The sequence below is a fragment of the Oryza glaberrima genome, chromosome 12, assembly GCF_000147395.1.
Source record: "Oryza glaberrima chromosome 12, OglaRS2, whole genome shotgun sequence".
Taxonomy (NCBI): Eukaryota; Viridiplantae; Streptophyta; class Magnoliopsida; order Poales; family Poaceae; genus Oryza; species Oryza glaberrima.
In genome coordinates this window covers 23702534-23845609 of record NC_068337.1, presented here as the reverse complement: position 1 = coordinate 23845609, position 143076 = coordinate 23702534, and the positions used below count along the sequence as shown (strand labels likewise).

The 143076-nt window shown below is 41.2% G+C and overlaps 10 protein-coding genes, 2 long non-coding RNA genes and 1 pseudogene across 16 annotated transcripts; 10 read left to right on the top strand and 3 right to left on the bottom strand.

Annotated features, from left to right (window-relative positions):
• Window positions 1-8336: 8336 nt before the first annotated feature.
• Window positions 8337-9874, bottom strand: LOC127756420 (uncharacterized). Its single transcript, XM_052281754.1, has 2 exons — window positions 9344-9874; window positions 8337-8705 (listed from the first exon to the last, which is right to left on the bottom strand). The coding sequence occupies exons 1-2, from the start codon at window positions 9872-9874 to the stop codon at window positions 8337-8339; spliced, it is 900 nt and encodes a 299-aa protein (XP_052137714.1).
• Window positions 9875-11603: 1729 nt separating this feature from the next.
• LOC127756419 (dnaJ protein homolog 2-like) lies at window positions 11604-13715 on the bottom strand. The gene is made up of 4 exons (XM_052281753.1): window positions 13138-13715; window positions 12371-12641; window positions 11922-12284; window positions 11604-11672 (listed from the first exon to the last, which is right to left on the bottom strand). The coding sequence occupies exons 1-4, from the start codon at window positions 13713-13715 to the stop codon at window positions 11604-11606; spliced, it is 1281 nt and encodes a 426-aa protein (XP_052137713.1).
• Window positions 13716-16877: 3162 nt separating this feature from the next.
• On the top strand, window positions 16878-22378 carry LOC127757942 (protein IQ-DOMAIN 5-like). 2 transcript variants are annotated; one of them, XM_052283534.1, is made up of 7 exons: window positions 16878-17040; window positions 18202-18331; window positions 19328-19546; window positions 20400-20627; window positions 20763-20876; window positions 21139-21640; window positions 21849-22378. In XM_052283534.1, the coding sequence occupies exons 2-7, from the start codon at window positions 18248-18250 to the stop codon at window positions 22010-22012; spliced, it is 1311 nt and encodes a 436-aa protein (XP_052139494.1). In that variant the 5' UTR covers window positions 16878-17040; window positions 18202-18247; the 3' UTR covers window positions 22013-22378. The 2 variants fall into 2 exon arrangements, with proteins under 2 accessions (XP_052139494.1, XP_052139493.1); XM_052283533.1 differs by having other exon boundaries at window positions 19310-19546.
• Window positions 22379-26084: 3706 nt separating this feature from the next.
• LOC127757941 (glycosyltransferase BC10-like) lies at window positions 26085-28614 on the top strand. Its single transcript, XM_052283532.1, has 2 exons — window positions 26085-27801; window positions 28115-28614. Exon 1 carries the CDS (start codon window positions 26665-26667, stop codon window positions 27760-27762), a length of 1098 nt encoding a protein of 365 aa, XP_052139492.1. The 5' UTR covers window positions 26085-26664; the 3' UTR covers window positions 27763-27801; window positions 28115-28614.
• A 12383-nt stretch (window positions 28615-40997) lies between these two features.
• LOC127757883 (nuclear transcription factor Y subunit A-10-like) lies at window positions 40998-45406 on the top strand. 3 transcript variants are annotated; one of them, XM_052283475.1, is made up of 6 exons: window positions 40998-41115; window positions 41759-42101; window positions 43222-43322; window positions 43446-43514; window positions 44057-44200; window positions 44453-45406. In XM_052283475.1, exons 2-6 carry the CDS (start codon window positions 41864-41866, stop codon window positions 44834-44836), a joined length of 936 nt encoding a protein of 311 aa, XP_052139435.1. In that variant the 5' UTR covers window positions 40998-41115; window positions 41759-41863; the 3' UTR covers window positions 44837-45406. The 3 variants fall into 3 exon arrangements, with proteins under 3 accessions (XP_052139435.1, XP_052139436.1, XP_052139434.1); XM_052283476.1 differs by lacking the exon at window positions 40998-41115 and adding an exon at window positions 41137-41255; XM_052283474.1 differs by lacking the exon at window positions 40998-41115 and adding an exon at window positions 41262-41397.
• Window positions 45407-46937: 1531 nt separating this feature from the next.
• On the top strand, window positions 46938-53783 carry LOC127757230 (uncharacterized). Of its 2 annotated transcripts, XM_052282705.1 has the most exons (8): window positions 46938-47125; window positions 47210-47996; window positions 48081-48170; window positions 48276-48371; window positions 50853-50939; window positions 51928-51986; window positions 52984-53073; window positions 53187-53783. In XM_052282705.1, exons 5-8 carry the CDS (start codon window positions 50894-50896, stop codon window positions 53562-53564), a joined length of 573 nt encoding a protein of 190 aa, XP_052138665.1. In that variant the 5' UTR covers window positions 46938-47125; window positions 47210-47996; window positions 48081-48170; window positions 48276-48371; window positions 50853-50893; the 3' UTR covers window positions 53565-53783. The 2 variants fall into 2 exon arrangements, with proteins under 2 accessions (XP_052138665.1, XP_052138666.1); XM_052282706.1 differs by lacking the exons at window positions 46938-47125; window positions 47210-47996; window positions 48081-48170; window positions 48276-48371 and adding an exon at window positions 48393-48560.
• Window positions 53784-54510: 727 nt separating this feature from the next.
• LOC127758123 (GTPase LSG1-2-like) lies at window positions 54511-58372 on the top strand. Its single transcript, XM_052283749.1, has 7 exons — window positions 54511-54851; window positions 54980-55069; window positions 55159-55245; window positions 55634-55727; window positions 56049-56105; window positions 56619-56698; window positions 56792-58372. The coding sequence occupies exons 1-7, from the start codon at window positions 54583-54585 to the stop codon at window positions 57924-57926; spliced, it is 1812 nt and encodes a 603-aa protein (XP_052139709.1). The 5' UTR covers window positions 54511-54582; the 3' UTR covers window positions 57927-58372.
• A 6726-nt stretch (window positions 58373-65098) lies between these two features.
• Window positions 65099-67389, top strand: LOC127756418 (uncharacterized; annotated as a pseudogene).
• Window positions 67390-69926: 2537 nt separating this feature from the next.
• On the top strand, window positions 69927-78858 carry LOC127757120 (serine/threonine-protein phosphatase BSL2 homolog). Its single transcript, XM_052282555.1, has 21 exons — window positions 69927-70739; window positions 71671-71731; window positions 71902-71980; window positions 72062-72141; window positions 72225-72319; window positions 72421-72520; window positions 73047-73116; window positions 73690-73791; window positions 73896-73977; window positions 74393-74572; window positions 75063-75336; window positions 75477-75720; window positions 75922-76092; window positions 76297-76535; window positions 76839-76923; window positions 77022-77120; window positions 77201-77400; window positions 77491-77566; window positions 77658-77793; window positions 77880-78019; window positions 78120-78858. The coding sequence occupies exons 1-21, from the start codon at window positions 70295-70297 to the stop codon at window positions 78204-78206; spliced, it is 3045 nt and encodes a 1014-aa protein (XP_052138515.1). The 5' UTR covers window positions 69927-70294; the 3' UTR covers window positions 78207-78858.
• A 639-nt stretch (window positions 78859-79497) lies between these two features.
• On the top strand, window positions 79498-85615 carry LOC127758202 (K(+) efflux antiporter 3, chloroplastic). Its single transcript, XM_052283823.1, is given in 19 exon segments — window positions 79498-80099; window positions 80214-80315; window positions 80474-80554; window positions 80879-80980; window positions 81288-81365; window positions 81671-81739; window positions 81860-81910; window positions 82413-82526; window positions 82610-82711; window positions 82802-82936; window positions 83203-83384; window positions 83472-83607; window positions 83690-83761; window positions 83894-83995; window positions 84089-84250; window positions 84386-84475; window positions 84563-84724; window positions 84824-85050; window positions 85052-85615. Coding segments are annotated over 19 exon segments (2334 nt in total). The 5' UTR covers window positions 79498-79763; the 3' UTR covers window positions 85083-85615.
• Window positions 85616-90083: 4468 nt separating this feature from the next.
• On the top strand, window positions 90084-101752 carry LOC127756530 (uncharacterized). Its single transcript, XR_008013231.1, has 3 exons — window positions 90084-90253; window positions 92957-93080; window positions 93569-101752. It is a non-coding gene; the product is annotated as an uncharacterized LOC127756530 (long non-coding RNA).
• A 12505-nt stretch (window positions 101753-114257) lies between these two features.
• On the top strand, window positions 114258-114787 carry LOC127756463 (uncharacterized). Its single transcript, XR_008013219.1, has 3 exons — window positions 114258-114315; window positions 114437-114647; window positions 114770-114787. It is a non-coding gene; the product is annotated as an uncharacterized LOC127756463 (long non-coding RNA).
• Window positions 114788-115887: 1100 nt separating this feature from the next.
• On the bottom strand, window positions 115888-118487 carry LOC127756700 (9-cis-epoxycarotenoid dioxygenase NCED5, chloroplastic). Its single transcript, XM_052282070.1, has one exon. It carries the CDS (start codon window positions 118386-118388, stop codon window positions 116547-116549), a length of 1842 nt encoding a protein of 613 aa, XP_052138030.1. The 5' UTR covers window positions 118389-118487; the 3' UTR covers window positions 115888-116546.
• Between the last annotated feature and the right edge of the window lie 24589 nt (window positions 118488-143076).

Genomic DNA, 143076 nt, shown 5'->3' with positions numbered 1-143076 from the left:
GGGCCCGCCTGTCGGCGCCCTTCCTCTTGCTGACGTCAGCGCTTATCATTTCCTTTGGAAAATAATTAATAATTGCGCAATAATTCGTTAATAATTCTATAAATTCATTTAAATGGCTCAAAACTTGTAAAATTCATATCTAATTCATTCGAACTCCAAATTGGGCCATTCAACTTGCAAAATTCATCTAAAATTGAGCTCTACATGTATGTTTACTTTTTATGTACTGTTTGCTTGGTTTTTATTAGAGTTTTTCCTCGTTTTGCGTGCCAGCGTGTAGAATCCGTCGTTTCGGAAGTCCGCGGTCGCGAGGAAAAGAGTTCGGAAGATTGTTTTGAAGAAGCAAGGCAAGTCACACATTCCCCTTGAGCATGTTGATCCCAATTTATAAATGTTTTACCATTTGCAAACAAACATGCATATCTTGCTAATTACATGGGAATAGGGTTTACCTATCTGCTCGCTTGTGCCATGTTTACTTGATATATGTCCTTTGTCAACCGTGGATAATAAATCGCCTAGCTTGTGTTACTTATGTGACATAGCTAGAACTATATGCTTAGCCATGCTTAATTACCACTAGCTCAGTTGATGGGATAATTACAGTATTAGACCTTTTTAGTATCAGAATGAGCTGCGTGCTCGAGACATCTAGCCACGCTTCATGGCTGTAATTACCAACTAAAATGCGACTGAATGGTGGGCTGTGGGTGCATGGTTTTGCTAGTCGCACCCATGGCAATTAAGGACCGGTTCGCGGGAAACCTTGGAAGAATTCATCGTACTTACCACAAGCCAGCGTGGGCAATGGCTGGGCTTGTAGTGTAGCTTTCCTCTAGCTGACGCATCCAGGCAAGGGTGGGCGTGATGGAGTTTGGATGGACCCTGCGACGGCCTATGCGGCTTCCGGATTCACCTAGGCACGAGAGGGGACTGCCCGCTGCCTTGCGAGGAGTGGGGGTGAAACCTGAGGTGTGGTGTGCTTGGTTAGAGGGGGTTATGCGAAGGGTCCTGTCACGGCCTCTTTCCGGTATGTCGTGGTGGCATGTCGGTGCACGGAAACGTGTCGTGGGGCTGTCTTGTGGGTACAGTTGTACACCTCTGATCAGAGTAAAACTATTCGAATAGCCGTGCCCGCGGTTATGGGCGGTCGACCAGATTCACCGTGATTAGTCTCACACTTAATAAATCGACCCAATGCACTGTAGTTCAGGTGGGTTGGTTGGGCCTGTTCAACGTGGTGTAGCGTTGATCAGTGGAGATTTAATCTTACCTTAATTACTTAACAGTTTTACTGTTTTGCTCAATAAAATGCTTTACAACCGCTTTTATGCAAATAGCCACCAGCCATCCTTGTATCCCCTTGCACGTCTGCATCATTGGTGTGGCTTGCTGAGTACGGTGGTTGTACTCAGTCTTGCTATTATTCCCCCTTTTCAGAAGTGTAGTGCTTCAGAGCTGAAGGCGAAGTTAGAAGACCAAGGCTCAGACCCCAGTTGAGTTTTGCCTGTGGAGTGGAGCTGAAGCCCCGCTGGGATCGCCTTTTTCCGCTGCTGCTGCTTTCGTTTCGGTGTGAGGACTAAGAGCCTCTTCTGTAATTATTGACGCTTTATTTACGTTTGGATCTGTTTATTGCTTGTCATTTTGTGTACCCTGGCTGGTCCTGGACAGGGATTTCATACACAAAATAGTTTGGAAATTTGGGCTAAATTTCTGGGCGTGACACAAAACCACATATGTATCTCGGGTATAAATATAACCCGATCCCATGTAACTTACAACAACAGTTCAATAACACTTTCCGCGCATCGCCACCCTGTTTCCTATTTTCATTGTTTCGACGAGTTCTTACTTTCGGGTTGAGCTGCATCGATTTCGTCAGTACAGAGGCATGGTTAATCCTCGTGTTTTGACCAGAGAGCAACCGCAACATGCTGGATAGAACATCAATTGGCTGACCCAGGAGCATATTGCTGCAATGTTCTTGCCAACTCAGCCGACTGTTGAGCCAGTACAGCCGACACCAATTAGGCAGCATGTTATCCAGCCGATTAGGCAGCAGACGGTGCAACAGATACCAGCAGGACAGAGAACGCCACTTGCTCAGCAAAATCCATCTGTTGGGGCTCAGTTTGTACCTGAACAGCAGATGTATAATGCGCAACAGCCACCTCAGAATGACAAGTTTTATCTCTAGTTGAAGATCGAATCGATGCAGCTCAACCCGAAAGTAAGAACTCGTCGAAATAAAACGAAAGTAACAAGGGTGGCGATGTGCCGAAAGTGTGTTGAACGTGCGTCCATTGATTACATGGGTTCGGGTTCTATTTATACCCGAGATTACAAAATATGTCCTTGCCGGACACGACTATTATCTCTAACAAACTGTACGATACCATAAGTCTTTGCAGTAGACTTTTGCCCAAACATATCTCTAAGAAAATTATACAAAATATCCTAATTAATAGATACAATTGCCTTTCCGAGAGCTTTATCTCCATTGTGGCAATCCCTATGAAGCACGTTAATAGATCCTAGAAGCAGCCCCGAAGCCATCGCCACTGGAATCGGCTGTATTAACCCCATTGGCTGTATTGGCTATATCAGCCCCATTGGCTATATTAGCTGTCCTCCATCCGATCATCCTCAGCCGATTCAGACTCCAACCGATGCCTTCTCAGCCGATGCGCACGCTGTTCTTTGAATCTAACTCTCTGCCGAATCCGCTTCGATCTCGATGCCGAACCTGGTTCATGTCTTACCAAATTTGGTCGTTAACACATGCCTCCCAAGTCCGCTATATTTGTAATGTGGCGGATTTTCTCAATTTCCCTTTCCAATTAAAACTAGAGCTTCCATTACCGATTCTGTTTTGCCGTTACCGTGCTCCCTTTTAAATAGTAACCACCGCTTTGCACTTTTCACGGCGTCAGCTTCCATTTTAACCGCTTTAGCAACAAACTTTCCCCAATCTCTTCCTCGAGCTCTCCGGCGACACCCTCGAAATTTCCGGCGACCCAAAGGCGATTCTCTGCAATCCCAACCTTCATCGCTAGCAATGTCGACTTCCGCCAGTCCACCGAGCTCATTGGCCGCCGAATACGTCGAGGTAAGTATTATCGGCTGAATCTTTTTCTTTACTGCGCAGATTTGGTTCTTCTTCCGCTCAATCTTCGATTTTCTTGCTTCTGTAGCATCTCTCTTACCAAATAGCAGTTCCTAGCATAACCGATGAATTCCAGTTTTTCCTTGGCCCAATCGGCAACCCAGACCCCACAGAGTTCATTAATGGAGAAACCAACCGAATCCCATTTAGATTTGCCAACCCAAATCTGAGCTTATGGAAAAACACCTTCAAATCTTGGCCATCGGCCGAAAAGAGTTGGCCCACTTGGTATAAGAGGATGTCGGCTAGCAAAATGACCCATTGGGAAGAAATCGGCATATCTCAAGCCTTAGCCTTGACTGCAGCAGATATGGCAAAGGATGAGCCTATGATGGTAGCTGCCACTCATTTCTGGTCCACAGCCATGAACGCTTTCCTCTTCTCTCAAGGACCAATGACCCCAACTCTCCTGGATATCATAATGATTACTGGCCTAGACATAACCTCATCGGCTAACCTGACCAGCTTGAACATCCAGCCCACTCATGAGTTTAAGACTAGAAGCATAGGCGGCTAGTCAAGCTATGTTGCAAAGAACATGGGAACCGGGCCAATTTCTGTAAGAGAGCACGCAGTTTTCCTCATGATGTGGCTCGAGAAGTTCTTGTTCTGTGGTCCGAGCTGTGGCCCTACTGTATCAAACTCTCAACACTGCAACAACCAAAGTAGCTTCTAGAGCATCAATCGGCACTGGAGGTCCATGGTGGCTACTTCAAATTTGGCTGAACTTGCACACCAGAATGGTTGCCAAACGTCCACCGCTAGCCGATGCAAGGTTTCCAAGGTTTGAGCCGATCATCAAAGATGATGGAGAAACAGTCACCACATACCGATGTATGTCCTTTGGAGAAGCAGCATCGGTCAGTACCGCATCCAAGCTATCGGCTGAGCCCTTCAGAGAGTGGTTCAACAATTTTTATGATGGGTTCCCCAGAAGCACTAGAATTTGGTTTGTATACGAAGGACATGGCACTTTTGAGCTACCAGGTGACTTTCGGTTTGAAGAAATCAACTCTGAGAAGTATGAGAAATCCAGAGAAGTATACTCAACAGCCATCAGCCCCTGCATCCTTCCTGTCAGCATTCACCAAGGCAAAAATATCCAAATGATCTATGAGTTCTATCATTCGACAAGTGCTGCAAGGCAATTCGGCATATGTCAACTGCCGATTAGCTTGTTCTTTGCCGACAAGATCCAAAGTAGAGGAGAAATCACATCAACACTCATGATGGATCGGTTGCTGAACATAGAAGGACTACCTCTGGGCAGCATCAATAACATAAAGCTAAGGATGTTGAGAAGTGCAGTATTTGACCGATGGTGGGTAGAGTGGAAGAAGCATCTATTTCACCAATCGGCTTCAATGTATCTGACAGACCTGTTCCCTGAAACTGTCCCTCAAGTAAGAATCTTCTCATTCGTCAATTCTGTTAACTGCAAACTGATGTATTAATCTTAACCTTGTGCAAATTCTCTCTTTCGCAGACAACAGAATCTTCTCCTCCTCATTGCAGCAACAGTGGTGTGGAAATCCAATATGCTCCAGGACTCATGCCCAATGGTGGTGGTCTATCTCTTCCGGTCATCGGCTACAATGCCCCCAAGACTTCAACGCTGCTGCATGGCATGCCCCGTGTGCCGACAGCCCCTGATGCTGGTAGAAAGAAGAGAGCCAAGTCGGCTGCTGCACCATCGGCTGCAAAAGACTGCTGCCGATGATCTGCCAGCCGTAGATCCAAATGTAGCAGAATTCCTGGAGGGTGAAGCAGTGGTAGAAGATATAGATGAAGCAGCTGAACATATTAGTGAAACAAGGGAACAAACTCCTCCAGCCGATCCACCTGTTCTTCAAAGAACACCATCACCTCCAGTACGTCCTACATACAAACCAAGAGTATGTGCACGTTTTCAATCTTTAATTTAAATTTCTTCTGCCTTGATACCAATTTTTTAACTTTGACTCCTTGCAGAAAAAGATTGCTTCCAAAAAGCCACAAGCGCCAACCCCATCGGTTAACTTTAAAACTTTATCAACTTTCTTTTCTTAATTTTTAAATAACCGATGCTGACTTGCACTTGTGTTTTCAACCTCCTCGTCCTCCAACTCCTGTCTTCGAACCAAGTGAAAACACTCAATCGGCTGCAGATAGCCATCATGTGGAAGAGGAAGAAAAAGTGGTGGCACCAGCTCCTGTTGTCCCTGTAAGTATATATCACAAGTCTGCAAATCATGTCGGCTGCCATCCCTCTATTCTTAACTCATATTCCCAATGCTTCTCTTTTTCAGGTTCTAGCCGACATGTTCTCTTTTGACATTAGGCAATTCTTGGATGAAGAGGAAGAAACCACAAGCACAGCTTTGGTGCCCTTAGACGATGATATCAAGTCAGCTCTTCTAGGCATCTCAAAAAGGCTTGAAGGCTCTCTGGAAACCCTGGTGACAAGCTGTGGATCCATCCGAGATAGACTTAATGAAATGCATGACAAGATCCCAGATGAACTAGCCGATGCCATCACCCCAGCAACATACCTTGAGCAGCATCGGGTTAAACTCGAAAAAGCTCAGAGGAGGATTGCCGATCAGCGTGAAAGAAAATATCTCGAGGCAACCATCAAAGCCAACAGGGTCTCTATCAATGAAGAGAAAGCAAAGCTTGATGAATTGGAGGCTGGTCCAAACTCTACTCAAACTAACATTGATCGGCTGAATGCTCGAAAGATAGAACTCTTGGTCAAATTGGAGCAGTGCAATGCACAGATCGCCCTTGAACAGCAAAAGCTTACCGACTTGCCAAAAGCTATTGAAAATCAGAAGTCAAAATTGAAGGCATCTGTCAAGCACTTAGCCGATCTGACCAAATCTCTGAAGGTGATCCCAAGCACTGATGAAACCAATGCCCAAATCATAGATGAGGTAGATCAGATTAGGCAACCATCCAAGCCAACAGGGTCTCTATCAATGAAGAGAAAGCAAAGCTTGATGAATTGGAGACTGGTCCAGACTCTACTTAAACTAACATTGATCGGCTGAATGCTCGAAAGATAGAACTCTTGGCCGAATTAGAGCAGTGCAATGCACAGATCGCCCTTGAACAGCAAAAGCTTACCGACTTGCCAAAAGCTATTGAAAATCAGAAGTCAAAATTGAAGGCATCTGTCAAGCACTTAGCCTATCTGACCAAATCTCTGAAGGTGATCCCAAGCACTGATGCAACCGATGCCCAAATCATAGATGAGGTAGATCAGATTAGGCAAAAGGCAATATCGGCCATCCAAAGATATGTGTCTGGATGAGCTAAATCTTGTAATTTAAATATGTAAACTTAACTTTTGAGATGTAATAACTTTCTACTTATGAAACTTGCTCTCAAATTTTGCTTTTGAAATCCAGACTTTTTCATATAGATTTGCCCCCCTAACTTTGCAATGTTGAAGGCATTGACAAAATTATAATTTGGACTAAGGGCGATATACTAAATATCGGCCATCATACATCGGCAAAGCACAACCGATTATGATAAGAAAAAAAACTGCTAAGGGCGATATAACTTATATCGACCATCATACATCGGCAAAGCACAATCGATTATGATTTGAAAAAACTGCTAAGGGCGATATAACTTATATCGGCCATCTCAAGGCGATGTCAACACATCGGCTAACATGTATCGGCAACACTCAGCCGATCATGAATTGACCCAGACACTTGGGTAATATTTCTTCAGATATTTTCCATTGAGTGCTCATCCATAAACTTCACCATCAAGTCCTTGCAACATATAAGCTCCTTTGGACACAACCTTATGTATTTGAAACGATCCTTCCCAATTTGGTGACCACTTGCCGAATTTGTTATCATGAGTTCCTATCGGCAAAATTAACTTCCGGACTAGCTCCTTCAAAAAAAGACCTTTTTGTTATAATGCCAAGTAACTCGTTCCTTATCTTTAGCCACCTTTGCAAGGGCTCTTAATCTGGATTGGACCAGATCTTCTGTTTCATCTACCAAAAGATTATAATACTTAGCGGCTGTTAAATCATCCTGCAGATCTATTCTCCTTGAGCCGATTGTAGTTTCCCATGGTAAAACCGTCTCATGTCCATAAAAAAGCTTATAAGGAGGTACTTGAATCGATCCATGACAAGCCATCCGATAAGACCATAATGCTTCGACCAACCTTGTGTGCCATTACCGAGGAAAATCAGAAATCTTTCTTTTGATCAACTTAATCAAGCTCTTATTAGATGCCTCGGCTTGCCCATTAGCTTGTGCATAATATGGTGAAGAATTCAACAACTTGATACCCATGCTATCGGCAAACTGAACAAACTCATCAGATACAAAGATCGACCCTTGATCGGTTGTAATAGTCTGAGGAATCCCAAATCGGTAGATGATGTATTCCTTCACAAACTGAATTGTATCCCCCAGAATCAACTTTCTTCAAAGGAACTGCGTCCACCCATTTGGTAAAATAATCGGTTGCCACCAATATAAATTTATGCCCCTTACTCGATGGTGGATTAATTTGACCGATCATATCAATTCCCCAACCTCTGAACAGCCATGATTTGATGATAGGATTCATAGCCGATGCTGGTGCTCTCTGAATTGCTCCAAATTTCTGGCAATCTTGACATCCTTTGTAGTATCGGAAGCAATCCTCCAACATTGTCGGCCAAAAACACACCTTGTGTGCCGAAGCAACCACTTCATCTTGTGTGCCGATTGATGAGTACCACAAATACCTTCATGTACTTCGCCCATCACAACCTTAGCTTGGTCGGCACTCAAACACTTAAGCAATATCCCATCAATCGTCCGATAATACAGCTCATCATCCAATAAAGTATATTTCAAGGCCTTATAGCGCAATTTTCGTGAAGCCGATTGAAATGGATTCTGTAAATACTGAAAAACATCATACCTCCAATCATTAGCTGTGATTGCAGCTACCTCTACCTCGATATCCTTCATCATCGGCTTGTATCCTGATGCCCCCTGAGTAAGGTCATTAGCTTCAACGTTCTGCTCCCGAGGGACATGCTTCAAAGTTACCAGCCAAAAACTATTCATCAATTCCCGGCACTTATCGTTGTAAATCATCAATACATCAATTGCCGTGATCAGAGGCCATCACACCACCACCACCTGGCACTAATCCGCTATCATGAAGCAAAATGCAGTCTTTGACCGTGCTGGTGCAAAGCTGTTATCTTCCCATAGAAATGCCCCTGAAGAACCTTGACAGAAACAGTGGCCTCCACAGCGTTACTGACGAACGCATACATGAGCTGCAGGGGATAGAGATTCCTGCAAGGATCAATGGTGATAGGTCGAACCGCAGTCAACAGGTTTTGTGATAGAAAGATTGTTTCAAGGAATACGCCATTCATCCGCCATACTGTTTTACTAATCTGTTTGTCCTCCTCCGCGCTGCCAACCTGAACACCCTTGAGCTTGAGATTGATCTCAAAATATAAGCCGTCTACTAGAACCATACCCCGATGAGGGCCCGTCAATATCAACGAATCATCCTACACATAAATTCTTCGATGTTAAATGTGTCCATAGTTTTATACGACACAAGTCACACAAGAGTATACACTCCCTCCGCCCCTAAATATTTGATACCGTTGATTTTTTTAGCACATGTTTAACCGTAAGAATTAATAATTACTTAATTTTTTTAAATAAGATGAACGGTCAAACATGTTTAAAAAAATCAACGGCATCAAATATTTAGAGACGGAGGGAGTAAATCCGTTGTTTTGTGGTGTGTATATTTTTTTCCCAAAGTATTTAGTGCGAAATTTACTACTCTTCCATTAAAATGATACTACAATACAATGCAATGTTGTAATGCATAGAGATACTAGTTCGATCAGGAAATCTGGTACTAGCAGGGTTTGAAATTTCGGTTCAAACTTTCCGAAATTTTGGAAATTTCGCCCCCCCCCCCCCCCCCACCCCCACTGAAATGCACATATCTCGCCCGAAACTTTCAGGTTTTTTTTGTATTTTTTTGTGAATTTGGTCAAATTTTATTCAAATCCATTCAAATTCAGTCAAAATTTTAAAAAATTTCGTACGAAAAAAATCCGAAATTTCGGAAATTTCGCCCACCACCGAAAGAAAGCCTAGTTTTGAAATCTGAAACCCTGGGTACTAGTACCTTTGAGGTGATGAGCTGAGGATCATCTCTGCAGCGGGAGAAGAGAGGAATGCACTTGTGATCGAGATCGTCTCTGGCGATGACAGAGCCGTAGACGGCGATCGGGAAGGGGACATCACCATCATCGATGCGAATGGCGAGCACGTTGACCATGTTCAGGATGTACAGGCTGGCCTCGCTGAGACGGTACGCTTTGGCCGTGAAGCGCATGGGAGGGAGAGGGGAGACCTTGTCGACGTTGAACTCGGACAGGTCCTGGTCGTGGTAGCGGGTGTAGTAGGTTTCGCCCGTCTCCGGATCGCGCTCGCTGATCCGGTCGAGGACGGCCCGGTGCGCCACCCGCCTCCGGCCGCGCTCCGCCTTCCCCGCTGCCACCGCCTCCTCCTGCAGCCTCCGCTTCTCCGCCGCCGTTGCCGCCTCGGCCACCGCCGCCGCCTCGTCGTAGAAGAAAGGTTCCAGGTCTCCGACCTCCTCCTCCTCCACCACCACCACCTTCTTCTCTTCCGCGATGGCCGACTCGCGCTCGTCCATCGCCATGCCGCCGCTGAATCGAATCGAAGCAAGCAATCACGGGTCGTCCCGGTACGCGCAGGGCCGGCCCTAGCCCTATGCAGCCGAGGCGACCGCCGGGGCCCCATGATGACGGGGGGGGGGGGCCATAATGGTGGGGGTGCCAACACCTAATACTAGTAATATAGTACCTCATCCAATGTTGAGATCAATGATTTTTATTCGGAATTAAAGGTGTTGCAAGTAAGTTTGCCAGATTCTTCGGTGTCCGCACCTAGGATTCTGAAGTTTTTTATGGATGCGGATTTCTATAAAAATGTTTCAGTTGCCTATCGAATTCTCTTAACCGTACATGTGACGGTAGCTTCAGCTGAAAGAAGTTTCTCAAAATTAAAGTTGCTGAAGAACTATTTGAGATCAACTAAGTCGCAAGAAAGGTTAAATGGCTTGACTATGTGCTTAATCGAGAAGGATATCTTGGACACTATTGATCTTAATACCGTTCTTGATGATTTTTCATCAAGAAATGCCCGAAGAAGTATCTTTTCATAGGAAGCAATGGATATGATAGGGTTCTATTCTTCATTAAGTTAATGAATAATGATATTAGTTCCAAGTTACAAATATATTGTTATTTTGGTCGACTTTATTTCTTGATAATTACCAGGTATGTTAAATTTAATATATGGATGTATTTGTTTTCGTTTTGCAAGTAAAATTAGCGTGTGTATATATCAATAAATTTTATATATAGCTTAGAAGGATCATCACGATGAGTTTGCCTAGGGCCCTCAAAATCATAGGACCGGCCGTGGGTACGCGATGGATGATGACATGCGGGTATAGATCGATCGATGAGGTGGTAGTCCAGTTATAATATCATGAATTGTGATTCCTAATCACTAGGTGGTAGGGGTTCGGCAACAAATTCTCCGACCCCTTCTAACCTCCGCGTATTAGCTGTTTAATTAAGGGTTAATTGGATCCATGCCACTCGAAATATGGCAAATAAAAAAATGCCACACCTATTCCGGAATCCGGGTGCGTGCCACTACTATTCCATCAAATTGGATCCGCCCCGCGCGGGCTTTGCCACTGTTTTATGGTATTGTATTTTCGTATGGACAAATTTTGCCCTCGTGTTCACGTGCTTAGACCTCGAGCTCTGGTCCGGCTCGACCAGCTCGCCATTCGTTCCCCACACCGAAGCCTAGCTTCTTGACGGCGGCGGCGCAGGCTACGGCGGTGGAAGACGACGACGCGGACGACTGCTAGCGCGACGGCAGGCGACGATGGATCCACCGAGTTGGAAGCAATCTTTGAGTGGTTGCAGTGTTGGTACATTGAGGGAATCACCTCCTTCCATCCCCACGCTGAAGTGTGCTTGCGGTGCCTCCGCCACCGTGCAGATTTCGAACACCGCAAGGAATCCTCGACACCGGTGGCTACAATGCGGCAATTTGGTAAGAACTTGCCGCCGTCAAGAAGCTAGGGTTTTGGTGTAGGGAACGAATGGTGAGCTGGTCGAGCCGGACCAGGGCTCGAGGTCTAAGCATGTGAACGCAAGGGCAAAACTGTCCATACGAAAATACGGTACCCTAAAACGGTGGCAAAACCCGCGCAGGGTGTATATTGTGGCACGGATCCAATTTGACGGAATAGTAGTGACACGCACCCAGATTCCAGAATAGGTGTGGCATTTTTTTTATTTGCCACATTTCAAGTGGCATGGATCTAATTAACCCTTTAATTAAAGCATATTGCATTTTTCTGACACATTGTTGCGAATGCTACGCCTTTCTGCAAAACTTTGCACTAGCTGTATAAAAGATGCAACTTCAATTTTGATTCGTAATGTCTACTATGTCACAAGTTACATCTCCTCATTATCCTCCTCCTCCTCGTCGACGTGCCCGTGCACGTGCACGTATTCATCCTCGCCGCCGGCGCCGTGCTCCATCCGCGTCGTCGGCGACTGCTCGCCCTTCGCGTTGAGCTTCATCTCCTCTTCCCCGCCGACGTCCCGCGTCGTCGTCGTCGTCTCCTCGCACCCGCCGCCGTCCTCCACGGCCGCCGCCTTCGTGGCCGCGGGGAACGCGGCCGCGACGGCGTCGCGGAGCGCCGGGGTCACCGTGCCCGGGAACGCGACGCGGAAGGCGACGTAGAGCGTGCCCTTGGCGAACGGCATGCCGTGCACTGGCATGCCCTCGCCGTCGATGGCCTTGAGCTGGCCCGGCCTGATCACCTCGCCGGCGCCGGAGGTGACCAGCAGCCGCCGGCCGTCGAGGTGGGTGATCACGAACTGGAACCCGCACAGCGCCTCCGCCAGCGACAGCTCGTGCTCGTAGACGAGGTCGTCACCTTTCCTCGTGAACTTGCCGTGCTTCTTCTGCCGGAGCACCATCACCAGGTCGCCGGCGACGCCGTTCTCCTGCACGGCACAACGTGTCACGATGACGCATCGATTCAGATGAGCTCAAGGTGTTCGGTCAAATCCGAGGTGGGTGGTGTACGTACCTTGACGTCGGCCTCGCCGGGGAAGGTGATCCGATGGCCGTCCGGCACGCCCTTCTCGACGGCGAGCTCCAGGACCTTGGTGTCCGTCGCCACCTTGCTGCCGCGGCACGCGGAGCAGCGCTTCAGGCCCCGTGAGACCTCGCCTCTGCCGCCGCACGCCGCGCAGGGCTCGCTCCCGCGTCGCCGGAGTCGCATCAGCTGGGAGACCACCTTGTAGCCGGCGCCGCTGCACGCCGCGCACGTCGCCGGCGAGGCGAGCGTACTCCCCGTCCTGCTCGGGACCAAGCGAAACAACAAACACGTTAGATTAGCGACACGGCGAAGACGACGAAGCGTGTAGATGGATTCTAATCTCGAGTGGACGTCCACCCGTTTCTTACATGTCAACTAAATGATTATAAAAAAATTTAAAAAAAATTACTAGATAGATTAGTATGTAATATTAATCTTTAAAAAAAATTTACAAACATGCAAGTTCAAATTCGACTCCTACAAATTATAACAAAAATAACAAATTAAACTTTAACTAGTATATGTATATTCGCAGTCAAATTTATTGTTTTTTTTACAAATTGTAGAAGTTGAATATTAACTTGCATGTTTATGAAGTGATATATTACATATTAATCTATCATGTCATTCTTTTAAAAAAAATTTATAACCATTCGGATGATATGAAAAAAAACGGGTGAAAAAATTTATAACCACTCGAGTGTTTAAAACAGTTTGACATGATCCGCGGCAAGGTTTGGATGACGTCACATTACCCTTTGCAGGGGATGCAGGTGACGTCGCGCGAGAACGTGAACTTCTTGGTGGCGCCATTGTAGAACTCCTCGAGGGACAAGTCAACGAACTCCACCGCGTCGCCGGCGCCGCCGGCGCTGCTGTCGCCGCCGGACATCATGTTCTTGAACATCCCAACGATCACCTCGTCGAACGCCTTGCCGCCGGCGGCGACACCGGCCACCAAGTGCCTGAGCATCTCGACGGCGTCGCCGAACGCCCTGTCGGCGCCGCCGGCGGCGACGAGGTACCTGAACGTCTCGACGAACTCGTCGAACGCGTCGTCGTACCGGCCGAAGCCGGCGGCGGCGGCGCCGACCCCGCCATTGACGCCGTCCTCGCCGTAGACATCGTAGACCTCGCGCAGGGCGGGGTCGCCGAGCACCTGGTACGCGCGGGCCACCTCCTTGAACGCCTCCTCGTCGCCGCCCTTGTCCGGGTGGTGCGTCACGGCGGCGCGCCGGTACGCGCGCCTGATCTCGTCGCCGTCGGCGCCGCGCGGCACGCCGAGGAGGTCGTAGTACCGGCTGTTGTCGCTGTTGCACCCTGGCGCCGCCATCGTCGTCGTCGCCGTCGTCGATCAACGGCGGCGGCTTACGAATTCCGGCGAGAAGACGACGGAATTTATCGAGTTTTATCTCGAGATCGATAAAGATAAAATAAAACTTTGATATTTTATGCAACGCCGGAGTTGAGTTTCTACTGCATACGGAGTACAGCACAACGTGTAATAGTATTACAAGTTTGTTGAGTTAGGCCTTATTGGGCTTCCGGGATTGGGCTTTTTTCTGTTTTGGGCCCAACATTAGTGGGCCTACAGAGATAGAGGTTGGCTATTTGGGTCCACAAGAGTAACGGAGGCTTGTTTGACTCTAAACTCTATTTAACATAGTTTTGAAACTTTTGATGAAAAAGAAGCAAAAGTTACTCCTGTTTTTATTAATAAAATTATTTTTTCAGATTAATCAATTTGTTTAATGATCTTCTCTTAGTCAACCTATTTAGTAACCTTCTTTAATTTCCTTTTGTGTTTCATTCCCTCCAAACACATATCCACATATTTTTATTCATATAATCATATATGTATGCACTAACAACCTTCCTACTACAATTTTTCTGGCACATTTTGTATTCCACTTCCTCTGTTTTCTATTCTGCCGGCCAATTATATTCTTAACTTCTCTTTAAGCACTAATAAACTGAAGTTAACTGGTGGTCACAGCATATGATCTCTGAATGTTTCTTGTGTTCTGACGTGCATGCATGCATGATTATATATATACTTGTCTTTTAGCAGTACAATTAATGATCAAATGATGCAGACAGATTAACTTAAAAGATAACAATGCATGTATGAATATGAATAAGTTTCAAGGTTTTGCAACGGAATCTTTCTTAGAAACCACCTACTTCTAAAAAAGAAAAAAAAAGAAAAGAACAATGAACTTTTGAGTAACTGGAGAACTCTAAATAATTAACACGAACCTAACGACTTTGAGTTCTGAATAATTAGTACTATCTGACATGACAGGAAATTAGTTGAGGGCCAAGCATCAGGACCACCTATGAGGAATTAAAGATGTCGTGTAGATTAGATTGAGCAAATATTGATTGATTGAATTGTCACTCTCTCTGAATTTATTTTCAGACACCCCTGAACGGACGCATGAGAGTGAGTGAATAAATACCGGAGCTTGCAGTTCCTTAAATTTTGGAAAATCTTTCAGTTTACGTACATCCACCGACATGTGAATATCGTGTGTTAAAAAGAAAGAGTGAAGATAATGTATATATAGAGAGAGATATATGTGAATTCCAATGGATTTACAACCTCATCTTTTCACTTATACTTATATTTATCAGCCAAAAATTGATTTTTCAACCTTAAATTGATTTTGAGGTTTTTACATCGAAACTTATTTTTTAGCCTTTAATTTTATATCGCTAAGAACACGTATATAAAAATTTTATTCACAAATTACTTTTCGTTTACAAATATGCCATTTGAACAATGGCCCATTAATTTGTTCCTCGCTATGAAATGCCGAAAATTCTCTAATTATTTAGCAGTGAAAGAAGTGCCGCCAAACTATCCGTAGCATAGGCAGATTTCAAAGTAAGTTCATATGATTTTTGATAGCTAATCTCTCTTTCTCAAAGTTAACTATCCTCACATCCCTACACAACTTCAATAGAAAAAGAAGGCCACACCATACCTTATTAACAGAAAGAGAAGTACTACTATTAATGGATTGATAGGTAAAAGATATTAAATATATGTCTTTTCAATTTAAAATTGATATAAATTAACTTATTTTGAAATAAAGTTTAAACTTTAGAATTCAAATTATTTTAGAGCAGAGGGAGTAGCTAATAGTAAGATATTTCACCAGACACTAATAATAGAAATTCAATTCTAAGGTGAGATAAAATAGTTTGAGGGTTGCGCAGTAAACACAGTTCAACTGGCTAGTCTATTGGTAGAGAGTCCTGTAGCTGTTTTAGTGCTCTAGTTATTCTTTCAGTGGTACGTGATACTGTGTAGTACTTCCTCCGTCACAAAATAAGTGCAGTTTTACACTGTTCATGTCTAACGTTTGACCGTTCGTCTTATTTGAAATTTTTTATGATTAATATTTTTATTGTTACTAGATGATAAAACATGAATAGTACTTTATGTGTGACTAACTTTTTTAAATTTTATCATAAATTTTTCAAATAAGACGAACGGTCAAACGTTAGACACGGATTCCCATGACTGTACTTATTTTGAGACGTCCGTATTTTGAAGAAAAAAATAGTTTGGGTTAAGTAGGTAAAGATGTTTTTTTTTCGTTTTAAGAAATGACCAAATCCTTGGCTGGGGCCACAATGCATTGACTTCGTCCGGTGGTCCTCTGCTCTGTGGGCCCCACCGGAGAGTCTGTTATACTGAAAAGGTGATGAGCACACGCAGCGACGTACCCCTTGGACCGACCACGCCGCACGGCCTATTGCTCCATCCACGTTTAAATATTAAAATATTTTAATATTTGGAGGTCTGAAAAGTAAAAAAAAAAGACTATCTATTTATTTCTTCCATGCTATTATGACACAAAAGCACCCGTTCTTTTAAGTAATCATCGCTCGTGCACTTGGATTTTTCAGTTTCCACTGGAATCCCTGTGAAAAACAATGATTTTATACTCCACCATTTTCAAATAATTGACACGGTCTGTACTCTCTCTATTAAAAAAAGCCCTCAACTTTTAAAGTTTAAATTTTATAAAAAAAATATTGACATAGAACTATTTGCCACTTTTAAGATGTGGCAATTAAAAATTTTCCACTCGTTATCTATGACATATGTGTCATTATGTGTGTATAACATATGGGTCTAGTAGCAAATCCTTTATAATCACTTGTAAGAGTGGCAAATAGTTAATTATTCTAAAAAAATCAACTTCTATCATCCTATACCTAATATCAACATATAAACGAGAAGTTTTATCTCTTAAATATTCTTTATCTACCTATCGCCATTGCTATTTTTTTAATAGTGAGAAGTGTCATTTTTACTTCCACTAATTTTAGCTTGGATGTTTGGAATGTCTTTTTTTATAGAGAGAGAGCAAGGATTTACTAATAAATCAGAAGTTGGAGGAGCAGAGTACGTTGCCGACAAAAAGGAAAATCACAAGGACCTGAAAGAAATGAAATTCCCTCAGAATAATCGAAAGGAAGCGTCAAAACGAGGAGTAGAAAAGCACACAGCAAAAAAAAGAAATCCAAAAGGGTGGAGTTGGAGCTCAGGAATCCATCCCCAGACAGAAGAGGAGGAGGAGGAAGGGGTGGTCACCTCGCCAAGTCGGTGGCGATTTTGACCCCTCTTCGCCGCTGGCAAGGTGGAGTTTCTGTTCATCCTCTCCCATTCTCCCCAAGAATTGGTGCCTGTTCTTGCCCGAATTTGGTGTGGATTTGAGGATATCTTGGGAATCCACTGAATTCATTAGTTGTTTGAGAGGCGGCCGTATTTTTGGTTTGCTTGGCGTTGAAATTACCTCGCTTTACCCAAAATTTGGGTTCACATTTCGCCCAAGATTTTGCATGTCCTTCAGTTGGTTTCTGCAAAATTAGCCCTCACTGTGGCTCCTTTTTTTTTTTTTTTTTGCCGACATTCTGCAAAGTTTGTTAGTATAAGTTCCAAAGATGTGAGTTTTTGTGTGTAGTGAAGAAAGATGTAAACTTTCTTTGCGGATGTTTCTTTTCCCTGTTTGTTGCCAATGTTCTTCAGGGTTCATCTCGGTTAGAACCTTTGCAAGATTGCAGGGTTGGTAGTCTGGAGATGAAGCTCTTGACTCTTTGGCTATCTTTGGTAAATGGTGGAAGATTAGTGTTCCAGCTCATGACTTCTCCTTAGATAATGGTGCCTCATAGCTGCTACTTTGAATGTGCTATGGCGCTCTTTCACATTCTGCTCATGAACTCCCCTTCCATCCCTGCTTCTTTTAGTTCTGCCTGTTAAAAGTTGAGTAGTCTGATGAGATTTTTTGTGCAACTGATTACTGGCTTGTTGTAAGGCTACTTCGTTGCAGAAATACTTTGCTGTAGGCAGTAGCTATTGTTTATGGTAAACCGTGGAATGATGCAAATTGATTTGTATGTTCAGCAATGCCACCTCCTTGTGTAAGAATTTACAAGGACTGTTGGAAAAGTTGTGCTTTTTTTTGTCATCTTTGCTGCTTTTTTTTTTTGAGTGGATAATTTGTGCAATATCGGGAGAAAATGGGTGATGATGTCGATTGGCATTACTTGATGAGCTTCGGCGGAAGTGCTGTGGGTTGTTCTTGGTGGCATGTGTAAATTGAGCAGACACGTTTTAATTACTTAGTTGTTCTAATCAATGAGTTAGATAAGATGTTATGACTACCTCCTTTTTCTTGGTTCATTTGACATTTTGAACGCTATTGTACACTACCGAAAATTTCTCATATTTGTGATCCATTTTCAGTACAATATTCATTATTTTGTACTACTTCATTTGACAATGATCTTCTCATCCACAGGTATTACCGTGCTAACTGGTCAAAGGAGAAGGGTTGAAAGGCCAATATGGGCATTTCAGCCAAGTGGATTAAATCACTTGTTGGGATAAAAAAGCATGAAAAAGCACAAACTTCTGAAAGCAGTGGAGTGGTAAGCCGAATGATATTCAGTATGGTTGTTTGCTCTGCAATGATAACGAATTGTTTATAACTTCATATTTGGTACATGTGAGTATGTGACATGTAGTATTTTGTTTAAGTCATTTCATGTTTTGCCCTGTTGTGAGTGGAAGAATATGATATGCGTCATATTTATGTTTGTCTTTCCCTGACAAAACATGAGGAATCTTTAAGAATGATATGAAAAATAGATGTTTTACCTAAACTCACTGGAAGACAGTCGGTGCTGTTGTTGCTGACTGTTGATATGTTGTTATCATCTGACATATCACTTAAGGGTTACCGCTACACTATTCTCTTGTTCATTATCAGAAGTGTCACAGATATATAAATCTTAAACTAATAAACTCCAGCACTGCTTAGAAGCCATGTGTCATGTAGCTAATGCCTAATGGTAGCACCTTTTTCTGTTCATTGACCTTGCCAAATTATTTCTGTTGCTAGTTGCCGCCATCAACACTGTAATGTTTTCATCCTTCTCACATTCACCATATAGTGGACAGGCTGAGTTTAAAAACATTTTACAACAAATTTATGTACATAAATGTGACTAAATCGAATTTATTTCTTCTGAAATTTCTTGCTTTATAATAAATCTCAATATAAATCAATTCAGTCTAACCTATTGCCACTGAAACAGTTAGGTTATTTTCTATATATTGCCTTTTTATGTACTTTGTCCAGGAATTTATATAAAATAACCACTCAAAAATATTGTATATGAAATAGCAGAAGATCTGGTATGAGTTATATCTTGTGTATTAAGGTGTTCAGTGCTGAGTCAGTGAGTCTGATAGCATGGCCAGTTAAGCAAACTATTGCATTGCTATATTTTGATTTCTTGTACTCCATATTTGGCTCACTATTGCCACACATTTACATATTAAGCATTGTTATTTTTTCTACTGTATTCATCATTCTTTAAGACCCTACTTTGTGCTAATTGTAGAGGAGCTCTACTGCGCAGTTGCTACACAAGCGAAAACATTCGATTGATACTGAAAGTGCTGCTGCAGTCGAAGAACTCAGTGTACAAACTGAACCATTGGCATGTGACACCAACATTCAGGCAATATCAAATATCACCTCCTCACCCGGTACAACTCTTCAAGTATCTCAGATTGAATTGGATACAAGGGAGAATCATGCTGCAATAGTTATTCAATCTGCCTTTCGAGCGTTCTTGGTATTATACTCCATCTTATATTACCATATTATATTGCTATTACTGAGACTTAGAAAAGCACGGGATATATTGCAATTCATGTGCCACAAACTTAAAGTGAGGTAGGGACCAAGTAATGCTTTGATGCTAGGAAAAAATGGAAAGACTGTTGTGAATGCTGTCCCTTCTATTATGTGTGACAAAGTTCTGGATAATTTATCACCTGTGAAGATGGTCAGTAGTACCACTTGGCTGCTGTCCAATTATGTGACGTTACAAGATATATCTGTAAAAATTCTCAATTTTTGTTAGGCCTTGATTTGAATTTTCCCAGATGAACATTTAAATCTAGTAGGAGAAACTGCTGGGATTTACAGGAACCTCTGCAGTCTCGTAAATAACCATCAGATTCTTCACGGAATAGATGCTATTAACATGATAGCATGGACAACTTTTAGTCTCTGTCATATATAAGACAAAATGTTCCAGATGATAATATTTAAAAGTAAACAAAAGGACTAACGCTAGTATGCTACTGGTCATTAGATATTCAGTCTTTGTTTTGATCTCCTGGGAGTAAAGTTTTATAGATTGTTGGATCGATCTCTGCATCTTTTTTTTTTTGCATCAGTACACAATGTGATCTCTCTTTTTTTTTTGTTTTAAATAAATGAGTCTTAGAGCCTAGCTACCTTCACATGAACTCATCTTTTCATGTTTTAGGTATGGGCTGACCAGATATGCACCTATATGAAGAATATTCAAAATAAGTAGTAACTTAAAATACGACCTAATTCATGATTTTGTGGTATTCTTCTCCCATATGTATGTGGCTTTGCGGCACTCTCATTTTTTCTTTTGTCATATCTACCAGGCTAGGAGGGCTTTACGAGCATTAAAAGGATTAGTTAGACTCCAGGCTCTTGTTCGTGGCCATGCTGTCCGAAAGCAAGCAGCAGAAACACTTCAATGTATGCAAGCATTGGTAAGAGCTCAAGCTCGTGTCAGAGCAAGACGAGTTCGAATTTCTTTGGAAAGTCAAGTGACGCAAAAGAAGGCTTCAGAACAGAATGTTCACGAGGACCATGTTCGGGAAATTGAGGTATGAAATGGTCTGTGAATGAATGGCGCTATATGCTTCCGTATAGTTTGTTTTAAACTGAATATGAAGGGTGTTATGTTTATTTTAAACTGAATACTTATAAGTGAGTGATAATTCACCAAGAATGGCATGCAGGAACGCTGGTGTGACGGTATTGGCTCAGCGGAACAAATGCAAGCTAAAGTATTAAAAAGACAGGAAGCTGCTGCTAAGCGGGAAAGAGCAATGGCATACGCTTTAACACACCAGGTAAGTCTATGCTAGCATTCTAACAGAAATCTGTGTACAGACATAGAAATGTTGGTCTTTACATGTTGAAATTAGCTTGAGGGTCAAGATCTGCAAAGTCTTTTTGATTCTTTACTTAATTCACATCCGTTGTCAACTCTTAATGTTACAAGCTTGTTTGGTAGAAGAAAAATTGCTTAAGACTAGTAACAGTAAGTGTGCTAATTGGTGATTTCCCTTAGAGCGGCAGCAAGGTGTGTAACACCTATTTTTGCTTTTGCAGTGGCAAGCAGGTTCCAGGAAACAGAAAGCAGCAACCCTCCAAGGGCTTGAGGTGGATGAGAATCAGTGGAGCCAGAATTGGTTAGAGAGGTGGATGGCTGCACGCCCATGGGAGAACAGGTTGCTTGATACTAATACCAAAGAGAGTGCTCCAACTGGTGATGATAACCATGCTGATGAAAATGAGGCCAAGGCTCCGAACAAACCAAAAGGAAAAGTGTCCATTTCTACCACTCATCCGAATGGCTCAAACAAGAAGAACGGTGCAAATCATAAGAAGTCGCATTCCGATATAAGTGGCTCTTCATCAGGGCAATCTGCAGGTGTTCTGCCCACAAATTCTTTGGGATCATCCAAGCTAAAACCAAAGCCATCAGATGAAATCTCTGAGGAAGTCAATTCTCAACCTTCGAATTTGGCTTCGCGGTCCACAAGTAATCCAAAAGAGAGGCCAACACAAGTGAATGCTTCATCCAAGAAGAGACTGTCACTGCCTAACAATGGTAATAAATCTTCTATCTTTTATTGGCACTGCATCTCCTGAAACACTTTTATTCAGAGAACTATTGAAAGCCATTCCGAACTCTCCTGCAAGAGATCATTCTTTTCTAGCTAGAAATTTCAGTTCTAGTTGACATGCTATTGAAGAACCAAGTATAAACAGTTCATACTGAAACAGCATCTGATTCTATTCTACTTTCACTTGTGCAGGAACAATGGGTGGGGGCGTAGGAAAAGGCGCAACCAACGGCAGGACAAACCAATCCATGAGCTCCAAGAATGCAGCAAAAGGATCATCCAAGCTGGAATCAAAGCAGCAACAACGACCAAACCCTCCTAACACGACTGTGAAACGAGTTGAGGTAAAGGCCTGAGAAAGTGAGGAATCCACCCAACTCCCATTTCATTCAGACGCTTGGTAATAGCCCTGTTGTCATGTGTGCTGTTGCATCCGTGTATATAAACCAAGAAAAGAGAGAGAGAATCTTGCATCTACATTGATGCCATGCTTCATGTTTCTATTGTGCAATATTTATGTTGTCAGTATTTTCTCTTCGCGCTTCTGCAGTTCTGCTATATTTCTGTAAGTTATCTTCCTGCTACTATAACCAGAGAACTGTATGTGCAAAACTGTGAAAATATGCACAGTACAATAAACCATATGCCCTATTGTTTCATGACATGGTCTTCAGCATCAATGATTATTATTGTTAGTGCTAAAATGGATATGTTTTACCCTATCTTGTACTCCTAGCTTCCTTCAATGGGAAGGCCATTCCAGATTCTTCATGATGAGAGACACAACACAAGAATCTGTTCAAGTACAATGTGTTCCATTTGGTTCCAAACTTGTGTATGTATGATAAAGTTGGTGCCGCGTGGTGCCCCTTTTGCAAAGCAGGATGATAGATCCCCAGATGCAATCATGCATGATGGCCAAAGCAGCCTCCTCTGCAGGTGCAGGACTCCTTGTGTGCCACCTGCTAGGAACCTGCTTGCCTTTGACTATTTTTATGTTATAATTAAGCTGAGCTTACATGTTCTATGCATCTGTCCATACATATGCAATATGCTAGTAGGAGTATGCTCATTCTGTGGTCATCTCTCTTCTTTGTTTATTTATTTTTCAGGGAGATAATAATCTAGTTATGTCTAAGATTATATAATCTATGATATACTAATGGTGGTTTGGTAATCACAATAAGGTTTGGTGAATTACTATGCATAATGACGTCATTTTTTTTTCTTGGTAGTTGCCAAGTCAGTGCTCAGAACAATATTTTTGTATATAAAATAGAGCAATATTGTATTATGACTGCAAACTAAATTGGACGGTGCATGTAATATTCCCTGCACCATCCAATATTTGTGGCTAGGATGCCTTGTCGTTGCTCCGTAGACAGGTGGGCCCAGGACTTGTGAAAGTCACATCACAAACTAATTAGTTCTTTCACCTTTTCTTTCTTGAAATTTTGAACTGTTAAACATGCATGAGATATGAGAGGGAAAGGCTGCTAATTTCTAAATGCCCTGATGTTGAGAGCATACCACCGATGATGTGAAGTATAGGCTGGTTTTAAATATGAGTGTTTCTGTTAGCTGGAAGCCCATTTGAATTTTTTAAATCTCACTCAAAATTTTGGATCATTTGTGATCTAGAGGTTTCCCCAAAGACAAGCAAAAATATTAGCTCTATCTGTTGACCATACCATGACATGCCAGGTTTCTTATTTTCACAAGAAAGGTCATAGAAAATTGATCAATTTACATCAAGATAGGTTTGTTTTTTGCTATAATTTTCTATAGAGGATCACTTCTGATTATGTACTTGAACATATTCTACAAAAAGATATCCAAAAAAAAGATAGTATTCTCCTAGCTAAACTAATTGAAAAATACTCCAACATGCTCTCTTTTTTTTTCTGTCCTATAAAGAGTTCAGTCAACTAAGAATGAGATAATCATGCATCTTTCCCTTCTATTTTTTTTATCCAAAAGATAAAGAAAGATCTTATTCTAGCCACCAACTGCAAAATTGTTTTTATGCAAACACTGGCAAAAACAGAATCTAATGTGTTTAGCATGGGTGTTTGACCTATGAAATGAATGTGAAATGGTTGGCATTGAATTCTTGATCTGTTCAGATAACTTGGCCTGATCAGAATCATCTGATCTTGGTCAGACTGGATCTCTACAGCCCTCTCTTATTATTGGGGGTACCACTATTGTGGCAGCACATCTTCTGCATGCCTTACACATGTGATGTGAGTGCCAGCAATGTGTACTACCACAGTACAATACTGTACAGAATATGCAGGTGCTGTGAACAGTGTGCATAGTAGAACGGTAGTCATTAAACCCTTTGTGGTTTGAGGATCTTAAAATTCGGAGAAACAGCAAATAAATACTATCAGCTTGTAAAAATTTGGATTCTCGTGTTCTGGATTATATTTTTTTAATTCTATAACCACATATTCTGAATCTGATTGATAATTGGTTAGAGAAGCTAAAGATTATATAAGAAACTGTAATAGTCAAAAAGCTCTCTTAACATGGCCATAAGCTACTTCAAGGCTGCAACACATGTCCATCAGTACATGCATCAAGCACTATCACAAACTGATGCTTCTGGACTGTGTAGTGAGTAGTGAGTAGTGACATGATCATGTGGGTGAAAAATTGCAGGACCCCAGATGACAAAACTAAAACATATTTGTTGTTACTCCTATCTTTTTCCACCGCTTGTGTTGTTGTCATCTTCTGAACCTGCGTGGCTGTGTTGCACAAATCTGATCCATCCACTTAATTATCTGAATACCAAAGCTCCAGAGAATCAATCGCAAAATGGTTGTTTTTATGAGGAAAGCAGGTGAGCAATCAACTTTAAAACATAGAACAATCCACATAATCTATACAAGTAATTATAAATTCTCCGCTGCCTGTGCTATTTTCAATTTCTGAAGTATGTACACCTGCACAAATCTGATCCAGAGAATCAGTCAGCTAAATCAGCAGGAACTGGTTGTTTATCTGCACCAAAGCAGGTGAGTAATCAACTTTAGAACATAAACAAATAATCCCACATAATTTATACAAATAATTAAATTACTTTTTTTAATACTAGTAGTGGTCGTGTACAGGAAGTAAGCAGGATTCCCTGACAAGTGTGTAGGCTACGGCCACGTATACGTATACGAGTCGTCGGCGGCGACAGCGACAAATACTAGTACAAGGCGTACACTTGGAAGTTGCTGATAATGTTTGTTTAGTAGGAGCATTATTATTTTTTTTCTGACATATTTTCTTTCAATATGTAGTGGTAATGATAATAATAATAATATTCAGACTGAGAAAAATCCAATTTGGACTTTAAAAAACTGTGTGCAACCACATGTACGGGCTTGCCGACGAAATATGGGCCCACATGTCAGTGAGTCCACCGGCCCGTCAGATCCGACTGGGACGTGCGCGAGTGCTCTGCAGCTCTGCGCCTCATCGCTTTGCCGCTGGATTAATTAACTCCTGAAAATAAAAGATAATTAGCGCTTACACTCTCCTCTAATTGTAAAGTTCAGTCGTAAACAAACAAAAGCTTAAAGCTCATGTTTTTTTTTTTGCAGTGGTCGTGCAGCATAATCGTCGTCTTTTAGTCTTAGTTTAAACTCTCAAACAAACCACCGGCGTTTTGAACAATTTTGTACTCTACCTCCAAATTCAAGCACCATGTAAATTTTGAACTCTCAAACAAACCACGAGCGTTTTGAACAATTTTGTACTCTACGGAGTACCTCCCAAATTCAAGCACCATGTAAATTTTGATCTCTCAAACAAACCACCGGCGTTTTAAACAATTTTGTACTCTACCTCCAAATTCAAGCTTCATGTAAATTTTGAACTCTCAAGCAAACCACCGGCGTTTTGAACAATTTTGTACTCTACCTCCAAATTCAAGCACCATGTAAATTAAACCATACTTATATGAACATTTGCAGGTTTAATCTTCGACAAATCTACATGAACTGTTTGAAACTTCTATAGTTCATTCGAATTTGCATTTGCGTATTGCGGATAGACTTCCACAACTGCCATGTCACCGCGATGTTGATTTATCACTGGATTTCACTCGCGGAAGATAGTACGTTTATTTGGAGCCAGAGGAATGGAGTACGGATAAGTCATGAAGCAATTAGATTTAAAAGATTCATCTTGTAAATTAGTCGTAATATATACAATTAGTTATTTTTTATCTATATTTAATATTTTGCGTATGTGTTTAAACGTTATATGTAACCATATGTAAATTTTTTGCGTGGTATCTAAAAAGTCCCATACTATGCTTCATAAAAAGGTTTTTCTTAGGGGATTAGCAACAAAATGAGAGGAGAGGGACAAAATAAAAAATAAAAAACAATTCATTAACCATCATCCATGATAAAAGCACTACACACTCTCTCTTTCCCCAACCTCCTCTCCTCTCCTCTCCTCTTCTTCTCCCTCCAAAAATCTCCTCCTCCGCTTCACTCGCTCCCCTTCCCTCCATTCCATTCCCTTCCTCTTCGCCCGCCGCGAGATCGGTAGACCAAATTAACCACACTCGCGCCGCCATTCTCTTCTTCTTCTTCTTCTTCTTCAGTTGAGCTGCTTGTCCCGAGCTCTGCTCGTTTCTTGGCGTCTTCTTTCTTCTTCTTCCTCCTCGGTGCGGTTGCGGTTTCGTTTTCGTTTTCTTTCCCCTTTTTCTGTCGGTTAATTCGGCGACGTCTGATCCGCCATGAGAGCGAGCAGTTTGTTCACTCAGTTCCCCTTCGTCTGATACCGATCCCTCCTCACTCTCTGCTCGATTTCTCATCGTCTCTGTAAGCAAGATCCGATCCCCGGAGGCCAAAACCCCTCCCGAATCGCGTGGTTCTTGTTTGTTCTAATCATCCTTCGATTGGGTTGGGTTGAGCAATCGATTGCGTTGTTGTTCTTGCTGATCCGAAGATCCAAAGGAGGAGGAGGAGCTTGAGGTTGAAATTTCTCGCCGGAGATGGCGCTGCCGCACGCCGCCTCGCCGTACGTGCTGTCGCTGCTGCTGCTGCTCTCCATCCCGGCGGTGTTCCTCCTCGCGCCGCGCCTCCTCCCGCCCAAGACGCTCCCCTCCATCCCCGACGCCGACGAGACCGACGACCTCGCCCTCTTCCGCCGCGCCGTCCTCCTCTCCGCCGCCCCGGACTCCTCCTCCGCCTCCGCCGGCGCCGCCTCCCTCTTCGGGCGGCGGCCGCAGCCCAAGGTGGCGTTCCTCTTCCTGACCAACTCCGACCTCGTCTTCTCCCCGCTCTGGGAGAAGTACTTCGCCGGGAACCACCACCTCCTCAACCTCTACATCCACGCCGACCCCAGCGCCGCCGTCGACCTCCCCGCCACCGCCTCCTTCCGCGGCCACGTCATCCGCGGCACCAAGGCGACGGCGCGCGCCTCGGCCACGCTCATCTCCGCCGCGCGCCGCCTCCTCGCCACCGCCCTCCTCGACGACCCATCCAACCACTTCTTCGCCCTCCTCTCCCAGTCCTGCATCCCCCTCCACCCTTTCCCCACCTTCTACCGCACCCTCCTCTCCGACAGCGATAACAATGGCGGCTCGCCTCGCCGCCCCCGCCGCCGCCGCAGCTTCATCGAGATCCTCGACAACGAGCCGACGCTCCACGACCGCTACTACGCCCGCGGCGACGACGTGATGCTACCCGAGGTGCCCTACGACAGCTTCCGCGTCGGCTCGCAGTTCTTCGTGCTCGTGCGCCGCCACGCCGTCATGGTGGTGAGGGATCGGAGGCTGTGGAACAAGTTCAAGCTGCCATGCCTGACCAAGAGGAAAGACTCGTGCTACCCGGAGGAGCACTACTTCCCGACGCTGCTCGACATGCAGGATCCGCAGGGATGCACCAAGTTCACGCTCACCAGGGTCAATTGGACCGACTCCGTCGACGGCCACCCGCACACCTACCGCCCCGACGAGGTCTCCGGCGAGCTCATCAGGGAGCTCAGGAAGTCCAATGGGACTCACTCCTACATGTTCGCGCGCAAATTCGCGCCCGATTGCCTCAAGCCGCTGATGGAGATCGCCGACTCCGTCATCCTGCGAGACTAGATGAATGATGCTGTGTTTGCAAGAGATGAATGCAATGAGGTAATTCAGAGTTCCAAATTTTTTGGCACTAACTAACTACAATTTGCAGGTGTGCTTGAGTTGTTTATTTGGCATGAGAAACCTAGAGTAAAAGTAGTAGCTTGATTTTCAGACCAGCTATTGACAAATTTGGTCTTTGATTCTACACTGTTAGTTTAAATTGCTGTTCAAAATAGCATCTGAACACTGACTTTTGTGATCACCACACCGACACAGTAGTTTGTCATTATCTTTACCTAACTGCAATTCTGTGGTTTCAGACCATTCGTTTAGTACCAAAGCTTATTAATGAATTTTTTTTGTGTTCTTGCAGGGCTGAGATGTGATGAACAAGCATAAGCTGATCCATCCATACCCTTGCAGATTCTCCAGAGAGTACAAACCAGGACCAAGCCTTGGTTTGCTTTGTTTTCTTCAACTGCACTCGTCAAAAAGATGGTGCTTCTCGAGAGAGCATGATGGTTGGTGTTGGTGGCAAAAGGGCCCCAGCTGCCTCCTATGTGAGTATTTTTCTCTGTATCTTTTGTTTTCCCTTTCGAATTTGAGCTCAAGTGGTGGCCAAAATGAGGAGGGGAGAAGGTTGTTGGCACGTAATTAGAGTAGTAGTTAGCATGATCATCCTATGTATTACATGGAGGAAAATCTGTCGATACATGCAGTGATGGTTTGTAGTGTATGTTTATATACAATATGTCAATATCAAGCCCTTTTTTTCGTCCGAAATGTATCGTTTGTATCATGGAAAACCTATCTTGTGTTTGAAGTCATATTCTGCCATTAGGTGGTTACTGCTAACTGCACTTTCCTTGCAAATCTGATCTCTGAAGAGGAAAGGACTACCAATGTTTATACTAACAAAAATGTGAATCAATCAGCCTTTGAAACTGAAATAAGTACTTCTGAAGATTATGATGTTGTTTTTGGATGGATTCAGTAACTCTGATGTGCAGATTAATTCTAAATCCTTTGTTAGTTAAATCTACTTGTGAGGTGTCATGTGTGAAACTGTAGAAGCAGTCAAGTGTAAGGAGTTGTCCCTTTCTTGCCCCATGGATGAATCTTTGCACTTTTCCATCTTTTCCTCTCCCTGTTTCCCTTTTCTTTTGTTTTAGTTGCTTCTTGGTAGGGAGGTGGGTGCAGCATGGAAAGAGACACTTGGGTATGCCATTACATTATCATATGCAGATTGGGGATCACTCAACAACCATAAAACCCATAAAGGCGGCAACTTTGCTCCCTGGGAGCAGGTTCCATGTATTAATCCATGAAAGCAGCATGCATGGTGATATGATGATATATCAAGCAAGCAGGTTTCCTGTCTCTGTTGCACTAGTGCTGTTCAGATGCTTGAGCAATGTTGGTGCACTGGTGCTTTTAACATGCTAACATTTTCAGATGCAACTTTGAATGCTACAATGATGCAAATCTTAGCTTGAATAGTAGTGAGGTGCAAGCACCTAAAGTTACACTGTGTTATAACTACTCTTGTGACTTTGTCATGAATGAAGACATGATGTTTTCAACATTGACACAGCCGTCGAAATACAGTAGTAGGTAAAATTATAAACAGCGAGACAAATATGCAAATCTTTAGCTGAAGTAGTAGTGCCTGAAGCACCTACTATTACACATTTACACCATGCTAGTAATTCATGGTATACTACTCTTGTCATGAAGACATGTTTTGTTTTCAACATTAACGCAGCCATCAGGATTCAGGGTAATTTTCATTGTCATATATTTATAACCCTGGTAAAAGTGAAATTGTTTTTGAGAGAAATATGCGCATATGATATTGTTATATCCAAATGTATTAATGCTTGATGTTTGTAAAGCTTAACTTCATATATCTTCGGAAGTCAAAACAATATATGTTCATATGACCAGAGGTTTGGTAGGATAAGCTTATGCTTATTGTACGGAGTAGTATTAACATCATTCAACTATCTCACATAAGCTTGCTGAATACCTGCACTTGACAGGATTCAGGCATATTTTTCTTGTTGAAGCCTGGTTTAGTTCCAAACTTTTTCTTCAAACTTTCAGCTTTTCCATCAAATCAAAACTTTTCTACACACAAACTTCTAACTTTTCGGTCACATCATTTCAATTTCAATCAAATTTCCACTTTAATTGGCATGGCAGGAAATACTGTTGCGTGGCTGCTGAGATGTTTTAACTGCTGACCTCTCCAAAATAAATACTTACGGTTGGGTCAGTTGAGATGGCAAAATTTTCAGTTTGGTGAGGTGTGGTTGGTTGGTGTATTAAACTGAAAATGAATGACAGGCGACAAATTCTTCCTTGGCTTCATGCCTTGATTTCACACCTTTGTTTGAGTTGAACTGAGCTCCTCAAGGGTCCACTAAACACTGAAAAAAATGGTCATAAACTCTTTTAGTTAGTTGATAGACACTCAACATTTGTATCACTTTATCTGTTCTCATATTTGAAAGAGATCACTAAAGACTCCTTTGAAACTTTGAAACACATGAATAGAAAATACTTAGGGTTAAAGTGTCATGACTTTTATTGAATACCACAAGAACTAAAACCTCAATAATTATACAGGATGTTGTTTGGATATCTCACAGAAAAAATACAGAAAATTTCAGATTTATATATTGATTTATTAGAGAAACAAGGGAGAGATATGGCAAGTGCATCGGAATTCTCATAGGAATTTGTAAACATGAGGTGAACCACATGTTAGAATTCCACCAAAATGTGGAGAAAAATGTTCATATCCTTTGGAATTCCTTTGAACCAATTTCACCATCCAAAGGGCTCTCATAGAATTTTCTCCTCTGGAATGAATTCCTCTAGTTTCTCTACAAATTTCCTCCATTCCAAAGGAGCCCTGAATTTTGCCATGAACTGTAATCAAATTTGTTTTGTTTCATTCATACTTGGGAATCCAACAATTCTCCTCTCTACAAACAGCTCAAAATAATTCTACTGTCATCAGAACAGCTTAAAAATTTCTCAAAAAGCAAGCTGCGACAGAAAATCAAGTCTGAAACCGCACAGGATCATTTGGCCCATAAAATCCATAATCCAGCCCAATAGTTGGAGAAAATAGGCCCAAACATAAGTGGCGATGCTGTGCATTTTGTGGGCCAACAGATGCTGTCGGCCCACGTTCAGAAAATTCGGCCCATTTAAACCTACATAGCAGCACACAAATACTCAGCTTTGCAGAAAGAATGAAGATGGCAAGAAAACTTTCGATGGCGAATTCAGCAGATGGAGCAAAGAGACATTATTCTTATTTGTTTGTTCATTCCAAAAAAAGAAACCTCATTTTGAAAGAATAATATTGAAAAAAAAAGAGACCTTATTTTGAAAGAATAATATCCTTAAAATATTGGAAGTAGAGAGAGAAATTATATTAAGGGATCTCACAGTCCAAAGCAGCCTGGTCTCAGAAGAGAATGTGTTCACGTGGCTTCCCGGGTATTGTGACTCTCGACAAGGCTCTCGTGTCTTCGTGAGGATACCTGCATCCTCACGAGACCGCTCTTTCAGAAGAGATGTTAAAGTTTGTGTTGAATATGTGTACGTAGTCGATTACAGTTTAGAACTTGGAGTTGTACTAGGTATAGGACTAGAGTAAGAGTCGGACTCTATCCTAGGATCTCTCATAAATAGAGGGGCGTGCTTGTTGTAACCGCATGGCGACATAGCATAGCGAGAGGGAGCGGCTGTCGGCGGCGACCGACCGTGAGTCGTTGTAACTCTGATACGCTGTAATATGTTGGATCGGCTGAACTCCGTTATCAAATATTGTGCATCGGTGTTGTCATCGTGTTTGGATCTCCTATGGTGTTTTCTTCCGCGTTTGGTTTCCGATGTGATTTCGGGGCTGGTTTTATAACAAGTAGTATCAGAGCCTGCGGGAGATCCATGGTAGAGGTACGAGGGAGGTGCTCCACGCCGCGACGGCTACACAGGGTGTCCAGGGACGGACATGGACGCAAGGTGGAGCACGGCGGCGATCAACGGAATTTGATCGGTGGAATCGAACACTTCAGGCGATGGTCTGAACCGTTCGATGGCTGCAATCAACAGGAAGACGACTAGACGTGGTGCTCGGGTTGATGGCGGTGGAAGCGATTGGCGAACCAATCGGTGGGTCGGACACTTCGGGCGGGTGGCTCGAACTTTCCGGTGAGCTACTTTCAATGGGGAGACGGTCAAACGTGACGCTCATGGTTGATTGAAGCTGGAGGTGATCGGCGTTCTCGATTGGTGGAATCGAACACTCTGGGCAGGGTGGCCTAGGCCTTTTGATGAGCTGCGTTCGACAGGGAGATGGCTAGACGTAGCGCTCGGGTCGTTCGGCGGCTGAGAAGACGGCATGCAATTTGTCGGCTTCGGCTTGCGGCTAGATTGATGATGGTCAATCGAAGGTCGGAGCGGGTTGCGAGCTCGAGGTGGAGCAGCAACGGTGGCGTTAGCCACGGGTGGACTTTTGTTTCTGATTTGGAGGTGTTGACAAGGTGCTGCATGATCGACTGCTACGGAGGTGACGCACAGCGACAGGTGTGGCGGGAAAGACTCAACATGGTTCGACAGAGAACAACGGCACTTGTCGTTGGTGAGATCGAAGGATGTGTTGAGGGCTGGCACTGGAAGTCGTTGGGAAGGTGCGTGAAGGCTCGGAGGTCACTGGACATGGCGGTGTGCACGTACTGTGTCAAAGCCAGGGACCATGGAGGTGTCAGAGTCCAAGTAGCAGGGAAGATTGTGTCGTGCAGGGGCTGTTCTTGTGGAGAGGTTCGCAGCGCGGAGGAGGATACGGATACAATTCCGGTCACGGCGCGAGCGGCACGTTGGCAAGGCAGGAGGATACCAAATCGGACACGAGAAGGAGATCAGAGGAGATTCGTTTTGGAAATAAAATCGAACTCAAATTATCCCCGTAAATCCAAAAAAGAAGTCCACGGGATTGCAACTAGCAATCGAATCAAACAACCAAAAGCAATGAAGAGATCGGTCCCGATTTCTTGGCGGCGGTGGTTTGGGCGACGGACTGCGAGCGGTAGGAGCACGGCTTGGTGTAGTCGTGCAGGTGCCGGCGAGTTCGACGTGGGCCGGCTCCGGCGAGGAGGCGGCAGGTACCGGCGAAGGGGTGGCGGCGACGCTCCTGTGTCGAGGAGGCGGCTCCCGTGGGCGTCGGCATCCTCACCGGCGGGAAACCCACGGCGGCAGCAACAGCGGTTGCCCTCACCGGCGAAGTCCTGAGGGGAGGCGGCGCAAGGGAGTCGAGCTCCCGTGCGTGGCAGCGCCTTCCAGCGGACGACAGCGTTGAAGAGAAACCTAGGTTGCGGCAGTAGCAGCGGCGGCATTTTTTCTTGGGGACGCGGAGGAGTGGTGAGGTGCGGCGGGCTCTGGTGCTCATGGTCGGCAGATGGAGTGGCGGCTGGGAAGCGACGCGCAGGCGCTGGGCGGCGACGCACTTGGGCCGAGGAGACGCGAGCGAAGGAGCGAGAAGAGGGTCGATCTGGTCCTTCTATGTTGACTGGGTCTTACCGACAGAAAAACCGGTTGGTTTTTTGGAGAAGGAAAAGACCGGTCGGTCCGCTGGTTAAGCTGTTTATGGTTGAGTCTGTTGTGGCTTTGCATGTGACGAGGCTATGGGCTGCATGGAACGTTAATTCATTCGTGCATTGATTTGTCAGTACAATATCTGAGGGAAGGACACGCGTGTATGTCAAATACACATGCTTGGATCTTGTGGAGCCATGGCATATGCGAGAAAGCGAAGGAAATTAATGCATGCAGCAAGGCAGTAACATGCATGAGACTCGGTAAAGACAGTCTTGAGCGGGTGAAAATATTCCCGGGCAACAGCGGGTCGAATACGTTGATGGAGTCAACAGGCTGTTTGGCAGTACATAATGTATCCAGGATCTGCGGGGTTTGCATGATGGGGATATATGGAATCTGCGTCACTAAAGGAGAAGAATAAAAGCTATGGTGGTAATTTCTTCGGGTGATTCAAGGCAACAGTGAATTTTCTCAGATTATCAGGAATTCAGTCTACGGATGCGGGAAAGCGTGGATGTTGGATTTATTAGCTCAGTTCATAAGACAACAAGGAAGAAAGGGTTCTCTTCGTGTCGGGTGAGTTTGATTTATCTATTTGGTGATGACAACGATTATCTGGCCATGGATTAGATCAAATCAAATCATAGACGGAAGATGAAGGTGAACATAGTCTTTGGGAGTCTATGATGGGACAGCCAGGAAGGAATTCAATTCCGCTTGGCAAGACAACTGTGGTGATAGGTGAGAAAGTGGAGCACTGTTGCAGGTAGAGTCAAGAGGAAGAAGTTATTGGGATAGCGGAGTCTCTTGTTTACGGTGAGTCTGGTGAAGGCTTGTCGGGACAGCTCGGCGTGAGCGGCGAAAAAAGGATCAACTCAAGTCCGGGTACACGGAGGTTCGAGCAAGTAACGAATTCAGGTTGGCGTGGCATATTCGCCAAGGTGGAGTTTGTTAGAGTTTGTGTCGAATATGTGTACGTAGTCGGTTACAGTTTAGGATTTGGAGTTGTACTAGGTATAGGACTAGAGTAAGAGTCGGACTCTGTCCTAGGATCTCTCACAAATAGAGAGGCGTGCCTGTTGTAACCGCGAGAGGGAGCGGCTGTCGGCGGCGACCGACCGTGAGTCGTTGTAACTCTGATACGCTGTAATATACTGGATCGGCTGAACTCTGTTATCAAATATCGTGCCTAGGTGTCGTCATCGTGTTTGGATCTCCTATGGTGTTTTCTTCCGTGTTTGGTTTCCGATGTGATTTCGGGGCTGGTTTTATAACAAGAGATGGTGACTTGGCTCCTACGTGGAGACACGAGGCCACTCGCTATATTACCGTATTGTAAATGCCCTAGGGTTCATCGCGAAAAAAAAAAAAGCCCTAGGGTTGATGCTATAATTGAGTAGAGCACCTGAATCTGAAGATGTAGACTAGTAGAGCAGAAGTAGCAGTAAGGAGATGCATAGTTGCGTCCATCCATGAAATCTATCCAACTTTTCAGTGTCCTGTGAAAAGGAAATCCAAAAGTCAGTAGCAGCAGCTTACAAAAGGTCACTGCTAAAAAAGCTGTGATTTAAGAAAATGAAGGTGGAGATAAGAACAAGATGGTGCATGGAAAAGCAGAGAAGTGAAGGACAGAGTGGCCTCCAATGCACCACACACTGATGAATGCACCACCACTGCGATAAAAAGATCAACTCCAGGGTCCACATCTTTCAGATGTAGCAAATTCAGAACAAATCATGGCCATTACCAATAATAATTTGCACGGTTTACATGTAGAAAGTTGGTGGAAGGTACAAAAGAGTGCTAAACTTCCTGGAAAAAGAAGTATGACAGTTATTAGGATAATCCAAATGATCAAAACTGCACTTCACATAATAAAATGGTCATGTTATAGTTGCACTGTTGCTGTTCTTCTAATTGCTATAGTTTGGCCATTTATGTTCTTTCTCTTGTGTTATTACACAAGCCTTGGCTTTTTTAATTACTTATTCTTATACTGAAGATCATACCGAAAGGCACAAAATAAATCGAGGATTTGGTATTCATATGTCTATGACATGCAGAACCGGTACAATCGAAAACCCTTACAATCCACAAATAACAAATATCGTTAAGTATATTGAGTGGATCCTCAATTTCCCCCTGATGATAAGTAGCTAAGTAGCCATGTACTTCCAGCAACTTTTGGATGCATGGCCATACATTGGCCTCGATCAAATCTAATCAGAAACAAGAGCTCATAGTTGGAGGAGGTTAGAATTTGAGACTAAACAAACCAAAAAGGTTGTCTATAACTTGCATCTTGTGAAAAGATTAGCCAACTTGCCAAAAAGATAAGTGGACCACATTATGTATTTTTCTTAAAGGTCATCATATTCAAATTTGCATCCAGTATATATGTTAATATCATAATATGTACTTCTTATAAAGGCTAACTAGAACTGGTTTCTGTTGCAAGGATGGCAGATACAGTACTATTCTAGTCCAGTAGTTGCTTCTCCACTAATGAAATGGCTTTTGTATCACCCTTTTTTTATTTTGCACTGAAATGTAAAGTTAGGTAGGTCTGTGGATTGAATTCTCCGAGACTGAACCTATTTGGCCATTGGGTTACTGATCTTTAGGGTCTTCAACAGACAAAGAAAATTGAAATAAGTGAGATTTTGCATTGAACTGATGATGAAGTGCTTACTGAAAAGTAAAGATTGCTTGTGAAGTTGTGATGGATGGTTAACTGAATTACAATGCCGTGATGCAGAACATGTACTATGCACATGGAAAGATAGGCATACATTTCATTGTAACTGTCAAACTGAAGCTAAATGAGCACTAAGGGCTGGTTTGGTTTGTGGCCTAAATTTGGCTTACCAATATTTGACAATTTCAATAGTGTTTAGTGTCTATTTGGTTTGAAGCCAAATTTTAGTATGCCTAAAATAGGCCATTTCAATAGTTAACTTAGGCTATTTTGGCTTCAATCCAAACACAACTTTGCCTTCCCAAAATTAGTCATGTCAAAATTTGCCAAAATTTGGCATTGCCAAAAAATGGTAAGGCCAATTTAGGTCAGAAACCAAACCAACCCTAAATTTTCTATGCAAATAGGCATCTTCTTAGATAATGGTGACTTCATAAGCAAATTAATGAAACCATCTATCCTGTATGCAAATAAGTATTTGTATCTCCCATACTTGCTCTAGCTACTTTTGCATCAGTTTCTAAAAGGAAAAAAGATTGCAAACGCGCAAAAGAATTGCACGTCAATATATTAGAAGAAAAAAGATCTTCTTTTCTCATCTCATCACCATTTTCTTCCATCCTTACCCTAGTTCAGAATAAGGAAACTTCCTAAAACCTTTTCTAAGTGAAAATTTTGGCCAGCACAAAGTGACGTGGACTTACAAAATATAAAACCCTTATTAATAGCCCTCATCTAAAATGACCCCTCATTAGTTGTCCTTTTTACTTCCTTTTCATCCTTTTTTAAACTTTACACATCTCTCTGCCAGATTAATTATCCCATTAGCTTACTAAGTGGAGCATGAATGAGCTTAGTTTTGGTATGAAAACCTCAGCCTTGTGCACTAACAAAACGCGCGTTCTGACTCCCTTAGCACTAACCTTCATATTAATTACTTAGCTTTTCTAGGATAACCATGAAGTAGTATTGAATTACTACTACTGCTCTTGTTATTTTGCCAGAGATGTATTTTAGATTCCTATTCACAAAATAAACCCAGACCAAAAGCTTTTTTTAGATAATGAAAGCTTTATTAAGACTCAGTCAAATACACCAAGATGATACATTCCAACTGAACCCAGACCAAAAGTTAGAACATGTGTTTGTCATTCTGGAAGATCCAGGAGATGTATTTTAAGAAATTTGACAGAATTATATTGTTCAAAAACATATACTGAGATATATGTGCCATGTTTTAACTTAGAAAGCATGCTTGCAACATTTGCGGGCTAAAAACAAATGTTGGTTGAGGTGTTGAGCTACAGTTGATAAGTCGTAGAAAGATGAAACGAAAATAAAATGATTATGGATAAAACTTTTATATCTGTATTATTCACGATTTAAAGCAAAAGTTAGAAAATAGACTGTGTTCGGAGGTAGGTGTTGGGAACCCATCTCCCATGCACAGAAAACGGAACGGTCCATTAGCGCGTGATTAATTAAGTATTAGCTAATTTTTTTTCAAAAATTGATTAATATGATTTTTTTAAACAACTTTTGTATAGAAACTTTTTGCAAAAAACACACCATTTAGTATTTTGAAAAGCGTGTGCGCGAAAAACGAGAGAAGAGTGTTGGGAACTTGCTCTTGCAAACACACCCTTCAAACTGCTAAACGATGTGTTTTTTGCAAAAAAATTTTATACAAAAGTTGGGTTGTGTTTGATACTTGGGGTTGGTAACCCAACTCCACCGCACGAAAAATGGAGCGGTCCATTAACGCGTGATTAATTAAGTATTAGCTATTTTTTTCAAAAATGGATTAATTTGATTTTTTTTAAAGCAACTTTCGTATAGAAACTTTTTTAAAAAAAACACTCCATTTAGCAATTTGAAAAGCGTGCGCGCGAAAAACGAGGGAGAGGGGTTAGGACCCCTGTGTTTGGAACCCAGGGTTCCCAACCCCTCTCCATCGTATTCCACGCGTACGCTTTTCAAACTGCTAAACGGTGCGCTTTTTGTAAAAAGTTTCTATACGAAAGTTACTTATTAAAAAATCATATGGATCTATTTTTGGAAAAGAAATAGCTAATACTTAATTAATCATGCTCTAATGGACCGCTCCGTTTTCCATGCGCCATGTTGGGAACATATGATTCCGAACACAGCCTAAGTTATATGTACCATCCAATTCAACCCAAAAAACCAATGAATGAAAGCTAACAATTCACTTATACTCTACCGTACGATGAAGAAGAACTCACAAAATCAACTTTCAACATTTAAAATTTGGTGTTCGAAAAAAGATATAATTTATTATAGGACCCAAAAATTTTACGGTTTTTCTATAGGAAAAAAAAAACTAACATAATCGTTGGACATAAAAAAACTGTTAATTAGCTGTTAATTAGTTATGGGACACAGCTGCCAGGAGCTTGTAGCTGCCACGAATACCGTCGTTGCTACGCAAAATCTCGGGTATTAGATAGGGGATCAAGGGAGGGAGAGTTACTTGGGTCTGGTTTGAACCCACCCGGTTACAAGCATCTGGTCTTGGAGGTAAAATTATCTTTTTCATGTGATTTCTCTCTTTATTTGAATATAAAAATAATAGAATAATGATCGCAATGTCCCACAACTAAGTTTTAGGTATTCAACAACCGTGTCACATTCACAGCAAAACCACTTTAGCAAGTTTTGTCTGGAGAAAAAGGTTGCCAGTAAAAAGTTACTACTTCCTTCGTTTTATATTATAAGACTTTCTAACATTGTCTATATTTATATATATGTTAATAAATCTAGACATATATGTATGTCTAGATCATTAACATCTATATGAATTTGAATAATGCTAAAAAGTTTTATAATCTGAAACGGAGGTAGTAACAAGCAAGTAAGTGGTGAGGGTGAAAATGTGCTATACTCACAGCAATGGAGTAAAATCATGGAGTACTAACTGGTTGTTTGTCCGTAGGTTTCTTTGTGACCAACACAACCATAAAATTTGAAGTTAAAAATCACTAACTACTGCTATCTTTGGGTGTCATCGACATGTTCTTGATCTGCATACAAAATGCATTTCATCCATTGACCTAACGGTTTGAAACATTCTGTTGGCACTTTGTCAACGTGGAGGCAGCGATGGCCCTGTACACATATGACTATACAACTATACAAACTCAGAACAATTGGGGTACGTACTAAATACCTCAATTGGATACTACTCCACCCGTCTCATAATATAAGAAGATTTTGAGTTTTTGTTTACATTGTTTGACCATTTGTCTTATTAAAAAAATTTGTGCAAATATAAAAAACGAAAAGTTGTGCTTAAAATACTTTAGATAATAAAGTAAGTCAAAAAAATAAATAATAATTCTAAATTTTTTTAAATAAGACGAGTGGTCAACTGTGCAAACAAAAATTTAAAGTCTCTTATATTATGAAAATATTATGAAACAGAGGGAGTACAGTACTAGCGTGTTAAAAAGATTCCCTGTCCCTCTCAATGGCAGATCTGACTAGACACCATCGTGTCCGTCCATTCTCCCTGATAACCGGATCAAATTATTAGCTACAGTAGTCAAAACAGTACTAGTATACTATACTGTACCGAACTTAGGTGAATCTGAATCATCGAATTAATTAATTAATATGTTGATGGCTATACCACAACTGCTAGATCACACCAGAACCAGATCCCTCTTTTTTTTTTCCTTCTATGTTAGTAATTTTCATTTATTCTGTTTTACATATGTATTTTTATTATAATCCTGCGTTTTTCTTTTTCAAGTCGTACGTTCTAAAGATGTCATAAGATTATTATCTACAGTAGTAAAAACATTGCATTGTACCCTTAAGCTTAAGTTACAGTTACACTGTCAATTGCACCCAAATCATATCCCTCAATAGCCGACATGGAGGGTACAAATCCAGAGTAATCAGCCATGCACAAATAGTGGCACTGTCCTCCTTCCATTTCAGCAATGGGGGATAGTAGATTTTATGGGAGCCAAAATGATTGGCTACAGGCAGCAATTGCTATACAAATGCTCCTACTGTTCATGCCTGTCTGACCAAATTTGTAGTGGTAGTAGTAGAATTAGTAGTTCTGTCAGTTGGCATGGCTCTGCAGACTAATCTTCCTTACCCAGCTTAGTAGCTCTAGCCAAAGTGCTTTTAGTGCTACTTGATCCTTTTTTTACCCCTCTTGGCATCATGATAGTGCACATTAAGAACCCATTTGCAGTGAGGGGATTAAACTAAATGATTCCAGCAGCGGGGAGTGGATGGATGGATGGATGGATGAAATGATTCCATTTGGGGAATAAACAAAACAAATTAAAAACTGGATCTTTGCATTGCATTGATGATGAGGACAACAGGAGGCTACTAGGCTAGTAGTGGGCATCACTTGTGGCAGATTAGTTTTTTTTTTTTTTTGAAGCTTGACAGATTAGTATTCAGGCACGATTCTTTCAGCGGAACGATTAAATTTTTATATAAATTGCTTAAATACTTTTTAAAAATAAATTGTAATGTAATAGTTAATTTATTCGGTTTAACCTTTATAGGATTTTCACGAGAAACAGTTCAGTTCCTTCCAAATTCCCGTGAAATTCCTCTAATCCAATTAAACCATGTTTAGTTCACCCCCAACAACTCTAAACTTTTAATTTCCATCACATCACATTTAAAACTTTCCTACACATAAACTTTCAAAAAAAATTTCAAACTTTTAACTTTTTTTTCAGGAACTAAGCCTTAGTCCCGTGAAATACCATCACAAAATAAGAAAATCTATCAGTAATCTGTACTATTTCAGAATAATTAAATTGTGCATCGGTAATCAGTACTCCTACTCCCTCCCAACTTTGGCTCTCATCATCAAGTTGGGAGGAAGGAGAGGCTGGCTTTTCTTGGTTTCAGTAGCGTCGCATCGCCCATTTATACGCGGCCTCCCCGTCCAGTCTTGTCTCCTCTCTCTCTCGCTCTCTCTTCTCCTCTCACCTCTCGCGCTTCTTGTTGTCATCTTCCACCCCATCAGAAGGCTTCTGCTGCTGCTGAAAGCCTGATGAAATGTGAGTGGGGCTTCTTGTTTCTTTCTTTGCTATACTCCACACTCCCCCGTGCATGCCTTGGATCCTTTCGGTTTGGTTTCTTGCTGCTCAGTGGGAGATTCTTGCATCTGCTGCACATGCACCTGCTGGCTGTGGCTGTGGTTGTGGCCTATGCTTACTAGTAGTAGTAGTAGTAGCTCACCTTGTTATTGAGAAGTTCTTGGTTTTGTGACTCCTATGGGTTATTGAAGTTCTTGGTTTCAGTTGGGAAGGTGAAAAGAGGATTTCTGGATTCTTGGGAAGGTTTGATCTTGCATTTATTCACCCAAGGTTGTTTGTTCATGTGGTTTGGGGGGTCTTTTTCTTTTTGTTACTAATAATTTACCCAAGTGTGAGACTTTGTGGCTCTTTTGATGCATATGTTTGTATGGTGATTGGCCATGGGTTCTTTGGTAAAGTTGGTTCTTGGTCTGCTTCATCTGCCTTGTTACTATCTTCCTTTTGCTAATCTTGTTCTGCTTAGATTGTCTTTTCTCTTGGGGCATCCTTTGCATTTTGGCTAATCTTGTCATCTCCTTCTGAAGTTTCACCTCTCTTCCTGCATCTCACTACCTGATTTGGTGCTTAGTCTAATCCAATTCCTTTTTGGTTCTTGTGATTGCAGTGGGTGATTAGGTGCTTAACATAATCCCAATCCTAGAAAAATACATTCGGAGTGGTTGCTGCTGAGCTCAACCAATCAAGCTTGTTGGGGAGGCAAGCAGTCACAATGATGAGCTTCAACAAGAGCCAAGAAGGATTTGGGCAGGTTGCTGCTGTGGCCACCCTGGCCTCCAATGGAGGAGGCTCTCTACCATGGCTGCTGTACGGCGAGCCACTGGGGCAGGGGAAGCCGGCCATGTCGCCGGAGGGCGTGGTGCCGAGAGCACAGACTCCTCTGGATCCTCCTCAGGTTCCAGCCATGGACAGGGGTGTCCCTGAAATTCTGTACTTCTCCATGGTTCCAGGTGAGGCTGCCTGTTCTTGGTTTCATGGTTTGTGAGTGAAATGGACTTGGTTGATGTATCTGTGGATGGTAACAGCAAAGAGTTAGGGAATTATGTGCAACATATGTGAGTGACATAGGGTTGGATTCAGGTTGCAAAAAAAAGAAAAAAAACTAAATATCTAAAATATCTAGTTTTGGTATAAAGTTGGCACTGATTTGCTGTTATTTCTTTGTTGCTTAAATGTGAAAATGGATTTGATTGATGTCTCTGTGAATGGTATAGCAAAAAGTAAGTACTAGGCAATTATATGCAACATATGTGAGTGACATAGGGTTGGATTCAGGTTGCAAAAGTCTAGTTTTGGTATAAAGTTGCCACTGGTTTGCAGTTATTTCTTTGTTGCTTGAATGTGAAAAGGTTTGATTTTTGGATGAGAGGTTAATCCCTGAGCCAAGGGTGTGTATCTCTGTAAGCACAACTAGTAGGCTTATTGCCATGTTATCATTAGATGGTTTTTTCGGTTGCAAAAGTCTATATAGATATGCAAGTCCAAAAGTAATATTAGCAGAAAATAATTAATATTACAGATGAAAGTATTGCCATGTTATCATTAGATGGTTTTTTCGGTTTTCACGGAAAGGCTGCTCGCATGTACTTAGGCAAATCGTGAAAGTACTACAGTAGGGATTAATACTGTGTAACAGTCATATATTTGGTTTAGGTTAGAAACTGTTGATGATTTGGTTTTGCAGTAAAAAAAAGATAGTGTCAAGCAACATGTGCCAGAGAAATGTTGATACTTCTGGGTTACAAAATTTTTTTCTTTGATACAAGGTGACATGACACCAAAGCAACTTCAACCCTTCTACATTAATTATTTACCGCACAATCTAGTATGGCTAATTTGGTCCCTCTGAAACTTATAATACATCATAGCCTGATAGGTCAAGATGGCATGAGTACAAGGACCCACAAATGTTTAAATTCTTCTTTTGACATTGGTTACCACATAATTGTGTTGGTTAGACTAGACAAGAACCTTGAATCATGCATGAACAATCTTTTGTTTCTGATAATAAGAGTACAGACCGTCATTGACTGCTTCTGTTTTATGATTGGACATCTAATTGCTTTTCAGGTAAAGGAGAAAAATGTTCTGAGCACTCAACTACTATTGCTCTGCAGTCACCATTTGCAGAATATAATGGCTGTTTTGAGCTGGGCCTTGGTCAATCTGTGGTAAGCTTTCCCCTCTATTTGTTTATGTTGACGCATTGAATAAAGATCATCGACCTTACAGATGAACATGCCCATTTCCGAATTTCCCTAGTGCTGAGTTGAGAAATGGCTTCAATGTTTCAGGTTCCCTCTAATTATCCTTATGCTGACCAGCACTATGGCCTACTTTCTCCTTATGGAGTGAGACCAACGGTATGTTTCTGTTGATCTCTGAGGAGTCATCTTGAGATTTTCTCTGACTCTGAAGAAAACACAGCTAACTGTAGCAACACTATCACCAAACTAACACATATATAGAGCACTTTGATCAATTGTGCCCTTGAATTCCACAGTTTGAACAGTCTTGTGCAACAATTCTTTTGTTTGCTGCAAATTGGTTTACTGTTTTTGTATGTGTTGGGATTTGTGAACATTGATTAAGCTCACCAGTGCTTTAATCAATCCAATAAATAAAGAAAAAAAATGCTTTAGCATCTTATTCACCAGTGCAGAAAGAACGGGTAAATAATAGGCAGGTATGGCTAAAGCTTTGGTAATAATAGCAGGCGCAGTTTCATGATGTTTGGACATACTTGCTGTTGCGATTTTTTTTCTCCCTCTTGGTAGTCCAGCAAAGATGTAAAACGGACTGTTTTTTGTTTCAAGCTGTAGTTTTTCAACTGGCATAATCTATTGAAAGCTCTAAATTATGCACGCTAACTAATATGTTCCTCTATTTTCTTTGTGGAATGCAGCCTAGCGGGCGAATTCTTATTCCACCAAATATGCCAGCTGATGCACCAATTTATGTGAATGCAAAACAGTATTCAGCCATCATTCGACGTCGCCATGCTCGTGCCAAGGCAGAGAGGGAGAATAGGCTGGTCAAAGCTAGAAAAGTAAGTCTCAACTTTCAACTGTCGATGGATTCTTTCAGTTTTGCAATTTTGTACATATCTTTGTAAGAACTTATCCTCCTTTTTAAAAATTACCATTGGGGTTTCCCATACTGTATTGGGCAAAAAAAGGAAAAGGAAAGAACTATCAATGAATCCAAAACTGTTGCCTAAGTGAGATGTTCTGATTCCATTTCCACTTTATCTCGCAGAATTTCTTCTCTTCTGCATTCATGTGAGTTCTCTTTGATGCAGCCATATCTTCACGAATCACGCCATCTTCATGCAATGCGTCGTGCAAGAGGCTCTGGCGGGCGCTTCCTCAACACGAAGAAAGAGGCCAATGGGAAAACCACTGGTGGAGGCAGGAAGGTGATGGACATCATCATCCCGCCTCTGTGCCCCGCCGCATCTCCCAGCTCGGAGCAGTGCAACCCAAGCAGCGTTTCCAGCCTGTCCGGGTCAGAGGTGTCGAGCATATATGAACACGAAGACATGGACCACTTCCATAGCTTTGATCATCTCCGGACACACTTTTTCACCCCGCTCCCGAGCCTCATGGACGTCGAGCACGGGGCTGGTAACCCCTTCAAGTGGACAGCAGCCTCTGATGGCTGCTGTGACCTCCTCAAAGCATGACTAGAGGGGGGATACACCGGGCAGCCGAAGCGGGCAAACACCGGCAGTTTCTGCTGGATACATTGCCCAGCTCCAGGTCAGGGATTGTCCCTGCTGGTATTGGCTGCCTGTAGGCAACTCATTCTTGGCTGATCGGTTCCGCTCATCGCCTACTTGTCCCGGAAACTCCAGCACCGGTTTCTGGGATCCTGCGGTGATCGGAACAACCCATCGCGTGTAAAAAAAAAATCATCTATGCTATGCTGTTACTGCTTGCTACCATTATCTGAACTGCTACTAGGTAGCAAGCTTACTCTGGCAAGGTAAATAAAGTCTGGAACTTTGAACTGGTTCCAGTGGTGATGATTGTGGTGTGCTTGTATCCTGATAACTATTGTGAGTTTGAGACCTGGCTTTGTTGATCTACTGAACTACTGTACTATGCTTGAAGTTTGTGTGGGCTTGGTTTGCAGTTTGTATTGTTAAAAAAAACTCAAATCTAGTGATGTATTAAGACCTTGTTTGTGTGTATCTTGTTAATGTGGTATATGTTCAAGAAGGCATCATCTGTTTAGGAGTGATATGCTTCTATATATCTGGATGATCTTGGTTGATTGATTCTTGTATTCTTTTCTTGCTTTCAACCTGGTAACTGATACTAGCAGAGAAACTGCATCTTTTTATTTTTTGCTGGTTTTCTGTTAAAATGGAGCAAGAAGATTATTTGGCAATGCTAAAACCTCGCATTACCAATTTTTAACCTATTACTAAAATTTTGGCAATGCTAAAACCTCCCATCACCAAATTTAGTACTAGTATAGAATTTGATACTATTGAAATTATCAAAATTTTGGTGCAGCGAAAATTGATTTCAATCCAAACAAAGCCCAAAGTTTTACCAATCTCCATACGATATCACTAAATTCAATGAACACCAAAAAGGAAGTCACTGAGGGTGTGTTTAGAAGGAAGTCGTGTGTTTAGTTCACGCTAAAATTGGAAGTTTCATTGAAATTGAAATGATGAGAAGGAAAAGTTTTTTTTGTGTAGGAAAGTTTTGATGTGATGAAAAAGTTGAAAGTTCGAAGAAAAATGTAGCAAGCTTTTCGTGGGTTTACCAAGCTTTTCACTTAACACCATCTAACCTTACCAAAATGTAGCAGTTTGGACAAGGGGCAAGGGGCAGTGGGTTTAGTCCTGCTTGAGTTGCTATCACCATGAATAGCATTTAGCCCATCCGTGGGAGGAGGACGAGGTGAGCACAAGGGGATAAGCAGCATGCTTGATCAATGCCAATAGCTTCGAGGAGAGTTCAGCAGCAACGCACAGCTGATTTACACTGCAACGCACTTCTCCGGTTAGCCGACGGCGGGACGACGCTATTTCGGCTTGCTAGATCACGTCCCTTTCAGTTGCCGTGTTTTTGGGATGCACTACGCCAGCCGTCGATAAGGGTGAGGTCCTCAATGACGGCCACGGCGAGTGGCGTCTCACCATGCAGGATGGTGACAAGGCAAGGGAATCGATTCAAATAGCAGCTAGTAATTTGTTGATGCTTTACATCAGGGATGAAGGCAACACATATTTATGGTTTGAGTCGTTGTTCTAATCTTGAGGCTGCGACTGTGGAGCATGGAGCAGCCAAGCTGATGTGTTCTGATCAAATCAAATCAGCGCATCAGTAGCCACCACCGCCACCAACGCTAGTGCGGCACGTTGGTGATGGGTTGTCGCTGACGGAGTTGGGGAAGACGAGCGGGTGTGGTCCAAGATGAAAAAAATGGTAAGATTAAGTGGTTCAAGGTGAAAAACTCAGCTAAAGCCTAGCCCATCTGCAACAAAGGGCAAAAATACATGGCCCAAAATGAAATTTACTCAAAAAAAAATGAAAGGAAAAATCTGGCTAGATCACCATTACTAATATCAGTGGCTCTCTGACATGATGGGCCACCCTGTCAGCCTCACATCGTCCCCATTTTGTACTAGTGAGGACTAATAAGGGTCTTTTTGTAACATTTAGTGTCCCTACCTTTCTTTCGGGATCCATTTTGTAAAAATACACTATCACTACAAATACTAGCGATCCCTACCAGGGTTTGCCCTATTTTTTTTTTCTCCCCTGCGCCGCCCTCGCCGCCGCCGCCTCAATCGGGCGAAGCCGCCCTCGCCGCCGTCGCGGCTGCGGCGGCGAGGGCGAGCTGCTGCGAGAGATCCTCCGCCGCCTCCCGCCTCGCGCGCGCGCTCCCGCTCTCGCGCAGCGGGGGACGCGGAGGAGGAAGTTGATGCGCGGATCCGCTGGGTTCCATGGTGGTGGGTAGTCTGTCTCTTATGGGTGAACCGTGATCATTTTACACTTCTGAATGATTTGGATATGTCGGTGGTTGTTGCTTGCAGGCTGCTATGGAATGGTGGAATTGCTTGGATGGCCACGAAGGAGATCGACGCCAATTGTTTGGCGACCTCTACGATAGAATCGCGTCGAGTCGGGGTGTTCTTTCCTGTTATTACTAGAAGTAGTTGAATTTCGTGATTGAACACGCAAGGAAGCTTGATACCGCGTTGGGGGTGTTCTTTCCTGTTATTACTAGGAGTAGTTGGGTTTCGTGATTGAACACCTAAGGAAAGGAAGCTTGATAAATGGAAGATAGTCCAGCAAGTTTTGAAGATGATCGAAAATTTGAGCGCGTCATAGTAACCGTCGTCCACGATCACGTCCGGTGTTGTTCATGGCATTAGGGATGGAGTCAGGATCCTTGAGGCGTATGCTCCTGTTGCATTGCTTCATGCCTTTCCTGCCTTCTAGGATGCTTAAGATGGTGGCGAAATCAGGTGCTTGGGAGTTCGTGAAGCGGTCATAATCAATTTCACTCTCCGTAGTACTTTCTCCGGTGTCTTCCCTGTTGCTTCCTTTTGGAAGAAAAGCGTCCTTTAGAATCTCTTAAGAGAGTGCACTTTCTCCCTCTCCTGCCATCAGTAGTGCCTTTATTTTCGCTTGGTTTCCGCATCATCAGGTGGCACTTATAGAAATTATTTAAGGGAGGAAGAGGCATTGTATGGCACTTATAGAAATTATTTAAGGGAGGAAGAAGCATTGTATGGCATGATAGAAATATCCTTATGGACAAAACTAGGACACTTGCAAGTGTTCAGTGGGGGTCACCTTACCTTTTATGCCTGCCTGGTGAGGCTCATCTTAACATTGAGTGCCTTCTTCCCCTTTCTTGCCTTGGCACCGACTTAATGCATTTGCGGTTCTTTTGCTTAGTCTGCATTCATGAATGGGATTCCTTCTCCTGCACCACTGCCATCTTCTCCAATGGGAAATGGAGGCAAGCGTCCACCCAGTTCCATGGTGGTGAGTAGTTCTATATTGTCGTCGTCTGTCTCTTATTGTGAACCATGATGGTTTCACATTGCTGGATGCCTGGATGAATTGAGTGATTGTGGTTGTTGCTTGCAGGCTGCCATGGAATGATGGAATTTCTTTGATGGTCACAAAGGAGATCAAAATCAACGGTTGGCAATCTCTACAGGGATGATGAACCAGGCTTGTAATGTTAGTGCTGTGTTTCTACTGCTTGGTCAATGATTAGTACTGCTGCTTGTTTGCATGTCATGTCACTGGCATTTAATTTGTGAACAATGAAAATGCACAGGCGATATTAAGTCTATGCATTTTATGGTTGGTGGTTCTGGTTCTACAACAGGATAGCATCAGGGTGTTCTTTCCTGCTATTACAAAAAGGTAGTTGATTTTCGTGATACAACACACAAGGGAGCTTCATAACAGTTTTTGGCAATCGATAACAATCCGTCATCTCAATGATTAATAACATTTGTTGTCATGTGAAGGGCTGTAGGTTTGATTATAATCATTTGAGGACCTGAGGTGATTTAGCCTTAAAGTTCTTCCTTTTGGTTCAAAGTTCCCAGACCTCAAAGAATAATCATCGGTAGTCCCATAGTATCTGACAAACTTTTAAATCTCTTGATTAACATGCCCAGAAATTTCCCTGTGCTTTATCTTTCTATAATTTGCACTTTAGTGTACAAACTATTTGTGATTTGAGTTTTGAGATCAAATTAACTATTTCAGCAGCGACCATTCCCCCTCCCTTTTGTCTTTGTTTTCTTTATACAACAGTTTTAAGGAGAGTATTTCATGAATGTCTTAACTGTGGTTTGAAGTTGCAATAGTCAAAATAGTGAAATGCCAGCATTTTCTTAAATTCTCTAATAGAAAAGGTCCAGCATGGTGAACTAGTGTCTTTTCCGAAAAGGTAAAAAGGAAGAAATTCTGGCTTCAAATTGCAATATCAGGATGAAAGTATTAACATTCTTATAACAGATCTCACAAAAAAATAAGGAAACTAAAGTGTGTAGATGCTCAAAGAATTAGCTAGATGTGCACATGCGTAACCATCCATATATTTAGCACAACAAACTCCATTTGTTTGCGGCTGTTGAGGATTGTGGAATGGGCCAAACTGGGACAACATGTATACAAGGAAGCTATACAAAATATGCAGAAAACACCCCGCACTATAGAATTTACGCAGGGTTGATCGGTTGTGCTTGCTGTTGCAGCCACAGCCGCTGCTGCAATTGAGATTGGCTGCAGCTGGCAGCAGCTGCACAACAGCCACAGCAATCACCGCAGATCACCCCCGCAACTAGATAACGCCTCGAACAACAATATATAGTAATTTCAAATTGGGTAATCTATCTCAAAATGCATGGTATTGACATCTTATTCACATTGAAATCATATACATCCATCTATCAAATTAATTATGCATGATATCACTAAATACCAAATTTACCAAATTAACACTAAACAACGAGACAACTTTAAATTCTGTTGTGAAATATGACACGATAAAACAGTGCCAAAGTGACCTGCTTGGAAAACTAAGTACTACATAGTTCTAAGGCATTAGGATTGACATCTAACGGTGTTGAAAAAAAGGGATTGGCATCTAACACTTAATAATAGTATCAATCATTGAACAAAGGTGTACATATCATATATATTCCCTTTCAACAACATTACGGCCTAAAATTTCTATGCAATATCACAAGGTTATAGAATGCTAATTTAGTATGCCCTTTTTTTTTGGAGAACTAAAAGATTTGTGCATATTGTCTTTAAAGAAGAAAGACGTTCAAGTTCAACCCACTTAGTTAGGAAAATAAAATGACATAAAAATAATTGGAACAGATGTACGCTTGTTTACTTGGTTCAATAAAAGTGCTATGTGATAGTGTGAAACAAACACCTTGTAATTTGTGATAATATTTCGGTGAACCCAGTTCAGTTTTAAATTTGGTTCCATGTACCAATGCATTTGTGAACTCATGGCATGGTGCTATTTTAGTGGTATGAATGCGATTGTCACTATTTTAGTGAATGTGGTATGAATGCAATAATTTTTTTTGGTGAATCCAGTTCAGTTTTAAATGTGGTACCAATGCATTTCTTAACGCACGTCATGGTGATATTTTAGTGGTATGAATGCGATTGTCGCTGGTAAATATTTTTCTTGGCATTTAATTGCATGCCCAAGATCTGTTCTAGCATTTAGTACTAGTGGTAGTGTAGTTCTTTCTACATCATGTTTTGTCGCATTGCGGCTCGGCAATTAAAGATAAGGATGCTGGAGATGGATTTGTTTGTCATTAAGAGTCAATCTGCATTAAAGCTTTGGGAGAAGATTATTATGGATTCCTTTTTTTTCCTATTTATATACATCTCTCCGTCGAGTCTTGTGCTCTCTATATATATCTATCTCTCAATCTCTGACTCTTACCTCTATCTCACTCTCTCTCACTCTTTGCGTGTTTCCTCTTACGGTTTGATCTTCCTGTTTCCCCTTTCCTGTAAGTGATTCAAGTGAATGCGAGTTTTGTGTTCCTCTTTGAGCATGTCTAGATCCCCGTAGATACTCTACTGCTTTCTATGTGCTTGGTTAGAAATTTTGAGATTTTTCTTTCATTTCTACCGCTCACTCCATCATTCTGGTGCTTGGTTATACAGTTCTGTTGCTGATTTCTTTGGAAGACATAACGGCAGGCTTCATGGGGCACGATGGATTTCAGACGGTTGCTTCAGCCATGTCTCAAGGTGACAATGCTCTATCTTTATTCATATTAGCAGTAGGCCTATTAATGGGTTCAGGCTTAAGGTGTAGTTAGGCTAAAGCAAATAGATCGTACACAACTAAGAAGCTTGTCTTGTTTTTTTATGTTTTTGTGTGGTATGTTATGGGTTTTGTGCCTATTGGCAGCTGAGCTCACCTACCTAGGTCGAGCAATGTTCGTGTGAACACAATGCAATACAGTTTTTCTTTTTTAAGCCACAGGTCAATTGCTAGAAATATTGTCGATCTTATTTGGAATATGGGAGCTTCTTTAGGAATTGAACTGTTCCTGGAGAAATTCACATGTTCTGAATAGGCTGAGTAAAATAGGATCTTGTGCCTAATTGGAAGCTTGTAGCTGGGGATTATTGCTTTATTTGTCAAATTCAGCCTTGCTTAGCCTGATTTAACATTTAAAAGGTGTTCTCCCATTATGTTTATTCTACATATTACTACGAAAATCGAAATATACACTTATCTGAGAAAGATTTTCCATCGTCATGGATGTGGGAGTTTCCCAGTTATTGTTATAGAAATCATGCTTGATGACAACTTTGTTTTTATCACTGAATCATTTCTTTTCCAGGACAACCCTCATATAGTAAAAGGGGTTTTAGTTCTAGTAGCTTCATCTGGATTTCTTTGCATCGTGCATAGATCTGACTAGACTACAAGATAACCATGTGCAAAATAGTACTGATTATCTGCATATAATCATGACTAAGCTTTTAACAGTTTTGATAGGGTAGAAATCTTAATTATAGGTTTTGCGGAAAAATGTCCACATGAAGAGGCAATTTGGGTAGTTTTCTTTTGAAATTTATAGGGATTTAAGTTATCCATGGACAGCTGAAAATTTGTATTGATCTATTCATTTCACCTGTTATTAACTACTTTTACCGTATATTTAAGGACCCCTGATGGATTTTATGGATATTTGAAAATATACTAAAGCATCATTTCGACATTTAGATTCAGTTGATGGACCTCAAGTTTCTGGGAGCAGTGCCACGAGTATTGGTCAGCCCAAGGTATAAAGATATGTCCTAACCTTGTTTACTTAAAAGAATGAATACACATTCAGCTTTAGTTCATAATGCATTTGGTAATTTACCACGTTTGCAACGCCTTCCATTATCCTATTACCAGCTAATGCTCTTGCCTTGACAATTGTCTTCATGTATATGTGCACTAGGGCCTACTTCTCACTGAATCAGATAAACAATAAGTTCTAGTTTTCACATGATGAATCACTAACACAGTTTTTGTTCTGACTAAATTACCTTTACATACTCAAAACTTTGCTCTAGCTTGATCACAAATTGTGTGGGGTACTATCATTAAGGCCTTGTTCGGTTACGCCCGGATTCAATCCGGACCGGGAATGACAAGTACGGTAAGAAATTTATATAGATACAATGAGAGGCCGGGATTTATTCCGGGCCGGGAACCAATTTACTTATGATAGGACCAATAAGAGACCGGGAATCAATCCACTAGTCAAGAGGTGTGGAACTAATCCAGATGTTTTGTTTTCCCTATCATGAGTAAATTGATTCCCGGCCTGGAACAAATCCCGGTCTCTCATTGTATCTATCATAAATTTCTTACTATACTCTTCATTCCCGGTCCAGATTGAATCCGAGCGTAACCGAACAAGGCCTAAAGCAATATACACATGAGTTCACTTCAAATATTGTACCAACACTTCCTAATTGTTTCAGTTTGATACTACCTGTTTTGATGTTGGAACTATAAGTATCAGTACTATAACAAGCATGATCATACAACCTTACTTGAATACTCACGTTAATTTTGCACTTTGGTAAATAACATAATGCTCATTCTCAAATATTTGAATTTTGTATTTAATTTTTCATATTTATGTGACACAAACTTATTAAGAGAATGGCCTATTGGAATATCCTGTCATGATATAGTTTAAGTTTTATATTTTGACTGGAGTAGCTGTTGGAGGAACATGTGGTTTTGTATGATCTCAGGCCCAATCTCTTCTCTGAAATACAGAGTAAGCGCAGGACTGGTGACAAGGCAAGAGGGGAGAAGAAGGCACTCAAAGTTAAGATTAACCTTGCCAGCCCGGCGAAAAAAATTAAGGTGTGCCTCACTGAACTATTGCAAGGGTCCTATTTTGTACATAAGGGTGTTTCCATCATGCCATACAGTACTTTCCCTTCAATAATTTCTGTAAGTGCCATATGATGATGCAGAAATCTATCAAAAAGAAGGGCACCAAGAAAAAGGGCACTGTTGCTGGCAGGATAGGGAGAAAGTGCACTCTCTCAAGAGATTCAAAAGGACGATTTCTTCCAAGAGAGAGCAAGGGGGGAGACATCGGAGGAAGTGCTACGGAGAGTGAAGTTGATTATGACCGCTTCATGAACTTCCAGGCACCTGATTTCGCTACCATCTTAAGCATCTTGAAAGGTTGGAAAGGCATGAAGCAGTGTAACAAGATTAGGCGCCTCAAGGATCCTGACTTCGTCCCTCTCATGAACGTCATGAGCAACACCGGATATGTGACCGAGGATGATGGTCACTATGATGTGCTTAAAGTGTTGATGCATGCAGATGGTTGGTCTGCATAGTGATCTCAAATCAAAACATTCAGGCCTATAGCCTTGTTGCTAGAACAGGGGTTTCTTCTTTCACCTTTAAAACTTGATGGACTTTGTCCATTTATCTTAGAAATTTTGTTGCCCTTGAGTCGGTGGATATGTACTGGGAGTATGCTAAACTTTAATCAGGTTGTATGGAGCTGGGTGATTTAATGGTGATAATGCTAAATCTTGATACTAGTTATACCTTTTTGTATTTGCGTCAACTTTCTGCTTTGTCAATCTGCTGGTTTGCATATGTGTAAAATCTAGCAGCAATACCTAAAATTTGCGATCTTCTACTCTGAAGAACTAGAGGCATGTTTATCATGGCTCTTGACTCCTAAAATTTCTAAGAGTTGATCCAGTTTATAAGGGAAACCGGACCTGAAAATCTTACATCGGCACGGTTAATTTATGGATAACTGGTGAAAACCCTGATATTGTTATACTGAACATAAGAACAGTAGTCCAACAAGGAAAAAAACTCCTAAAACGAAGCCTTCAAGAAGGTTACGTCGACAGAACGACGACATCGTCCGATCCAAACGAATTTAAGATTTTCATTTGGAGAATTCCCTTGAAGTGGAGTTAAACGAGAGCTCCAATAGCACCGGCAAGCAGAGCAAGGCTTTCACCTCGGAGTCTCCAGCAACCATAGCGGAAGCCACCAAATACAAACATAGATTTGAAACACTTCAATTTTATTTACCCACAAAGCTTATATTCTGAAAAGAAAAAACGCTGGTTTCGTTGTGTAAATCGCTTTAAATTTGAGTGAATTATGACCTGGGAGCATTAAGAAGTTCTTTTTTTTTCTGAACGATTTTTTGTGTGCTGCTGCGTCATCCCATACGCCTCTGCCCGGTGGGGTCCTCGTGTCAGTGAGACGCGCAAGACAGAAGAAGACGACGAACTCGAATTGCTCGAGCGCCTTCGTCTTCGTCTTCGCTTCCTCCATTCCTCGCCAAAAACCCTAGCGGATTCCGACGACGAACTCGCGGCGGTGATGGCCGGCGGCGGCGGCGGCGGGAGGAAGGAGAAGGGGGAGGGGCTGGGGCGGGCGCTGATCCGGCAGCGGAACAAGGCGGCGGCGGCCGTCAAGGAGAGGGGCGATGCGCTCGCCTACGCGCGCCGCCGCGCGCAGCCGCTGGAGTCCGTCATCGAGGTCAGCGACATCGACGCCGTCCTCGAGCGCGCCGCCGAGGCCGACCGCCTCCACTCCGCGCTCGCCGACGCCGCCGCCTCTGTCTCCTCCTCCGACCTCGTCATCGACCTGTGAGGCGACCGCTTCTTCTCCCCCCCTGCCTTGATAATTGAATTGAATTGCCCTCTCGGTGCTGAGAGAAATCCGCCTTCTGTTTGGTAATTCCAAATTTTAATGGTCGGGGGTTGGCTGGATGCAGGGATGCGACGGGGGAGACGGATGAGGAGAGGAGGCGGATGCAGAAGGAGCAGGAGGCTCTGCACGCTGGCAGCCTCAGGGTCCCGAGGCGGTGAGTGGCTGTGCTCGCTGTTTAGTGTTGGTGGTGTTCTTCATGTATGTGATTTTTTATTTATTGTGTGTTGTGAATTGTGATGGTAGGCCACCATGGAATGCTCGGATGACTGTGGAGGAGCTCGATGAGAACGAGAGGCGGGCCTTCCTGGTTTGGCGGAGGAATCTCGCAAGGTTGGTGCTATGCCCGAGTTGTAGCTTATTCATTATGCTTGCAAATTCATAGTGAAATGGAAATTCACTTGCAAAAGCGTGTTTGGGACTTTGGGACTGATATCCAACTATCAGCATTTCTTATCTGGTTATGGTACAAGATAAGACTAATGCGAGGATGAGTTTTCTCTTGAACATTTCTGTTTGATATCTGAGTAGCTGAGTTGATCATGAGCAGTTGTGTTGCATATTTGTTTCTTGGGCAAATTAAACCCACTATTATTTATGCATAGGGTGTAAATAGCATATGTTGGTTGTAACAATTCAAAAAATGTAGTGCTTAATGCCTTTGTTTGTCAAATTAAATGTTTGAATATAGACACCTCATGAGAGTGATCCATTTCTGCAGATTGGAAGAAAATGACAAGCTTGTGCTTACACCCTTTGAGAAGAACATTGACATCTGGAGACAGCTCTGGAGAGTCGTTGAACGTAGTGATCTGGTGAGTAATGCTCAACCTTCACTATCAGTTTCACCCATCGCTCTTGTGGTTGATTGCTTGCCAGTACTTATGATACTAAAACTAAGCATTTCTCTAAAAAAATAAGTAATACATGCATTTTTAAAGGTGATGCTTTGCAAATTTTGGCTCACATATTGACTTTGCTTTCAATGTTCTGTAGTCTTATTACATTTTTTTCCCTGGAAGTGCTACTCTGCTGTGCTCAATCATATTTGTTTTTACTGGATTGAAGAGTAGAACCTCTTCGGATTATTTTTAATACCTAATATACTTACTTTTATTCTCTCTTCTTCCATGAAGCTGGTGATGGTAGTCGATGCTCGGGATCCCTTATTCTACCGCTGTCCTGATCTTGAGGTACTTATTGTGGTTTCTGGATAGTATTTTTCACATTCAAGCAATATCTAATACATGTAGCAAATGGGTTGTGGCTTCTCCCTGGTTAATGATCAATGCTCACCTATCACGCGTTGTAGTAGTAAAATTGCTCGAGAAATCGTATTCATGAATTCTCCTTCAGAGATTAAATGTTCAGTAACTTTCTTATCATTTTTTGCAATAGCTATCCACCTAGAATGTTACTGTTATCTGGGACAAGTAGAATGATGGTCTGAAAGATAACCATGCTATTTCCTTTTCTGCACAAAACATCAGAAGCAATTTCAATTTTTTTTCTTTTGTGTAACATGAGAAAACAAGTGAATCTCAGCCACTCCCAATAGATCTTCTTTGTAAACACTGTTATTCTTTTATTGAGTGTGTTTGTACTGTTGTTGCATTCAAACTGAACTAAAGTGTCCCACCTTATGTATTTTATTGGGCATCCTGCTGCTTTCTTTTCAGTCCTGTGACATTTCTTTCTCTATGTAGGTATATGCAAAAGAAATTGATGAACACAAGAGGACAATGCTTCTTGTCAACAAGGCTGATCTGTTACCAATGAATATCAGGTATACACTGCTATGTCACTTGGTTGATATTTAGGTGGCATCTTTTGTTGTCTATATTTAACTGGCGTCACTCTAAATTTGGTTAAAATGCAGGAAAAAATGGGCAGACTATTTTAAGGCGCATGATGTTCTCTATGTTTTCTGGTCTGCTAAAGCTGCTACTGCCACATTAGAAGGCAAAATGTTAAGTGGATACTCTGAACAAGATTCTGCTTCACTTGATTTGGACACCAAGATATATGGCAGGGATGAACTCTTAAAGAAATTGCAAACCGAAGCAGAATTCATTGTAGCACAAAGGAGGGCCTCAGCCATCAAAGAGGACAGCAGAGCCACTTCCTCAGATTCTGTTTCTTCAGTGGCTAAGCATGTTGTTGTTGGATTTGTTGGTTATCCAAATGTTGGAAAGAGTTCGACTATCAATGCTTTAGTTGGTGAGAAGAAGACCGGTGTTACTCACACACCTGGCAAAACAAAGCATTTCCAGACATTGATAATCTCAGAGGAGCTCACTCTGTGTGATTGTCCTGGTCTGGTCTTCCCTTCCTTCTCAAGCTCAAGGCATGAGATGGTGTCATGTGGTGTCTTGCCAATCGATCGGATGACAAAACACCGGGAAGCTATTCAGGTGGTGGCAGATCGTGTCCCAAGAAGTGTCCTTGAACAGATTTACAAGATAACTCTGCCAAAGCCAAAGCCATATGAATCGCAGTCGAGACCACCAACTGCTGCAGAGCTGTTGCGAGCCTACTGTGCATCCAGGGGGCATGTTAGCCATGCTGGACTTCCTGATGAGACTAGGGCTGCTCGACAGATTCTGAAAGATTATATCGATGGTAAAATCCCACACTTCGAACTTCCTCCTGGCATGGTAGATACTGAAAATGAACACGAAGAAACCTCTGGATTAGAAGGTCCAACTACTTCAGCACACAAAGAATCAGATGGTTCTGATTCCGATGAACAGGATGATACAGTTGATCCAGCACAACCAGATATGAGGCATGTCCTTAGTGACCTCGAATCGTTTGACCTGGCCACTGAAGGGTCTAAACCTGCTGGGAAGAAGAAGAAAGAGGCATCCCACAAGCAACACAAGAAGCCCCAGAGGAAGAAGGACCGGTCATGGAGGGTCGGCAACCACGGCGGCGATGGAACTGCGGTCATAAGGGTGTACCAGAAACCAGCTGTTAGCCTCTCTGCCGTCGGTGCAAGCGACAAGATCTAGTACCCTGACGAAATTCTGTGTTTTCAAATACACTTGGCACACATGGGCAATAAGGTCTTTGCTCCCTTGATTTTTCTGGAGACCCTGACCTTTGCATATGCAAAATCAAGAAATCTGGTTTACGCCTGCCGTGTTGAGTGGTAGGGGAAATTTTGCTGCCTGCGAACCAAATTGCCGAGGCTTGCTTGCTCTGGTGGATGAGAGATCGGAGACGAAAGCTATATAGAAGAAGAAAATTTTCTGTTTTATTTCAGCTTTTGTTCCCCTGGCATTATATACAGCCAGTGTGAATTGTGTGTGATATGTGTACTGTTTGTTCCTCCATGAATGATCAAGAAATTCACATAGAAATTATAATAACTTTTGACCAGTTTTGTTCATCTCATTTGCTTCAAAATGTTGCACACAAACATTATACTAGTAGGATATTATCACCACAACTCATATTTCTGACATCTGGAGATGGACAAAACAGTTACTACTAGTAGTAGACAGCTAGGCTCTATTTAGATTCTAACTTTTTTTCTTTAAACTTCAAGCTTTTCTGTCACATCGAACTTTCCTACACACATAAACTTCCAACTTTTCTATCACATCGTTCAAATTTCTTCAAACTTCCAATTTTAGTGTGGAACTGAACACAGCCAATCACCAAATCCTACATTTCCGATCGTACGGACGAACCAAGCTGTCCTCGCAGACGGCGGTGATGATGAACTCATCGTCGTCACCGGACCACGAGCACACCGTCTCCAGCGTCATGCTCCGCGCGTCGTAGTACCCCAACGCCTTGCCGGCGTCGAGCAAGACGCGGCCGTCCCTGCCATCGACGGCTATGGGCACCACCAGCTCCGCCGCCCTGGGCGAGAACGCCGGCCACCGCGCGAGGTCTATCACGTGCAGTATTAGAGTTTGTGTTGAATATGTGTACGTAGTCGGTTACAGTTTAGGACTTGGAGTTGTACTAGGTATAGGACTAGAGTATGAGTCAGACTCTATCCTAGGATCTCTCATAAATAGAGGGGCGTGCCTGTTGTAACCGCATGGCGACTTAGCATAGCGAGAGGGAGCGGCTGCCGGCGGCGACCGGCCGTCAGTCGTTGTAACTCTGATACGCTGTAATATGCTGGATCAGGGAGGAGCGCCCGTAATCAGTGCCCCGGAGATGTAGGCCTTGGCTGAACTCCATTATCAAATATCGTGGCTCGGTGTCGTCATCGTGTTTGGATCTCCTATAGCGTTTCTTCCGCGTTTGGTTTCCGATGTGATTTCTGGGCCGGTTTTATAACATGCAGAGTCTCCCACTCGCCCTCATCTCCCGCGCTCTTCGCCCATATGCTCATCGTCTCCGTCTCGCGGCACGAGTGCGCCACGCAGAGCTTCCCGGTGAGTGCCGCCAGGACCGCGCCGCCGGCGTCCGGCAGCGCCGCTGGCGCCGGCATGGTGTCGAACGCCATCGTGGAGACGTCGAACACCAGGATGCCGAGGCGCCTCTGCTCCCCCATCCAGTGCATCTTGCCGGCGACGTGCACCGGCGGGACGCCGACGTCGGCAGGGATCGGCGGCCGCGACGCCGTGAGCTTGTACGGGCCGATGTCTCTCAGGCGCCACACATGCACGGCGGCGCAACCCTCGACGCGTCGTACCCCAGCCCGGCGCAGCCGCGGCCGTCGTCGTCCACCGGCCAGCGAGGCGACCGAAAGGAGAAGTTTCTGTCGGCGCCCGTGACAGGGTTGTGCACAATGTTCCTTCCGCCATTGACGTCCGTGACGAGGACGAGGCCATGACAAGCGTTGTGGACAACAATTCTTGTACTCATCAATGGCGGCTTTCGGTCGGGATTTCCCGCGCACGAGAACGACTCGAGGAGAGACGAAGACGTGCTCCCTGGTGTGGTGTCTCCAAGGTGATGATCCAGCTGCCTCTAAGACCAGCAGTCGCGCGGGCGTGATTAGAGTTGGGGAGGAAGACCGGTGCCGGCGGTGGGGTGCTAGGGAGAGAGAGCGCCGGTGGTGGGGCGCTAGGGAAAGAGAGCGCCGGCGACGGGGTAGCCGAAGTCCCCGAAGGAGGAGGCCGGCGGAGTGGAGAAACGGGGAAACAGGTCCGTGCCACTGACATGTGGGCCCTGCAAACTGCACAATGTTAGAGGAGTCTTATCCGGGAACGGATATGGAGGAGAGGGGAGGGTGGTTTTATAAAAAAAATTTTCTAGATTTTAGGGTGTTCAGTGTAAAGTTTGGACCTTCACACAAATTGAAAAATATATGAGAACTGCAACAAAAAATGTCAAGGGCTGAAATATAAAATCAAAGCCACTGCTAAAATCACTTTTACTGTGAGGAACCAAGATTTTGGACCTGTAGCTTTAGCCTACGTGGCGCTTTGAGACTCCTCAAAATAGTGTGACGCACTGTGAATGGCCTTAGTAAGTTTGACAGATAAAAATTGACAAAAATTGTAAATGGACACACTGCAGCAAGTAAGCTTGAAGCTTGAACACCGACTTCTGCATATGGAAGGCCTGGCAGTAGCTGCAGGGGTCTTTCGCCCCTAGCATATGCTGATCTCCTCCTCCGGAACCCATTGCCATCCCACCTGCAGGAAGACATAGTACTACTACATCAATTTTCCCCTTTTTTAGACCACACTGATCAATCTACTACTGCTACTCAAAAGTTACTCCTATTTTGCTCTTGTTTAGTTCTAAACTTTTTCTTCAAACTTTTAAATTTTCCATCACATCAAAACTTTCCTACACACACAAACTTCTAACTTTTTTGTCACATAGTTCAAATTTCAACCAAACTTCCCAATTTTTGCGTGAACTAAACACATACTTTGTATAGTACCGGCTATTGGCATGAGTAATGATAGCCGCAACCCAAGCCAAGACGGAGAGGACTTCCATGACCATCCCCATGGATGATGAGTAGCCAAGACGTAGAATACTTCCATAACCATCCCCATAGATGTTGATACCTCACCGTTACCTGTAGTGAAGAAATTATATTTCATATTACTGTAGAGATACTCCAATTTTACTAAGCTCCATTCAAGATTTTACAATAATGATTAAAGCTACTCCTTACTAAGCATAGGTAGGCTAATTAGGCTCTGTGCATATTTCTGCACTGATAAGGAAAAACTAGCTACCAGTACTACAAGCAAACAAATAATACATCCAATGCATTCGGGTTTATAGAGAAACAATGGTCCTGAATAGGACTACTACAAGCAAACAAATAATGCATCCAATGCATTCGGGTTTAGAGAGAAACAATGTTCCTGAATAGGACTACTAACACATAAACGAGGATGGTGAAATATGCATTTAGTGTATTTAGATTTTGATTCAAAGCGGAATTGAAACCATGTTCAGAATGAGTGAAGTATAGTATCACATGCAGCGCAGTGTCATCAAATTGAGTATATCCGTAAAAACAGTAGTATTGTAGATGATGTTCAATGCAGCTTCAGCCGAACAAGTGGAAAACCATTATGATTGTAAATACACTGGAAAAAATCATTGCGCTGACACTGCATTTATAGTCTTGTTTTGCTAGCCAGTCTATATATACTTATTATTCAAAAATAATACAAGATAAAATTGATCTGCTCATTAATTTAAAATATCTTTATACTTTTTTCTTATTTGAAATTTTAGAGTTTTCATAAAATATTTTAGAAAAAAATTTAAATTATTATTTTATTTTATTTTATTGCATAATAATTTTGGATTACTATATTATAGGAGTAGTACTGAGCAGAAGTAGTATATTTAAAGAAGGAAAAATGAATGTAAATTCGTTGATTTGATTTGTATTTTTCTTAATAATTTTGGGTTTTTATATACTCCATCCGTTCTAAAATAAACCAACTCCTACCTTCTTACCTACCACCAATCCACAAATCGTATTACTCAATACCCATCACCTACTCATCAACCAATATAACTTTCACATTAATTAAGGGTGTTATAGTCTGTTGTTTCTATTCTTAAAGTTTTATTGGGATGCTAGGGTTTGAGTCTTTTAGGGACAGAGGCAGTATTCTATAGTTATAGAGTAGTACCGAGTAAACATGGTATATTTATAGAAGGCAGGTAATTGGAAAGAAAAGATACTTTTGGAAGCCTCTAGAATTCATATGTGATATTTTTCTCTAGATTTTTCCTTATATATGATTGTTAGGTGTTCTTTTTTTAGTATAAATTTATGGTTTTTCTTTAGTATAAATTTATGGTTTTCCTTCAAAGTAAGAGGCGCCACGTGGACCAATTGAAAGTTAGCAAAAGAGCCAGCTTTAAATTATTAGATTAGCAACACCAATCACTCCAAGCTAATGCTAGAATGAAAACTTAAGACAATCAGTAAGACCAATCACTGCATGCTCCCAGTTCATTCCAGATTCACACATATACTAGAAGACCAAGCAAACAAAAGTACCAGTTCATTCAGATTCACTCACATACTGGAACAACCAAGCAATCAGGAGTGCGATTAAGTTCATCCAGATTCACCTAAGAGTAGTAGAAAACCAAGCAACACAAGTAACCCAAGGTGCAGGAGATGCCGATCACAACGGCGAGGACAAATACCTGGCGACCGGAACCAGAACAATCACCGGCGCGGCGGCTGCGGTGGCGCTGGCGCCCGGATGAGTCGTGGACGCGCGCTGCTCCCACCGACGCGGGTGCGGTGTCGGTGGCGGTCGCCGCCGGCCGGAGTCGGAGTAGTGACGAAGATACCTTGCCGGTGCCGGGCGAAGGAGGAGACGTGGGGGCCGGCCGCAGCATCGTCGCCAGCGTGAGAGGCCGTCGGCGGCGGAGCGTTGGTCCCCGCAGCCACGTGCGAGGCCGTCGGCGGCGGAGCGTTGGTCCCCGCAGCCACGTGCGAGGCCGTCGGCGTCGCGTTGGTACTCGAAGCCGGCGTGGTCGCCACCCGTCGCCGTGGTCGTCGTCGTCGGGTAGGTCCTCGCGGCGTCGTCGCCGCGTCCGACGTCATCGGCGTCGCCTTGGTACCCGTACGTCGCCGCCGACTCGCGTGTGGTCGTTCCCGGCGAGGAGGCCACCGGTGCGCGGAGTCCAGCGCAGGGCGAAGCAGAGGAGATGCGGAGGAGGAGCGGAACAACGACGACGCGTCGGCGTCCGGCCGCCCAATCCATGGCTAGCGGCGGCGCGGCGAGGCGAGGCGAGGAGGAGGGGTGGTGGTGGTGGGTGGCGTGCGTGGCGGCGCGCGCGTGGCGAGGGGAAGGGGAGAGACCGAGAGACGGCTATATGGGTGGGATTTTTTCTTTTCACTAAGGGCGAGTTTAGTTCGCGAACGAAAAAAAAAATTTTTTTTTGTCACATCGGATATCAGAGTCATGTATACACATTTAAAATATTAAACTTAGGCTAATAACAAAATAAACCGCCTGAAAACTGCTAGGCGGATTTATTAAACCTAATTAATTAAATCATTAGTAAATGTTTACTGTAACACCACATTATCAAATCATAAGACCTTTTTTAGATAATATGACACAATTAGACTTAAAAGATACGTCTCGTAATTTTACATGCAATCTATATAATTAGTTTTTTTTCATATTTAATACTTCATACATATCTCCAAACATTCGATGTGATATGGTGAAAATTTTTTGTTTTGGCACTAAACAGGGCCAAAGCATGATGCCGTGCGTTGCATACATTAAAATTGTAAACCACGTATGACAATTAGACTATGAGAAATATAATTAAATTAAAATCCTAAATTATATATCACAATTGGACCGAAGAGAATATAATCATATAAATAATAACAACATGAGACTACAGATAACTACGTCACCCATTTTTTTTGGTTTAGCTATAAATAATTCAAAATTATAAGTTACAATATTTTTAGTGGATCAAATAGTGAAAAAATTAATAATGTAAATGGAAAACAAGTGGAATTAGCTAGAAATTAGAAAAAACTTATTTTAATCCATAGATGAAAATTCGATAAAATAATTCTGAACAGCTACCTGTTTCATTCATATAAATTAGAATTTTCTTGCTCTAATCATATCCCTATGGTCTCAACATTAAGTGAGTGTTCCAAGAGCATGGTTAGGCTAGAAGTATCCATATATTGTGGAGATTGACAACGAAGAAAATCAAAACAACATGAATGCGGCTTGCAACGACATGGTACTGATAATTAAAGAGAGAAATAGCAATGTCAAGCTCTGGTGGTGAACATGACTATATGAGTATGTCAAAAACACGTTCCCAGATGAGTGGTTCGTTTCCCTTGAACGCGCAAGGGAACACATGTTGATCGTGTCGGCGGACGCCGATACCGGCGGGATGCAGAGCTTGGGACCGTGGCGGCGGCGGTTGGGGAGGCGGAGGTGGTGGCCGACGAAGGCGTCGGAGGAGAGCGCGGCGGCCCAGGCGAGGGAGAGGCAACGGCAGCGGAGCACCGACCTGGCCGGCATGCTCGCGAATATGTCCTCGACGAGCTCGTCGGGGATATGGCGCGCCGGCGCCGACGATGACTCCGGCATTGATGTCATCCTTGTGCGACTCCGGCGAGGCGGCGACGCTATCGTCCACACTCGTAGACAGTGGTCACATATATATACGTACGTGTCGTATGGGAGTGGGAGTAGACGTGCTTGGTCACCGTTTGCTACCAAAACCGAACCGTTCTCGCTCCCTCTACCATTTTACCGCTCCGTTACAAGGGTAGATTCTAATCATCCTATAGTGCATTGTGCTTTAAATGGTAGGCGACGTACCCGTCGACAGCGAGGTGTTTATGGTGATTTCGTCAATCTCCAGGATTTGCCGGCTCAGTCTTCGAAGATGCTCATAGGGGTAGTGTTTGCGTGCGTGTGTTAATAGGGTGAGTGAGTGTGCGTTGTAAGTATCTGCGTTGTACTGTGTAATTTAAAAAAATAAATTCTAATCATCCTTTTCTTTTAGATTCTAAATCATCTTTTTCTTTCATTAGAGATAGAGATAAGTTGGTTTATAAGCATAAAGAAAGAGCCAAAGCAATTGATTAAGCGTCAGCATGTGCTCCGATGCGAGTCCGACACGTACAATTGGAGCATATGACTGCCGGCCTATATATACGTATACGCGCGCGGACGGACTCTCGCCGCGGCCTACACGCAGCATGCAGCCGAAGACGACGATGGCGTCATCGCCGGAGTCGTCGCCGGCGCCGGCGCGCCATATCCCCGACGAGCTCGTCGAGGACATCTTCGCGCGCATGCCGGCCCGGTCGGTGCTCCGCTGCCGCTGCCTCTCCCGCGCCTGGGCCGCCGCGCTCTCCACCGACGCCTTCGTCGACCACCACCTCCGCCTCGCCAACCGCCGCGGGGGTCCCAAGCTCTGCATCCCGCCGAGATCGGCGTCCGCCGACACGATCAACGCGTGGTCGCCGGAGGCGGAGGCGGAGACGACGACGACGACGACGACGCCGCTCATGGCCGTCCCGCACGGCACGCGCAACGGCCGCATTATCCCCTACGGCCGCCCGTGCCGCGGCCTCCTTCTCCTCCGCGCCATCTTCGCCCGGCTCTACTTCGTCTGCAACCCGTCCGCCGGCGAGGTCGCGGCGCTCCCCGACGGCCGCATGGCCGGCGACCCGCGCCCCGGCGAGGACTACGCCAGCGTCGGCCTCGGCTACGACGCGCGCACCCGGACGCACAAGGCGGTGCGCTGCTCTACCACCACGGCCACCCCGCCGCCTGCGACGTCTACGACATCGCTGCCGCAACCTCGACGGGACACTGGAGGCCGGCGGCGACGGGGGCGAAGCCACCGGACCTCGTCCACATGAACAAGCTCGCCGTCTACGCGCAAGGCCACCTGCACTGGATCACGACGAAAAGCGTCGGCGACGCTGACGCCATCATGTCGTTTTCCATGGCGGCGGAGGTGTTCGGCCGCGTCCCGCCGCCGCCGGTGACGACGACGGACATGAAAGGCTTCATGATCACCGAGCTCGCCGGATGCCTGTGCGTCTACCCGACGTACCTCTCGTCGGAGAGATCCCTAGACATCTGGTTACTCACCGACTACTCGACGGCGACGTGGGAGCTGCGCTGCCGCATCGATCCCACGGCCGCGACGTCGCCGGAGACGAACGACTTCTTCTTGATGAACAGAGAAGTTACACCGCTCGTCCTCACCGACGACCACCGCCGTGTTCTCCTCCTCTCCGAGGAGCATGAGGTGGCGGAGTACGACGCCGCCTCCGGGACACTCCGGCGGCACGTCGGGCCGCAGGAGCTCCGGCGGCGCCACGGCGACGGCACACCGCAGCTCGTGCCGTACGAGGAGAGCCTCGTGTCGGCGGGGCGGCCGTACGAGGACATCCTCTTCTCGTCGCCGGCAGCGTGGGCGGTGGCGCTGGCGCTGCGCCGGCTGCCGGCGCGCGAGCTCGGGCGGCTCAAGCTCGTCTGCCGCAGCTGGCGCGCCATGATCGAGACCGACCGCTTCGCCGCGTCGCACAACGCGCACGCCAGGGAGACGACCATGGCGAGCTTCGCGGCCGGCTGCCATGTCAGGCTCGGCTCGTACTACTACTACTCTCTGGTGTTCGTCCCTCTCGAGTCGTGCTCCAACCGCAAGCCGCCATTGATGAGTACAAGAACTGTTGTACGCAACGCATGCCATGGCCTCGTCCTCGTCACGGACGTCAATGGCGAAAGGAACATTGTGCACAACCCGGTCACCGGCGCCGGCAGAAACTTCTCCTTCCTGACGCCTCGGTGTCCTCCCAAGATACCGGAGGTGGACGACGGCCGCGGGTGCGCCGGGCTCGGGTACGACGCGTCGAGGGAGGAGCACGTGCTCGTCCGCCTCGCCTACGCCGGCGGCGAGGGTTGCGCCACCGTGCAGGTGTGGCGCCTGAGAGACATCGGCCCGTACAAGCTCACGGCGTCGCGGCCGCCGATCCCTGCCGACGTCGGCGTCCCGCCAGTGCACGTCGCCGGCAAGATGCACTGGATGGGGGAGCAGAGGCGCCTCGGCATCCTGGTGTTCGACGTCTCCACGCTGGCGTTCGACACCATGCCGGCGCCGCCGGCGCTGCCGGACGACGCCGGCGGCGCGGTCCTGGCGGCGCTCGCCGGGAAGCTCTGCGTGGCGCACTCGTGCCGCGAGACGGAGACGATGACCATATGGGCGAAGAGCGCGGGAGATGGAGATGAGTGGGAGACACTGCACGTGATAGACCTCGCGCGGTGGCCGGCGTTCTCGCCCAGGGCGGCGGAGCTGGTGGTGCCCATGGCCGTCGACGGCAGGGACGGCCGCGTCTTGCTCGACGCCAGCAAGGCGTTGGGGTACTACGACGCGCGGAGCACAACGCTGGAGACGGTGTGCTCGTGTTCCGGTGACGACGACGAGTTCATTAACGCCGCCGACTGCGAGGATAGCTTGGTTTGTCCGTACGATCGGGAATGTAGGATATGGTGATTATATGTAGTGAGTAAATTATTACATTGCTAGTATAGATGGCCATAAGACCCGTCCGGCATGACCCGACCTAGGCACGGGCTAGGTACGATCCGAGGCGATTGGGTTGGCACAGTACGGCCGGTACTTCGGGCCGTGCCGTGCCAGGCCTACTGGCCCACGGGCTACACCTCAGACCCAGGCACAACCCCACAAGTAGTTGGGCCGTGCCATGTCAGCTCGAAGGCACGGATGGCTCATCGTGCCCTCTTTAAAATAAGTCTATATCCCTGTGCTCGTCTTTGGGTTGTGACACATATATAGCTAAAATAAGTCTATTTTACATTCCTACTCTTTGGACCATGTCATATAATATGTCTATTTTTCTCCCTTATTCTTTGTGTCATGCTCGTAAGGTGCCTATCATCAAACCTACTTCTTTCTTTTTTTAGATAATGGAATAGATAACATCCCGGCCTTTGCTCAATAGAGCTACAGCCCATTATTACAAAGAATCACTCAAACAAAAAAGTGTAGTTCAAACTAAATTAAACACACTCAAGAAAAAATAAAGCAACGAAACCAAGATAAAGAGCACACAATTATTCAAGTCTATTTGTGAATCTCCATCTATAGTTGGCAAAAAGTTGCATGATCGTCGTCTCAAGCTTACGACATACAACCTTCAGAAGCTCTCCATCTTCATCACACCTTTATAGTTGTGCCCAGGACCGGAGCCAATATATTGCCCTGAAAATTGCCTGCATATAATCAAACCCACTTCTTAAGCTTGGTTAAAAGAGAGTGAAAACCAAAATCAACCTACTTCGACATCAACCCAAGTATATAACACGTGTTGTAACAATTCAATGATTCGTCCAAAAGATTCAAAGCATAGACTCACATTCGCTCGCGTAGTTCCAGAACACAACGAAAACCGGTCAAAATACGCAGTGTTTAGCCAATTCGATCCATAAAACAACCATAAAACCTATAAGACCCGAACAAAATATCCAAATATGTATAGAAAATACAAAAGAATTTCAAAACAAAATTTTATTAGTAGCATGATCATCATTTTTTTTTCTAAAAAAAATGGCAGGATGATCATCCACAACATCCAAACATACGTTCTTTTTTATTTTCTTAAACTTTTTAATTTCAAAAATAGACCATTGCAATATATATTTATAAATCTGAACCTTTGGGGGCCGCACCACCCCGCCCAACATGACAAAAAAATATTATCACTTCACTAGTGTTTGGTGTGACGGTTTTATTCTGCATGGATGACGTGGCAACATAACGCCGCCATGCCAGTCAGAGTTTCATGGCGAAATAATGCTGCCACACCCGCCAGAGTAGTGTGATAACATTGCTTCGTCACGCTAGTCTTACCAGCGTAACTAAAAGACTTAGATTTAAAAATAAGTTTTATAATGATTATTTAAATTAAAAATTAAAAGGATTAAAAAACCCAAACATATTGTCACACTCGCAGTCAATACTCACTCCCTTGTTGAGAAAGCCTTTATAAAAGGGACTATCCATTCCTCATTTGACAGAGAACCCTCCCAATATCTTGCAAATTTTAGACCATTGGATCGATTTAATATTCGTGCAAAGTCCACAAAACCCTAACCACTTTTCCTTTTCCCTCCCCGTCGCCGCACAAAGCGCTGCTTCCTGACGCCTCCTCTCGACACTGCCTCCTGCGTCACTGCCGCCGCCACCCCACCGTCAGTCGTCTTCCCCGTCTCGGGCGGCAGGGCGCCACCACCGGCTGCCTGCTTCTAATATTCCTTCCGCTTTGCAGTTACTGTCTACACCAGCCCATCGCCCGCTCTCAACCCTGCAGCTTTGGCGGCGGCGCCGTTTTTCCTGTCTCCGGCAGTATGGCTCCACCACTAGCCTCCTCCTCTTAACATTTCTTCTACTTTGCCCCTGCTGCCTACACCGGCCCGCCGCCACTCTTGTCCCCGTGGATTCGACGGTGCCGCCGCCGCCTCGCCGCCCACTAGATCCGCCATGCCACCTCCCACGGCTATCGCTCTAAAGCCGATGAACTTCCCCTCCCCTCCAACCCCTCCCACCTCACCCCCACCCAGTACCCTAATTCATCGGCTCTCTGCCGAAGTTTAAGTTGTGACCGGCACCGGAGAAGAAGAGGAGGTTGTCGGAGTGAGAGAAGAAGCAGCTGGAGCACAAATCGCGAAGCACACCTAGTGATCTAAAATTTACAAGATTTGGGGAAATATTTTCGGTCGACTGAAGTTTATAAACTCCATTCATAAAATCCAAAAGAAAGAAAAGAAAAAGAGAGAAGACGAAGACAAAAAGGCAATAAGGAAAAACCAAAAGGGGCTAGACGAAAACTCCCACCAAACGAAGCCCCCAACTTGTGTGTCAGTTGGTGTGTGTGTGCGCCTTGCGACAGTGCGAAGTGAGCGAACAAAATTACAAAAATTCCCACACGCGCTGGCCGAGCGCTGACGACGCGTCCCTCCTCCTCCTCCTCCTCCTCGCTGTCCCCGACCATTTCGCAGCCCAGTCCCTGACCTCTCCCCTATTTCCACTCTCGCCACCACCACTCCGCGACAAGCTCGTGCTCCCCCCCAAATCCCAAATCTCCCAGGGGCCTCCTCGATCGATCCCATCCCCCCCTCACTTCGCCGGCGGCGGCTGCGGCGGCGGAAGCGGCGACGACCGGTGGTGTGGCGTGTTCTACCTAGGGTTTCGGTGGGGGGAGGAGGGATGGCAGCGGCCTCGCCGCAAGTGGCAAGGAGTTGGGAGGAGTAGGCGGAGCTACGAGATTTTTACTCTCTCGCTTCTTCTCTGTGCGTGTGTGTGGGTGTGTTGCGTGGTGGGGAGGAAGATCTCGAGCGGTTGGAAACCCTAGTGGGGAGTGGGTGAGCGGGCGGGGGGGATGGACGTGGACTCGAGGATGACGACGGAGTCGGACTCCGACTCGGACGCCGCGGCGCAGGGGGGAGGAGGAGGAGGAGGAGGAGGGTTCGGGAGCGAGACCTCCTCGGCGTCGCCCTCGGCGCCCGGGACGCCCACGGCTATGGGGGCAGGAGGGGGAGCTGCTCCTATCGCTGCTGCTGCTGCTGCTGTCGCTGCCGCCGCGTCGGCGGCGGTGGTGGCGGGCCCGAGGCCCGCGCCGGGGTACACGGTGGTGAACGCGGCGATGGAGAAGAAGGAGGACGGGCCCGGGTGCCGGTGCGGCCACACGCTCACCGCGGTGCCGGCCGTCGGGGAGGAGGGCGCGCCGGGGTACGTGGGGCCGCGGCTGATCCTCTTCGGCGGCGCCACCGCGCTCGAGGGGAACTCCGCCACGCCGCCATCCTCGGCCGGGAGCGCCGGAATCCGTAATGCCCTTTTAAACCTCAGCTGCTCTTGTTTTCATCTATGGTTTGGGGGGATGGTGTTGGCGTGCTAATTGTTTAGTTTGCTGTCGATGAGAGCCAAACTCCATGGGAGTTGGAATACTTGGGTTTGTACTGAATCTTGCTTGGGACTTTGGAGTGACATGCTGGTTCGCGTACCGGCTGATTTAGGGATAGAATTTACTGTTCAGGATAGCAGCTAGAGTTGATTGTAGCTCTGGTGTTTCAGTGTCTTAGCTAGAGGTACAATTCGGAGCATCTGCTGATGGTGGTATTGCTAGTGTAGGCGGGATTAGGTTAAAAACTCTTACTGGGAGCGAATTTCATGTTCTGCCTGGTTAGGAAAGCGATTATGAGTGGCACGTTATGACAATATATGCAGTGTAACTCATGTGCACATGCTGTTAATTTTAGGGCCAAATATGGTGCTCTTTTATGATTTGACGCACAAGATTTATTTAATGAACAACGATACTCGCATACTTCTGTTGCAGTGAAGTATCAGTTCCTTTTAATGTTTTTTGATTGTTTTCTTTGGATTATGACTGTCTTCGTATGTTAGAAGAAGAACTCAAAGGTTTCAAATTGGAAAATAATTTATGTGCTTGGACTGTACTGATCCCCTTTGATACCCTAGGTTAAGGTGTATGGATTAATTAATTAGGTGAACTATGCTGTTTCAAAAGTTAAACCTGAAATGCTATTATACGCATTCCAGTTCTCCAAGTCTTATTGGGGGATTAGACATTTTGGTTGACCGGGTGCCAAATGTTTTGTTTCAAAACCGAGCTTAGAAATGTTGGAGGTTTTGCTTTTGATGTAAGGGAAAATTTATCTTCTTTATAGGCAAATCAGCAAAATTGACAAGATCTCGCATAAAATTAGTCCCCCTTATCAATCTCCTTTCTTGCAGGTCTTGCTGGTGCTACTGCAGATGTCCACTGCTACGATGTTTCATCGAATAAGTGGAGCAGGTATGTTCTTTTTAGTAAGAGCCTATTTTAGTAAATGTTTTAATTCCTTTGGATATTATGCTTGGATGCCATGTGTAAGTTTTTCTTTAGACCCCATGAAATTTTATCTCAATATCACTTGTTAGTTCTGTACATTACTACATTTGTTTGACCACATTAAGTGTTGTCAGGCTTACTCCAGTTGGTGAACCTCCTTCACCAAGAGCGGCACATGTAGCGACTGCTGTTGGCACCATGGTGGTCATTCAGGTAGCATTAATCTTTTTCCCTTAGAGTAGTGGCTACGTCAGTTTTATCGTCAGGCCAGCACTAACCTGCTCTCAACTACAGGGTGGGATAGGCCCTGCTGGTTTATCTGCAGAAGACCTTCATGTTCTGGATCTTACACAACAACGACCGCGATGGCACAGGTGGCTGCCTCTCTAATTTCATTTGGGTTTAGAATATGCTTTTGCTGCTATCCGCAGTGAGCATTATCATGTCTTATATGTAGAGTGGTGGTTCAAGGGCCTGGCCCTGGTCCTCGATATGGACATGTGATGGCTTTGGTTGGGCAGCGTTTCTTGTTGACAATTGGTGGAAATGATGGTAGGAGATTGCTTATGTGCCTATCAAACCTATATTTTGGCTACTTAAGATATTTTTCCATCCCAATTGATGTTGATACTAAGAGTGAATAAATGTTTCAGGAAAGAGGCCCCTGGCTGATGTGTGGGCCCTTGATACAGCAGCTAAGCCATATGAGTGGAGGAAACTTGAACCAGAAGGTGAAGGACCACCCCCATGCATGTAAGTGTGTAGATAATAAGAAAGGAAACATCTCCCCTTTGAAATCTAGATCAACGAGGTTCTTTGGTGATGTTGAGTTTAAATCTTGCTATTTTATTGGCGAGATTCCCCAGCTACATCCATGAGCCAACATATGATAATGCCTATATTTTCTAATGAAGCTTTCAGTGATTTTATTTTGTTTAATGCCCATATCATATATAGTAACCTGTTTTGGCACCATTAGACTACTTTTAGGGCTCCACTTTCTTTTGTTGGCCAAGAAGTTACAGAAAACTTTGGTTATTTACAACTCAATATTGATAGTTAGTTTGTTCAAAAGCAACTGCCAATAAAGAACAAGCTACTAGTGTTTTGTTAAGTCTACTTGGATGCAGAACACAGTAAAGTGTTGAACCTAATATCCTAGGGTAATCCACCACTAGCTATTTGCTGTAATTTCACTTACGCTTTTTCATAGATTGCTAGAAGTTGAGATAGTTTTTGTATACTTCTAATAGTCTGTGCCTCTGGTAATGTTGCTCAGGTATGCAACTGCAAGTGCCCGTTCTGATGGACTTCTATTACTTTGTGGTGGAAGGGATGCTAATAGTGTGGTAAGTACCATTCTATTTAGGAGTAGCTTTTGCTGAAGAAATTTTGTTCTAATAGGAATATAGGGTTGAAATTCTCTGTTCTTAGTTTTTAGATTTGAATCTGCTCTGAAGTCATAACACGAGAATGGTTCATATAGCTTTTTTGGTAAGTGATATTTATAGACATTGCATGCTTGTGCCAACAAAGCATTTCTTTTTTCTCGTGTTACATCTGCTTCTTTGGATGAGTGATGAATTGTGATGTTAAGTGCACTGAATCCATATGGCATGCTTGGAAGGCCTGTTTTGTTCAATCCACTTGTAAAGCCATGCCCTGCAAAAATAGAACTAAGACCTTAAAATCCTGTTCGTCTGGGCTGAAAACTGAATCTGGATTCAACTGATTAGGATTTTCTCATTACATGGTAAATGATTAGCATTTTGTAGGTGAATAAGGATATAGATGGACTTCTCTTTTGGGTAATTACGATTTTGGAGAGGCAGTGACTTCTATTTGTGTGTCCTACACTGTTTTACTCCAAAGCTAACTATATATATATATATTTTCCTTTTCTTTTGGGCTAAAATCATCAGCCCTTAGCAAGTGCATATGGCCTTGCAAAACACAGGGATGGACGCTGGGAGTGGGCAATCGCCCCTGGTGTCTCTCCATCACCCAGATATCAACATGCAGCTGTGAGTTGTGAATATCCTTTCCCTTCAATTTTCTTTATTTTTCATCTCGAGATTGATCCCACTGCATGGTTTGTGTCATGTTTTATTTCCTTTTGTTTCTTTAGGTTTTCGTCAATGCACGACTTCATGTCTCAGGAGGGGCCCTTGGAGGCGGTCGAATGGTTGAAGACTCCTCAAGTGTTGCAGGTTCCTTACTATTATTTGCTTTGTATAATTTGCACCTGTTAGTTCATGTGGCATCCTTTTGAAAAAAATCCCATTTTTTGTGGCAACTCAAAACATTTCAATTGATTTCTTTTGATTGTAAGTAGGATAAAGACCATATATGATTAATTATTTCAATTACTAAGTTCAATATATTGTTTTCTGTTTGCTAAATTACCCATTTACAATTCATCAGCAGAGAACAAGATGCATGCCTTATTGGTTGTCTCTGCAGTGCTATATCTTGTATTATTGAAAAAAGTGAATGGTCTGAATAATACTGAAATACAGTCGGTAGTTTAAGGCTTTAAGCATTGGCAAGTTGGTCTTAGCTATACATGTATATTTTCTTGTTTCCCTAGGTTCTTATTTTTTTCGCCATGCTGCCCTTTTTCAGTGTTGGATACTGCTGCTGGAGTGTGGTGTGATACAAAATCAGTAGTTACTACTCCAAGGACAGGAAGATATAGTGCAGATGCTGCAGGCGGTGATGCTTCTGTAGAGCTTACACGGCGGTGCAGGCATGCAGCTGCTGCAGTTGGTGATATGATATATGTTTATGGAGGTCTACGGGGAGGTAAGACATTTCAGTTTCTTAGCCTCATCTGATTTCTGACACCAAGCCTCATGTTTGAATTGCGATCCACTGTCCTATGAGTCCTGTTCAGCTGTATTCAGCAGCACATGTTTTTAAGTAGTAAAGATGTTATCCGATGAGGAACATGTATATTCTTTCTGGGATGATAAGGAATTTAGGATATTAAGATATCAGTACAACTTTAATTAGCATTGACTATGTTTACATAGCAGATCCAAAAGGTTTTTAAGGTGATCTGGATTTCACTTAATGGATTTCCAATTAACACTAGTATTATTGCAATATCCTTATCTGAAGGAGAAACTACTCCTGGGAGCTAACTGTTAACTATTTACACTTGCATCACTTTTTTGAGGGTTGACTTTAGGTTATCGGAGCAAAATTGCCTCCTTTTCAAATCAGGATACGTTCATATTTTTGCTAAGTTTTGTATAGTTGCAATTCTAAATTCCCTGTATTGCTACTCCAGGTGTGCTGCTAGATGACCTTCTTGTTGCCGAAGATCTTGCTGCTGCTGAAACAACAAACGCAGCAAATCAGGCAGCTGCAATTGCTGCAGCCTCTGATATACAAGCTGGAAGAGAACCTGGTAGGTATGCCTACAATGATGAACAAACAGGGCAGCCAGCTACAGTAACATCTCCTGATGGAGCTGTGGTTCTTGGAACTCCAGTTGCTGCTCCCGTTAATGGGGACATGTATACTGATATTAGCCCTGAGAACGCTGTGATCCAGGGACAAAGGTTTGTAAAATTTCGTAGATATGTTCCGATAGTTTTTTTTTTTTTTTTTTTTTTTTTTTTTTTTTTTTTTTTTTGCATATCTATCAGTCTACTGAGTGCTAAATGCACTGAAATGTGTCTTTTGGTCGTGATTTGCACAGGAGAATGAGCAAAGGTGTTGATTATTTGGTTGAAGCATCTGCCGCAGAGGCTGAGGCAATCAGTGCTACTTTAGCTGCTGTAAAAGCTCGGCAAGTTAATGGTGACGCAGAGCATTCACCTGACAGGGAGCAGTCTCCAGATGCCACACCAAGTGTGAAGCAAAATGCAAGCCTCATAAAACCAGACTATGCTCTTTCAAATAATTCAACACCACCTCCTGGGGTTCGGTTACACCATAGAGCAGTGAGTGAAAAATGCAGTTAGTTTTACCGAGTTAATTCGTTACTTTATTTGCTTCTCTAGTTAATTGATAAATTCGAAACCAGATCATGATCTTTCCTTGTTCTACAGTTGAAATATGTTGTATTACAGAAGCTGTCCCTGAACAACCTAGCTCAAGTTAGTTACAGCATTGTGAACTTAATTTTTTTCTTGCTCTTGTAGGTTGTGGTAGCAGCAGAAACCGGAGGTGCCTTAGGTGGCATGGTTAGGCAGCTCTCAATTGACCAGTTTGAAAACGAAGGTAGAAGGGTTATCTATGGCACTCCTGAGAGTGCAACTGCAGCAAGGAAGTTGCTAGATCGGCAAATGTCTATTAATAGTGTACCCAAAAAGGTATGTTACTTTGCAGATGTAATTTGACAAAAAGCAGCAGACAATTGCATGATTATCTGCTAAAACACTAAGGCAATGACATACATTGGTGTGTGTTGTTGTCAGCTGGCATAATGGAAGTCATGATAACCTTTGTCTTTAAACTTCTATGCTATTGTGCTATTAAGTACTCACATATTTCTATTTGATGGTTCAATTATCCAGGTAATTGCATCCCTCTTGAAACCTCGTGGTTGGAAGCCCCCTGTGCGAAGGCAGTTCTTTTTGGACTGCAATGAGATTGCAGATCTATGTGATAGTGCGGAAAGAATATTTTCAAGTGAACCAAGTGTCCTACAGCTTAAAGCTCCAATTAAGATTTTTGGTGATTTGCATGGTCAATTTGGTGACCTAATGCGCTTGTTTGATGAGTACGGTGCTCCTTCGACAGCTGGAGACATTGCGTGAGTATTTTCTGGTTTTAAACTGCCCTGATTCATCTATTTATTCATTCCAATTTCGGGAATTTTTTATGGTATTTTATTGGACGACAGCTGAGAAACCTTTTTTTTTTAAAAAAACAGAACCTCTAGAACACTTTATGTTAAGTTGTTTTCTTTTCAGTTATGTTATTGATACTTTATCTGAACATCTTGATTTGTGTATAAAGGCTTTGGGTTAGAAAATATTCTGTTGAGATATTTTCAATCTATCTTTCCTGAGTTATATGTTTTCCTTTTGTTTTTTGTGTTAAAAAAACTTTGCAGTTACATCGATTATCTCTTCTTGGGAGATTACGTGGATCGTGGTCAGCATAGTTTGGAGACAATCACTCTTCTCCTTGCACTTAAGGTAAAGTTGTGAACAACTGAGCGTACCCTGAAAAAGTGCTATTTCAGCAGACAATTCTTTTTTCTTTCAAAATTGTAACAACTGATCTTATGATTCAGGTTGAATATCCTCTTAATGTACATTTGATTCGAGGGAATCATGAGGCCGCTGATATCAATGCTTTGTTTGGGTTCCGAATAGAGTGCATAGAGCGAATGGTAATGACCATGTTGCATTCTGACATTCTTATTAGGCTCTTTTTTATCTCTTGCTTATCACTGTTCTTTGCTAATAACAGGGTGAGCGTGATGGGATCTGGACCTGGCATCGCATGAATAGGCTATTTAATTGGCTTCCTTTGGCTGCCCTAATAGAGAAGAAAATAATCTGTATGCATGGTGGTATTGGCCGGTCTATCAATCATGTTGAACAAATTGAGAATCTTCAAAGACCAATTACCATGGAAGCAGGCTCGGTTGTTCTAATGGATCTTCTGTGGTCAGCATTTCAATAGCTCTTTGACACTACTATTGTAAGATCGTTCTTTATTTTTTCCTGATATAACCTTTTTTTTTTTAAATCTTAAAGGTCTGATCCAACTGAAAATGATAGTGTTGAAGGACTTAGACCAAATGCCCGTGGCCCAGGCCTTGTTACCTTTGGGGTTAGTATTCTCTGTGTTATGTTGTGTCCAGCTCTTTTCTCCCTGTTGGTTCCTGTGGTTTCTGTCAAAATAACATGTATTATAACTGCAGCCGGACCGTGTTATGGAGTTCTGCAACAACAATGACTTACAGTTAATTGTGCGAGCACATGAGTGTGTGATGGATGGTTTTGAGCGTTTTGCTCAAGGTCACCTAATCACTCTCTTCTCAGCAACAAATTACTGCGGTAATGATATGTTATTCTGGGTTGGTCTGTTCACGATTATCTCTTCAGATTTGATTGTCCTGTTACTTAATATGATATGTATGCAGGTACCGCAAACAACGCGGGTGCAATCTTGGTTCTAGGAAGAGATCTCGTAGTAGTTCCGAAACTCATCCATCCTTTGCCGCCTGCCATTACATCTCCCGAGACCTCTCCAGAGCATCATCTTGAGGACACATGGATGCAGGTAACTCCCTCTTTTATCATGTGATGCTCTTGGATTTGCAATAGGGTATTCCTGTCTATATGCTTCTAAGTTCTAACACGCCATCTTGTGTTAAAATCAGGAACTAAATGCCAACAGGCCGCCAACTCCAACAAGGGGCCGCCCTCAAGCAGCAAACAATGACCGAGGCTCTCTTGCATGGATATAGTAGCTTTGGCATGCGCTGAATTTATTCATTCCAAGTCCTCATCATTGGGTTCTGGCTAAGCTACATTTATCCGTTCTGCACAGAGGCAGACGATCTGTGCTCAAGAGACGTGCTAGCCCACAACAATTGCCAACTTGGAGGTCGTTTGCAGAGGAGAGCTAAGCTACAGAAAGAACCAAGGGTGGAGAAACTTCGCCAATCACCACCGACAGCGCTCTCCAATTTTTTTTTCCCAAATCATGAGAAGTAAATGAACATATTCTTGGTCGTTCATCGGAAGATCCTAACTGCGAGGCTTCGCCCCTGTATATACTCAGATGATGCCCCAGCAGATAGGTGAGTGGGGTGTATGTGTTTTGGTCAACCGATTTGAGGAACAGAAGGGATAGTGTAACTAGTGGTTATTGTACTAGGTATTCTTTTCCTGTGTCTAGATTTTGTTTTTATCATGTTGGAAAAGTATTGGAGTGGCCAAAGGAGTAACCTTATTGGATGGGGTCCATCTAGTTCTTGTATAATAGCTGTCTCACCTATTTGTGTTATCACACCTCCCTCCCATTTGTAATACTACCTGTCTCTGGTGCTGACATGATGTACAATATTATCCTTGTCAAAATTTTGTGTAGTGAACAAAGTTGGTGATTGTTTGATTTGTTGGGGGTGGTAAGAGCAGCCTTGTATTGTACTGTCCAATTTTTGAGCTTCATCTTTGTCCTACACTCTATAATCTTGGGTCTGATCTTTTTCAGCTTTGGATTATAAGCCAGGCTAAATTTGAATTTTAGAACTTAATTTAGAGGTCTTTTGGTAGCTTTTTGTTAATTAGCCTTAGCTTTGTGTGTTATTTCATGCTGAATGGAATGGAACGATGAATATATGAATGATCTGTGATAATTGTTCGATGTAAAAAAACAAATTAACTATTACAAAGAAAGTTAAAAAAGTGTTTTAAACAAGTATTATAAGAAATTTATATATGGAAAGCTTTTATGAAATTATCGTCATGAATACTGTCACAAAATCGCGTAATCTATCACCAATACACCCTTTCAGTCCAATTAAACGGGTTGATGTTAAGAAGACATCATGAATGTTGCAGTTTTTTACTAGCTGGCCGGCACGACTGCTTCTGAAATACCAATGTCCAGTAAAAATTTCCCCATATTTTATCTCTCTTTTATTTAAATAAAAAAAAGAAAAAAATATACACGCTGCAGTGCACTAGTCCACACGAGTTTATTACTAACAAAAAACTAAGAAAGCGAAGCGTGGAAGCAAGCAAACCCTGAGACTCTGGAGCGCGCGCGGGAGAAAGCGATCGAGAGGCCGAGGCGCTCCCGCGCGGCGCGCCGCTCGCCTCAACATCTTATCTTCTTCTTCTTCTTCTTCTTCCTCTTCTTCTTCTTCTTCTTCTTCTTCCCACGCGCGCGCGCCTACTCGCCTCAGCTTCTCCTCTCTCTCTCTCCTCGTACGCGCCAAGCAGCAGCAGCAACTACACTAGTACGTACGTAGTAGCTACGTGCGCGCGCGCGAGCGCACCTTGCTTGCTCTGGCGCCATGGCGGCCGCGGCGGCGGCGGCCCCGCGGCACCACCACCACCACGTCGTCGTCGGCAGCAGCCGCTCTGCGCCCGTGTCGGTGTCGGTGTGCGTGCGGCGGTGGTGCGGGGGCGGGTCGTCGTCGGCGTTGCTGCGGGTGGGGATGATCGGGGGCGCCTCCGCGTCGTCGGCGGAGGGGCGGCGGGGTAGGAGGGCGCTCCGGGTGCGCGCGGCGTCCGGGATGGACATCGCGAGCGCGGTGGAGGTGATCAACGACCTGGGGTTCGACACGCTCACCTTCCTCGGCGTCACCGTGCTGGTCGTCCCGGCCTTCCGCGTCGTCAAGGCCAGCCCAGTGAAGTATCTCTCCCCCGTCCCCCCCCCCCCCCCTCCCCACTCCCTCTCCTCCTCGATTGCCTCCTTCTGATCCCAAAACTGCATTTCTTTTTCTCCATTTTTGGGGGCGTAGATTCTTGGCTTCTTCTGCGCCGGCGTCGTGCTCAACCAGTTCGGCCTCATCAGGAACCTCACTGATGTCAAGCTCCTCTCCGAGTGGGGGATTCTCTTCCTGGTAACTTCTTTGTTAACTCTTCTGTTACCATTCTGCATTCTGCACTAGGGATTAGTATGATTTACTCATTTATCCTATCACAAACAATGCAACTGGATAATACATTAAATTGATTGATTGATTGATTGATTGATTGATTGGTGTCTCTGGCTCTGCAGTTGTTTGAGATGGGGCTGGAGCTCTCACTGTCTCGCCTTAAGGCTCTTGCCAGATACGCCTTTGGGATGGGTTTGCCTCAGGTATATATGCTCTCCCAAATTTGCTAGTTCCTTGTGGTTTTATGCTTGTGATCATCATCAACTGTCACTTGGTAATTTAGAACTGGAAATATCTCTGCTCAACATGGTACAACTTTGTACATTTCAGAATCATAGGTTCATATCTAGTTTCTCCTAGTCCAAGACAATGGGCTTTCCTTCTTTAAGATTGTTATATTTGATTTTTGACATTTCACTGATACAGTTATACTGAATTTGGTTTCTTTCAATACATCACTTTGGTTTGCTCATTGATTTCGACAAAGGTCTGTGGCGGCTGACCTTATGCTCTTCAATATCTTGAAGGTTCTTTTGTCAACCCTTGCTTTCACGGCGTTCGAGCTTCCTCCTAATGGTGCTATTGGAACCAAGATTTTGCAGTTCCTCTTTGATTCAAGACCTGATCTGGTGAGATACAGTATGAATTGAAAATCTTAATACCTCTACCCCTACACCTAGATTATAACTTGTTTCACTTTATTTTAGTTGAGCAAACAATCTTCCTTGTTATCTATCAGAAAGATGCTTGAAATTTCCTTAATTGCTTAAGTATAGGCCATCTTCCTTGTGATCTAGTTTCAGAAAGATGCTTGAAATTTCCTTAGTTGCTTAATTATAGGATTATTATTATGCTTTACTCTGTTGTAACAAGGATTAAGGATTTCCTTTCAAGACCAACTCAGCTGCTCATTATATTTAGTTCTGATATCTGCAGGTGAATATCAGGAGCGTTGATGAAGCAATAGTAATTGGGGCTGCCCTCTCACTATCTTCATCTGCTTTTGTCCTTCAGGTGTGCATTCTGCCTAATGACTGTATAATGTATTGGCAGTTTGTTTTTGAAGCAAATTCATAGTTTCTTTTTACACCAATTTTGCATAATTAGGCTTTTTTTTTTAAGAACTGAACTTTTCCATGGTGTGAAATTTATAGCATATCTACTTTGTGTTATGCTGCAAATTGTCATGGCATTTACTATTAGGTTGACTTAAATAAAACGGTCTTATTTTTATTTATACAATTGTTCAAGCAATACTTCCTGCTTACAGTAGTTGTATTGTCACTGATTTTTGGAGTGTTTTTGGATGCCATATGCAGCTTCTTGCTGAGAAAGGTGAACTCCCAACAAGATTTGGCTCAGCTACACTGGGAATCCTCCTCCTGCAGGTGATTAGCTGAATCTAGCCCTCTTCTTTTTCTTCACTGAACTGGCCCTTAATAGAAAAGTTTCTTTCTAGTGGTGTATGCTGAATTAATTCCTGGATGTCTTTTGCTGATACTTCACAGGATATTGCTGTTGTTCCTCTCTTGGTCATACTCCCTGTGCTAGAGAGTCAGGTACGCAAAAGGTCAGCACTGATGATAATCAGCCTACATGAAAGTTCCTGTGCAAAATACAGACCTGCACACTTGGATCTAATTTGACTTTAGGACTTGTATAGTGCCTTTGGAGACTATGCTTGTTGTAGCACCTTGCTTTAATGAGATTTTTTTTGTCTTCTGTACCTCTCGCTTACCCTGAGTTCTAGTGCTATTAGTAATCCGCTGAGTGGCTCTTGTGCTGGTTGAGCCAAGTGCTCCCATTTTATTTTGTACTTTAAACTCCTTTTTACTCCTATAATGCATTAGCAGAGCTCCTGCCGTTTTCGCTCAAAAAGAAAAAAATATTGTTTTTGTTTGGCAAATGAATATAGTATCACAAAGGTTGATATGGAGTATAATAAGCAATTGATTATCAAATCGTCCCTATGCTCTTCGACTTGGTCAACTACTCTATCACAAAATATTATCTTGTGTTTTGTATATTACAAATCAATGCTTACTACACACTTTGTTGCAGAATGTGGTGGAGCAAAGTGTGTGGCCAATGTTATTAGCTGAAAGTCTAAAAGCACTCGGTGGACTTGGCCTACTTTCCCTTGGAGGGAAATACCTCATCAGACGCATCTTCGAGGTCTGTTACTTTGTACCTTTTTAATACATTTTTAAAATCAAATCTCTTATCTTACACTGAATATTGAATGAACCTTCATGCAGTTTGTTGCAGAGTCAAGGAGCTCAGAAGCATTTGTTGCACTCTGTCTTCTTACGGTTTCAGGAACATCCCTTCTCACGCAATGGTTGGGATTTAGTGATACAGTACGTCATTAAAACATTTTGAAGTGATAGTCACGTTTAGTTTATGATTTTACTGTCTTTCTGATGTGCTCTTGTTAAACATATGTGTAGTTAGGTGCATTTCTGGCTGGGGCCATTCTTGCAGAGACAAATTTCCGTACCCAAATTGAAGCTGACATAAGGCCATTCAGAGGTTTGCTGCTTGGGTTGTTCTTTGTGACTACAGGAACTTCTATTGACATGGAGGTATTAACTGTTTACCTCCTTTTCACATGAGCAATGAGTTAAATGACTGAGCCATGATCTGTTTTGGTGAACAATACTTCATATCACTTAAATGAGAAATATGTATTAGAAGTATGTAAATGCATGCGTGTCTAGTTGCATCTACTGCAACTTTCAGGCAGTTGTTGACAGTGGCATTGATGTGTTTTACTGTTTTTCTTTCTTTGACAAAACATCACTGAATATTCCTTCAACCTATCTCAAGTTTTTGGCCCATGTGTATGTAGCTTCTCATCCGGGAGTGGCCTAATGTTCTGTCACTGTTGGGAGGCCTTATTGCAATCAAGACATTGATAATTACTGCAATAGGCCCAAGAGTTGGGCTAACTCTTCAAGAAAGCGTAAGGATAGGATTGCTGCTTTCTCAGGGAGGAGAATTTGGTTTTGTGGTGTTTTCGTTGGCAAACAGGTCATTGATTATACACTCCTTATTTTTGTTTCTTTCCTGCTTTATCATGTACTTTTCGGATTTCATCAGCTATCGTTGCTGAAACAGGCTTGGTGTCCTACCACTTGAGTTGAATAAACTGCTCATCATTGTTGTTGTACTGTCTATGGCGCTAACTCCATTACTCAATGAAATTGGAAGAAGGGCAGCAGGGATCATCGATGAGAAATCAGAAACAAAAGAAGTATGTACAAACAATTACCTATACATCCATAGTGAGCATAGTTGTAGCTTATGCAGTCAGCTCTTAAGATGATCTTTTACAGAAACCAGCTGAGATGGTGAATTATGATGCCACTGAACCTATTGTGATTCTCGGTTTTGGAGAAATGGGAAAGGTATCTTGCACAATATTTTTTCCTTCATTTATTTGATACCAGGATTCTCTCCCATTTTTCGTTAATTAAAAATAATGGAAAATTTTCCTTTCTTGTGGGAGCTGGTCAATAGAATCATTTTTTTTTTGGCAGGTCCTTGCAAAGTTTTTGTCTGCACCATTATCTTTTGGGCTTGACAAAGATGCGGAAGGTTGGCCATATGTTGCATTTGATCTAAATCCTGCGGTCGTAAAGGTTGGAAATAAATGAATATTTTGGTATAAAAGTTGATGCGTTTTTCTTAACGTTAATGTACTCAGCTAACCGTGTGTGTTCACTCCCTAATAGTCAGCTAGAAAATCAGGCTTTCCAGTGCTATATGGAGATGGCTCACGCCCTCTTGTTCTGCAATCTGCCGGCGTATCTTCTCCGAAAGCTGTCATGGTCATGTATACTGGAAAGGAAAAGACAATTGAGGCTGTCAACAGATTGCGGCAAGCTTTTCCTGGCGTAAGCAATTTTATAGTAAAACCTTTTCATGATTTAGGAGAATACCAGGATTTAGTTTTCAGGTTGACAAAAATATTAGATATTCATTGTACAACGAGTGAACGCTCTGGTGATAATGCTCATTTGTTTTATCAGGTTCCAATGTATGCAAGGGCTCAAGACATGTCACATTTGTTAGATCTAAAGAAAGCAGGTGCAACAGAAGTTGTTCTGGAAAACGCTGAGGTAATTTTGAAACAAATTTGTCGTTCAGTATTATGAAATGACAATTGTACATGAACATTTCCCCTCTTGTTTTATATCTTTCTGCAGACTAGCTTGCAACTAGGCTCGATGCTTTTGAGAGGACTGGGTGTCATGTCTGATGATGTATCCTTCTTTAGTAAGCTTGTGAGAGACTCAATGGAGTTACAAGCTCAGGAAGCACTCAACAACATCGAAAATCGAGAAATTGATATCATGAAGCCACTTGAGGTTTCTGGATTTAATCCTCCCCACCTTTCCGAAGTTCTTTTAAAACTTTCTAATTATTGAAACTTGATTTCGTCATATAAGCTAAATATTTTGTTGCAGATAAGAATATCAGACTTGGTTGAGCGCAATGGGAATGGTTCAAGAATGATAGCCCAGGAGGATTCACTAAGACTAAGTAGTCGCCCAAACATACCACTAATTGAAGCAACTCTAGAGGACCGAATACCCGAAACTACAGTGGAAAATGACCAGACTGGATATGACTTCAGCAACATAGATTCTGAAGATGGTGTCAAATATTGTCTCTTGGAAGCTAGTGATGACGAAAGCGAAGCCTCCAATTCAAGCAAGGAAATGATCGACCAATCTGTATAGCGCCACTAGTAAAGAACCAAGATACTAAACTTCCACTTCTAGGATCAAGCCCATAGAATGGTAGCCAGGCAGAGCAGAAGTTCAGACCTGGCACTTCTCTTGCAATTGGACATATACCTATAGCTTACATGCAGCATATATTTCTGAGGACTGGATTGATGGTTATCAGTGAAGGGCATATGATCACTGGATTATATGTCACTCAATCCTAAATCATGCTGCACATAGAGAAAAATTTCAGCTGACAAACCTGAAACTCAATATACCTGCTGATGCAGCTCAGAGTGCCAGACTGAAGGATCACCATCCAGAATTCAGAATAGCATTTTTACTTTTTACAGGACCCTTAATTTGTTCAGTTAGGACGACACCTATATGCATATATAGATGCACATTCCTGTACACAATTGTGCTGTATTTGTAGCGTATATCGGACCGAACATTAATTCCTGTACCAATTCAGGTACGCACAGAGAATTACAGAAATAGTATTGCAGTCATCGTGGATTTGTGATATGTCGAATTTCTACCATTCTAATATATTGTCGTGCGATCCTATTGCACGTTTGCGAAAAAAAAGAATTTCTACCATTAAAAATGGTTAAAATAAATGAGTACGAACATCGGATTTCTGTGGTTAATTGGTCCAATCAACTCTAGGATATGATTTACACCTGAGCTGGTCACAATCATTCACATTGACATGGTACTTGCACCTTGAGCCTGCACCCTCCATCCAAAAAAAGAGAAAAAAAATCTGACTATAAATCTTATATATAGTAAAATTTGTAATGCATATATGCTTAAAATACCTACGTATATTTTTCTTACTAATTTGTTATAAAATTCTATGTATAAACTTTTTGTTTTGGCTGGACTAACACACTGCTAAATTCGTTTCAAGTTTATAAGCATAAATGTTATATGTATAAAGTTTATACGTACAAACTTCTCATGCATAAAATTTATCTATGCATAAAGTTTGTACTTTTTTTGTCGGCCAGTACGCTGCTAGTCGGGCTAAAGGCCCAGGAAGAATATATCCATTTTATTAATGATTGTTGAATAATGTTTAAGAAATCCTGCAAGAGTCATTAAGAAACATAAAAATTGGAAATAGAAATAAAAAACGCTGCAGCGGGACCACCTATACATTTGTCGACAAATTTTCTCCTAAAAATTTGACAGATGTAATTATAGTACAATATAGTGACTGTAACTTGCATGTAACTACAATGTAACTTGTATATAAGTTTCATGTAATTTTGAATCTTTAGATCTATTACAAGATTTGTTTTGGTGAGGAAGAAAAATAAAATCACAGCACACACATATGTATAAGGATTTGTTCCTACAACCTCTATTTTACCGAAATAACATAGTATTACGTAGAGATTTTTGAAAGTTACATACAAGTTATACTATAGTTACAGTGTAATTACACTACGATTGTACTGTAATTACATCTGTCAAATTTTTAGGAGAAAATTTGTCGACAAATATATAGCAAAATCGAATTCTGGAGATGAGACGACCCAGAGGTACAAGCTGATTTTAGGCCTAAATTCCATTTTGGCCCATCTAAGATAAGGCCCAACTAAGATCATACAGCCCATCAGCTGTATGATTTTCCATTATCCAAAAATAAACCGATGACTTGGATAATCCAAATCTTAAGGGTGCTCGTGAAAAAAACAACAGAGTAGAAGTAGATATAATCGAGAAAACAACTTAAGACTGTGTTAGACATTCCAGACATTCCAAGTTGAAAGCTAATTCTCCTAGTACGGAGAACGAAACAACTCATTAATGAATAATTAATCAAGAAAATTAAATATTAATTAATAAAAAATGAAAACTAGATTAATATGATTCTTTAAGCAATTTTCGTATATATATTTTTCTCAGAAAAATATGGTTTAGCACTTCGAGAAATATGTGCGCGAAAAACGAGATGGTAGTAGTTGGAAAAAATAGAGGAAAGAACGTAGCATAAACCCGTTGTTGAAGTAATTCATTACGTACTCCACACAAAAAAAAAAAGAATATAGTAGCTAATGGAGATGATATGCAATACATTTTTATCTCTATCTTTACTATTATAAAAATTGAAGATATTTCTGCGATCCGTCATTCGAGTCAGTTATAAAAATTGAAGATGTTTTCGCGGTTCGTCATCTGTGTTTGAGTCGGTTTTAATTTTTTTATGGTTTTAATCTATATCTCTTCTCTACTATTATAAAAATTGAAGATGCTTTTGCCGGTATTTTGGACCATCTGTGTATGAGTCACAGTTTTTAAGTTCGTTTGTTTTTGGAAATGCATATCTGTATTTGAGTTGGTTTTTAAGATCGTTCACTTTTGGTAATACATAAGGAATCATATAAGAAATATGTTTTAAAAAACTCTCATGCTAACTTAAGATGATCGGACTCCTAACTGCAGCTTATGATTTTCTAAAAATATATATATCCAAGTGAACTTCCACAGTGAATTTCATCTTAACTAAACCATATCTCTACTATTATAAAAATTGAAGATGTTTTTGCCGGTATTTTGGTACGTCATCCGTGTATGAGTCGGTTTTTAAGTTCGTTAGCTTTTTGGAATCTATCTATTTCTATTCTATTATAAAAATTGAAGTTGTTTTCACGGTCCGTCATCTGTGTTTGAGTCGGTTATGTTTCCGCGGTTCGTCATCCGTGTTTTGAGTTGGTTTTAATTTTATGTTTTGGTTTTAATCTATATCTCTTCTCTATCTCTACTATTATAAAAATTGAAGATATTTTTTCGGTATTTTGGTACGTCATATATGTATAAGTTGGTTTTTAAGTTCGTTTGTTTTTGGAAATACATATCTGTACTTGAGTCGATTTTTAAAATCGTTCACTTTTAGTAATATAAGAAATCTGTTTAAAAAAACTCGCATGCTAACTTGAGACGATCGGACTCCTAACCATAGCTCATGATTTTCTAAAAATATAAATATCCAAACGAACATAGTGAATTTCATCTTAACTAAACCATATAACAATAATAAGATTAAAGCAAACTTCACCTGTTGTAACGCACGGATATTTTTTCTAGTACCAGTAAATTAAAATAGACTTCACCCGTTACAACGCATGGACAATTTTTTTCTAGTTGTCTATAAAAAAAAATCAAGCTAATTAATTAAGGGTTGATTTTGACGATGTGGCGGTGGATGGCGGCAGTCCGGCACTTGCACTCCCAGCGTAGCGGCTTGTAGTCGTCGCCGCAGCCGACGTCACCAACCTCCTTCACCGGCGGCGCCGCTGCACCTGCACCTGTCGTCGTCGGCGCCGGCGGCGGCTTCGGTGGGTGGACGGGCCGCACCAGCCCCGCCTCGCAGCGGCCTACGCACGACGGCCCGCAATTTCCCGTGCAGTCCGGTGGCCTCGACCCAACCATCACCTGCTGCTGCTGCTGCGCCTGCGCCTGCACCGACATCGCCGTCACCGCCGCCGCACCATTGTCGTTCATCTCCTGCGGCAAGTCGAACGAGCAAACAGAGAGTGAGAGATCGTGATTGCATGTAGTAGTAGTACATATGCAAATGAACGGAAGTAAATTAATCGATCGATCTCTGCACTTACCTGATGAGTAATGGTGGTGGCTGGTGGTGGTGCAGCTTGTCGTTGGGCACGGCCGGCGGCGGCGGCGGCGGCGGCGAGGAGGAGAGCCAGCTGCAAGACGAGGCCGAGCAAGGAGGCGTTTCTACGGCGACCCATGAGGCGGCGAGGAAGAAGAAGAAGAAGAAGCCCTGCGAGATGTATAAGAGCAGAACTGCGATGCCACGAATTTGCAATGTAATATAATAGAAAATCGCCCTTCTAATATATACTGTATAACTTAGCATGGTTCCATTTTGGAAAGAGCAAAAATCTGGAAAATTATTTTTTTGAAAGTTAGATGAAGATTGCATTAAGAAGATTCTAGATTTGTTTTCGTTTTCACCACACGCATGATCTCAATGTCTATAAGTTAATTGGAATTAAGCCTGCTGACCTCAATCGGATTTACCTTTTCTTTTTTGTTTTTTTTAAAAAAAACCTCACCCACATCATTGGATCTATTTTAAACCATACTATTTTTTTTAGCAAAGTTGCTAAATATGTGCATCCATTTAGTTTTCTTACCAAACTCTAGTAAATAAATAAGAAATACTACCAAAACTTGGTAATATTGCCAAATTGTCAAAACTTGGTAACCATTGGATCTTCTTCTTGCTCTTGAAGGAGTATTTGTTTCCTCTTACACTTTTTTAAGCTTCTTACACATCACTGCATCAATCTATATCCTTCTGTTTATTAGTAGTTTCCTTCCTAGGATTTTTTTTTTCTCTCACTGGTTCCTAGATTTATCTTAAGCATTATTGCGCCATGTGGCGCAATCAACAACCCGCAAAACGGCCGGCTTGAGAAGTACTGATGACATGCAATGCAAATTAAATTTGCAATGAATTACACTGCAAATTAATACCTTTTAAAAAAAACGTTGCAAATTAATCTTGTACCATCAAATCATATCAAAATCACCATGGCAAATTACATTTGCAATGAATTACATTGCAAATTAATAGTACCTTAAAAAAACGTTGCAAATTAATCTTGTACCATCAAATCATATCAAAATCACCAGCTATATGCACTGATTGAGCCATCTACTGTAGTACATAAAAACATGACACAGATTCAATTCCATTAGCCGCAAAGTCAGCACAAATGGTTTCTAGTACTACAAATTAAGCAGTGGTGTGCAGGTCAGCTTGGGCTTTTCATTGGTGGGCCGTGTGCGAGGCCCAGGCCCACATGCCGTGCCGTAAGACTAGTTCGCCGAACTCCACCACGGCCCATGGGCCGTTTCCCTCTCTCCCCCACTGCCCAGTGGGCCCTCTCTCTCTCTCCCCCCCACAAATTCTCTAGGCTCACTGGCAACCGGGGCCCACCTCCCGTCCCGCGGCCGCATTTCCTCGAACAGCTTCCGCGCCCTCGGCGAGCAGTTGCGCCGCCGCCGCCGCCGCCGCCGCGCGGTTGCGGTGGTGCCGTCTCCCATTCCGGCGAGGAGGCGCCGGAGGGTGGGTCTCTGACTCGTCGTCGGTGGATATCGAGAGGATGGGGGCAAGCGCCACAGGTATGGCTATGGCACGACACGAGCAACTCGCACATCCTCGTCGTTTGCTCGATTCTGTTTTCCCCTCTCGCTCTCCTTTCTCCGAGTACGGAGCGATCGATTGATGTGTGGTGATTCCTCTGATCTGCAGCGTCGATCGCCATGGGCGGCCGTGGTTTTGTTAGGGTTTATATATACAGTAGTAGTTCAACATTCTGAGCATCGCGAGTAATTAATCGATCATATTGCCTCGCGTCGCGTCGATCGAATCTATCGGGGTGTTCTAATGGGATTAGTCACCGTGTTTGATTTGTTTTGGATTTCAATCGGTGGGTAGCGCTCGCTGTCAGTGAACCCGCCCGCATTGATGAATTTTGCGGGGGTAATTCTTCGTTTTGAAGTAATTCCTCAGGCGGCATCAATTTGGGGTGCTGATTTAGATTGATTCTGGATTCTGGATGGGATTTACTTAGACGATCTGTGAACAATATAGTGTTGCATTGTATCTGCTAGGCAGGGTAACTGCAACTCTGCAAGGTTTGTCTATAATGGTTATTGCTATTGTTTGGAGCCCTGGAATAAGCAATCAGACTGAACATGCTTAGATTGTAAGGAGCTACTAGTGGCTGTGCAGTATGTGGTATAACCATGCTGTCCTACTCTCCTGTCATCTTGTGTCTCTGTTGTGTTTTGAATGTGTCTCTGTGATTGATTGACTGCATTTGCATTTCAGTTTTGCTCCAGGGCACGGTCTGTAGTTATGTATTAGTCCTTGCATCCATGCACGCATGGTAGTTCCTTTTCACCTGTTTATTGAATCACTAATGGGCAATGGCTATATTTCCTTTGGTTCTTCTATCCAATGATTTCATCATTAATCAGAATCAAATATATATTTTTTTCAAAACTAAAATGAATATGTATCTTGTCAGGGAGTGATTTCCTGAAGCACTAAAATGATCCATGTTAACTACAGTTTAACCCGTGTCATACTTTTTAGTTGTTAGGCGTTTGATAGTGAAATAGATCATGTTCTATGCTCACTTATTTCTTATTTTCATTATTTCTGTGGGAAATGAACACCTTCCTACAAAAAATCCTGTGAAATTCTTGTAATCTACAGGAACCCCTATCTCTTGCATATTCCTCTTATCCAGTTTGAAAGAAAACCTCAGCTACTAGCCTACAGGGTTTTGCTCTGTTGTGAGGTTATATCCCTTCACTGATATACTGACTTCTTTAGAACCACCACAACTACAACACTTTCCCTTGAAAAAGAAAACGACAACACCAGCAACAGACTTCAAATATAACTTTTCAGCTTGACATTTTAAATCCTACTTGCTATTCAGGTCCATTCCGCTGTTTTTTTGCCGGGTCGGCGGAAGAATGCCGACCAAATTTCATTAAGATTGGGAGTAAAATACATGTATCCCGACATTAAATTGTCAAGTCAAGGCAAAAGCCTTGAAACAAAGCGAGAAAAAGCAAAGGGGAAAACTATGTACAGAAGCAACAACTCAAAGGTCTACTCCTCATTAAACTAAAAAATACCGGCAGAGCTCCAGACCATCACATCTTCTTTAATGTCTGCAAAGGTCCATTCCGCTGTAAGTGGAGCAATAATAATCCGAGATGCTACTACGGAAGCTTCTGATATGTGTGAGTGTGATAATCATCTTAGATGCTAAATTCAAAAACATTAATTTGTTCTAGGCCATGTATGTTGAACTTGAAGTGGTCTATCCACTTCTGCTCTCCGGTTCAGTTTCTGTGATGTGGTTGACAAGCTCATTAAGTTTTGGCTACAGCTATTCAATGAACAATTTTTAGCTAAAGACATCTGTTTGAATGAAGTTTCAGGTTTCCAAATTACTCTGCCTTTTGGTCCTTTTTGAATGGGATGAATCACTGTGTCAACTCTACTATAACATGTTTTATACATAATCCATGTGTTTTTTCCAACAATCTCAACTATGTTAATTGTGTGAAGCAACTTTCATCACAGAGAGGTTTATGAGAATGTATTTTGGCCTTCTGAGACTTTCAGTATTTGGGCTTCTACTTGTTACATCCTGAGCTAGTACGAGTTCAGAATGGGCACCATGATGCCATCTTTTTATGATTTTTATCTTATGATCCGTGTTTGTATTTACTGTTTTGATTTGAGAAAACTTGACATGTTTCCGTACCTGGCTCAATTAATTATGCAAAATTTCAAGCATCCTGTTAACTTTCTTAGCCTTGATAATCATTCAGAGCTGTAAATTTCTTAAACCACATGCTTTGGACACTCTGTTGTTTCTGACGAACTAGATTGTCTGATTTCTTGAACTGCAAAGTTCGTCGTTGCCAGCTTTTCATTTGGTTCATGTCAGTTTCAGGCAGCCAAACAATCAATTAACCCGATTTAATTGGTAAAGATTTTATACCGAACTGCTTGCTTCTGTCGGCATTGTTATTAGTATCTCTATCTCACCTTCCTCGTGTTAAATAACATATAACGTGTATTCAGATTGCCCCTGGACCATCTGATGCGTGCACTATCCTTTTTTGACAAAGCCATGTGATTTTGCCTAATCAGTACTATCTCCACCACTTTTAAGCTTATTCTGGCCTACATATATTCATATGTTCTTTTCAGTAACAACGTCCAGAAAGATCCATCTAGAATTGGCAGTGTCAGGAATATTTTCTAAGATCCTTCTTGTTTCTTTACTGCAGGCGTGAGATGACACATGCTAAATGGTTTAGTAGTTTCTGGAAGACATATTACAACATGTGCAGCTGTGGTTTTTCTTCATGGACACAGCCATGTGACTATCTGGTCTAGCGGCAGAATTGTTGGGTAAGCAAGAAATTTACGATCGATGACAGTGATATGTCAGTACTAGTGATAGGTAGGTACAGAGTTGCATATGCAAATGTGACTTGCGCCCCCAATTATGAACACCATTACACCAATACGTGGTTCCCCGCAAAAAAAAAAAAAGTTCTCCCCCACTTATGTTATTGTTACCTTTCACGAATATTAATCATGCTGTAATTTGGCATTCCTTAACACTGTTTTGACGCTAGACAGTCGTTCAGACAATTCAGACATAACTTCTTATGCTGGAGTATATGCCTGTTACTGGATGTTTATTCCAGGAATCTGTATTTGTGTAATTCACTTTCTGAACATAGTTGTTCTGTAGTAAAATTCATATGGTGAACCAGGTTAGCTAGACATAACAGTGAACCCATCTTTACACATCTACCCGATTTAAATGATATTCCTTTACTCATCCAAAAAAGAATTGGAGGTACTAAACGCTACAAGTTTCTATTTTGCAGACATTTTGCTGAATAGATGATTGAAACACTCTGCTCAATGGGCCTCCAATATATGTAATACGCATGGGCAGATGGGCTACACGCCTACACACCAGGTCAGAGTTTTGTTCAGCCCTTCCCTTCTTATCTGTGTTGCTGCGATTTCTTTATGCCATTTGTGTTTGCTATCGATGTGATTTTTTTTAAAACAATGCATATGGATGGTTACATATTGTGACCTACGGCCTAATAAGCACCTATATATGATGCACACAACCATCAAACTGAAGTAAATGGAAACCTGTCAATCACGCCGCCTGAAAGCAACATATCCTCAGAAACAAGTGTCTAAAAACTGCAATATTCCAGTCTGTTTGTTACGCGCGCCATTCATAGTATAGGAAAAAAAACCCCTGGATGATTGATCCATTTCAAAATGTATGGACCCAACAGGCATATATACTCTGGTCCTCAAGGTTATTATCTGCATATGGAATATATTTTCTCTGTTATATCTCCATCACATAGTTCTTCTGTCAATAGTTGGCCTACCCGATAAATCCTATCACTTCAGATAGCTAGCAGCCATGCATTCACCCCCAAAAGATAATAAAATTGTTGAGCTGATCGATCATATATGCCAGCATTTGCATACGTGGTCAATCATCGTACGCTTGTTGTTCCTCACGATCAGAATACAGGGCGCGAGAGAGGTTCCATCCAACTGATCGATGTGATGCTAGCTAGAGTACACATGCATCACATGAGAATTGTGAATTGCCGGCTATATGTATATAGCTTGTTATAGCTCGATCGATCGATCGATCGAATCGATCTTGTGGCTCATGTGATTTGCGAATCCATGTTAGGTGCAGGAATTAGGGGCTCAGAATGCACGTAGTGCATGTGGCGCTCACACAGGCCACTAACTTAATTAGTTCTAGCCGCAGCTAGCATGGAAATATTACGTGCGTACCGGTCATGCATTTATATATGAATGCTTTCACCTCATGGCAAATAAAGAAAAAGGAACGAATGCTTCTCATCATTCTTGCATATATACTATTAGCCGGAGATCGAGCGAAGGATTGTATAGAGTTTCTGTTGGCATGCTTGACTACTCGAGTAACTCGACATCACAATATTGTGCTCTGTTTACATATATTTATATATAGTCGCTCTGTTGAGTTGCCTAGATTTAATCAATAATTTTTTTTAACAAAATAGTTGAATTATTCAGCATCATATCTGTAACATTAGATTAGTCATCGAAAATATCTTAATATCTTACATTTACAAACTTATTTCACTTTCAAGTTTCTTTTAAAACAATGATTAAAGTTTATCCACTTCTGATCAAAATCAATAAGGTAGTAGTATTTGTGAATGGAGGAAGTTTCTATGCTACTTTAAAAGAATGTAGTGATGGTGGCAATGAACCCGCTACTCTTATTATAGTTTTACAAATTACCTCTTGAACTTCTTAATATTAAAAACCAATCAAATTTAAATGGATAGTCACATATACAGTCAAATTAAGGTGAATGTTCACTATAGCAAAAGAATAGGTAACAAATTTTGTAGAAAATATATTTTTTTATTTGTTTTAGGTAATACTAGAATATATTACATTGCATTCAGCTAGTATATGTAAATTTAGGCTGTGTTTAGTTCGTGTTCTAATTTTTTTTGAAGTATATGGACACACATTTAAAGTATTAAACGTAGACTAATAACAAAATAAATTACAGATTCCGCCTGTAAACCGCGAGACGAATCTATTAAGCCTAATTAATCCGTCATTAGCAAATGTTTACTGAAGCACCACATTGTCAAATCATGACGTAATTAGACTCAAAAGATTCGTCTCGCGATTTACATGCAAACTGTGCAATTGTTTTTTTCGTCTATATTTAATGCTCCATGTATGTGTCCAAACATTTAATGTGATGGAAAAGTTGAAAGTTTGAAAAAAAAATTTTGAATCTAAACACGGCCATAATTGAGATGGAACAACAGTAGTCGTATTGGATTACTACCTAGCTATAGCCGGTGGATAATATAACTATTGTCCTGTCTAGTAAGACAACTTTCTATAGTGCAGTAGTAGTATTATATGGCCGTCATCCTATCCTATATATGTTTGTGGCTTTGTTCGAACAATACTATACATGGAAAAAAACCGGCTAGCTGTTGATCACCATAAAACCGGTGGCGGCGAACACTGAGGAGGACAGGACAGCAAGAGTGTCCTCACTGTATACAGTGCATGGAGCTAGCTACTGTGTTTTCTTCTGTTAATCTAGTAATCCCCGTGAATTTGGTGATATTAATTTGTGTGCTCACTGCAGAGACACATAGCGTAGTATATCACCACGCAGAGAAAACACGTACAGATCGTGAGTGCATATCACTGTCTGATATATATATAAACCAAAACTAGTATGAACTATAGCAATAGTTTTGCGCGTGCTACAAGAGCTGCACATGGATCACGCGCAGTTTTGAGGAGACAAGAAACGATCAGAGGAGAGATATTAATAACATATAGTAGTATATGGTAATCAGGCACATGCATGCCGTCCTAATAGTTGAAATGTTTTTTTCTAAAACAATTTGGAAACTCACCTTATAGTCTCATATATGTTAAATTCGATCTAAAAAACAAAGGGAAAAAAAATCCGATCGTGTATTGTCTTGCATTATTCACAACTTGATTTGTTTTCCCTTTATATATGTAAGAGCGAAATGCATTCTTACGATGAAGTGATATATGTCCTTTCATAGTTTCTTTTATAGAATTGTGTTATAGATCTTCTTACAACTAGATATGGAAGAAAAGAACCGTGTATAACTCATGCTGTAAAAAACATAGGAGTATACGATAAGAATCGAAAGCTGCACTACTCTAGCTCTCTCCCTCAAAAGAAAAGAAAAAAGAAGAGTAAAGCTAGCTGCACTAGCTCACTATTGCTTTAGAAGAGTACTCCCTCCGTCCCATAAAAAACCAACCTACCGGATATGACATATCCTAATACTACAATTTGGATATACATTTGTCCAGATTCATCGTACTAGAATATGTTACATCCAGTACTAGATTCGGTTTTTTTATGAGATGGAGAGAATACCCGTGTCTGCACTTATCCCTTTAGCACCTAAAGAAAACTTAGGATACAAGTATATAGTACTAATATAAACTATTGTTTAACTATGAATTTCACACGCATGGCAGCGATGTTCAAGACAGTATTGCTCTTTTCCAGCTCTTTTCGCTGCCCTTTCACTAACTCCTATGCAAAAGATCAGGACAACTTATTGGAATATCCTAGGCTCGAAGCTCCTGCTACCTGTCATTTAGCCACCTATGGCACGTGTGTGGTTAGGACTCGTAGCCGTCAAATCTTGGAGTTCTTGGAAATCGAAAGGCGGATCGATAATTGGAGCACAAAAGTTAGGTATGAACTGAACTTTAGGATCGACTGATCACCTGAGTTCTTTTTCATGGTTAGGATTCACGAGTGCTGTTAAATTCAGCTGGTTACCAATTCAAGCTAAGTTATATAGTTAATTCGGTCTCCTCTTTGCGTGATGGCATCACTGCATACGCATTCACATCCTTTAATTTTGCGGAATAATCAGATCAGCTGCTGCTTTTTTTTTCTCAATCTTCATTATGGTGTTCCTCTTAATTGGTGTATCTACAATATTAGCTACTCCCTCCGTTTCACAATGTAAGTCATTCTATCATTTCCCACATTCATATTGATGTTAATGAATCTAGATATATATATTTATCTAGATTCGTTAACATCACTATAAATGTGGAAAATGCTAGAATGACTTACATTGTGAAACGGAGGAAGTATATATTCCTAATCATTCCAGTCTCTCAATTCTATAGAGCATTTCCATTCTTCCTGAGAGTTTGTCTGGCTGGCTGTAGATTAATGTTAGCCTTTTCAAATGCAGCGAGTCATGCTAATTATTTTGCAAATTCCAACTGAGTTATATCTATGTATGTTTTGGTCCTTGAGTTGGCTAGCTAGTGGATTGATGCAGTGGTAGATGGCGAATGCAGATAGACGCATTATCAATTACTTTAGTGGTAAGGTCTTGTTGCTTTGACCCCATATTTAATTTCTCAACTCTTTTTACCTCGCATTGACATGTGCATGGTCAATGCCACCCACTAAGATCACAGGTCGGTAATTAAGGTTGTGTGGAAAAGCAATTAGTATGTTACCTAAGCTTATCTTAGGGGATATTGGGCCACTAGTAGTCTCTCTTTTTCTCTGTGGTGATGTTTAGGATTAATTAGTTGTAGCATCCATGAGTTGCGTGTTCGTACATGTGGTTAATTAATATAATAATTCATCCCGTGGAAGTGTGGGAGCTATAGGACTGACCATTGATCAATTGCTTACTCGCTACTCCTTTTTGGAGATTCTCTCCTGTCAAAAGCAGGAACCGGCCGGTAGACATGCATGACGAAGTAAATGCAAATGTAATACATCTGGTGGAGAAATTTTCCATTGTTCTGATCTCTCTGTGTTTTTACTTGTTTGATTCCAGAATTTAGGCACGAAACTTTCTGAACATATATGTAGGGCAGGTAATTAGCTATATGCTTATATATGCAAACTATATGTACTTTTCTTGTGATGCCTAAATTAATGTCGTCATCCTCTGTCTCTTGCTGCCCAAATGCCCTGTTCTTCTCTCTTGTCTTTTCCAAACCTATTTAGGATATACTCCCTCTATCACAAAAGTTAAATCTATTACTTTTGTCACCAAGACAAAAAAAAATCATCTTACATGTCAGGGCAAGTACTATAATGCTTCATATATTGTCCCTAAAAGTGTCACATTGGATTGAGTGATAAGGTGGAGAACATAAGTGAGGAGAGAGATGATGATCAGCCACCCTTAAATCAAGAGACAACCTCCACACAAGAAGGATGTAAGAGTATTAGAGATATTGGTATTTGTGTACTAAGAGGTGACATATTGTATGTGTTACCTCTTAGTTTATGAGTGAATGATATGGATAAATTTGAAGGTGGTAGTCACATCTATATAATATTTGCCCACAAAGATTAAGAAGTGTATGCACGAGTATTAAGATGACTCGAATTATGATCAAACATTTAATTTACATCTCCATTTAAGTATTGATGCATAGATTACAAATATGAAAAATTTATTTGAAAAAAACTAAAATATAAAATATGTCTAACTCTTATGGATGGAGGGAGTGTACAAAGATCGGCAGATAACACTATATGACTATATATTCTTGTCTTGATTTTTCACGGTCTTTGAGAGATACATATAAAGGTTTATTTTGTGCATATAATTTAGAGGTGTTTTTTCAGAACATACTCCAGAGGATTCTGTAATATAAGATTATATACTAGATTAGACAGAGGAATCGGTGGAGGTGCAATCAGCATGTATTCAAAACCGTACCAAATTAACCTAGCTTAGATGAGCGATAGTTATTATAGATTATTATGGTATTATTCCACAAGAGTTCACTAGCTCTCCAGTCCACACGAAACACTTGCCCAAACTTTGCCACATATGTAGTCTAATTAAATTGTTGGCCACATGTACTTCTTTCACAAAGTAAGTACACATGTAGTTTTGGTTAAACTACAAAGTTATTGATACATTTTACGACGGAGTGAGTAGTTAATTTATAATCCTACTAAATAATATTATGAAGCGACAAACTATAGATACAAATACACAGTGCACATAATGGATTGACTATATAGTTATATATTGAAGAAAAAAATTACTCCCTCCGTCCCAAAATATAAGCGTTTTTAGACTTTAACATGGTCTCCGAGATGCTACTTTAACCAACGATATCTATAAAAGTAAGATATTTTAAATAAAAAGAGTTACATACTATGATAGTTTGCTTAATGATAAATCTAGTAAAAGTAAAAGTTGAAAATGTTGAAAATCTAGTCAACATCAATTTTACATGATTGATCTTTTTCATTTTTTTTTGCTATTAATAGTAAAAGTTGAAAATGTTTGAGTTGTTACTATGCTAAAAATGGTTATATTTTGGGATGGAGGGCATAGTTATCTTACTATACATATGAGCAATGATATATACTCACTCCGTATTTTAATGTATGACGCCGTTGATTTTTCGACCAACGTTTAACCATTCGTTTTATTCAAAATTTTCGTGCAAATATGAAAGTATTTATATCATGCTTAAAGAACATTTGATAATGAATCGAGTCACAATAAAATTAATGATAATTGTATAAATTTTTTGAATAAGACGAATGGTCAAATGTTGGATAAAAAGTCAACGGTGTCATACATTAAAATATGGAGGTAGTAGTAAATAAGTACGTGTGTACATATGTGGTGCATTTTTGTCTCTTTTCCTTTACTGATCTATGATTTCTTCTGTAGCTACCATCCATGCATTGCTTTCTGTACGTAGCATGCACATATGACAGCTAGCTCTACGTGCGTACAAATCAAACTTTCTGATCGCTTCTGCAGGATTCTACCGGTATACCAAAACTAGGCATCGATCGATCATTATTGGATTTGATTCCCATATCAATTATTATATATTTGTATATATGCACATTTGATTGATACGTTCGGATCGCTTTAATTTGTCGCGGCCGGGAATACTGTAAACAAAGAATTTCTTTTTTCTGTGGTAGCTACAGTAGGCAGTAGGATCTATACTTGCAGAGATCGATCACGTACGTACTCCTATATTGGACCTAGGTAGGCAGTGGCACAAACCACGTCGAATATACTAAGGGCAAGTTTTATACTAAGGGTAGTTGTCACATCTAATTTTATTCATATAAGATAAGAGGCGATATATATAATACACCACATCTACATCACATCTATCATTATAAACCAACTAATTTTATTTTATTTGTTTGTCCAATCCCTCTTTCTTTCATCTCTTTTTTCTTGGGGTTTGTGTGGAGGTTGCCCTTTGCATAAGAGGTGGCTCACATTCTCTTTTCTTAATTATTACTTCCACCTCATCATCCAATCCTACATGGTATTTTTAGGGGCAACACATTAAGCATTATAGTACTTGCCCAAGAAACCAGCCAGTAGGTACCTTAGGTATAGATCAGTATATATATAGATCGACCCTATATCCGGAGCCTTTTGATTGGTTTATGAGCCAAGTACTGATTCCAAATTATTTATAGTTAATTCAATAGCTAATTTATATAATAGTTATCAATAAACATATATTACATAATTAATATTTGGTCTCACCTATCATACACACATGCATCTTGAAGTCCGTGTTAAAATTGACTACAAATCTATAGCCCGCTGCTCTTCTCTCTTCTCTTTTATCTCCTCGAAATGTGTTTATAGCTGACTCATAGTCTGCTATTGTACCTGCTCTAATCAACTGTTGGCTCTAAAAATTAACATATCGTCTATAAATACTCTAATAGTCTACCAATATAATAGTTTTATATAAATATATATTTCATTATTAATATTTACCCAATCTTTTATACACATAATATTTTAAGTCCATACGGCTATAGCTAGCCATAAATTTATAGCCTTTTTTTTCTCTCCACTCTTCTCTTTTGCACCTATAGCCCGCTTTTTCTTCTCTGCTCTCCTTTTTTCTACACATGTGCTTGTAGGTACTCTCTCCGTTTCCTATATAAGTTGTTGACTTTTTTTTTTTAGTTAAAGTTTATTAAGTTTAACCAAGTTTCTTGATCTGCACATGTTAAGTTTGTTAACTCCCTCGTCAGATCTTCATTTTGAGGAGGGGTATGCACTTCTCCGCTACCGGAGAATCGCTTATCTGACAACTCTGATTAACGGAAATTCAATACTTATGTCTAAGATGCAATATACCTTAATAGCACAGTATTCTTTTATATATTTTTCTTAAAAAAGATCAGGACATACATCAGAGATGGACAGAGATAGGTAGCATATAATTGCATTGTTACATTTCCATGTCAAGGATGATGCTGGGTGGCCTGGTAGGCCATGCATCGATCCATGTTTGCATGGGCTACGTGTCTTCGTGCATGGTCCATGCAAGCTAGAACATGCATATGGCGTTGCAAAAAATGTAGGGATGGATGGATCGGCTAGCTAATACTCTCTCCTTTCCTAAATATTTGATACCTTTGACTTTTTTAAACATATTTAATCATTCGTTTTATTCAAAAACTTTTATGAAATGAGTAAAACTATATGTATACATAAAAATATATTTAATAATGAATCAAATGGTAGGAAAAGAATTAATAATTGTTTAAATTTTTTAAATAAGACGAACGGTCAAACATATTTTAAAAAATCAAGCTACGGGAGTATAAGCTAGCTCTAGCAGCTCCATGTGTTTGGCGAGGCGACCCTACGAGAGTTGGCAGGGTCATCAGTTACTGAGTGTTATCTAGCTAGAGAAACATTCCAAAGGCCAATTCTAAAGTCGTTAAACTAATGTCCAAGAGCCAACCGCATTGATCGATCTATCATATCACATGGAAGATATGTATATATGCTCCATCCGTCCTAAAATATAAGTATTTTTTTACTTCGACACGATCTTTGAGATATTATTTTAACCATTAATATCTATATAAAAATAAGATGTTTTAAATAAAAAGATTTACATGATTGATCTAGTACCATCAAATTTACATGATTGATCTTAATTTCTTGTTTTTTGTGCCACTAATAATCAAAATATAAAAAGTTTAACTTTGACATTATTCTAATTAAAACTGCTTATATTTTGGAATTGGGGATCCAGTAGCTAATTTACTGGACTTCACTTGCAAATCATTTAGGACTATATGCTAGCAGCAGCATGGATCGATCGATCGATCGCTATATCTAGCTTAGCTCGATCGGTGATGCGCACACGCGCGCGCAGCCAAATCATGTCATGCGTAGCTGTCAGCTGTTGAGGTTGCGTACGTCCGACACGTCCAATGTACGTGCCAGCATGCATGCATTGCCAATCATATGTGTCATGTGTAAAGCTGTCAGCTGTCCGATCGACAATATCGAGGTAGCGTACGTCTGACAAGTAAAATGTACGTGTCAGCATGCATGCATTGCATTATATTGCACTGCAATGTGCATGTATAATGTTGAGCAGCTAATTAAGCTCTGCATGCACATTACATGTAATTTACTGCAATAATCCGTGATATTTTTGGCGGTCAAAAACCGTCAAGGTTATTTATTTTATCGGCCAACCGCCGAGTAAACACTGCCAAATCTAGAAAGTGAGAGATATTAAGATTTTTTGGCTAATCGTAAGCAAATGTCTTATTGACGGTTGGAACGCCAAGCAAATCAAGAAGAATATTGCGAACTTTTGAAAGCGCCAAGAAAAGTAACCTTATTGGTTTGGACCGATAAGAATATACTTTTACTTGGCTGCCGAGAAACCGCTAAGAAAATTTCTTATTCTCGACAGTTAGTACCGCCAAGTGTAGATTATCCTTATCGGTCTAAGTCACCAAGAGTAACTTGTTGATGTCCAAAACTACGTCTTTCTCTGGTGGTACCCACATATATCACTAAAAAAAGCAAATAGGTGTCGCCATTATAGGTGCCGGAACAACTAAAACCGGCACTTATAATGCTTTTTCCGCCCATGCACCCGCCCCTACGCGCCTATAATGTCTAATAGGTGCCGGTTCTAAAACCGGCACCAATAACAGGTATCATCAGTGCCGCCTTTTTTGTTTTGGTTGGGAAAATCGACACCTATTAGGGTTTTCTAACCAGCACCTTTCGCCCTTTCTGTAGTAGTGTAGTATGCGGTAGTGTGAATATGTAACGCGCCTGCAGATATATGGTAGTGTGAGTGTGTACGTGTATGCGGGAGTTTTCGTGTGAATAATGGAGCTAGAGGCTTCGATCGATCGGTTCCTAGATTTATTTGTTAATTAAGCTAGCTAGCAAAATACTATACTGCTAGATACGGAGGGACGATATATATATATATATATATATTGCTTTGAGTTCACGGTTGTGTGTAGTGCTAGCTTTGACTCTTTGAGGCGCTATTTGCATTCTCTGTGGGAGTATGCTGACTGCATATGCTTGCAATTTGTGCGTGAACAATAGAATTATTTCTAGCTGATGTACGATGGACTAGCTAGGGATGGCATAAGTTTGCAACAATTATCCGAGGACACTATCACAAATTAATTATTATAAAGTTGAACAAATTGGTTTTAAAATGTATTCTAAGAAATGAAGAAAATTTTGTAAAAATCATACTGTTAGCAATCCGTAAGCAGAAAAAGAAGGGACCCGAATCTTCATTTCTTTTGGAGAATGGAATTATATAGGAAAAATCTGCTGGATTTCCTGTTTCATTAATTTACAGATCAAATAGATTCCATAATGTATCATCCTATGAATATGTGGCTACATCTAAGATACACTCAATTAATCGACCACTACGAGAATATCTGCACTGATGAAGAAGCTGTGTCCACTAAGATTCAATTCTTTGATATGTAGGAGTATATATATAAACCAGTGTTTGTTTTAGATATCCCCTTCTGTAGTTTTTTTTAGGTTTATTTATTTGTCGTTAGGCTCAAATTCATATATAGGCTGTGTGTGCTAATTTGTGTTGAAGGGGGGAGCACATCCACGGTATATGCATATGTAGGTGTGTTACTGTTACTTGTGTGTCTCACCATGAAAAAACAAATTACAACAAATTAAAGTCCCTCTCTCTATATACTTTCCAGCTGTATATATCATAATATTTCAACATCTTATCCCTGCATATTTATATACATTTGTAGATAAATCACATATATATAGGGAAATTAAAATTTTAGCTAAAATTAATTAATCTTTTGATGGCAACATGGCACACGGGAGGTGTTGTACCCTGTGAGGCCGGCAAGGGCGCATGGGCCTCGTGCTCCTGCTTGGCTTCAGGTGTAGGTCGGATGCATCGACGTGGCGCACCTGCCGCGCACGGCGACAAAACAATTATAGTACTAAACATTAAAGCTATGAACAGTACATTGATTTGGAAACTAATCTCTCGTGTAGCTTGTATTATTAGTTAAGTATTAGCTATTTTTTTTTAAAAAAGATTAATATGTTTTTCAGAACGGAATTGCTATCTGTCTTGCGACAGATTTTGAGTCTCAAATCTTACAGATTTATATACGTTGGATGGTCTCAAGATTCGTGTTGTATTCTTGCCGACTCCACCATTATCTATTTAAGCCGTGTTTTTCAATGCTAATTTGTTTAAGATCCCACACGTATTAATTACATCGTACTTACACTACAATTACATCGTACTTACACTATAATTACATATGTAATTTTAGTATATTTACGATGTAAGTCTGAAAATTACATATGTAATTTTAGTGTATTTATGATGTAAGTCTAATATCTACTTGAGCCCACGTGAGCTTTAGATTGTCCACGTGGCCTGTTTTGTATTTTGTTTGTGTATATTAATGTCATCCGTTAAATGCTCATCCAAAGGGTAAGAAATATGCATGATATGAGGCTAAAAAATCTGTTACATGATGTATAGGTAGTCTCTTTTCATAAAGAAATTTCTTGTAACGTTTTTTTTAAAAAAATGCATCATGTAACGGTTTGAGAAGCCACACGCAAAAAAAAAGAAAGAGGTGAAATGAAGTTGGGAAAGTGTACATGCGAACCTAGGTAGTTTGTGAAAGTAGGAAATGAATATATTGGGACTAGATAAAGTGGAAAATAATTGTATTGGGATTTGATAAAGGGGTGTTCTAATTTTTTTAATTTTGTATTGATATGTGCGGGATGCATGAAAAATGAACTTTTTTGGGATGGAGGAAAGTAAAAGCTACACGACGACCTATTGCAATTCATAGCATACTGATCTCTCTATTTTAAAATATAAACTGTTTAAAATATAAGATGACCTTTATTTCATTGGGATAACATTTTTATCAAAAGTTATTTGATAGGATACTATGAAAACTTAATCATAAGTAAGAACTTTTGGTGGATACGAATCTAACAAATTTAATATTATACTACGTATATAATTAATTAGATCGTAACAGAGTAATTAATTATAGGTCATTGCTACCTAGTCTTGTTCTAATGAGACAAAGTACGTCTTATATTTTGAAAGTAGCTAGTACATGTCTATTTTGGTTTTCTAAAGAGAGATCAATCCTCCAAGGGTGGCAAGATTCGACGCGTCACCAATCTACCTTGCCTAGCTTAGCACTCTCCAGAAAAGCTGGTACATATAGAAATGCTGATCAAGGTGATGACACATATAATCGATCACCTTGTTAGTTGCAACTTCGATTACTTAATTAATCCATGTACGAACCTAAGCTTAGCTTATCATATCGTCCTTTGAGAGGTGAAGTGCAGATCATGCATGGTATAGTTTATGTTTCTCAAGATGTAAGATACGCATTATCAATGGATTACTGTTGCTTTTCTGCCTAGCTAGCTAGCAGAAAGCGCAGGAGCCATTTGCAAGATATTTCTAGGGGTAGACCAACTAGCTAAATTATCTGATTTAACTACGTCTCAGGATAAACTTAACCACCCTATGGCATTTCCTTATCATGGCAAGGACAGGTTAATTACTTTTGACACTACTCACACTAATTAATATAGCCACACTGAAGCTGGATGTATATGCCAACACATCTAGTATCCACTCAGAGTAAAAGCTGTACACAAAAAGATCTTCTCATGTGACCCATGCATTCCTCTACTTTATTTGTCACGCATTCATCATTCATCATTAACTTATTTGGAACTCAATTAGATTGTTCTTCTCTGCTCCAAGATTTTTGCAATTGCCATATCGCCACCTTGCAATGCATGCTAACTATCTCTGTCTCTCTCTGCTTGATGGCATCACTGCATGCGTAATTTCTCTCCTGCATAATATAATTAATTATCATGCAAAGCCATCCTTATAAAATTAACAAGTCACCATGCCTGCCACGCTTTCATGATTATACTAAATACTCCCTCTCCACGTATGTACAGGTCCAAATCTTCATTGGTACTCTCCATTTTATATACATAATACTCTCTCCTTCTCTAAATATTTGACGTCGTTGATTTTTTTAAACATATTTGACCGTTCGTCTTATTCAAAAACTTTTATAAAATGTGTAAAACTATATATATACATAAAAGTATATTTAACAATGAATTAAATGATAGGAAAAGAATTAATAATTACTTAAATTTTTTGAATAAGACGAATGGTTAAAAGGCGTCAAACATTTAAGGATGGGGTGAGTATATATTAGCTATAGGGTTCTTAATGTTCAGCTCAATTCGGTGGCTTAAACCTATTGGTTTCTCCTTCTATTGGCCCATTTTATATCAGACATGCACAGGCAGAGAGAATCTAGTGATGGCCTAGCATCTTTGTGGTCTTAATAATCATTTTCTCCATCTCTCGGTCTGTGTGACGTTTACTTCTAGTCAACTCTTTCGCCTCTGCTCTCCAAGTATAAATTTTTGCTACAGTTTCTTAATAAGCTTGAATCACTCGATCCCAATAATTAATTAATCAATTACTATACTCCCTCCGTTTTTTAATAGATGACGCTGTTGACTTTTTCTCACATGTTTGATCATTCGTCTTACTCAAAAATTTTATGTAAATGTATAAGATATAAATCACACTTAAAGTACTACTACCTCCGTCCCAAAATAAGTGCAGCCGTGGATATTTGTGCCTAATGTTTGACCGTCCGTCTTATTTGAAAAATTTGTGAAAAATTTAAAAATATTTAGTCACACATAAAGTACTATTCATGTTTTATCATTTAATAGCAATGAAAATACTAATTATAAAAAATTTTCAAATAAGACGAACGGTCAAACGTTGAATATGAATAGTGCAAAACTACACTTATTTTGGGACGGAGGGAGTATGAGTGATAAAACAATTCATAACAAAATAAATTATAATTACGTAAATTTTTTAAATAAGACGAATGGTCGAACATGTGAGAAAAGTTAACAGCGTCATCTATTAAAAAAATGGAGAGAATATAAATTTATTAATTAACCAATCATTTACCTGTTGCTGTCGTACGTTGCGTCCAAAACGGAGAGAGCGACGCGTCGCCGCCGCCGTTGTCGACGCATCAAGTTGCAACACTGTTCATCATCACTTAATTAGTTTTCTTTCCTCTTCTCTTTCTTTTCCCTCTCTCTCTCACTGATCTGTAAGCTAGCTGATCTATAGCTTAGCTTAATTAGCTTCTCGATATCGATGCAACGTCGTCGTCGCTGCTGCTAGCTGCTAGCTCCGATCAATCGATCGGTGTTAATTTTGGCTCCTTGTTGCTTGGTGCAAGCGTGCGTGTAACGTAGCTAGCTAGAGCTTATTATTAATATCACGATTGATAATTACTTCCTCCATCCCTAAATATTAATAAACCCCGTTCGTCTTATTCAAAAATTTAAATAATTATTAATTAGTTTCCTACCATTTAATTCATCGTTAAATATACTACTACTACTCAAGTTTTTAAATAATATTTACAAAAGTTTTTTCAATAAGACGAACAGTCAAATATGTTTAAAAAGTCTAACAATGTCAAATATTTAGGGATAGAGGGAGTATGTAATACTCTATTTTTTTTCACTATTTTTGGTTGGATAAATATAGATAGAGAGGTAGCTATTAATTAGGAGGCAGAGTAGTACAGTACAGTGCCGTGGACGCCAGGTCAGACGCTGTGCCACCCATTCAGACGGCCACTCACAGTACACTACACCGAGCTATATAGCCTAGCCAGCCAGCCAGAGAGTCAATTACCATACAGCATGTATGTACAATTGTACGTATACATCATCTATATATGTGCATACTACACTGATCGAGCCATATATCCTCTGCATACGTATTGCATATGTGCTTGCTGACGTCTACTAGTATTACTATATGTATCGATATGTGAGTGCCCATCCACAAATTAAGCAATATTAATACTACTTGATTAGCATAATACTTCCTCCATTTTTTAACAGACGACGCCGTTGACTTTTTCTCACATGTTTAACCATTCGTCTTATTCAAAAATTTTATGTAAATATATAACATATATATAAATCACAATTAAAATACTATGAATGATAAAACAACTCATAACAAAATAAATTATAATTACGTAATTTTTTGAATAAGACGAATGGTCAAACATGTGAAAAGAGTCAACGGCGTTATCTATTAAAAAATGGAGATAGTATATATTTTGCAAATTGAGTTATATTAGCATTTGACTGTGTTTAATGTGGAGATGTGATGAATGGATGTGTCTTAATTTGCATTATACCATGCAAAGTTGAGACTGCTCGTGATCGATGGGGCACTAGCTAGATTAGGCATATACTTCGATTCATTCAAACGTTTGATGGGAATATATATTTATCTGTAATTAAGATATGCGTTTATATGCAGCTAATTGACTAATACATTGGTTAGATTTGTTGGCCACGATCGCAGTAACCAACCTTCGGCTTGGAAATTGGTTCTAGATTAAGATGGGACTAATAAAGCTTAATTAGTTCAGGTATTGTAGGCCCTGCATGCGTGGACACCACCTTAATCGACCGATCTGCTCGCATAATGTAACTTATCTACTTAACCATGCTTAGCAAGTTAGCATCAAGAGCTCTACACATCAATAACAAGTGTTGTCCCGAGTTGACTGCTGCTGCTGCTTTTGGCAGCAATATATATTTGCAAAAGTCTATGCTGTTGTAGTGGATGTCATCAACGTGGCCTCGATCTGGGTGTGTGCTTATGTTGAACCTGCATGCGTGGTGGGTTGACATTTTCTGGATGTCAGTGTCATTATCCACTGAGAGAATTATGAAATATATGCGCTTGCTAGCTTTAGAAGGTGGTCAACGACACCATCTAATTAATGCTAATGCACTACGTGTTCCGGTCAAATGCTTTGCTAGCCCCTTTTCATCTCCTTACAACATACTCCTATATTTGTTTAGGGCATGTTCACTTTAATGTCATTTTCAGCTTTACCAAATTTTGGTAAAGTTATCAAAAAAAATAACTACATTTAGTTTGTTGTTAAATTTTAGTAACTATATAAGAAATCCTGCTAAAATTTTGGCAAGTTGCTAAAATTATTGCTAAAATTTGGTAAGATTGAAATGGCATCAAAGTGAACATGCCTTTAGTTTCTTGTGTAAGTTAGGAGAGTGTGTGTTGTGTGATGATGATCTCTAAGCTAGCTAGTGGAGTTGTTGCTTCTTTTTTCATCAACAACACAAACACATCTGATCGGAAAAAAGGCGCATAAATGCATGGATAATCAGCACCACACTTAGGTACTAGCAACAAAAGCTTTGAGGTGTGACAGGTATTTATTAATATATACTTAGTGAGGAAACCGTGACTAAATATTTTAGTGCCACGTTGCCATCAACTTTGCATTTGCTCTATCTAGTACATGGTAGCTCCTGCAAGAGTTACTAGATTGATAGATAACATTGTTAAGTGGTTATATTGCTCTACTCGTCAAAGGAGATATAATATGAGTTATGTTAAGTCTTTGAGGAGGAATTGCAAGATATCACACATTTGTACTTCTAATAGTAGTTATAACATCTTTCGGTTTTTTCGATTGCAGTAGTTAATTATCAATTGGTTGAGTTATGGTTGATAAACCATAGAAGATGAACGGAGCAACGAAAAATAGTTTGTAGCTAAAAAATATATATATGTGTATGGCTACCATTTTTTTTAAAAAAAACAAAGATGAAAAATATGTTATATTAATGAAAAAGAACTCAAAATCAACTTCAAAATTTTCAGAATTTGAATTTTGGTAACTGCTGATAAACGGCAAAAAAAAAACCCCTCTCTCTGTATATATACACAAATCAAGAGTGCATGCATTCCATCTCTACCTGTTTATCCATTATATATATTGCAATCTTGTTCATGCTCCATGAGGAAGTCCAGCCTACTGATTAAGTCAATAATTTGTATATTGTCCCTCTATGCATTGCAGTTCTTCTCCGGTTTGCTTGGAGTTGGATAATCAAGGGTTACCCTTCTAGCAAGGTACGTAGCATTCCGATGTGTTGTTATATATCCTGTGCCTTTTATTTTTCCTCACCATATAAATTATCCTGTGCTAGCTAGTTACTCCTATGACCGATCGAGAGAGAAAAAAAAAAGTCTCTTATCCATGCTTGTCAAATTAACTCCCGTACATTGATTGATAGTAAACCATAGTAGGGCACTCACTTCATCCTACTATAAGTGCAAAAAATTTTAAAAGTGAGAGAGGAAAATAAGAGGGAGAAAAAAAAACTAAACGCTTCCTATTATAATTATTTTTAGAAAAATAAGGTGTAAATAGGTGATGGTAGAGAGTTCCCCGAAAAAAATGATGGTAGAGAGTGAGAGGGAGTAAATAAGACGTGAAAATTTTTGAAGGGGATATGATTGATGCGATAAGTAATATGATAGGATTATAATTATTTTAGAATGAACTTTGAATTGCAGTAGATTGCATTTATTTTGGGCCAAATGTAGTATATAGCAAAGGGTAAGGTTGAATGTTCAGTTTTTAGCTGCTATGACGTGGAAACATAGTACATGCATGATCATTATAGTTTATCTAAGAAATCAATCAATCTAAGTCTTAAATAGATATGCCAACTTGATCAAAATGCCGTTGCATCAAAAAAAATGATAGGTACATCATTTTCAACTTAATTAACTGGAGTATTAAGTAATATGTTACACTTGCTAAATGAAATCATAATATATTCTGAGTACCATATAATGTCATGTGGGTGACTTGTGGTATTCATAGAAAAAAAAACTTGGGTTGCTCGTGGAAATGCTAGAAAGAATTAACCTGGCATGCATGCGCCCTTTCGTCTCTAAGAGATTTGATTTTCAAGGATAGCTAGCGCATGTTTCTAGTAGCGCATGAGCTTTCAACTAGAATTTAGCGAACATGTTGCAGCTAGCCTTTGGTGGAGGACGAAACCGTCGTGGTTAACTCTTACTCAAGTTGCATGTTGCGACGACGACGCCTACCTTGCCGGCGAGGGAACTCGACCACTGTCCGTCGATCGCTGTGGCACATAGCCAATGCTATATAGTACTATATTATGCTATCAATCTAAACCTCCCTATCGCCTCCGTCCATGTCTGACAACTGGCAACACACATACATCTATGTACATATATAACCATCATGCGCGGGAGCAAATCTATGCATCGATCTCTAATGGAGCCATCGGCATATTTACAAATGAAAAGTAATTTGTGAATAAAACTTTTATATACATGTTCTTAGCGATCTAAAAGCAAATGTTGAAAAATAAAATTTGATGAAAAAACCTCAAAATCAACTCCAAATTTAAATTGATAATTTAAATTTTGGCTGATTAGTGTAAGCATAAGAGAAAAGATGAGACACTAATAAGCATTGATCAAGCAGCAGCTGAGAGATGAGACGACTGAGAGGCGGCCGGCCGGCCAGCCGTCGCCGTCGGCGACCACCGCCAAACCGTTGCGGCGCCACGCAAATCCGGCCGCGAGTGCATACATTTTCTCGCTTTTCTTGCTGACCTGCCGGCCGGTACGGACCGCCGGTGAGCCACGCGCTGCTGGGTGGCTAGCTGCCTTTGTCGCTACCGAGAGCTAGCTCTGTCACTCGTATATAAATCGGTGACTTGGCCTGACCAGACGTGTGCACCAGGCCTTAATTTGTTAATATGATTATCACTTTTGGGACAAATAATATATGCTAAATTAGTTAAGTCAAACTTTTTTTCTAATTGTGGCTATCAACAAAAAAAATCAGAATGATGGTAATAAACTTATCGTGATATAAACTTTGTCATATAATACGCGACTCTAAATTAAACTTCCTATGTATGTAGGTTTTATTGGTCAGATAGTATATTGGAGGCTATGTCGATACCTTTCAAAGTGTTTTAATGTGTTTGTGGGCAGAGGGAGTAGCTAGCTAGATGAGTGGATTGGAACGAAACGTGGCCTGCGTCACTCTGACGTATGATGAGCTAATCTCAAATGGATGATATTTCCAAATACCTGCAGTCAAATATCAAATTTTTAATTTTTTATATTAATATTTATGTATTAGGATTTAATATGCGAAAATGATATTAATATATTTTTAAAAAATGTTTGCTTCATATGGTATATTTTAATAAGTTGCATAAGTATATAATTGAAAAATTATGATAAGCGAAGTACGTCGAAGATTGTGTCGATGTCTAAAATATGTATTTCTAGTAGTGACATTAAGTAAAGAAACATAGGTATTTTTGGTTACCCGGTAGCTTTATGCCTTAGGGGAGATGCTAATTAAAAAAGTTTCTCTTCATGATATTAATTATTATTCAAAGTCTCGGTTTTAAATTGAGATGACACATCGTGTTTGCTTTTTTTTTTTTTTACCGATAACATCTTTTGGTCATGTCAAATTAGTACTGCATTTCCTGGCCATTCCCTACCGATTTTCTGCACATGAGCAATGTGCGCACAAATACTATAGTGGTACAATACAGTACCCCAATTTCTTTTTGTTGCGCACAAACATTTGGTTGATGATTCCCCAACGTGCCAAGATAGTACAGATATTTTTGCACATAATTTTCAGCCTTTTTCGCTTTGAAAAACTGAAGAACACGCATATATATACTTCTTTTCACTCTAATTTGTGATTTTTGTTGTGCCCTGACGATATATATATCTGTCCCATCTATCCGTGCAACACAAAAATCACATGGTTCTTCACACGGTCAAATCGCCAATCGCCGTGATTTTCTTGTACAGCGTTAACGCACACGTTTCAGTGTGCCCAAGAAAAACAAATTAAGAAGAGAAGAAAAAACAGAGAACATCAGGCTGCAGAGGAACAAAGCTAGAAGCATCCGAGATTAGGTCAGCAGTTACGCAGGCAGATCGAATCGGTTAATTAGTTTTCACATGGAACTCCCTCAAAAAAAAATGGAGAAAAACTAGTTATTCTAGAATAAAATAAAAATGCACTCCAATAAATTTGTTCCACGAAAATCAGTTTAGTGATTCTTCTGAAGTGGAATTTTTCACTGGTTAGAGCCACCCCGAAGAATTAGTGATCACATCGTCAACCGTCTCATCAGTCGCCAGCTATCGTGGTACTATTATGGTCAATAAGCTATCTGAATATCGTTTTGACTATATATTTTTATACTTTAAATACACGTGTAATGTCAGACGCTAAATAGGTCAATCACGATGGTTTAATCGGTCAAGTGAGACCTTTTCACAGTAACAACCTAATCTGTACTTTTCTGCTGGTGCTTGGAGAGGAAGATTGGAAGATGTCAGCCTCAGGCTCCTCCTGGTTCCATGGTTTTCAGCCGCTGAGAAGATTCTGGAACGAGAAGAAACGAGAGCGATGGGGAAAAAGTTGTTTCCTGGATCTTCCTACCCCCATGTCACCTTCCCCGTTTAGCTGTTTTCTGCACTAGAAAACAACCGCAGCCCATTCCATGGCCATGTTACATGTTTGTATTTCTCTGAATATTTTTTTGCAGTTTTTCGGTTAAAGTTCGAGTGAAAATCTCTGAATGTTTTTTCTTTTTGCCGTTTTTCTGTTTTTTGCAGTTTTGCAGCTATATCTTTGTCAGCTATAGCCGCCGTCTGGAACCCTCTAGAGGTGAGTATCTGATCCGGTTGACACTTTCTGATTCAACTTTGAACACCATCTTTGATCTTTGGTACATTCTCTGAAACTTATGTATACTAACTAATTTCTCTTTTAAATGTCAATTGCGTAGGGTGTCATTTGTTGGTCTGAGTATATCTCTGACCCGGTTGACAATTTCTGATCCAAATTGAACGCCTTCTTTGGTGCTACTAAGTGCATTCTCTGAACCTCAAGGATCCTAACTACTTTCCCTTTTAAATGTCAGCTGCATACTGTGTCTTGTCATCTGTTGGTCTGAGTTTGATTATTATAAACCATTGTGGGTCTGACCTTGGACAGAAGTCAGTGTAACAATCTTGCAATCACTAACCAGCGTTGTCCCTGTTGTTTCTTGGCAACAAGTGAATCTTTGAAGCGGTCAGCTGAGAAGATCAACTCAAGTTTTTGTGTTGGTAATATGCAGGAAGGAGGTGAAAGGCTGCTTCTGCTGCTGATGTTCTTAGCTGCCTGGTTGATGCACAAGTAGGAAACAAGACAGCTTCTTCCTCCCAGAGCCAGTTGCTTGATTGTTTGTGAAAACGATTGGAACAGGAAGAAGAAGAAAAAAAATTTGCAGGAGCAGCCAGTGCTGCCAATGGCGATGCCGAGTCAAGAGCTGAATTCAGCAGCAGCGGCGAGAGGTCGACGACGGCGTCAGCAGAATGTGTGCTGAGTTGATGGACACCATTAGTGTTTAATTATGGTTTTGCAATGCAGCCACCCGGAGAGAATGGACGGCTGATTGCTGCTGCTGTTTATGTGGGCTCTCCATTGAGACAGGTAGAGAACAATGTTCCATTGAAAGTGTGTGCACTTTACCTAGTATTTTATATACAACTTCTCTGGGTGGTACAGGGTTCAGAGTTTTTAGTTTATTATATTTTTTTGTTATGGGGCCATTAGTGGATTGGTAGTAGAGTATTATAATTTACTGGGTGTCATCAGTGAGAGAAAGGGGAATTACTGTGGTGATAGAATTAATTAGTTAGCCTCTGTTCCATAGCTGGAAGCATGGAGACATGCAGTAAGTTGGTAACTGTAAAAGTGAACAGAGTTTTATTGACTGTTAAAAATAATTTACCATAAGACTGTAAAATACTGCAAATTTTGGGTGGACCAAATCTGCATACTGTTTGTACTGAGCATTCAACAAATCGCCTCATCTTTGTACCAAATTAGCATGAACACTGCTGGAATTCAACTGAATTCACCTAACATTTGACCTCCAAATTCACTGCAGGTCTCCAGCCAGCTGATCACTCCTCAAATATGAAAAAAAAGAAAAGGACACACCTGAATCAATCAATCCACCTGCAACTGATGAAAAAAGAGAGACTCTGGTACCACAAAGGATAAGAAGAGGGCACAAACACAACCACCAGAAAACAAAGATCAGCCCCACACAGAGAGATCAGACATTCAGACATATGAGAAAAAAAAATGCAAGGCATAGTATGCATTTCAATGTGGCACCAATATTTCTCTGCTCATAATTCAGCAGGAACAGCAAGCCAACAGAAATGCCACAAGCAGACACACTCACACTCAGATTTTGGAGGAAAATAGGACCAATCATCATCATCATTATTATTATCATTATCATACAGTGATGAATGAAGAGTATATAATATATATATACACAGTGAAGGAAATTGGAGATTGAGGCATACATGATTAGTGACCAAACATCACCACAGTTTGCAGCAAACTGGGTGGTTTTACCTTCAGTAAATAACAAGAGAGTTTTACAAGAGAGTTTTACAGAGCAGAAACAGAACAGAAGCAGAGCAGCTGTGTGTACACAACACTGCAACTATCCCTATCACTGAGTGACAAAGCAGAAACCAGCTGAGCTCTCCTTGGCTGTCTGTACAAGCAAAGCAAAAGCTTCAAGCTGGGCCCCACCCCTCAGTCTCTCCCTAATCACTCTACTACTACTACTAATGTGCTATACTTACTAGTGTGATTAATGCAGTGATTAAAATCAAGAAAAGAACCAAGAGATTAAGGTTGATGATGATGATGATGTGTTTGTGTATGAGTTGGGGTCAGGCTCCGGGGACCTCCTATGTATGCCTATGGCGCCCTCTGGTAAAGCCTTTTCCCTCCAAATTTTCTTTTCATCTTCTTTTCCTCTCCAAGAAGATTGGAAGGTGTTTTGGAATGAACCAAGGAATCAAGAATCCATGGATGGCCGGTGCCTAGGCCTGCGTGGCGAGCTCGCCGGCGTTGATGAAGGTGCCGTGGAAGCCGTAGGGGACGCGCGACGGCAGCTGGACGGTGGCCTCCAGCCTCATGTCGGCGGCGTTCACGACGAGGAGCTCGGATGTGCCCGCGGCCTCGTCGCGGACGAAGGAGAGGATGTAGCCGTCGTCCTCGCCGCGCGCCGGGGACGCGGCGGCGCCGGCGCCGCCCATGGGCACGAAGCACGGCTCGCCGCCGAACCGGCCCTCGCCGTACTCGAACTTGGTGAGCTCGCCGGTGGCGAGGTCCACCTTGGCGAAGCCGGACACCTTGGGCCACGGCTCGGCGACGGCGAGGTAGGCGTACCTCGTCTTCCGGCCGAGCATGGCGCGGTTCACCATGCCGACCTCGAGGTTCACCTGCGCCGCCGGCGGCAGCACGGCGCGGCGGGTGGACTCGCCGGTGCGCGTGTTGAGGCGGATCTCGGTGAGCACGCTCTCGAGGTGTTCGTCCGACTCGTTGAAGATGGAGTCGGCGGGCGTCATGCAGGATCCCACCACCACCACCTCGCCGGACTCGGCCTCCTCCCACGCATTCCACAGGTGGAAGCAGAAGCAGTCGGGGACGTCGACCCACACCATCTCCGACGAGCTCGTCGCGTGCTTGGGGAGCACGCCGAACCGCGACGTCTTCTCCCTGTCGAGCACCACCGGCGAGCCGCCGCGGAACATCTCGCCGAGCTTGAACACCACCTGGTGGTCGGGTACCACCACGAAGTTCTCGGTGATGGCGAAGTCGTGGATCATCGTCGGCTGCTCAAGCTCGATCTCGACGTCGGGTGACTTGGTGCCATCGGCGTCGAAGTAGAAGTATTTCAGGTATGGCTTCTTGATCACGTCGTAGCTGAGGGCGAAGAGCTCGCCGGAGACCGGGTCGAGCTTGGGGTGGGCGATCATGGCGCAGCCGAGCTGGCCGTCGAAGTCGTAGCGCCCCACCGTCTCGAGGTCGCCGTCGGCGGTGACGCGGACCTGGTACGGGAGGTCGTCCTCGGACATGGCGAGGAGGCGGCCGTTGAAGTAGACGAGGCCGGCGTTGGCGACGCCGGTGCCGTGCGACGGGTCGACGAGGCCGCAGAGCCCCCGCGCGTAGAAGAGGGCGAGGCGGGCGATGCCGGAGTGGCCATGGAGCTCGCCGATGGCCTTGGGGAAGACGGCGCGGCCGAGGGCGCGCTCCTGGCCGAGGCGCGCAGTCTCGGTGAAGCGGCAGGCGTAGGACTCGGCGGCGCCGTTGCGGATGCGGACGGCGTGGACCATGCCGTCGCCGTCGAACAGGTGGTGGCCCGCGGTGGGCTCGAATTGCGGGTTGGCGCCGTTGCGGGCGTAGACGCCATTGATGAAGGGCGGGATGCGGCCGGACACCGGGAGCGACCGCACCGGCGGCTGCTCCCCCACCGGCGCGAAGTTCCCGGCGATCTGCACCGCCGGGTCTGCCGTCCGCGGCAGCGCGTGCGGCCTCTCCAGCACATTCGTGATGAACCCTTCCTCGAACGCGTCGAGCGCCACCGCCGCCGCGCGCTGGAAGAAGTTCAGCCCATCCTTCTTCTTGCCACCCCTCCTCGCCGCAGCCTTGGCCGCCGCCGCGTCGCCCGCCTCCGGGAACATCTTGGTCGGCGGCGGCGGCGGCGGCGGCACGTACGCGGGCGGCACGGACGACGGCGCGCTGAGCACCGAGTTCGTCGCCGCGGCGGCGGCGCGCGGGCGCGTGAACCGCACCGAATTGCGGGCACCCCTCGACGGGGAGGCGTGGTGGTGTATGGAACACGAGGAGGCGGGGGAATTGGGCGTGAAGGTGGTCGGCATGGCTGTCCTACAAGAGCAGAACAAGGTGCTCGATCGATTCTTGGATGGATTCTTGAAAAGGAGAGGTGAGAGCTGGAGTTGGCGGGAGAAGAGGAGGTGGGTGATGAGATGAGGAGAGGAGGAGAGGAGGGGGGAGGGTATATATAGAGTTTGGGGGAGGAAGGAGACAGCGGCGGGAAGGGGGAGGGGAGGTGGATGCAGGGGAGGAGGAGGAGAGGGAGGAGGGGGGAAGAGGAGGAGGTGAAGTTGGGAGAGGAGACCACGTGGTGGATTCGCGGGAGAGAAGAGCAGAGCTCAGTGGACTTGGACACTGACGCCTCTATTCCTCTTTTTACTAATTTTTATTTTTCTTCTTCTTCTTCTTCTTTTTCAATTCCCTCTCTTTCTTTTCTGTTCTCTCTCTTTTTATTTGTGTTTATACTTCTTTTTACTTTTATTTTTTCTTCAATTTTCTATTATTCTCATTATTTCTTTTCTCTCCTTCCCCCTCTCTTTCTTTTTGTGTCTATGCTCTCTCCTTTTCTTCATTCAAGTCCCTCTTATTTATTATTATTATTATTAATATGTACTCTCTCTATTTTATTTTATTTCTTTTCTGTTCTCTCTCTATTTTATTTTATTTCTACTTTTACTTCTTTTCTTATGCCCTCGTCATTTTTATTGTTTGCCTCAATTTTCCTTTATTCTCTTTATTTTTTTCTTTCTTTTCCTCACTTTAGTTTGTTTACTCTTATTTATCAGTTCTCTCTTATATTTTTCTGTTATTAGTAATATACAACCTGGGCTTTGCAATGGGCAGGCTCCTATAATTGAAAATTAGTTGGGTGGGTGTATTGAGCGTAAAGCATGAAACTTTTAAGGATTTATTTTAGCAAGCCAAGTTTTAAGCGCCTGGGAGATTTAGAAGACGCTTGGCGCTGTTTCTAACATTTCTATATATCATTTTGAATTTCAGAATTCGATCGTGAAATTAGATTTAGCAGTGGAGTTTTCCTTCACCACATTTATTGTTCATCCTTACTTTTGACTGCTACCGAAATTATTCTTACAAATAACATTTTCTATTTTTTGGTGTATTAGAAAAAATCAGTGCCCAGAGTAATATCGAATATATCTTTATGCAAATAAATTCCCTTAAAAATATTTTTTTTCTTTCACTGTATTACATAGACCACCGATTATAAGAATTTTTAAAGTTTAGTATTTCTCAATATATTTAATTTATCTCTGTAATTAAGTAAAAAACAGCTGTAATAAACTGTTCCATAATCTGAATAAATGGAGCATAATTTCCCGATGAGATTAATTAAGTGAAACAAGCTCTAAGTTTTTTTGTTTTAGTGACGGGTCTAACAGTTCACACGCAGCATTGACCAACTTTTGCAGTACATTTTACAGCACAAGTCAGCCTGTCAGTTGTACCACCACTTGGCACTAGTAAAAACTGGAGTTTGGAATTGAAGAAGAGGAGAAATGAAAGAATAGTGGCAATTTGCACCGGCCGTTGCCTCTGCCAACGCGGCGGCGCCGCCCACCCACGGTCGGGTCGGTGGAGGACGGCTAGCCGGCCGGCCGGCCGGAGACCTTCCATCATCTTAATTTGCCAATATTCCATCTAGTATAAGTACGTACTTGCATCAAAATTAATAATGCAATCTCCAAATTAAAGAAAAAGATCTCATCTGATCGATACAAAATCCACGTAATGGTTGCATATATATATCTGCATTTCTCATGCTACTCTCATCTCCATAGAGGCCTCTTTGGCGTATTGTACAAGTGGTTATATATATATATATATATCAGTCCGAGCACTATGTTACTCTCATGATCAGATGTCCATCATCGGTGGTCCAATCAATCCAAATTTGATATTTTCGTCTTACGATGTATATATGTGAGGCAATTTTTTTTTACCTATAAGCCAAAGATACTTTTAAAAATTATTTTTAGATTTAAACTTTATAATTCTAATTTTTTTCAGTTAAAAAACTGATAAGTGTTAGAGATAGAAAAAATACCCCAAAATTATTTTTAAAAAACTACTACTAACATTTAAAATTGAGTACTCGTTGAGCTCCTAGTTGATGTAGAATCGAATCACAAAAACTAAGCCAACCAGAGGGGGGTGAATGGTTGGTATACCAAAAACTAAAAACTTTTAGCGGAAATAAAAATTACCCTCGAAATCGACGGAAGTCGGTCTGACCGCCGATGTCGCCTAACGCGCCTGTCGTCGCCGCCGGTCGGACCGCCAGTATGCCGCCGGTCTGTCCGCCGGTATATTGCCAGTTGGACCGCCTAAACTCGGTAAAACACAATCGAAGAACTCTTAAAGTAGATGACGACTTTATTGATTCTCTTTGTGTTTACAAAGTGCACCAACAACACTCCTTACAAAAATTTGGACTAAACTCGAAACCCTAACTCAAAATTCAACTCAATTGCTCTCCAAAGCGATACCGGGAAGCCTCATGTTCGCCCTCTATTTATACATGAGATTGGCAGCCTAAAGCCACGAACCAAACTCATACTAAGAGTCCTAAACACCTTAGGAAACCCTACTAAGAGTCCTAAACACCTTAGGAAACCCTCTAGTACAAGAAAGAAACTTTACATAACCAATTGTATCAAATTTGGACTCCTACCAAATTCGACTCCGCATCCCATACGCACACAATACCTCCATCGTATGCCATATGGAATCTCCATCAACCACGTGCATCAACTCTAGCCTTAGTATCCCGCATGATCTCTGACCACCACGGACGTCGTCTTATCCCCAAGCCGACTCCCAGCCCATCACCGCAAATACTCTCCCGAGGCATCGAGTCACCTACACATGGAACAAACAAAGAAACCATATTCCGAGACCAAGCTATCTCCAACTTGACTTATTAGTAGCAAACAATAGTATTACATACGTATAGTATCCATCTAGAAGTCATAATCATGAAATAATCACGGATATCCAAACAAACAACCAGAAATCGAAACCGACACAGCGTCGGCCGGTCAGACCGCGGGCTGGCCGGTCCGACCGCTCGATCACCGCCGGTCTGACCGGCACACACTACCCAGTCTGACCGGTCACATAAAATAATGAACCTGCGATTCACCTGTAAATCCAATCATCTCCAAAACCACTTCGTAAATAAATTTCAAATAACAAAACCAATAATCTCCAATGCCCAATTATTCATCACAGAATAATAATAAAGACACCTTTGATTTTATAGTTGATTGGATATATCAAATTATCAATCGCGTTAAAATCGAGCTGATTTTGATAAGCCTCGTCTTTAATACAGTTTCGAGTTATCGTCACACCTACATAACTGCATTTACTTGTTTGCATGTTCAGTTTTATTTATTTATTTTTGAACAGCTGGCCTTGCTTTCCCATCCACAATGCATCCATCAGTCGCAATTTTGCCCCCACAAAATTCACCAAAATCCCACAAAATAAATGCATGCACATTTCCAATTCGCAATTTTGCCACAGTGCATCCATCAGTACTCGCAATTTTGCCCCCACAAAATTCACCAAAATTCCACAAAATAAATGCATGCACATTTCCAATTCGGCACGATTATATCCTTCATTCGCTTTCCGTTCATCAGTCTGACTAATTAATATACACTGAAACATCACGACGAGAGTCATATTCAATCGAAAAAAAAATAATTTAAGATGACCAATTAACTCTATCAAATTGGAAGAAACTAATCCAATTAAAGGCTAATCAATCTTGGGCAAGAATGAACCAGGCAACCGCGGTAGCATTGTGCCTGGACGCCAGAGAACACTTCCAATAAGAGAAAAGAAAAAGTAAAAATCTAGCTAATTAACTAGCTTATATATATATATATATGCTAATTTATGCAGAGACAAATTAACACTGAGCTGGCAAGGCGTTCCACTAATCGATAACTTACTCCAGGCCGGTGCTTAGCTTAATCATTGTTGTTCGTTATATATATGAGGTTAGAGTCCTTGATCAGAGGCAACAAACCTATTCCTGTTTCATTTTTTCCATTTTTGGGAATTATTAGCTGATTAATTGGGTATAGACAACTAACCATTCCATACTTAATTATCATTTTTAATTGGGAATTTTAGCTGGTTGGGGGTGCTGTTTCTTAATAGACTATATATAACTTCAACTAAAAATTCACTAAGATATATTTGTGGACACTAGGATTTGAACTCTACTAGTAGATAAACATGTACCCATGATACTATACCCAATTGGATATGATGATATGCATTTTCTCCACCCAATTTGCCAAAATCTTGCAGTTACCCATCGATACCCGGCACCGCCTATATATATGAACACTGCTGATGCTAGAACGGAGTTAAGGTGTGGAATATGGCAGTTATCAGCCATTATTAATTAATCTGGTGATAAGGATGGTAAATTAGCCTGCAGACGTGTTTGCTCAAAACCTTTCCCTCTCTGATGGCAATACAACATTTTCAAGACATGAATTGCATGTATACGTACCCTCCAAGAAAAGAAACTGAAGAAAAATTGTGACCTCTGCTAGCAACAAAATGTTATATCTTAGCAATGTGCTTGAGAGCAGACCTAGGACCCGAGCCACTTTAGACCTCAGCGGGTCACGATGCTTCTGACGATATATCATATATACATACTGCCACCATTTTATATTACAAGTCGTTTGATTTTATTCCTTGTCAAATTTCTCTAAGTCTGGTCGAGTTTATAGAAAAATCTAGTACTATTTTCAAAGCATAATAAATATATTATCAAACTATATTCAATGTTAAATTCAATAAAACTAATTTCATATTTCAAATGTTGTTAAATTTTTCTATAAACTTGATCAAACTTAATAAGGTTTGCTAAAAAAATTAAATGACTTATAATATGAAAATTATAAAAACGGTGGGAGTATTTGCCTGGACTATGTGATTTTTTTTTATCCAATGACACCGATATTTTTTATACGTGAGACCGATGAAGAATCAAATTGAAGGTGATGGAGATGGCAGCAGCATGGTGTGCATCATTTTATCAAGGAAAATGTGAGAGACGGCGCACCGTCCACGCTTTCTTTGGTGATACGCACAAACAATCTCTTTTTCCAACATTAGCTTGGAGAAGACAATTATATGTGTCCTCTGCTTCAAATTATTTTCTGTGGTTATTACACACCTAATGTAATTTTTTTCGCCATTTTGATCGAGCAGAATAATAAATTAAGAATTTCAATATATAATGTACTCAAAATATAATGGACATTTCATTGGAATTTATTGCTACTAATTAATCTCAAGTCTAAATCTACTGTCAGTGACATGTGTACAGCAGCAAAAGCACAGCACGCGGTCGATCAAGCGTGCAAGTTACGAACTTAATTTAATTAGCCGCACATTAATTAATTTATCTTTCAATTCAAGCCATATCTTCCGAAACAAACAGACAAATTAATTTATAATCAAATGGTAATTAAGTAACAGCCAACTCATTTCGTCTCCATATGGCTACAAAAAGTGTAACTGATCTGGTTAATTAATCATTTCGTATCCATCTACTTCTCATCTGTAAAAGCGACCTGTGTCCACGTATGTATTAGTATGGAGATCAGCTTAATTAGCTGCCTAATTATGGAAAGCAAGTCATCAGTGTCCTAAAATTTAATAACCCAAAGCTTAGATCTCCTCATGATCCAGTGGAGATTACCGGTTAATTAGACAGCGTGATTAGACTAATCACCCTGGATGATGACGTGGACTGCAGCATGCCACCTCAGTTACTTCGCTCTGGGGAGCAAGGGGGCACGTGTCTTGCTGCCGTTCGCCGATACATTCTATACTCCAAGTGGGTCCCACCTGCCGGTACACGTGTCCCATGAATATGTAGCTTGCTGAGATTGCTCTGGAAGATTAGAGCTTAAAAAAAATTAGCCAATCAGTGACTGACACAATGCTACTATATGCAGGTGAAGATTAGGCCATCATGAGCTAATTAATCTTACATTTTCCTCTGAACAGATATCATTTAGTACTATGCATGTCTAGACTGTTACTCCTAATCAATCAAGCGTGTAATTATCAACAAATAGGTCACATGTACAGTAATCAGAAGCTAATTAAGCATATCGTCATTTTACTAATTATTATGTTTCACCCACTTGCATTGCTAGCTAGCTCCTTTTTTGTTCCTAATTACATGAGCACTAATTAAATTATTAACACGCGGATGGTTTGATTAATTGGTTCGTGCCCTTTTGGTCGGCGACTTTAATTAATTTCCACACTAATAATGAATGAAGTCATTTTCCACAAATTTGTATACAATGGTAATAAGGACAGCAAATGTTAATTAACTAATGACCCTAACTAATTAAGTGTATCTTGCTTACCGGAGAGGTAAAGACAGCGATCGAAAGCTGCGTGACATACTACTCTCCCTGCACGCGTGCTTTCCATATATCTAACATCTTGAATATAAACTAGATTATATTAATTGCATATAATTCTCACCTATATAATTAATGGGTTCGAGGAAACCGCGGTAAAAACAGCGAAATTTCAAGGTTTCGATTTTGAGGTAAATTTCAATTGAGTTTCGGAAAATTTGAATTTGAAGCAGTAAATTGGGATGAAATTTGATCAGAATTTAGCAAAAAGTTGTTGTACCATAGTGAGTGGATCTATCCGTCCATTGAAAATATGTATAAACCCATACGTCAGTTAAAGTGGGATCCATATATAAGTGACTATTTACTGCTAACGATCGAGAACCATGTTGCAACTAATTAAGAAGTAGTACCTCCGTCCTATTTTAAGTGTAACCATGGTTTTCCACGTCCAATTTTGATCGTTCGTCTTATTTAAAAAAATTAAAAATATAAGTCACGAATAAAGTACTATTTATGTTTTATCATCTCATAATAATAATAATAATATATTTTTTTAAATAAGACAGATGATCAAAGTTAGACAAAAATTTATAGTTACTCTTAAAATGGAAGGGAGGAAGTAAAAAAAATACTAGAAAGGTAGTACTAGCTTTCACTAGAGAGCAACACTACAATATATGCATGCAGGTTAAGCTAGTGTACGCTTGCAGGTGGCTAATTAATTGGTGATCCGTGTAGAGTAACTAGCTGCTGATTAAGCTCGGAAATGATGCCACGATAACTCTACGCGTGCCATGCATGAGAGGTGCATAGGCTTAGTCACGCGTTACTAGTAGATTTTGGTTCGGTAAAAAAAACTCTAGATTTTTGTCCTGATATATTTTTTCACCAATGCTCTGTATCATCAGAAGGGTTAATTAGGCACTCGATCATAAGTATATATTTTTGTTCTTTTGTTAACAGGTACTACTATGCATCAGTGCACGAGGAAAAAAAAAGAAGTTGATTATAACTCGATCAACCGGCGGTAATTTCAGAAGAAATTAAATTACATTAAAGGAGAAAATCATTAGCGAAGCAACTGGTTAAATTTCTTAAGTTGGAAACCAACTCACCTGAGTTCAATTCCTAGACCTCACACTAGTGATCGTATTTACAGCTAATTATTCTTTTAACGGTAGACCGACGTAAAACCATCGACCAGTTAGACACGTTCATAGGCACACGTGTATACCCAGCCTCTGAAAGCATATGAGTAACTAAATCAACATATCCTACATTGATAAAGTTTATCATAAATCAAATCTATATGGGCAGATTCCACCACAACATAAGCAACTGACCAAATCCTCGGTGTGTGTTCGTCACTTCCCTTTTCCAACTTTTAATTATTCGTCACTTCCCTTTTCCAACTTTTATTTTTTTATTTTTCACACGCAAATTTTTTAAATTGTTAAATATTACTTTTTCACATTTCTTATTTTTTTTAAAAAAATCTATGGAATATTTACCTTAAAAATTATATTAATTTATTTTTATGTTTGTTAAACTAATACTTAATTAATTATGTGCTAATCAGCTACCTCGTTTTTTAACGAAAAAATGAGTTGACAACCAATACTCCGAAACACAGCATTTAGTTTATGAATGGAGCTGTCATTTCAAAATGTACATATACATAAATACTAACACTAGGCGTTCACAAAAAAATAAAAATAAAAAAATAACACTAGGGATGGAGACATGTATAGGGCGGTTAGGGCTTGAGCCCTACTAGACTCGTCTCCTTAATTTCTTTTGAGATTTTATTAGAAAGCCTGAAAAAAAGTAAATGATAGTACATAGAAAAATAAATCGTTGAGCCCTGACCTGATCTAGTCAAATCCAGGCTTCCCCTGACAAGCACACAAGAGAGTTCTTTTTTTTTTTTTACAGGAGTAACAATGTTACTCCTGTAAAAAAAAAAAACTATACGTATCAAAGGTAAGCAAATAAAGAAATTTAAAGAAAAACCACAATGCAGATCATGCACAAATATAGTAGTACTATGCTAAGAAGCTGATGGAACTGTATTGGTGCCATAACCACCGCTGGATCCAGTGGTAGTTAGGTGGCGCTTTCTGGAACCCCGTCCACGTGGCGACCGATGAGGTACCTCTTCCTCTTAGTATATACTACCTCCGTCTTAAAATAAGTGCAGTCGTGGATATCCGTGTCCTGACCATCCGTCTTATTTGAAAAATTTATAAAAAATCTAAAAATATTTAGTCACACATAAAATACTATTCATGTTTTATCATCTAATAGTAATAAAAATACTAATTATAAAAAAATTTCAAATAAGACGAACGGTCAAACGCTAAACGTGAATAGTGCAAAACTGCCTTATTTTGGGACGGAGGGAGTATGCTACTAGGACAAGCAAAGGTTAATTTGGCCATATATATATATATATATATATATATATATATATATATAGTATTAAAAATTAATTAAAGTACTGTTACCTCATCTCAAAGTTAGGGGTTTTGTTCTATAGTAGCTTCTTGTTGCTTCATTTCTCTTGTCACTTGGCAAGCTTCCATTAGCCAAGATAGAAACCACCAACATCACTAACCAATGGATGCTTCCCAGCATTGCAGATATAGACCCTCCAAATTAATTCTTCATGCTTACATTAGCCTAGCTTTGTGAGTGCACTATGATTGTTTCCACATGCATATGCGCACAATGTTTATGTTTGAAACACCGGAATTGTTATTTGTTTGTGAGAAAAAATAGTTCGGAAGAGATCGAACTTGATATACTCCATACATTTCAACTTGATATACTCCATACATTTCAAAATATAGTTCAAAATATAGGACTTATTTTGTTCCACTAAAAGTTAAAAATGACTTTAACCAATAATTACACTATAAGAATATTATTTATACGATACAAAGGTATAATAAAATTACGTTTGAATACAAACATAATAAATTTAATTTTGTGTCAACAAAATTATATTCTAATAGATTAATTGTTGTTCAAAGTCTTATTCTAACTAAACAAAATACACACTATATATATTTTGAGACAGGTGATACATATTTCACAAAATATTTTGTGGGATTCCACGCATTCCAAGTAGCAACAATCTATCTTAGACAAAAAATAAAAAAAAAGGTTTAAGCAACACAACACTTTGTGGATAACACTATTGGCGTTTGTCATTGTGTGTGCATGCAATGTGTCTGTGTTAATTAGTAGAATGGGGCCATTGTAAATGGATTATGGAGCAAGCTAGCCACGTCATTTGTCTTCTGTGGGCCATTGTGAATGAATTAATTATCATATTTGTTTGGTTAGAATGGGGCCCCAGGACAGTGGGTAGACGCCAAAACATTGTACTAAGCTTTTTGAATGGCCCATCGCCCCGAGTGACAGTTGCAACTCTAGCCGGTTACAGGCAAAAATTATTTCGCGGAAAAGCTGAAGGGCTGAATGATATACTCCCTCCGTACACACAAAGTAAGTCGTTTAGGACAATATTTAAGTTAAACCTTGAAAATATAAATCATAAATAACTCTCAAGTTGTTTGGTTTGAAAATGTAAAAAATATATGTATAGATTTGTCTTGAAAAATACTTTCATAAAAATATACATATAACATTTTTTAATAAATATTTTTATAGAAACAAGAAGTCAAAATTGTGTTTTGGAGACCGTGTCGCTGTCCTAAACGACTTTCTTTACGAGTATGGAGGGAGTATGTATGATAATCATTCGAGTGTACTTTATAAAGTAATTAATTAATATTATAAATTTGAAAAAATTAAAACAGTTTTATAAGAATTCATATGTTGATTTTTTTTATGAAGATTGTATTGTTTAGAAGTTTGAGAAATGTGTGCATTTATCCACGCCATTCTCTGTATGGAAAAGGACACACCGAATTTACATTGATGCCCTGAACAAAAATTTACAAAAAATGTGCACGGTCAGTAGAATTTGTCATCCATCTTGGTTTGACACTAAAGTATTAATTGGTAGGACCCAAAATAGAACCATACCAAAATTTTGGTAACTAATTCTTTGTGTTACTTTAGTTGATCTGAAATCAAATGTAGCACAAAAAATCTTGACCAAAATTTTATCCACAATTTAGCAGAATGGCAAATATCACAACTCTCTAAAAAAAATATATATCGATACACAAGCTTTGACTTACCAATATTTTGGTAATATTCATATTGGCTACACATCAAACAAGCTGATCGATTTCCTAAGACAAAATGAGTGGAAACTTTATATATGCTGTCTCCACCAAAACAGAGCATATATAATCCTTGGTTTCGCCTTGAAGAAAAGAAAAACACCAAAAATCTGTGAAAGTGGACGAGGCATGTAGATAATGAGGCAACAGAGAAAATGTAAAAACATTTTGTAGGTATTCATTGTGTCGGCTGGATCTTGTCAGAAACTGATTGGATCGCAACGGTAGGGTGCTGCATATTTTGTTCTTGTGCATCCAACATTTGTTACAAGAAAGTCGTTTATGACAACGACACGATCTCCAAAACACAACTTTGACTTTTTATTTCTATTAAAATATTTATTGAAAAGTGATATATGTATACTTTTATGAAAGTATTTTTCAAGACAAATCTATTCATATAATTTTTACATTTTCAAATTCAACAACTTAAGAGTTATTCATGATTTATATTCCTAAGGTTTGACTTAAATATTGTTCTAAACGACTTTCTTTACAAGTATGGAGGGAGTACTACAAAAGGCAGCATGCTCTTTCTCCGTTGAGATCTATATATGTTCTGCAGGTGCGAGAATAGAGGAAAGTCCTGCCCATCCCCCTTTTCTCAGCTAATAATAATATTGAGTTGTACACAAACATTAGTTTAGTCTAAAGGCTAATTCTGGTGTACATAGATATAACTATATAAATCCTTTGTTGATGTAGAGACCGAAATTTATACTTCTTTTATAAAAATAAATAAGAGCTATAAGTAGAGATGGACAACTCACTTATAGTTTAACAAAGTTGGCTTAATCAGCAATCTTGATCACTTGATCATTGTCTGCCGTCTAGTTTCTCCTCACTTTGTAAGAACACTTGTGTACACAGTTTTGTATAATAGACACAATTCCCTCGGTCCCATAAAAATAAAAGTAGTACAGGATGCGACACATTCTAGTCGAATCTAAATAGTTCTGTTCAGATTCGTAGTATTAGGATGTATCACATCCCGTACTGGTTTGTTTTTATTTGGGGGAGGGGGGAGGGGAGAGGAAGAGATCTTCTAAGTGCTAGGCCTAGCAAAATTATTACTGCCATCTCCTAGGTAGTTATATTCTGTCTCACTTTGTCTGTTCTCTCAGCCACCACCACATACCTCAACGTTGACTTCACCTTCGACCTCCTTCCCTAGCTAGTTGACGCCACCAATATTGGTGACCCTCCTCCTAGTCATGTGGCGGTGTATTTGGCTGCCTTTAAGGTCATATGGATTTAACAACCTTGATCATTTTCATGTGTGATGGTGGAATATGCTCGATTGACCTTGAGTAAATGTAGCAACAACGATGATGAGCAGCCATGGCAACCACAAATTCCATGAGCGACTATGACAAGTGGCAATTATAATAAGCATTCATCATGTCTGTGGCAATGACGAGTTGACGACCACCTATTGTTGTCAACACTGGTGTAGTTGACTACCAACGCTTCTTGATGCTTTTATTATTGTACTTCGCTCTGTTTGAAGCCCATAATAATGGTGTGGTCTAGGTCCATGTGGCCTTGAGTGGTTACAATGGTAGGCGGTTTAGTTAGTTGTACCTTTGGAAGTTAAGGTGGATGACACAATCAGCTTATAAATCTCGGTGCTCCAACCATGTCATCACAGGTTAAAATTTTTTATACGAAGTAGAGATGAAAGTGTAAAATAATACTATGTATGCGTGGGCCAACTCAACATGTAGAGCTAGCGGCCGGACTAATGCTGTTATTGGAGACCGGGTGTTACGGTTATCTTGATTTTTTTTTGCACGAAGTATACCACAATATTAATTTAGATGTGACACACTTTTAAAGGACATGTCGATTCAAACCATCACCCTCTATGAAAGATGGAGTAGATTGTATCCATCATGGTGAGTAAAGTGGAGTGTGTGGTGTGGTGGGTTATATGTATGTGGCACATGCTTCTTTACCAGTTTGTTTCACCCCATCGCATCCAGTACCTGTGTCAGCAGGCTTGCATTCTCGAAGGTTCTAAAATGACTGAGTGCACAATTAAGCAAAAACTAGAGCATATTCAAACCGCAACACCTGATGATGAATATATTGCATTGTATTTTGAGTGGCTACGAACTGCTTAGAACATGGACATGAAATTGGTCAAGGCAATATGAGAATTTGAAAATTACGTACAACTGTAAAGATACATGAGTGGTAAATATATACTCGGTCAATTGTAATTCTCGTGTGTATTTGTTATTTTTTTGGATTATTATTAGAACTTCTACATCTTGCTTAGCTGGCTATATATATCTACAACACAATATAATTTTTACTTCCCTTATGGCAGGAAATTTTTACACCTAGTGTTGTTTGATTGATGTATGATAATGATAGACGGCGAGTTTTAGTGGACAGAGATGGATTTAGTGGTCAGATTGATTATATAGGTCTATGACAAAAATATATGTTGCGAGTGAGACCAACAGTGTAATTAAATAGCGTGACGTTAGCCGTTTGGGAGGATCACTACGTAAGATTTGAAGTGACAAAGAAAAGGAGAGGTGTACAAAGACAACGACAAATTAATGCAGTTTGTTAATTAAATGAACATTTTATAGAAATTTCTCTCTATATACGTACTACCTCCATCCCATATTACTTGTCGCTTTGACTTTTTCTTGTAACGTTTGATCATTCGTTTTATTTGAAAAAATAGTATAAATATAGAAAAAGATAATCATACTTAAAATACATTTGATAACGAAATAAGTCATAGATAAAATAAATAATAATTCTAAAATTTTTTAATAAGACGAATGATTAAATATTATAAAAAAAAACTCAAAGCGACAAGTAATATGGGACGGAGGTAGTACTATTTATTTATAGAATTACATCATTAATTATGTAAAATTGTGAATTATCAGCTATAGATAAGATGTGTCTATAGTTGGAGTACATGCCCAACTGGTACAACACGAAGGGCCAATTTGGGCCCGCAACATTTCTACATGCGTTCGCTACAAGGCAGTTGGCTAAACGCATGGGTAAATGTTAATTTAGCCATCTGCATGTAAAAATTGTTTTCCGACAAGTGAAAAATAAACATCAAAGGAAGGGCAATATTTTCTTTTTCATGGAAAAGAAGAAATAATTCATTATTGTACAACTAGCTGCTAGGAGTTTTAATTTTGTTTATTATAATAATAAACAAGCGAACTCCACTCCAAGTCTGTTCCGTCATATCTATCCACATCTATTGTATGGTACTATGTTTATGCCTTTATGGTTTTATGGTGTTGTGTAAGAGTGAGATCCAACAGCCGGCGACTATATTTCACATCAAAAAATACGGAGAAAAGTCTGTAAAGGTTTACATATAGGCTGGAGAGTAAGATGATTAATTTAATGACCACACATATATATGGTCGAGTTGACGTATATCAATTCAACTGTGTCATATATAGCTCACAAACGGTACAAACCAATTCAACTGTGTCATCAGTCCAATAACATGATGGATGTTTAATTTGTTTGTCGTATATAATGTCAACAAATTCGTTCAAATTAATATTTGTATATAGAAAACATAAACTCCCCGTTAAAAACTATAACGTCTATTTTAACTGTCAAAATAAAAAGAAATATTTTATGCGTTTGTTTTAAGGGTTGGGATGGGTCAAGTTAGGATGGGATGGTCCAGATAGAGAATATCCTCCTAAGATCCGACTTAGCTTTATCCCTCGAAAAAGACCATTTAATTTTGTAAACCCAGGATATAATTGAATTAATCATTAGTCAAAGCTTAAAAAATATATATACTAGTAAAAATACATGTGCGTTGCAACATGTGAAGATAATTATCACGATTGATAAAAACTATGTAAATTTAAACTACAAAATAAAATAAGACAAACAAAACTAGGTCAGAAATCATATACATAACATTAAACCCGGTTGCGCTTCCTTCGTGCATTACCACATGAAGAATCTTTTGTGTACACATTTCTATAGCCTCACAAATCGATCAGGTGACTATTCTAGAAATTGGCGCATGTGCATGTTGTGATACACATGATGTGGACCAAATATCAAAATTTTGATTATTCAATTAGTATAAAAGTTTTTTACTGTAGATTTTTTTTGTTGCATGCACCTTAACAATGATAAATTTAAAAGAAAAATATTTATGAGGAAAGAAATTTGGAAGAGAAAAAAAAAAGGAAAAAGGAGAAAAGTAGGAGAAAGGAGTGGCAATTGGAAAAAGAAGGGGAGGATCAGGATTATCGGAAGAAAAAGAAAACGAAAAAAAGGGCAGAAAAAAAGAGCGTGCGACATGGGGTGGTGAGATGGTGTGGGCCGGTTGGCTGGAGCTGAGAGGGAGAGGCCTCTCCTCTAGGGGTTAGGTTGGGATAGTGGTGTATATAGTTAATTTAGACTTATCACATCGAATTAGATACATACAACATATAACCAACTTAAATAAGGATAACACAAAAATTCTGACAACAAAATATTTAATTCTTATAGTATTAGAGAAGAGATAGAGATATTTAGTCGAAATACGTCAAACTATTTTTGGACGAAAATAACAAATATTCGTAGATTTGTGACGAAATCGAACCGTACGTCATATATATAAATAAGCCAAATCGATCTACGTGGTGAACGGTGGTGTGCAAATGAATGAAATGTACAACACAGTCAACTCCCTTCAAATAAACTAATTAGTACACATGGTTACGTTAGCACGGGGCTCGAGGCATATCATCAGAATCAGATTAGCGCTAATAATAAACTAATCAAATCAACAACGACCCAGCAGAGGTTAATTAAACACTAATTATATTACTAATTAATACCATTTCATAGGACTAATAATCCACAGGAAACCCTAGAAACGGTGTGCGCGGCCGCGCGTGCGCGTCACGCGTCGTCGTCGTCGCGCGTGGCGGCCGGCGGCCGGCGCGGCGGCGGTTGGCGAATCCGAATCGATCCATCTTAATTTTGGGCGGTTAGGGCACATGGCGCCGGCGAGGGGAGCACGGAGCCCTATTATCTCTCTCTCTCTCTCTCTCGATCGGTATACCGGTCACCAGGACGACGACGACGTGATTAATTATTAGTTAATTATATTTTAATTATAACTAATTAAGAGCAGGTACAATAGCATACTATTAGCTAGCTACAAACATATTTTAATAAGATAAAAGATGAGAGAGAAGAGCAGCGGGCTATATATCTGTAGCCAGCTGTAACACGGACATCAAGACGCAATGTGTGTATGACAGTGAAACCATATACTAATAGTATAGTAAACAACTATTATATAAATTAGCTATTAGATTGGCTATAAACGAATTAGAGTTAGTAGTTGGCTATACTGCTAACCTTGCTCTAATGATCAACTTGAGCGTTGCTAATTAGTAGTACTAGTTTAGTTAATTAGCAGGCATGTTAGTAATAATTATTTAGTGGGGGCAGCATTTGCGTGCATGATTAGTATTCGATCAGGCATATATATGTGCATGTTTTGATCATCCATATGATCTGATCGATCATCTGAGTCCTAGCTAGCTACCCACTTTAATTTTCTTATTGGTGGTGGCCATATATAAAATTGACAAAATATATTTGTCCATGCTCTCTACAAATAATTTGTTAAATTGTTACTACGATTCATCATCATATACCAATATCAGTTTAAGCACAAATTATGTAGGTATTTACTTATTTTTAATTTATAAGCTTTTTTTTCAAGAACTCATTTTAATTTATAAGATCAAGTACAATATATAGCAAACTATAAGCTAGTTATAAACACATTTCGAGGAAATAAAAGAGCAAAGAGAAGAGCAGCGAGATACAGATTTGTAGCTAGCTGCAGCACTGACTTCAAGACGCAATGTGTGTATGACAGGTGAAACCATGTATTATTAGCGTAGTATATGTTTATAGGTAACTATCTATGAATTGGCTATTAAATTGATTATAAATGATTTGTAGCTAATAGTTATTGGCTACTATTAAACTTGCTCTAAGTAAAAGTTGAGATTTTTAGGTTTGACGTTACTTGTTCTACGTCGTCGTCTATTTCAGAATAGAGGGTGTAGTGTTGGGAATAGAAAATCATCAATTACGCCTTTTAAAAAAGACTAGATCGGTTATAATTTATCAACATGATCTAAAACCATCTCGCCTAGAGTGCTAAGAGAAGTTGTTTTTGTGACAACTTACTAGCAACCATGTGATCCAAATTACCACTAGATCATGGACTTGGATTAGTAACGTGTAGTGTAGGTTACAACTCCGGAAGGTGTTCTCTTGTGCTCACATAAACTAATTAAAGAACATGCATTAGTCTTTTGTTTGGCTTAAACTATTAACAACTAATTTATTAATTACCAAGACATCCATCTAAATTTTGGTGGTTGAGATCGATCGATCGATCGACCAACCGGTCAATTCAAAATTCAAGCCGGCCGGTTGGAATAAACTTGTAACGGTTCGCCGTGCGCAAGACCAATTAATTAGAGACAAATTGAATGATTAAATCATAATTAGGAGCTCAGTTTGATAAAGTGATTGACGAGCTAGATGATCATATGGGATCAGCAACTACTACTACATATTCAAATGAATACATGATCAATTTGAGACTGATTGGAACTACTTGATTAAATTAGTATACTAGCTAGTTTCGATCTTGATCGAATCAATTGGGCTACTTCACATGACATTCTGATTCTGCTTTTGCAATTATCAAATATCAACCACGACATGTTCGTTTTTTGTCGGAACAAACCACTAACGGTCAGTTCTACTCGAAACCAATTTAATTAATTAGTAGACACTACTACTAAATGTGATTAGGTTGTGTTTAATCAGTGGTTAATACCTAACACAAGCTAATATATATTACGTAGCTCTCTAATTAAGCAACAATTAGCTGAAGAGAGTTGCTTTGAATTGTGATATTATAATTAAGAGTGTTATTATGACTCGACCTAGCTATCTACAGTATACATGCAACCGACATTTTGTCCTGTATATGTCCTTGTCACTTCACTTGTCGCTAACTGCACATCAACTCGATCACATGCAGTGGCTGATGCTGCTGGGCATCCCATGGAAAATTAAAATTGATTGATGCAAAATTTTCACAAGACGAGGATTGATTAATTCGTACTCCCTCCCTTCCTAAATATTTATCGCCGTTGACTTTTTTAAATATTTTTGACCGTCGTATTAAAAAAAGTAATTATTAATTCTTTTCCTATCATTTGATTCATTGTTAAATATACTTTTATATGTATACATATAGTTTTACATATTTCACAAATTTTTTTAATAAGACGAACAGTCAAACATCTTTAAGGCCCCCTTTGATTCAAAGGAATTTCATAGGAATTTTAAAGGATTTTATTCCTATAGGAATTTTATGAATCCTATGGAATCCTATGAAATTCCTATGTAATGCCTCTTCCCATGCAAGTTTTGGAGGAAATTTAATATGTGGTAGAACCTCATGTTAAGAATCCTTTGAGTCTTTATCTCTCCTCAAATTCCTGTGTTTTTCCTGCGGCTCAATCAAACGGTCATTCCTATGTTTTTCTTGTGTTTTGCAATCCTCTATTTTACACTTGTATTCCTGTTAGAATCCTGTGTTTTTCCTATTCCTCCGGTTTTTGTATTCCTGTGATTTAAAGGGGGCCTAAAAAAATCAACGGTGTCAAATATTTAGGGACGGAGGGAGTATATCATATCAATCTGTACACAAACATGCTGTTGTGTGTTGACCAGGATCTACTGATTGATCCAAATGTTGACCTGCTAGATTGATCGATCGATCGAGCACAAAGCAGAACACGCACAGATGCATGCATGCATGCCCTGGCGCGGGCGCGCCGCGCCGCGTGCTTTATGTGCTACTACCGTTTTGGCCTCGTGCGCGCGGGCGCGCGCGGCGTGAGATGGACGGGAACCGTGGGCGCGCGCGCGCGCGCGGCGAGAGACATGGGAACTGGAGCGGTGGGCGCGCGCGCGGCGGGCGGCTACTGGGGGCGGCGCGTCGGGCGCGCGCCATGGCGCGGCGCGCGGGCCGGGGGTCCCGCCGCGCCGCGGCGTGCGCGTTCGTGCATGGACGCGCGCGTGGCGCGGAGACAGCGCGCCGGCACGCACATGGCGCCACATGTCGGCGCATGCGCATGCATGCACGCACGCAGCTGCAACGACTGAAACCGCGAGATGCAAAATCAAAGCGATCGATATGATCTCGATCCATGGAAGATAGATTTGGTCATAATTTGTGCCAATTAACCTGCGAGAATCTCACGCATTTATTTCATCATCCTGCGACTCCATCGATCGATCCATCACATGCATGCATGGCAATGATATGATCACTGGTCTCTCATATGATCGATCGATCGATCAGAAACCATGCATGCATGCATTAATTCATGCAGCAGATCGCCGCTAGTTAATCTTTCTAATCATCACCTAGCTAATTAATCATAGACGACCATACTCCAGTACTAGCAATAGTTTATATTAATGTTCATCAATTGAACTCATCAAGATTCCTCAGTTTGTGAGCATGTCTGATCCATCCATACATCGATCTCATCACATCACAATACTCTATTGCTAATTAATTAATGAATTCGAGAGCCAGTTCAAAACTAGAAGCTTACTTAGATGATGTGCCCTATAGCTTATTTAACCAATCAATTAGCACTTTAGCAGTTGATTATAACATTATATATGTCCAGGATCATGTTAATGCAGCTACCTGATCATGATGTATTCATGTGCAGTGGCCCACACACACACACTCTCTCTCTCTATAGATCTCTCTCATATTATGATCTCTCTGCACATTGGCATATGGCCCTACAGAAATCAAGGATTTTGGAATCTTTCCATTGATCAGCATATGCTACCCTGCATGCAGCTGATGATCAATTAATCATGCACACACACACTACCTAACCTGCTTGCTGCTCTGACACTCTTCCTCTTTCTCTCTCTACACCAGAAAAAACTACCAACTGCCGGTACCTACCGGTCCGATCTCACCTGCTTACTACACTTAATTAATATATTAATACTATACTGGCTACTGTCACTGGTATTATATAATTAGGAAACACTAGCTACTGTTGTATCTGATGTTTACATGTGACATTCATCAGAGAGAACACGTACTACTAGAACAATCAGGTCAGTCAGAGTAGATCAAACAGCATTTAATCATCAACCATAATACTACGTAAGATCAACACTCTGCATGTGTAGCTACCAGTATTTAGTTAGTAGATGCTTCAACAGTGTGTGTACAGTACAATATATACACTAGCATCAGTGTGGATCAATTAAAAAGTGTGTGATAACTGCTGTGATTTTTCAGATATCTTATCTGCAGACCTAGCCATATATACAGGTACTAGAGACAAAAGTTATTAAGTTGACTGATCATGCACAGTATGTATAGTAGTACTGACAAAGTGAAGAGATCGAAGAAGAAAGAAATCAAGAAGCAAGGGGATCCAGAACATGGACTAGAAAACAGACACACATGGATGCCTGAGTAGATAAACATAAACTAACCACACAAGTTGCAACCTAGCATGCATATATATGCAGTTAACTGATCAATAGCTACAAAGATGATGATTATGTGAGAGCATCATGACGAAAGGTCATGTAGTCTAGTGGTTATAGTGACCTGAGTAGTACCCCAAGATTCTGAGTTCAAATCTCCTATGGAGCGAATTTCAGATTGGGTTGTTTGCGGGGCTAAGTTCCCTATTTCAATGGCCGTATATATCCGGTTGGATGTAGAGGTCAGGTAAAAAATACCGTTCTCTAAAAAAAATCCATGCAACTTGCATTGCACATGTTATTTCTTTTTCAATTGTACTAATACCATACTACCCTGGGGTCTCACAAATATATAAAGTATCTGCCCCATCTATCCTATAATATAAGGGATTTTGAGTTTTTGTTTGTATTGTTTGACCACTCGTCTTATTCAAAAATTTGTGCAAATATAAAAAACGAAAAGTTGTGCTTAAAATACTATGGATAATAAAGTAAGTCAAAAAAAATAAATAATAATTTCAAATTTTTTTGAATAAGATAAGTGGTCAAACAATACAAGCAGAAACTCAAAATCTCTTATATTATGGGACGGAGGAAGTATCTATCTATCTATATGAGATAATTAAAGAACAATAAAATGGCTGATCAACTGAGAATATATATGTAGGAGTATGTGTGTGCATGGTAGCTACTGCAAGTCGGCAAGCAAATTAAGACGAGCATATATATATACACATGCAATGCAGTAACATGCATGATCGAGCTTTGCCACCGGCCCATGCATGTACACATACTCTTGAAGTGTTGAGCTTGGAGATTATCACTAAACAAATCTGCCACTGGCAATATATACTCCCTCCTCCGTTTCGAAATATTTGAGACTGTTCAACTTTTAGCACATATTTAACCATTCGTCTTATTTAAAAACTTTTGTGAAATATGTAAAATTATATACCTACATAAAAATATATTTAACAATGAATCAAATGATAGGAAAAAAATTAATAATTACTTAAATTTTTTGAATAAGACGAACGGTCAAACATGTGCTAAAAAGTCAATAGTGTCAAACATTTCGAAACGGAGGGAGTATATAGTATGTCACTGATCATCATCAGCTAGCCGATGTGATTGACATATATATGCTTGATCGATCGATGGGCGCCATGCGTCCCGCTCTTCATACCCCCGGATAAGGAGATCTATCTAGGCCTGATTTTTGCAGGCACGGTACTTATGGTCCCTTCTGTAATTTAATTTATTGGGGGTGTTCGTTCAGAAAAATTATTTATATAGTGTTATAAGAATAGGAGTATTAGTTTTTGACGCGCGGTCTCCAATGTTAAACTTCGATCACCGCTACCTTTCTTTCACAGTATATCATCAACAACTACGGAAATTATTACATATATAAAACGAAATTTATATAGATCCAACTGTAACACACTCGTAATGGCATAGTGTTAATTAGAGCTAGCGGCACCACCAAATCTAGGATATTAATGTTGTGAGTGTTTTCCGACAGCCGACTATGTTTCTTTTTCCAAGACAATATTAATAAGGATATAGTCAGTAGCTACCACATTTTTTCTAGTTGACAGTGGATACCCAGCGGTAGAGCCCAGGCGGCCACCTGACATATCCGGGAGGTGGCTCCGTCGCTGCTAACATATTATTATTTGCTATAAAAAAATTACAAATATATATTGATTTTTCCAATTACATGCGTGCATTATATTATATTCCTTCCTAACCGAGTGAGACTTTTTTTTTACGAGTAAGCTGAGTTCTTTCCCCAACTTTCCCTCGTGTTCCGAGCGCACGCTTTTCAAACTGCTAAACGGTGTATTTTTTTGTAAAAAGTTTCTATACGAAAGTTGATTAAAAAGTCTTATTGGTCATTTTTTTAAAAAAAATAGCTAATACTTAATTAATCACACGCTAATAGACCATTCCGTTTTCCGTGTGCGGCAAATGGGTTCTTAACCCAGACAAACGAACCCAGATTCTACATATGCATGATGCATGCACGTCTGCAACTAGTGATTTTATTGTGCGGCCGGCCGGCCGGCCGGCGCCGCCCCGGCATGCATGATACCGGCCAACCGACGATCAGCCAAGTTGCTGTATGTATATATTTTCAAGCAGATAACCATAGATCGAGTTGTATTCTTTGTTTATATATACAAAATATTACTCAAGACTTTCTCAAGTCGATCGGTCAACTAATTACTAGTGTTTGCCATAGATTACTAACTTTATTACAACTAGCTTAACTATGTATATCAGTTTCAGTGGGTATATATATATATATACTTTTTGACTAGTGGGGTGTACATATGCATGTGTACACGTTGACCGATTTCTAGTGTACTACTATTCCTCTAGTGCTATCCTTCTAGTTAATATTTATACTATAAAATTAAGTAGCTATATTTTAGAATCTATGCTATAGAAAGGTAGTGTTATATTTTGGGACGAAGGAAGTAGCATGTATAAGTAGTTGTAGAAGTATTGCTAGCTACCATGGCATGTGTTACTTTAGACGTACTCCCTCCATCCCATAATTATTTTACTTCTGGCAACTGTCTATCTAGATTCGTAAAACATCCTCATATCCGTTTAAAGATTGTTATATTTTAGGATGGAGACATGGGCAAATCTACAGTATAAGGGCCACCGTCAGGCGACACCGATGACTTTCGGCAAAACTTATGGTGAAATTGCTTATCCATATATTATAACAACTTGATCTAAGTATAATTAGCATACTATGACACTTATAGACACGTTATGACACCAACGAATCGATCGATTTTCTGGATCCGCCTCTGGACGGAGAGAGTAACTGGTACCAAGCTAATTACTAGTGGTAATGAATATCCAGATGAACGTGGTCTTAATCCAACGATAACACGATGACGTATGTAGGGTTAAAACTTGTGACATGAATAACACACGCTTGCATGTAGATGTAGGACCCTTCTCCCGTCGATGATCGTCGTCGTCTAGTTGATCTTTTTTGACCTATATGCAACAAAATTTACTACACACTATGTATTATTCACCGTTGTTCTCGTGCCAGATCTGAAGGCCGGCGTACGTATGCAATTGCAAGTCGATTTCACGCACGCACGTACGTCCAGTGCGCACACACAGCGCTCTGCTGGGCCCACACGACAGAGGCACCCGACCAACCGGCCCAACCGTCGTCAAATCATGCCACGTAGGCAGGCAAAAGAAAATAAAAGGCGTATGTATATATGTTTGCATGCGTGCATCCACCCATGCCACGTCGGTCAATCAGATATATCATATCGTTCCTCTCTCAGGGGGTGTTTGGGAGTCCTCTCTCAAAAAAAAAAAAAAGTCTATAGAGTAGGGATTTATTTTTTTAAGAGAGGGACCTCTCTCCCAAACACCCCTTAATAACTACTCCCTCCGTCCCATAAAAATCAAGCTAGTACCGGATGTGACACATTCTAATATTACTATTCTAGACATACATATGTCTGATTCATTGTACTAGAATATGTCATATCCAGTTCTAGATTCGTTTTTTATGGGACGAGGGAGTACTCTCTCCGTCCCACAGTATACTAATCTAGGGCCGGATAGATGCATTCTAATATTATGAATCTGGACAGATAATAAGATATGGGTCATCCGGTTTTAGGTTGCTATATTCTTGAACGGAGAGAATATATTCTCTTAACTGATGGATTAATTATATAATTATTGAGTAAAGTCCATCACCAGTCCCTAAACTTGTACCGTTGTGTCATTCCGGTCCCTAAACTCGTAAATCGATCGTTCAGGTCCTCAAACTTGTTCGACTGTGTCATCCCGGTCTCTAAACTTGCAGATCACTCGTTTAGGTCTTTCAACTTGTTCAATTGTGTCACCCCGGTCCCTAAACAGGACGGTCTAAAAACTTTATATAAAAAATAATTCATAACTTTTTCATGTAAACTCTAATGAAGACAAACTTTATATCAAAATTGTAGATCGCGTAGAGGGCTACAAGTTTGATATAAAGTTTGTCTTCATTAGAGTTCACATGAAAAAGTTATGAATTATTTTTAAATATAAAGTCTTTAGACCATCCTATTTGACCCAGATGATATTCAAATCCAAGTTTAGGGACCGGGGTGACACAACTGGACAAGTTGGAGGACCTAAACGAGTGATCTGCAAGTTTAGGGACCGGAATGACACAGTCGAACAAGTTTAAGGACCTGAACGATCGATTTGCGAGTTTAGGGACCGGAATGACACAACAGTACAAGTTTAGGGACCGGTGATAGATTTTACTTTTAATTATTCTATAAGAACATTAAGAGAGCTATCGATAGTAGTAAAGATGACAGCGATAAAGACTACACCATCGCCCGCCTAGCCTACCTAGCTAGGTGCTCCGATCGAAGTGGCTCCGCTGT

What these genes read in the sequence shown, in the direction of transcription:
- LOC127756420 (XM_052281754.1), bottom strand. Translation starts at nt 9,874, where the DNA reads ATGGACGAGCGCGAGTCGGCCATCGCGGAAGAGAAGAAGGTGGTGGTG. An exon ending in CTCAGCTCATCACCTCAAAG is followed by an intron (nt 8,706 to 9,343) that starts GTACTAGTACCC and finishes ATTTATGTGTAG; the next exon opens with GATGATTCGTTGATATTGAC.
- LOC127756419 (XM_052281753.1), bottom strand. Translation starts at nt 13,715, where the DNA reads ATGGCGGCGCCAGGGTGCAACAGCGACAACAGCCGGTACTACGACCTC. An exon ending in CCGGCGAGGCCGACGTCAAG is followed by an intron (nt 12,285 to 12,370) that starts GTACGTACACCA and finishes TGTGCCGTGCAG; the next exon opens with GAGAACGGCGTCGCCGGCGA. An exon ending in CGGCCACGAAGGCGGCGGCC is followed by an intron (nt 11,673 to 11,921) that starts GTGGAGGACGGC and finishes TCTTTTATACAG; the next exon opens with CTAGTGCAAAGTTTTGCAGA.
- LOC127757942 (XM_052283533.1), top strand. Translation starts at nt 18,248, where the DNA reads ATGGGCATTTCAGCCAAGTGGATTAAATCACTTGTTGGGATAAAAAAG. An exon ending in CTTCTGAAAGCAGTGGAGTG is followed by an intron (nt 18,332 to 19,309) that starts GTAAGCCGAATG and finishes TGCTAATTGTAG; the next exon opens with AGGAGCTCTACTGCGCAGTT. An exon ending in CTGCCTTTCGAGCGTTCTTG is followed by an intron (nt 19,547 to 20,399) that starts GTATTATACTCC and finishes CATATCTACCAG; the next exon opens with GCTAGGAGGGCTTTACGAGC.
- LOC127757941 (XM_052283532.1), top strand. Translation starts at nt 26,665, where the DNA reads ATGGCGCTGCCGCACGCCGCCTCGCCGTACGTGCTGTCGCTGCTGCTG.
- LOC127757883 (XM_052283475.1), top strand. Translation starts at nt 41,864, where the DNA reads ATGATGAGCTTCAACAAGAGCCAAGAAGGATTTGGGCAGGTTGCTGCT. An exon ending in GTACTTCTCCATGGTTCCAG is followed by an intron (nt 42,102 to 43,221) that starts GTGAGGCTGCCT and finishes ATTGCTTTTCAG; the next exon opens with GTAAAGGAGAAAAATGTTCT. An exon ending in CTTATGGAGTGAGACCAACG is followed by an intron (nt 43,515 to 44,056) that starts GTATGTTTCTGT and finishes TGTGGAATGCAG; the next exon opens with CCTAGCGGGCGAATTCTTAT.
- LOC127757230 (XM_052282705.1), top strand. Translation starts at nt 50,894, where the DNA reads ATGGGGCACGATGGATTTCAGACGGTTGCTTCAGCCATGTCTCAAG. An exon ending in TGCTTCAGCCATGTCTCAAG is followed by an intron (nt 50,940 to 51,927) that starts GTGACAATGCTC and finishes TTCGACATTTAG; the next exon opens with ATTCAGTTGATGGACCTCAA. An exon ending in GCCCGGCGAAAAAAATTAAG is followed by an intron (nt 53,074 to 53,186) that starts GTGTGCCTCACT and finishes ATGATGATGCAG; the next exon opens with AAATCTATCAAAAAGAAGGG.
- LOC127758123 (XM_052283749.1), top strand. Translation starts at nt 54,583, where the DNA reads ATGGCCGGCGGCGGCGGCGGCGGGAGGAAGGAGAAGGGGGAGGGGCTG. An exon ending in TCCGACCTCGTCATCGACCT is followed by an intron (nt 54,852 to 54,979) that starts GTGAGGCGACCG and finishes GGCTGGATGCAG; the next exon opens with GGATGCGACGGGGGAGACGG. An exon ending in CTGTTACCAATGAATATCAG is followed by an intron (nt 56,699 to 56,791) that starts GTATACACTGCT and finishes GTTAAAATGCAG; the next exon opens with GAAAAAATGGGCAGACTATT.
- LOC127757120 (XM_052282555.1), top strand. Translation starts at nt 70,295, where the DNA reads ATGGACGTGGACTCGAGGATGACGACGGAGTCGGACTCCGACTCGGAC. An exon ending in GCTGTGATCCAGGGACAAAG is followed by an intron (nt 75,337 to 75,476) that starts GTTTGTAAAATT and finishes TGATTTGCACAG; the next exon opens with GAGAATGAGCAAAGGTGTTG. An exon ending in TAGAGTGCATAGAGCGAATG is followed by an intron (nt 77,121 to 77,200) that starts GTAATGACCATG and finishes TGCTAATAACAG; the next exon opens with GGTGAGCGTGATGGGATCTG.
- LOC127756700 (XM_052282070.1), bottom strand. Translation starts at nt 118,388, where the DNA reads ATGCCGACCACCTTCACGCCCAATTCCCCCGCCTCCTCGTGTTCCATA.